The sequence below is a fragment of the Sorex araneus genome, chromosome X, assembly GCF_027595985.1.
Source record: "Sorex araneus isolate mSorAra2 chromosome X, mSorAra2.pri, whole genome shotgun sequence".
Taxonomy (NCBI): Eukaryota; Metazoa; Chordata; class Mammalia; order Eulipotyphla; family Soricidae; genus Sorex; species Sorex araneus.
The window spans coordinates 51,819,004-51,958,848 of NC_073313.1; the positions used below are offsets into that span (position 1 = coordinate 51,819,004).

The 139,845-nt window shown below is 49.5% G+C and overlaps 7 protein-coding genes across 20 annotated transcripts; 1 reads left to right on the plus strand and 6 right to left on the minus strand.

Annotated features, from left to right (window-relative positions):
- Positions 1–7,967: 7,967 nt before the first annotated feature.
- Positions 7,968–13,645, minus strand: TIMM17B (translocase of inner mitochondrial membrane 17B). Its single transcript, XM_004606430.3, has 6 exons — positions 13,575–13,645; positions 10,927–11,026; positions 9,430–9,493; positions 8,599–8,727; positions 8,399–8,509; positions 7,968–8,316 (listed from the first exon to the last, which is right to left on the minus strand). The coding sequence occupies exons 1-6, from the start codon at positions 13,598–13,600 to the stop codon at positions 8,234–8,236; spliced, it is 513 nt and encodes a 170-aa protein (XP_004606487.1). The 5' UTR covers positions 13,601–13,645; the 3' UTR covers positions 7,968–8,233.
- A 134-nt stretch (positions 13,646–13,779) lies between these two features.
- On the plus strand, positions 13,780–19,504 carry PQBP1 (polyglutamine binding protein 1). Of its 2 annotated transcripts, none has more exons than XM_004606431.2 (7): positions 13,780–13,924; positions 14,330–14,420; positions 18,014–18,125; positions 18,343–18,455; positions 18,589–18,903; positions 19,104–19,164; positions 19,276–19,504. In XM_004606431.2, the coding sequence occupies exons 2-7, from the start codon at positions 14,354–14,356 to the stop codon at positions 19,430–19,432; spliced, it is 825 nt and encodes a 274-aa protein (XP_004606488.1). In that variant the 5' UTR covers positions 13,780–13,924; positions 14,330–14,353; the 3' UTR covers positions 19,433–19,504. The 2 variants fall into 2 exon arrangements, with proteins under 2 accessions (XP_004606488.1, XP_054978901.1); XM_055122926.1 differs by lacking the exon at positions 13,780–13,924 and adding an exon at positions 14,061–14,106.
- A 74-nt stretch (positions 19,505–19,578) lies between these two features.
- Positions 19,579–28,459, minus strand: SLC35A2 (solute carrier family 35 member A2). Of its 3 annotated transcripts, none has more exons than XM_055122924.1 (5): positions 28,261–28,459; positions 26,684–26,866; positions 23,238–23,389; positions 21,168–21,320; positions 19,579–19,881 (listed from the first exon to the last, which is right to left on the minus strand). In XM_055122924.1, the coding sequence occupies exons 1-5, from the start codon at positions 28,349–28,351 to the stop codon at positions 19,759–19,761; spliced, it is 702 nt and encodes a 233-aa protein (XP_054978899.1). In that variant the 5' UTR covers positions 28,352–28,459; the 3' UTR covers positions 19,579–19,758. The 3 variants fall into 3 exon arrangements, with proteins under 3 accessions (XP_054978899.1, XP_012787728.1, XP_054978900.1); XM_012932274.2 differs by having other exon boundaries at positions 19,632–19,881; positions 21,168–21,910; positions 28,261–28,400; XM_055122925.1 differs by lacking the exon at positions 19,579–19,881 and having other exon boundaries at positions 20,627–21,320; positions 28,261–28,453.
- A 1,142-nt stretch (positions 28,460–29,601) lies between these two features.
- Positions 29,602–38,403, minus strand: PIM2 (Pim-2 proto-oncogene, serine/threonine kinase). 2 transcript variants are annotated; one of them, XM_012932283.2, is made up of 6 exons: positions 34,891–38,403; positions 34,646–34,755; positions 33,848–33,898; positions 31,457–31,829; positions 30,857–31,033; positions 29,602–30,763 (listed from the first exon to the last, which is right to left on the minus strand). In XM_012932283.2, exons 1-6 carry the CDS (start codon positions 34,958–34,960, stop codon positions 30,594–30,596), a joined length of 951 nt encoding a protein of 316 aa, XP_012787737.1. In that variant the 5' UTR covers positions 34,961–38,403; the 3' UTR covers positions 29,602–30,593. The 2 variants fall into 2 exon arrangements, with proteins under 2 accessions (XP_012787737.1, XP_054977525.1); XM_055121550.1 differs by having other exon boundaries at positions 34,646–38,403.
- Positions 38,404–38,492: 89 nt separating this feature from the next.
- On the minus strand, positions 38,493–71,663 carry OTUD5 (OTU deubiquitinase 5). 3 transcript variants are annotated; one of them, XM_055121549.1, is made up of 10 exons: positions 71,485–71,663; positions 70,307–71,186; positions 57,509–57,602; positions 50,278–50,342; positions 50,036–50,192; positions 49,796–49,944; positions 41,944–42,147; positions 40,058–40,259; positions 39,863–39,976; positions 38,493–39,560 (listed from the first exon to the last, which is right to left on the minus strand). In XM_055121549.1, exons 2-10 carry the CDS (start codon positions 70,898–70,900, stop codon positions 39,436–39,438), a joined length of 1,704 nt encoding a protein of 567 aa, XP_054977524.1. In that variant the 5' UTR covers positions 70,901–71,186; positions 71,485–71,663; the 3' UTR covers positions 38,493–39,435. The 3 variants fall into 3 exon arrangements, with proteins under 3 accessions (XP_054977524.1, XP_054977523.1, XP_004606494.2); XM_055121548.1 differs by having other exon boundaries at positions 70,307–71,663; XM_004606437.2 differs by having other exon boundaries at positions 38,493–39,557; positions 70,307–71,660.
- Positions 71,664–77,710: 6,047 nt separating this feature from the next.
- On the minus strand, positions 77,711–90,191 carry KCND1 (potassium voltage-gated channel subfamily D member 1). The gene is made up of 7 exons (XM_004606438.2): positions 90,080–90,191; positions 87,518–88,762; positions 84,356–84,518; positions 84,179–84,262; positions 83,991–84,089; positions 82,421–82,671; positions 77,711–79,009 (listed from the first exon to the last, which is right to left on the minus strand). The coding sequence occupies exons 2-7, from the start codon at positions 88,636–88,638 to the stop codon at positions 78,784–78,786; spliced, it is 1,944 nt and encodes a 647-aa protein (XP_004606495.1). The 5' UTR covers positions 88,639–88,762; positions 90,080–90,191; the 3' UTR covers positions 77,711–78,783.
- Positions 90,192–92,300: 2,109 nt separating this feature from the next.
- Positions 92,301–124,609, minus strand: GRIPAP1 (GRIP1 associated protein 1). Of its 8 annotated transcripts, none has more exons than XM_055122211.1 (26): positions 124,555–124,609; positions 121,171–121,237; positions 120,781–120,842; positions 119,630–119,656; positions 118,741–118,848; positions 112,465–112,615; positions 111,565–111,635; positions 111,186–111,233; positions 110,157–110,188; positions 110,006–110,053; positions 109,774–109,873; positions 107,222–107,299; positions 106,899–106,991; positions 105,666–105,800; positions 104,418–104,513; positions 103,947–104,159; positions 103,732–103,845; positions 102,680–102,757; positions 102,457–102,552; positions 102,271–102,327; positions 102,035–102,140; positions 98,487–98,617; positions 94,344–94,466; positions 94,134–94,227; positions 93,388–93,542; positions 92,301–92,721 (listed from the first exon to the last, which is right to left on the minus strand). In XM_055122211.1, exons 1-26 carry the CDS (start codon positions 124,594–124,596, stop codon positions 92,629–92,631), a joined length of 2,418 nt encoding a protein of 805 aa, XP_054978186.1. In that variant the 5' UTR covers positions 124,597–124,609; the 3' UTR covers positions 92,301–92,628. The 8 variants fall into 8 exon arrangements, with proteins under 8 accessions (XP_054978186.1, XP_004606496.1, XP_054978182.1 ...); XM_004606439.2 differs by having other exon boundaries at positions 102,041–102,140; positions 111,565–111,749; XM_055122207.1 differs by having other exon boundaries at positions 111,565–111,749.
- Between the last annotated feature and the right edge of the window lie 15,236 nt (positions 124,610–139,845).

Here is a 139,845-nt window from a genome sequence, read left to right on the forward strand (position 1 = left end):
TGGGCACTTTTCTTGCAACCTGAACTCGATTCCTGGAACCCCACATAGTCCCTGGAGCCCCACCAAAAGTGATTCCTGAGTACAGAACTGGGAGTAAGCCCTGAGCACTGCCAAGTATGGCACCAAAGCCAAAAAAAATTCTCTATATACAACTGCTTTGCTTCACACACAAACACACACATCCTGGAGGCCTGGAGATAGCATAGTAGGCTGACCCAGATATGATTCCCAGCATCCCATATGGGCCCCTGAGCATAGCCAGGAGTGAACCCTGCAAGCAGAACCAGGAGTAAGCCCTGAGAATGGCTAAGTATGCGGCCCCCCCCCAAAAAAAAAAAGAAATCCTCTGATGCCCTATAAGCAGTTCACAACAAAAACTGAGCTCCACTGGCCTTATGTTTTTTTCCTTCTGCACTGTAGTACCATTGTTCATTGATTTGCTCAAGCGGCACCAGTAACGTCTCAATTGTGAGACTTGTTACTGTTTTTGGCATATTAAATACGCCACGGGGAGCTTGCCAGGCTCTGCTGTGCGGGCGGGATACTCTCAGTAGCTTGCCAGGCTCTCCGGGAGGAATGGAGGAATCGACCCAGGGTCAGCCACGTGCAAGGCAAACACCCTACCCGCTGTGCTATCACTCCAGCCCTGGTATTTGATTTAGTAAGCATTAGAAGGAATAAGGGCTATGCTAATCTTCTTGGCCCTTTTTCCTTCTAATGCTTACTAAATCAAATACCAGGGCTGGAGATAGTATGAGGTAGGTGCTTCCCCTGTGTTTCATCCCCAACACCACACAGGGTCCATTAAGCACTGCTAAGAGTGATTTCTGAGCAGAGTCAGGAGAAAGTGCTGACCACATGACACAAACCCAACCCCTCACCCACAAAATAAAAACTGAATTTTCTTCAGTGGTACATCTGGGTCACACTCAGCAGTGTTCAGGAGTTACTCCTGTCTCATTGTGATGTCAGTGTTCCCCACGGGTGGCTTTTGTGAAACAAGGAGGAGAAAGTCTCTTTCTCCCCATCTGCCTCTGCCACCTGGGACCCAGGGTTACTGGGTTCTTGTCTTGCCTCGCAGAAGAATTTCAGTATACAAGCAGTGAAGTAAAAACAGATTTTATTTGGAGGTTTTGAAGGGAAGGAGGGAGAAAAAGTGGGAGAGAGTGGAGAGTAACGTGCTCAAGAGAGAACCCGGGCTTCTCCAAGGGCGGAGAGAACCCTTACACACATTCCAGCATTACACATGAAAGCACACGTCTCAAGAGGGGAGATGCAGGCAACACATCTGCTCCAGCACCACATGTGCTCGACCATATGGGCACAAGCAGCACATGAGCCAGGACAGCATACTTGTGCCCTTACTTTGTCCAAAGTGGCTTTTATAGGGTTTCTCCAACCTGCCCCTAGGTAAAAGTCCCGTTGCTAAGTTTACCAAGAGGGGAAGGGTTAGGAATGGTGATGGTCTTCGATTTTTACACTTGGGACTCCCAGGGAGTCAAGGGAAGGGGGGATAACCGGCACGCCCTCGGCCCAGATAAATCCGGAGCCGCTGAGTGTGAAGAGGACCCTCTGCGCCTAAAGACTTTGATTCCAGAGATCTAACGCATTCGGGCATCCAGCGCAGCATCTAATAGCAATGCACTGGGACTGCAAACTGGGCTACAACTCTGTGCTGCCCGGGGGTGGATTTTTTCCTCCCCACCCTGTCTTCCTGCATGGAAAACGGCGGCTTGGCGGCACCCACATAGCAGGCGCCATCTTCTAAGACTCCAAACCCAGAGGTGTTCGATTTTTACACTTGGGGCTCCCAGGGACTCAAGGGAAGGGGGTGTAACCGGCACGCCCTCGGCCCAGATAAATCCGGAGCCGCTGAGCGTGAAGCGGACCCTCTGTGCCTAAAGACTTTGATTCCAGAGACTTCTTACAGCAATGCACTGGGACTGTGAGCTGGGCTATGCAATTTCTGGCAGAATTTTCCCTGGACTTTATACAGAAATCCAAAACCTTAACATTTATAATTGTCAGCAATGTGAAACGGTTCCTTTTGAACAGGTCTGACTTGGGGTTAACTCCAAATAATAACAGTAAGTTTTTGTTGAAATATTGAAGGTTATTAATGTAGCAGCCACCTCTCTGGACTGTGAACTAAGCAAAAGCCCCACGCTGGCCGACGCGGCGAGGCGTACACCATACTATGAGGCATGGGAAGGGGGATGAGGGGGAGAAAAAAAAAGGGGAAAAGGAAAAAAAAGAGTTATGTACTGGTAGCAGTGGGGCTACATATCTCATCATTTCCAGCAATGGAAAACTAATTATCAAATGCTTCCTTGGTAGTAGGTCTGTCTCTCTTGGGTGGAAACTCCAACAACTATAGTGAGTTTTGTGTTGAATTATGGAATGTAATCAAGGTAAAGAGAAAATGGAGTGAAATTCATTAGTTATACAGTAGGGGGTAGGGGGTGGGGGCGGGGGATATACTGGGGTTTTTGGTGGTGGAATATGGGCACTGGTGAAGAGATGGGTGTTTGAATATTGTATAACTGAGACATAAACCTGAGAACTTTGTAACTTTCCACATGGTGATTTAATAAAAAGTTAACTTCTCCAGGTCTGTTTATACTGCCTCCAGGCAATATAGGGTCTTATCAGGCCTTAGTTCCTGTTTTCTGCAAGGTTGGCTTTTGCAACTTCAGGGCAATTACTTTCCAGGAAAATATATTGGCATTGCCCTAGGAGGGGGCCCTTCCCTATCTGCCTACCTGCCTATATCAAGTGCTCCAGGTGGGATTCAGGGGACCATATAAGGTGCTAGGTGAGCATCCTACCCACGATACTTCCCCCCAGCCCCTCAATGATATATTCTTAAAATTATTTTAAGTATAGGGCTGAGGAGATAGTTCAGATAGTACAGAGGGGAACTTGCCTCACATGACTGACCCAAGTTTAATCCCTGGAACCATATAAGGTCCCCCAAATCCAGCCAGGAGTGATCCCTGAGCACAGAGCCAGGAGTAAGCTGCGAGCACAGAAAGCATGGCCCCCAAACAAAACGTGCAGGTTTTGCATTTCTGATTCCCTAAGAGGATATGGGCCCCCCTGACAGCACCACTTCACACTGCTGCCTACTCTCCTGCATGCACGTCCATCTGATGCTCTTTTCCTAATCTCTACCTGCCACTTTTTTCATAGCTAAAGGTATAATATTTGGAGCAGATCTTGGATTTAATATAAAGTCTTACATATATTTGAATAAAAAACTTTGAAAGAAGATATTTAATCTCTAGACAATAGCTAGCCATTCTTAAATTTAATAGTTCCCTAAGAATCATTTATGCTATGGCCCTAAAGGAAAAGCCCTATTATTTTTGTAATGGATATATTCCAGATTGCATGAAATTCTGTATTTCTCAGTTTTAGTTTGGGATTGCACAAGAAACTGTCATCACACAGACAGAAGGCCAAATGGAAACATTAAATTCCTATAAAGTGATGGATAGCTATTTCTTAATTTTGCAGCTAAATATATTATTAGAAAATACAAAAAAATAGCTTAGAAGTGTGGGTAGAGCACATGCCTTGCACGTGGCTGACCTGGATTCAATCCCAGTGTGCCATATGGTCCCATGAGGCCTGCTAGGAGTGATCCCTGGGCCAGGAGTAAACCCTGCCACAGGTATGGCCCCCCAAAAAATTTAGTTTAATGTCTAAACTATAATGCAATTAATCACTTGGAATTATTCAACACTGAATGCAACCTCCCTTACATATAGTAATGCTTCTTTCAAAGGAAACATATGCATTTGGAGTTGAGGAATTGAACTGCACCCAAAGGTGCTCAGGATATACTCCTAGCTCTGTGCTCACGGATCACTCCTACAAGTGCTGAAAAGACCATGTATAGTATCAGGGATCAAACCTTGTAGCTGCCACTTCAATTTTTTCCCACTTTATTTAAACACCGTGTTTTACAATTGCTCATGATGCATTTATTAGAGGCATTCAACATTCCAACACCAATCCCACCACCACTGTAGCGATCCTTCCATCATTGTCACCATTTTCCCCCTGAAGTAGGCCCAAAATAATTTATATTGCATGTTATCACTAAATGGCTAATGGAATTATCAAAGTATACTTCAGTAAAAGAAAATTTGTGAAAATTGTTATATCTCACCCTGGGGACATTAAGTTTTTGTCTAAGGATTTACTAAGCTGTTGATGCTAGTTGAGCCTTTTGTGTTATTGTTCTTGCTAATCAAGCTTAGCTGGCTTGTACATTATGTTCCCATCCAATCTGGTGTACTCCTACTGGGATGCTAGTATTGGAGAGCTTGGGGATATCACACAATGTGACTGTGTGCTCCAGAAAATCCAGAATACTTAACTGGACAGTGAGTTTACATGGCAGTGGTGGTGGAATGTGGATATGGCTGCAGGGGTTTCCAGAAGTATGCAGGGGAGAAGGGAGGTGACCCATCACCGTCTCTGAGAAGGCCGGGAGTTTTCAGCCAAAAATAACCCAGTGTACCTGAAATATTTTCAGCAGTTTAGCATCTCTAGAGCTCATCATACATGGAGGCACCTGTTGGGTTGTGAGTGCAGCTACACTTCAGTGGGGCAAAACCTGCCCCACTCCCAGCCCCGAAATTACCCCAGAGGTCTCAGACTGGGACCTGTGTATCCCAGAGAGTCTTGAGGCTAGTTGATCTCATTCAAGATTTATTCATGAATGAGTCTCAACAGGACTCTCTACCTGCCACTTTGGATTCATTAAGTTTCTAGGTGTTTATCTTACTGAACTTCCATTTCTCCTTGTCACTCTACTCTGCCACCAACCCCCCAGTGTCAGGGAGCAAACCAAGGAACTCACACTAAGGGCATAAGCTCTGCCACTAGGTCCCATCCCCCAGGCCCTGTCTCTTTTCATTTCTCATCTCTCTCTGCCTCATCTTTCCGCATCTCTATTGATGTCTCTAGCTCCATACCCATATGTCTTTTAGCTTCATGTCTCTCCATCCAATTCCATCTGTTTTTGTTTTACTTTTGCTTTTGGAGTCCCTCCTCTGCAAAACCGTCAGAGGTATGACCCCACATTCTCTTCAGAGGAGGGGCATGTCCATGGAGAGGCCACAAGATGTCGCTGAGGTGCAACGTGGGCCCTATTCTGTTGTCACTGCCAAAACAAAACAAAACAAAACCACGAGCCACCCCAATCCACTACTTGTCCCCAACAAGGGGTCTTCACCCACTGTCCACTGTTGCCTTTCTCATGCCCAAGTCTCTGCTTTTGCTTGTGGGTACTTTAACATTGCCTGGGGGTAATTCCTGCATCATTCCAGCCTGTTGCACTATACACCACACCCCAACCACCCAGACTCAGTAGTGGGCCATTCCTCTCCAGGCCACATCCTGCCTCCTGACAAGGATAAATGGAAGATCCTACCCCAGCTAACTCTGAATTGCTAAAACCAAGGTTGAAATGGTCTGAAACAGTCCTAACCGCCCAAGGCATCCTAAAATCCACCCCTAGGGGCAGACTGTAACTGGAAGACTGGAGGGACTAGGGAGTACCTGAGGGAGGCGGGGCCTGAGCAGGGAGAGGCGGGACCTTTGGCAGCAGGAAAGGGCTGGGTAGTGGCAGTTTCAAGCTGCTGGGGCGGGGAAAACTTACTGTAGATAATATGCCAGCCAGTACCTTACCCTGGGGGAGTCCAGCGATATGCAGTAGGGACAGGGCATCGGAGGAGCCCTAAGGTTAAGGCTTATAGGGCAGGGGTTAGGCATAAAAGGGGTCTTATGCAACCATTGAGGAATGGAGCTTACGGAGGCGCAAGGGGGAAGGCCTGGAGTGGGAGGTATGGATAGGAACAGGGTAGGGGTGTAGGAAAGGAGGGTCCTTAGGAGGCCTTTGGGTCTGGCTTCTGCCAGGTCTGAAGGGTGCTGTCTGTAAGAAGCCCTGCGGTCCCCGGTCTGCCTTTCAGGGACCCAGTCTGGTCTGGGGGCTCTGCTGACACACTCAAGCAGGGACTGCAGTGCTTTTCTCCCACTGAAGTGGCCCCCATGCCCAGAGAGGCCACATTTACACCCCTAGAGGTGATTTTCCAAGAATACTTGTACTAAATGTACAAAAGAGGCAGGCTTTGTTGGGCCATGTGTGATGTGGCAGCCCCCGCATAGTCATTTGCCTGGGCCCATCTTGTGCAGAGCCTAATTTTTTGTTTTTGGGCCACACCCTGCAATGCCCAGGGTCTACTCCTGGCTCTGCACTCAGGAATTACTCCTGGAAGTGCTCAGGGGACCATGTGAGGTGCTGGGGATGGAATCCGGGCTGGCCGTGTGCAAGACAAGCACCCTCCCTGCTGTAGCATCACTGGAGGTTCAAAGGCAATTCTTGAATGCAGTGTTAGCATTAGCACTTCCCTGTGACAGTGGCTCCCCAGTAAGATAAGGTCCACCCCTCCACAGCAGACAGGTAACTGTGTGCGATGGATGCTGTTCAAAAAATCCTTCCCAAACTTTCCCACCCCCAAATGAAAAATGAAAACTCCCTTCCAGTCATGTCATGGTTAGAGAGTGTAAAAACTACACAGGCAGGGGTGGCTGGAGAGGGAATATAGGGGTAAGATGCTTGCCCTGCATGTGATCGATCCTGAGTTGAACCCTGGCACTGCACAAGGGCCCCATGCCCCATCAGGAGTGATCCCTGAACATAGAGCCTAAGGTAAAGCCTGAGCACTGCTGGATGTGATCCCAAAACTTCCACTCCCACAAAATATCATGAAATTTAGTTGGAGCTATAGTACAGCAGATAGGACACTTGCTTTGCACGTGGCCAACCCGGACTTGATCCCCGGCACCCCATACAGTCCCCCACACACCACCAGGAATGATTACTGAACTGCTCATTGAGCATAGAGCCAGGAAGTAAGCCCTGAGCACTTGCTGGGTGTGACCCAAAACAAAACAAGTCATAAAGTGAAAACACTCAGCAGAGCACCAGCAGCTTCCCGGCCCAGGGCAGCTCTGAGGAAGCCAGGTAAGGAGAGGAGTCAGCAACACAGAAAGAAAGACAGGGCAAGTGAGGTCAGACTCTCGAACCTTGGCAACAGGGCTTGAAAGGGTCAGAGTACAAGATCCAGAACCCATCATTCCTGATCCCCAATGGCTCACTTCCTTCCCGAATCCACTCCTCTCTGCTTGTGGACCTCCCCGCACTCTTCCATATACCTATACACAAATAAAGAGGGCTCCCAAGCAATGCTCGGGGAACCCCAAACCACTCCTGCTACTGGCCAGATGGTTCGATGCTCAGGCCCAGTGATGCAGTGCTAGAGAACCATTGGGGCCCCACCCTGTGCACGCAGGAGCCTCCAGAGTCATGCTTAACGGTGCTCAGGATGCCATGATATGCCAGGGCTTGAACTGGGGTCCTTGTGCAGGAAAGGTCTGAGCCCCTGAACCCTATGCCATCACCCCAGCCCCTCAGCACACTGTAATTCTGTGTCTTCTGCTCACTTACATACCGACTCTGTCAGGGACTCCGAACCCCAGGGCTACTGGGGTCATGAAGCAGGTCTGCCCTTCCCTAAGGAGAGGTGAGCAGGACCAGAGCCACAGTACAGCAGGAAGGGTGCTTGCCTTGCAGGTAGCCGATTCACGTTTGATCCCGTTATCCCATATGGTCCCCTGAGCACTGCTAGGATCAATTCCTGAGCACAGACCCAAGAGTAATGCCTGAGCATCACCAGGTGTGGCCCCAAAAGAATTAAAAAATTAAAAATAAAAGAGGCTAGCATGGGTGGCTCAAAGAAGACACACATGGAAATCCGGGTTCGATCCCCAGCACTATATATGGTCCCTAAACACCACCAGGATTGAGCCCTGCACTCAGGGCTAGGAGAAAGAGATCTGAGCACCACCAGTTTCAGCTCCCCCAAACTGGGAATAAAAAGTCTACTCTAAAAGGCATTTCAAAACTGGTTTTAAATATTCATCAGGACACACCACGCAGAGGGGATGCTGGGGGTGAGAGCTGGTTACAAGTGTGGGGTTGGGGTGCCCTAAGACAGAAGAAAAGTCATCTATCAGGGCAGCTGGGGTGCCCCACCCCCCTGGGACAAAGTAGAAACAGGCCCCAGGGCCAACTAGGAGCCAGCCCTCCCTTCGAGGTAGATCAGGGAAGGGGACCGAAGCAGGGCTCCCATGGTGGAGGTGCCAGCCAGCTACCTCCTTAGTGATACTGCTGGTAGTTCGGGTAGCCTTGAGCTGCGTCCTTGGGGGGCAGCTGGCTAGGGTCGTCCAGGAACGGTGGAGCTGGAGAGAGAATAATCAGGTAAGCACAAAGGGAAGAGGCAGAGGAGAACGCTACCCTCACCGGCCACCGCAAAGGACTCACCATTGCGGAACTGCTGGGCAGTGTACCGAGTGAGAAGGATGCCAACCCCCTCGATCAGGGCCAACAAGATGCCCCCCATCATGGCTGAGCCCACCATGGCCAGTGGGCCACCTAAAGGAGAAGGCAGGGAGCAAGGGAGGTGAGGGTCGGCAGTATAGGGGGTGGGGGGAGAGGAAGGGACAGGGAATGGGGCCACTCACTGCGGGCAGCTAGCACAGCTCCAGTCAGTGCTCCGCTGGTTATGGAGTTCCAGGGGTCCTCCTTGCCACGCACCCGCACGAGGCCACAGTCAATGGTGGAGAACAGACCACCCCACACAGCAAAGCTCCCTGGGGGGAGGTGCGGAAGGAATGAGGTTGAAATAAGATTACTGGAAACACCCAGAAAAGCCACAGTTCTGCATTAGGAAAAGCCAGTCAATGCTGTGTGTGCCGATGTTTGCCCAACGGTGTGCTGGGGCCAGTTCTCGGCATAGCGTGTTATCTGCTGCCATTTTTCAACTGCTAAGATTACTAAAATGCTGAGCAGCGGTTGGAGAAATAGTACAGCAGGTAAAGTACTTGCACACAGCAAACCCAGATTCAATCCCTGGCACCCCAGCGGGTCCCCCAAGCCCTGCCAGGAGTAATGCCTAAGCGCAGAGTCAGGAGAAAGTCCTGAGGACCGTTGGGTGTGGTCCCAAAAACCAAAAAGGGAGAAAAATCAAGTGCCGAGCAAAGAAGCAGGTACTTGGAAGGAGCAGTGTCTCCATTAATTAGGAAGTAATATTGTGTTCCACTATGAAACAAACGAGGTGGCCAGAGTTCTCACCAATGGCAGCAGGTGAGAGATCAGCACCATGTGACAAATGGGCCTTGCGCCTGGGCTCAACCCCAGACTACTGTCCAACTGTTGGGAAGAGTCGCTGCCTCCAGAAAGCCCCAGGCAAAGCTGAGGCTGGAGTCTGGACTCCCAACCAGCAGTCTAGACAAAAAGGAACCAGGAACCACCACCAGGCCTCCTCAGGGCCCTTGTCTCCCTCAGTCTCTCACCTCCAATCTGGGGAGCTCGAATCCTCACAGCATTGAGACTACCTCGCAGGCGGTGGCGAAATCCCTGAGAGAAAGTGAAGAAAGTGGGGTAAGGGTAGGGTTCAGCTGGCTCGAGACCGTCAAGACCAGTGACAAGCAGGGGTTCCACCTCTCAAGGAAAGGAAGAGGTGGGGGACCTATTAGGGGTCCCAGGGGTAGTGATAAAAATGGTACCAAGAACCAGGGGGTCTGGGGAGCACCTCCGCATGAGTTTTCTCGGAGTCAGGCTGAGTTATCATTCATTCATTCATTCATTCATTCCATGATCACTGAGCACCTGCGTAGATACAGCAAGGAACAAGGTAGATTGGAGCCCTGTTCCCTTCAAGTTTACATTACAGCTGAACAGATAGACTCAGAGTAAGGGAGCAGAAAAACAAGAGCGTTTTAGGTACCAAGAGCACTCCTGAGGAAGAGGAATGAGATCTGGAGGCCAGTGAGATAGCACAGCTGGTAGGGTGCTTGATCTGCACGTGGCTGACCTGGGTTCAATCCCCAGCCCCCCCATATGGTTCCTCTGAGCACCACCAGGTATGATCTCTAAGTGCAGAGCCAGAAGTAAGCACTGAGCACCATCTGGTATGCCTCTTCCCCAAAAAACTGAATGAGATCTGAGAGGGTCAAAGAAGGCCTCTAGGTGGGGGCAGAGTCGCTGAAACCCCAGGGATTACTAGGAACATGGGAAAGAGACTTCTAGGAGTTAAAGGGTGGGGCAAGGATAGAGCAATTACAGAGACCCAAACAAAAAAGGTGGCATTTAGAGGTCTCCAAAGTAAGAGGCCTTGAAAGAGATAGAATTATGTAAAATCAAAGGCATTTTCTCAATTTTCACCTCATGCTTCGCATGCAGCAGACCCAAGTTTGATCTCCAACACCAAATTGTTCTCCTTGCACCAAGCTAGGAGAGTCCCCTAGCACCTCCAGGTGTAAGCAAAATCCAAAAGCAAAAAAAACACACCCGCAAAAAAAATTACACTTTAATACTATCTAATTAAGCCAATCACTTCTAATCAGATTTTTGATCTGAAGGACCAGAGAGACAGGAAAGGGGTATAAGCTCTGGCCTTACAAGTAGTCAACCCTAGCTTAACTGGACATGCATCAGGTCCCCCTAGCCCCACCAGGGCCCTGAACATGGCCAGATGCAACCCCCTTACCCCCCAAAATAAACAGAAAACAGCAACAGATTTCTAATTCAGAATCTGCCTCTAGGTAAAATTCTTTGAAGTTGCGCCTACTCTTCTAGGATTTGGTGATGACCACTTGTTTGAACAGCAGTCACGCTTGGAGCTCTCCCCAAACCCAAGATCTGGGAATCAGGCCAGGTACATAGCAGCAGGTGAAGAGACAACAGAACAAGGACTTGCACAGATCTAGAAGTTCCAAGCAGTTTTCTGAGTGATATCTCATGTGAATGGGGCAGGATCTCCCCACCCTCCCCAGAAGGGCACGACTCACCACAGGGGCATTTCGGAATCCCTTGATGGCCTGGAAGACACCACCTCCAATGACACCCATAGTGAAAGCTCCACCACAGTCATCCACAATTCGCCAAGGGCTACAAAGAGGGGTGGGAGGGAAGGGAAGGATGAGGCTAGGTGAAACGCTCCTCAAGCACCACATGGGCACATGAGAAGAAAACAAGTAGGTTTTACCTTTGCTTTTTGGGGGGTCATACCCAGCGATGCTCAGGGGTTACTCCTGGCTCTGCACTCAGGAATTACTTCTGGCAGTGCTTGGGGGACCATATGGGATGCTGGGGGTCAAACCAGAGTCAGCCATGTGCAAGGCAAATGCCTTACCTGCTGTACTACGGCTGTGGCCCATTTTCATTGAGGTACCAAGAGGTTCCATTTACAGTATGGGGTTTTTTTTTTGGTTTTGGCTCTGGGGGCTCTGTGTTCAGACATCACTCCTGGCAGGGCTTGGGGGGTTGCATGAGGTGCTGGGATGAACCTGGGTAGGCTGCGTTGTAAGGAACAATAAAATCATGCAATTGGCAGCAACATAGAAGATATCATGCTAAGTGAAGTAAACCAGAAGAAACAAACACAGGATGATCTCACGTGAGTCTCTTGCCACCCCCACCCTGCACCTGGCTGTCTTCACCAGGGCCTCTGGGAAGGGGTGGGTTGAGTTTCCCACCCCGCCCCAAGCAGAGTCCCGGCAGCCGAAGACCTCCGGAACCCAGCCACAGCGATGCTCAAGGCTCCTCTCCACACATTCCGACTAGCCTCACACATGAAGAAACTGGCAGAGGAACCCAGGTGTGCAGGACCTGGGGCTGAGATCTGCAAGCCTGCTCGGATCAGGACTGGGCCTCTTCCGCCCAGATCCCCCATTTTCCAGTAGCTAGGCGGTCACACCCAGAAACTGCCCCTGGCACTGTGTAATTCCATCAATGGCCAACATCCAGAGACTATAAAACCAATCTCCCGGAAGCGCATGGCCATTTCGTGGCCACGCAACATCTTATAGCCCAGTCCTCCCTCTGGGAAAACCTGGCAAGCTACCGAGAGTTTCCTGCCCACATGGGAGAGCCTCATAAGCTCCTCGTGGCGTACTCATATGCCAAAACCAGTAATGATGATGGGTCTCATTTCCCTGACCCTGGTAGAGCCTCCAATGCGGCACCATTAAGAATGAGTAAAGAGAGGCTTCTAAAATCTCAGGGCTAGGACAAATGGAGACGTTACTGAGACCACTTGAGAAAATCGACAATCAACGGGATGATGATGATGATGATGATGATGATGATGATGATCTCACTTATCTGAGGTATTTAGAATAACTGGACAAGGGAATGCAATGTTTTAAAGGGGGATGCCTACATCACTCATCGCCCCATGTATAGGAAAGAGAAGTTAAGAAATCAAGTGGGAGGAATCAGAGAGACAGTAAAGCAGGTAGGTCATTTGCATTGCAGAGGGTTAACTGGGATTCAATCTCTGGCATCCCATATGGTCCTCTGATCATTGCCTGGAATAATTCCTGAGCACAGGGCCAGGAGTAAACCCTGAGCATCGCTGGGTGTGGACCAAAACCAAAACAAACAAAAAGAAATCAAGGGGAGTGAATAAAGACAAACAGGAAATGGGGGAGCAGGGGTCAAGGGAATTAAGTTATATTAGTAAAGGAATGGTATGGATAAATACCCAAACCACAGATTTAACAAAGCTGAAATCATGAAACCCAGATTATAACTTTCAAACTTAAAAAAGGTACTAGAAGTGGGGGGTGGGGGAGGGAACCTACGGACACTGGTGGTGGGATGGTGCCGGAACACTGTATGTCTAAAACCTAATGATGAGTAACTTTGTAAATGGTGCTTTAATAAAAAAAAAATTAAGTAAAAGAGCAAAGAAAAAAATCAAATAAAAAGCACTAGGCCATTTCTTCCCCAAAAAAAGCAAATGGAGTTCAATTCTCTTCGCCCTGTCCTTTCTCCCTCCCTTTACAGGCCACTCGGTCAACTGCTTTACTACTAGCAAAGATGAAATTTCCTGACACTAAGGTCCGTTGCCAAGAAAAGTGTTAACTAGGTAGTAGAGAGGCACCTTATTTCTGCCACACGTGAACTGCCAATCAAGCCCCGCCTTCTCTCCCCTCTCCGCCAGGTGCATTCGGGATGAACCAAGCGCCATCAGCGGGGGTAGAGAGAGGTGGAGGGTGTCGGAAACCGGCACCACCTCCCGCCCACAATAGACTCACCCAGGCCCTGCCCCTCCCACCCTATTCGCTAAAGGGTCCCGGGTAAAACCACGGGAAACCATGGGGGTTTCCACCCAGCAACATCCCGATTCCTGTGGAAAGGCCCCAGCCACCATATCATTCACTATATCATTAGCAAAGAGGAATCGGAAAACACAGCGTCAAAGGAAACATAGAATGTTTCCACCCTATACCGCATCTTCTGATACATATCCGTTAGCCCCTCTTAAGGAAACCGAACGGCAGGAACCAAGTGGTGGGCAAGGGAAAGGCGACACAAGTTTCTAGGGACTCCTGCGACCAGGACGTGGCGTGGCCAGTGCCTAGCCCGCCCGCTTCCCTTGCTGGCTGTTGTGCCGTAGCAACAGTCCCGAAGCCTGTACCCATCTCCGTACCAGGGCTCCCGAGCGTACTCCTCCATGGCGCCGCGTCCGGCCGCGTAGTCAGTCCAACCCCAGACATGCCACGCCCCTAAACGTTTACAGTGCGCCCGGCGGGCAATCAGATCCCGCACAGTGATTGGACCACTTGGCTGTACGTTAGGCCAATGACACTCCAATTGGATACTGAGGCTGGCGTCATCTGTTAACTGCAGCCTGAGTGTCGCCCAGTTACCACAAGGTTCTGGAGAAAAGAAGTGCATTCTTGTGCCTTAGAAGACAGCTGACGCTTCTGGTGATCGTAGCGGCCCAGGAAAGGAGGCAACTGGTGTGACATACTTCTGGTGCTCTCTCTGCCTGAATTGGTAATTTGGAGGCGTGTGTATGCGGGGGGTGATAGAAGAGGAACTGTACTTTTCCCCCCTTACCGGTGACTTGGTTTCTTCCACTGGGCAGTCATTTCTGGGAATATTGGGCGAGCCCATTCGTAAGGCGGGGGAATCCGTTCTTAAATCCTTGCGCGGTGGGGAGAGTTTCTAAGGCCTCGGTAAGAACCCGGCGGGAAACAACTAGCCTGGAGGGGATGGTTGCTGAGAGATTGGGTGACTATTACCATGTGTATTTCAGTATGTAGATTTTTCCAATTGCTTCAGGGTGGGGTAGCTGAGTTCAGAAGAGAACTTGCTAGAGGGGTGGTGCTTGATTATAGAATAAAAATTCAAATCCTTGGAGCCAAACTGATTGTTCAGAATGTCCATATGTCTATCTAGATTAGACTGTCCTGCCGTCCCGCCATGCCATTGCCCGCGGCACTGCAGACCCGCTTGGCCAAGAGAGGCATCCTCAAACATTTGGAGCCCGGTAAGAGAACTAAAAGGAGAGTCTGCCCCCTCCATGTTCCAGACTTAATAGCACTTTGTTGTTGAACCTGGCACGGGTTGCCCAGCATGCACCAAACTGCACACCAGGGGGAGGGAAAAGTAGCCGGCCTTTCAATTCTAATATAAATTCTCGCTCCACGTTCACTGGCATGGGAGGCATGGGAAGGGTGACGAGAAAGACGTCAGGGTGGCAATTTTCGATAAGGCTTCCAAATAATTACAAAGTAAATTGTAAAGTGAAGGGGTGGATGTCTATCCTTTCAGTACTATTATTTACCATACTGATAACATTTTTCAAGCTCTGCTGTGGTGTGGATACTTTTCTAGAGACCTGGATCTCACTGTTCACCCGATATCAGTATCAAAAGTACAGTTTGAAGTGGTTGTGTCATACACGTTTTTTGCTTTTTTGTTGCTTTTTTGTTGCTTTTGTGTTGCTTTTTTGTTGCTTTTTTGTTGCCTTTTTGTTGCTTTTTGGGTCACACCAGGCAATGCTCAGTGGTTACTCCTAACTGCACTCAGGAATTACTGCTGGCAGTGCGCTGGGAAGGCATACGGGATGCAAAGAAACAAACCCCAGTCTGCTGCATGAAAATCAAGCATGAAACCTGCTGTACGATCTCTCTAGCCCCATGGAGTTTTTTCTCTTTATTTCTTTTCTTGAGTCACACCTTGGGATGCTCAGTGGTTACTTCTGGCTCTGCACTTAGGAATTACTCCCGGCAGTGCTCAGTGGAACATATGGGATGCCAGAGATTGAACCTGGGTCTGCCACATGCAAGGGAAACATTGTCCCCATTGTGCTATTGTTCTGGCTTCCATTTTGTTTGTTTGTTTGTTTTTGGTTTGGGGGACATACCCACTTGAGCTCAGGGCTTCCTCCTGGCTCTGCATTTCAGGAATCACTCCTGGAAGTGTTCAGGGGACCATATGAGATGCCTGGATTGAACCCAGTTGGGCTGTGTGCAAGGCAATCACGAAACCCATTGTGCAATCTCTATGGGCTCTGTTATACACCTGCTTAACTGTATCAAATACTGAGCACTGATTTGGTAGGCTTACTGTGCTTACACACTTGTTAATAATAACGTGTCCCGGGTATTTCACCTTATTTTTTTCTTTTTGGATCACACCCAGTGATGCTCAGGGGTTACTCCTGGCTCTGCACTCAGGAATTACTCCTGGCAGTGCTTCTGGGGACCACATAGGATGCCGGAGATTGAACCCAGGTTGGCCACCTGCAAAGCAAATGCCCTACCCGCTGTACTATCGCTCTGGCCCCTAATTCACCTTATTGATGTGATATCTACTAAAAGCTGTGTGCGTGGCCAAGATCTTATGGTTAGTAATACTGACAACAGGCACTGATATTTAAAATCTGTTGCTTGTGGTTGGTTTTGGGGAAGCCAAACCAGTGGTGCTCAGGGATTCCCTCCTGGCAGTGTTTATGGATGAACCCCGGTAGACCACATCCTAGACAAGCATCTTACCTGCTGTTCTTTCTCTCCAGCTCCTATGTTGACAGGTTTATGAATATTTTTTGTTTGTTTTGGGACCAAACGTGTTAATGCTCAAAGCTTACACCTGACTCCGTGCTCAGAGATCACTCCTGGTGGAGCTTGGGGGATCATATGTGCTGCTGGGGATCAAACTTGGGTCAGCCATGTGTGTTTTTTCATCTTTTAGTTTGTTGGATATTTGGTTTGGGGGCCACACCCAGCAATGCTCAGGGGATAGTCCTGGCTTTGCACTCAGGAATTACTCCTAGAACTGTTTGGGGGACCATATGGGATGCTAGGGATCAAACCTAGGTTGGCTGCTTATAACGCAAATGCACTACCCGCTGTACTATCACTCTGGTGCCCTGTTTTTTTTTATTTTATTAGCAATACCAAGGATATCGCTGGCCTTTTGTTTGGGGCCTACTGTGTGCCAGACACTTTGCTTTTGCTGACATTGTTACAGCCACAGCTGAAGCTTGTGCTGGGCTTACTGAGGGGGAATATACACCTTAAATTTGACTGCACCTGGAATACCCTGCCATAGTGGCAGTGTGGGGTGGGGGGAGACGGGACTGGGGAGGGTGGGAGGGATGCTGGGTTTACTGGTGGTGGAGAATGGGCACTGGTGAAGGGATGGGTTCTCGAACTTTGTATGGGGGAAACATGAGCACAAAAGTGTATAAATCTGTAACTGTACCCTCACAGTGATTCACTAATAAAAATAAATAAATTTTAAAAAATCAACACTAAAAAAAAATTGACTGCACCAATATTCAACTTCAACTTTTGCCAACTTCAAAAAATAAGTGGATTCTGGGGCCGGAGCGATAGCACAGCGGGTAGGGCGTTTGCCTTGCACGCGGCCGACCCGGGTTCGATCCCCGGCATCCCATATGGTTCCCCAAGCACTGCCAGGAGCAATTCCTGAGTGCAAAGCCAGGAGTAACCCCTGAGCATCACTGGGTGTGACCCAAAAAGAAAAAAAAAGTGGATTCTGAGCAGTGATATTATTCAAATCCGTTGCTTGCCAATCTCTTACTAATCAGTGGGCCAGAGTCAGAAAAAAAACCCTATTTGGCAAGTTTGGGAGCAGAATCCCTTTGACTCTTCTCAAATAAAACCCTTGCTGTTGCTGTAGAGAGATATTACAGAAGATAAGGTGTGTGTTTGCCTTGTATGTGGCTGACTCAGATTCGACCCATGGCACCACGGAGTCCCCCAACCTCCTCCAGGAGTGATCCCTCAACAGAGGCAAGAGTATTCCCTGAGGGTCGGAGTGATAGTACAGAAGGCAGGGCATTTGCCTTGCATTTGGCTGACCTGGATTCAATCGCCGGCATCCCATATGGGCTCCCAGCACTGCCAGGAGTGATTCCTGAGTGCAGAGCCAGGAATAACCCATGAATATCGCCGGGTGTGACCCAAAAAGCAAAAAAAAAAAAAGTATGCGCTGAGTACTGCTAGTGTGCCTCCCCCCAGAAAAAAAAATTTTGGTTATTTTTGGGCCACAACTCCCTGTGGTTCTTAAGGCTTACTCCTGGCTCAGGGAAACATTCCTGGTAGGGTCCGGGAGTCACGAGGTGCTGGAGATCAAACCCAGGTGAGCTGCATGTAAGGCAAACACCCTACCTGCTATACTATCACTCCATCCCAAACACCTTGCTGTTGACAATGCATTTTATCCCAGCAGATTTGCATAGTGTGGTCGTGTGCATTTCCTGAAATAAGGAACTCTCTAGATGTAGTCTGATGAATCCTGTCTAAACATTCAAACCAGATTGGTTTAAGTACTAATGTATTCTCTGAATCCAGAAACAGAACAGATATAGCTAAGTTTTTGTCCCAGTGGCCCGACAGGGGCTTTGATGGGGAATGTGCTATTTGTTACAGCAGGTGCAAGCTGGCACGAGAACCTATGCATGTGCACACACACATACACACAATATACTCAAAGCAAACTCATCAAGCACAGGCATGCATGTATCTGTGGTTAGGAGTGTCCCTCTAGACTTGGACTTTAGCATGAGAACCCCCCAGATCCTTACTGCTTTCTTCCTCTCCCTTCCTCAAGAACCAGAGGAAGAGATCATTGCTGAGGACTATGATGATGATCCTGTGGACTATGAGGCCACCCGATTGGAGGGCCTGCCACCAAGCTGGTACAAGGTGTTTGATCCTTCCTGGTAAGCCTTGGGGGCCTGAGAGGTGCAGGTTGCTGACTTCTGCCATCCCCCTCTTTGTCTGTTATGTCTTTGGTCTTGAGGTATATGGGGGACACACGGGATCCACTGTGTTGGGTTCAGACATGGAACCAATGCATTCAAGAGACTGGGGAAATGGGAATTGAGAGAAGACCAGCCTACTGATATTCCCTCCCTCCCTCCCACTCACTCTCCATAGTGGGCTCCCTTACTACTGGAATGTGGACACAGACCTCGTGTCTTGGCTCTCCCCACATGATCCCAACTCCATTGTTACCAAATCTGCCAAGAAGCTCAGAAGCAATAACGCAGGTAAGCTGGCAGATGTAATTCCTACAGGTGAGGCATGTATGCCCACCCCATGCCTGGGAAGCTGTTGAAGGTCCAGGCTGCTGGTTGGACGCTGAGAAGGGGAAGGTGACTTCGGAACTTTGCTGTACCCCAGATGTGGAAGAGAAGTCAGAGCGGAGCCACGAGAAGGCCGAGCGGGCCCACGAGAAGGCCGAGCGGGCCCACGAGAAGGCCGAGCGGGCCCACGAGAAGGCCGAGCGAGAGCGAGAGCGGGCCTATGACAAAGCGGAACGCGAGAGGGAGCGAGAGCGCGAGAGGGAGCGAGACCGTGAGAGAGAACGGGAGCCACGCGAGCGTGAACGTGAGCGCGAACGAGAGCGCACCCATGACAAGTCAGAGCGGGACGAGGGCAAGGAACGGCGCCACCATCGGCGGGAAGAGCTAGCCCCTTACCCCAAGAGCAAAAAGGGTAAGCAGATTCAGGGTGAGGGGGGTGCGTGAGAGGGTTGGGGGGTGCAGGGAAGGAAGCCTTCAGGTCCTGAGAGCACATGCACTCATCAGGGCTAGGGGTGCTGCAGATCCATGCCTTCCTGGCATAGGGGGGATCATGGTGAGAAGGAGTTCCTTGTACCTCCATCGAAGACCTTACTGTGCAATTTTCTCCTGTAGCAAGCCGGAAGGATGAAGAGTTAGACCCAATGGATCCCAGCTCATACTCAGATGCACCCCGGTAAGTGACAGCTCCTCCTCCTCACCACCCTCCCATTCCTCTTCTAGTCCTCCCCCTTCATCAGCTCAAGTGCCTGCTTCCACCCTGACCCTTTATCCCCTCCACCCCCAGGGGCACCTGGTCAACGGGACTGCCCAAGAGGAATGAGGCCAAGACAGGCGCCGACACGACTGCCGCGGGACCCCTCTTCCAGCAGCGCCCCTACCCGTCCCCAGGGGCTGTGCTGCGGGCCAATGCCGAGGCTTCCCGCACCAAGCAGCAGGACTGAGTCTTTCTCCACTGCCCACTTAGGCATCTCCTACTCTGGGCTTTTAATAAAAAGGCATGTTGGTGGACCATGTTCCAAAGGGCTAGAGTGCTTTCTTCCCTCCAACTTTGGAGGTTTCCCATCCCAAATCAGCCAGACGCAGAAGACATTTTATTTGCCAAAAAAAGACCTAAGAAATAATGTGTGGGGTGGCACGGGACATGGGGACAGCAGGAACTGAAGGCTGAGGTGAGTCCTATCCATGCCTTCATTCCCAGACCAAGTTTGGTCATAGGTCAACCCTTTGGGGAGGGAATCGGGGTTGGGTGGGGTGAGTGGGGCAGTGACTACCTTCTCCCACCCCTAATACTGATCAGAGTTGGGTCATGGCTGGGCCTGGGCCAGAAGGGAGAACGGAGGCCAGTGTCGTCGATCCCAGCAGCTACGAACCCTTCACCTTGGTGAGCAACCTGTGGTAGGGGTGGGGAGGAAAGAAAAACAACAGAGCTGGGGCAGGCTGGCAGGTGTGCACCCTGAGCAAGCAAGGGCAGCGGGAAGGAAGCTGGTAGTTCTAGAGTTAGTAGTCACAGCCCATGCAGAGAGGGTCAGAAAGCTACACGTGGACTAAATAAATACAACATCTTTATTTGGCATTGGGTATCCTGACATTTGTTCATTACAGTTCTTTAGAAAAACAACGCCCCACCCCCCAAAAAGAATCAGAACAAATTAATCAAAAATAAAGATCCAATGGCCCTATGTACAGATAGCAAAGACAGCCCAGGTGTCTCCCACGTGCACACACACACGCACACAATCACGCACACACACGTACAAACATACGCGCCCCTGGGAGACAGTTAAGGGGTTAATAAGCTTTGGGGACTGCAAAGGGTAGGTTCCACATGTCAGTCATTTTAAGACACCCTCCCATGAATGAGGGCGACTCCAGCAGCCATTAGGGTAGCACAGATGTGGTTGGCAGCATTAATTTTCCTCAGGATGGCTCCGAAAATCCCCCCTGCACCTGGCTGCTTACTGTGTCCTTACAGTCAATGGCGCATTGGCTTTAACCATCTCCCCTCCTCACTTTGCCCACACCCTGGATTGTGAATTAATTACCTGATCACACCACAAAGCCCCTAACCATGGAAAGACAAAGGGCCACCATGGCACCCTCCCCTAGCCACCCCTCCCCACCCCCTGAAATTGGCAGATGCCAAAATTCTCAGCTCTGGCCCCTAATCTCCCTGGGTGCTGGCAAGAGGCCTGTTTTCAAGGAGCCTCCATGTTAAGGGAAGGCACCCGGAACACCACAGAAAGACCTGGGCGACTAACCCTGATGCAGTGTGGTGGTGAGGGCGAGAAGGCCTCTGGCTCTGGGCAGCTGGACCCACAGGTAGGCCTTAGTTGTAATCAGAAAGCTGGAGCATCTGTGTCCTGACCAGGGGGAAGGGTCTGCTGGGAGGGACTCTCCCTGGCCTGAGACAGGACACTGCTGGCTGAGTGGGACAAAAAATAAAAGGCCTTGATTGTCCCTAACGGGGTGAGACGAGGGCAAAAGTGGCCAGCTTACAACCTGAGGAAGGGTTAGCCTGATGGCCCACCTTCCATGGCCGTGGAAGAAGAGCGTGCCCAGTGCAGAGAGACAGGCTCCTCGGTGGTGACTTGGCTCCTGCCACTGCCCATACCCTCCACCCAGTCCCCCGCCCAGTGTCCCCCCACTGCCTCCAGCCCTCACTTCACCAGCACTGACTTGGGCAGGAGGGGCTCCATGCTGAGGTCTCCGCGGTAGGAAGTTGGCGGTGGCGGTGGCTGCCCTGGAGGCTGCTGGTGAGTGCAGGGCCCGGCGCTGGCCGAGACGGAGGCGGAAGCGGAAGCTATGGCTTTGGCTGCACCTCGGGGAAGGCTGTAGAGGTAGACGGCCCCGATGACAAGCCCGGCACCCAGGGCAAACAGTGGGTCCACGTGGAAGCCAAAGAGGCGGACGGAGGCAACGGTGGACAGCACAATGGACAGGGAGGTGGCGAAGCCCTTGAGGATGTTGTCAGCGTACTTGACCACAACAGCTACCAGCAGGCCACCAAAGGCCTGGTTGAACACCACACCCCAGACAGCAGGTGTGTAACCAAAGAAGAAGCCGTGGCGGGCCACAGCTGCCCCCTCGACCCACCAGAGCCCCACCAGGCCCAGGGCAGTGCCGAAGAGGCCTAGCTGCAGGTTGCGCAGCCACACAGAACCTGAGCTGCCCTTGAGGATCTTCTCGAAGTAGACGCCCGCGAAGCCGGACGAGAGGCAGGAGGCCACGACGGCTGCGAGGCCCACCCCAGGGTTCTGGTCCAGGGGCCGTGGGCCCCCACCCCCGGCCTGCTGAGCCTGCACAATGGCGACACCGGTGAATAGCAGCAGCAGGGAGGCCCACTGCAAGCGGGAAAGGCCGCGGTTCAGCATGAGCACAGAGAACAGCGCAGTGGTCAGGATCTTCAGCTGGTACGTAACCTGGGGGCGGCAGACACTGAGGGCAGGCCCACAGGACATGAGAGACACCCCAGGCCCTGGGGGGTAAAAACAGCCATTCCCCAGGGACCAGAGCAAATAGTACAGCAGGTAGGGTGCTTGCCTTGCACACAGCTGACCCAGGTTTGATACCCAACACCCCATATGATCACCTGAGCCCACTAAGCCCGATCTCTGAGAGCAGAGCCAAGAGGAAGACCTGAGCACCGCTGGTTGTGGCTCAAAACAAACACCAAAAACACCCCAGTCTTCCACTGAGCATTGATGCTCAAGAGCTCGGAGGGATCGAGGGGCCAGAGAGATGGGACCGAGTATGGCAGAGCACCCCCTAGGGTCCACAGAGTCTACTGGGAATGATCCCAGTGCAGACCCAGTGTGCCCCCCACCAGAAAAAAAACAAGCAATAGAATCTGTGAGGCAGGAGTGCCTAAGAAATGCCTTACTGTGTGTCTGGCCTGGGCCTCAGTACCTCATACAATAGAGGGCGCTATTGCAAAATTCAAGGTAAGGTATTGGGCCGCAGTACCTCATACAATAGGGGGCGCTATTGCAAAATTCAAGGTAAGAATGAGACACTGAATGACTTGCCCAGTATCACACAGCTGGGAAGCAGCAGAGCTGAGAATTGAACCTAGGTAGCTCAGCCTCAACCCAAAGTTACTTGGATTTTGTGTTTGGTTGGTTTTGTTCTTTTTTTCTGGGGCGGGGGGGTATTAATACTCCATTTATTTTTACTTCTCTTTTTTTTTGGCCACACCCAGCAATGCTCGGAATTACTCTTGGCTCTGCACTCAGGAATTACTCCTGGAGGTGCTCTGGGGACCATATGGGATACCGGGGATCAAACATAGCTTGGCCACGTGCAAGGCAAACACCCTATTCACTATACTATCTCTCCGGTCCTGTTTGGGTCATGTTTTGTTTTGTTTCAGGGCCTCCCAGCTACATCAGAGCTCAAAGGTTACCCCCAGCATTGCTTGGGGGACCATGTGGGTTCCCCGTGGACTACACATGCAATCCAGCCCTTTCACCCATCTCCCTGACCCCTCAGTCCAGGCTCCTGAACCCATCTTTCCCAGGCTACTTGCCTGTACACAGCCTCAAACGTTTCTACTGCCAAGGCCTCAGAGCAGCTCTTATGCCTTCAAGTGACCCCAGCTTCCCAAGCCTATTCCACTTCCAATTCACAAACCCAGATTGAGTGAGTTCCAAGGCCACTCAAGAGTTCCAAACCTGTTCCTGCCTTCCCCCACCCCAATATTCCCTATCCTCCACCCCAGCCAATTTCTTTGCTGGGCTCGAGGCTCACCTGGAAAGTGGCAGCTGGCAGATTGGAGATGGCCACATACTGGAGGTTATTCTGCAAGGTGTAGATGAGAGAGGGCACTGCAAGCTTGAGGGTGTCCACATACTGCACCAGGACAGCCTCGTGGAGGAAGAGAACCAGATGCTTCACATTACCTAGGTAGGGAAAGAGAGCCCTTTGTAGAACTGGCTTCTGAAATGGTTGGGGGGTGGGGATCTTCCATGGACAGGACAGGGCCTGGGTTTGTGTCTCCCAAACATTCTGACTTGGAGACCTAAAGAATGAGGTCTGGACTGTTTCACTAAAATAGTCCCATCTCTTGTAGGCATGGTGGATATTTGCCATAAGGGATACAAATTCATCAGCCAAGGGCCAGAGAAAATATGGGTTAAGGCATTTGCCTGGCACACGGCCAACCCCAGAGGCCAGCCCCCAGCACCACATACATAAGGTCCCCTGAGCACAGAGCCAGGAGTAAGCCATGAGTGCTACCGGGTGTGGTCCAAACACAAAAACAAAAAAATCACCCAACCACTGTGTCTGATCATCAGATGATTTTTATTCATCTTGTCTTTTGTTCTTAGGCCATACCTGGTAGAACATGGGGGCTATGCTTGAGGAATTGCTGCTCCCAACAGTGGTTCAGGGGACCATGCAATGCTAGTGATCAAATTAGGTTTGAGCAAGGCCAATAAAAAACTCACCCCAGTGCCTTTCAGGGTCATCCTCGGAAAAAAATTTCCTATCACCAACCACTGTGCAAGGATTGAGCAAAACAGCTCAATGTTTGGTCACAAGAGCCCATCCTTGCCCTTGACTGCATTCATTCCCGAAGTAGTTACCCATCTCAAATCCCTTATCCAAGCGCCCCGAGAACAGAGCTTTGGGCATCCTGATTGTTCAGGTGTCATCCACACATATAAATTGTTTACATTGTATAAACATAACACATTCATTGCCAGAGAGATAGTCCAGGAGAAAAAGATGCTTGCCTTGCACACAGCCAAGCTGGGTTTGATCCCCAGCACCTTATAGTTCCCCAAGCCTGCTAGAAGTGATCCCTGAGCAGAGTCAGGAGTAAGCCCCAAGACTGCCCAGTGTAGCCCCAAAACAAACCAAAGAAAATACCATACACTTCACCACACAACTGGCACACCATGTCCAAGCACATTCTGGTGTCCATTGTGACTTGTGTTCTAATAAGGAAAAAAATAAGTGATGCGAATATACAATGGCCTGACAGAAGGGCGGCACTTTTTTGTACTACAAAATTCATTCAGAGAAAGAAAAAAGTGGAGGTAAAGGAGTATTTGAAAGCGTAAATTAAGAGGGAGAAGGCTTGGGACTCCTGCCCATATATATTCATTTCTCCCTATCTAAAGCCTCAATCTTGGGGACTGGAGTGATAGTACAGTGAATAGGGTACTTACCTTGTATGCAGGGCCAACATGGATGTTAATTCTCAGCACCCCCATATGGTCCTCTGAGCCCACCAGGAGTGATCACTGAGCATCACTGGGTATAGCCCAGAAACAAACAAAACACTTGAGGGCTGGAGCAACAGTACAGGAGGTAGGGCTCTTGCCTTTCACACGCTGAGAATTTGGATTCCTAGCACCACATACAGTCCCCTAAGCCCTACCAGGAGCGATCTGAGTACAGAGCCTAGCAGAAGCCCTGAGCACAGCCAGACGTGGCCCAAAAACCAAAATGATAAAAATAAAGCCTGAGCCCCGAGGATCGGATTTATGCCCTTTATCTGCACCTCCACAGCTCTCCACTCCTGACCTGCCAGGGTTTGTGTTCACTGTTTGAATCTCAAAACCAGGCATGCAGAGAAGTGGTGGTGCTTATACTGTTGCCACTCAGCACCCTGCAGCTCAAAAGTGGGTTCAGAATGTTTTCTGTGGGCCAGAGACAATACAGGAGTTAAGGTGCTTGCTTTGCAGGCCGCTTATACTACTTGGAATCCTCAGCGCATCTGATTCCTCTGAGTACCAACAGGGGTTACTCCTGAGCAGAAAGCCAGGAGTAGTCCCAGAGCCATTCCAGGTGTTGCCTGAATTCCCCCCAACCCCAACAAATTCTGTTTTCTATACAGTTTATACTGAGAGCAGAACCATTAATGAACACATCTCCTTTGCCCATGCAAGGCTTTTACCAAGAAAGGAGTGGCAAACATTTTATAGAAGGCACCTCTTTAGGGCTGGAGCAATAGTACAGCTGGGGGGTGTTTGCCTTGAATGTGGCTTACTGGGGTTCAGTCACTGGTAACCCATATGGTTCCCTGAACACTGCAAGTAGTAATTCCTGAGCACAGAGCCATAAGTAACCCCTGAGCATCACCGGTATGGCCTAGAAATTTATAAAAACAGAAGGCTCCTCTTTAAGGAAGGCCAGATTTCAAGGAGGTACTTAAGTCAGTAGATAAATATAACTTAGAGATAAATATCAAATGTGAGGTGCTAAATGATAGCTCAAGATGGTAGGCTGCCTAAAATCTATAAATTCATGGCCCGATTTGTCTTTTACTGAGTGGAGAAAGAGCTGGAGAGGAATCTCAGGTGAACAGACTTCACAAAACACCTTCTAACTTTCGGAACACTGACCTCACACCAACCGAGTTCTGACTCTTTCTCTTAAGGCTGCCAATCCCCAACCCAAGACGTCCTCTGTACACGCAGTCTCAGAGGGGAGCCACGTCTCCAAGCCCGAGTCCAACAAAAGTCTTCAAACCTTGAGTTGACATTTAGGACAGCATTATGAATCTGAACACTGATTGGGTATTTGATGATTTTATTACCTTATGAAATGGCTCATTCCAAAATAAATTTGATGTATTATTGTTTAGATCGGGGTTATTTTTCAATGAATCAAAATACTTGTATAAGATAATAAGGGGGATTTGTTTCAAATCACCCTCTCTTCGCATGGGTCATACTTCAATAAAAGCTTGGGAAGGGGAAGAGGAGAGAGGCAGACACAGCTGGAACTGTGCATGGAGAATGACTAGGACTACTTAAGGGCAGAGCAATCATGAGCTGATGATTGTTGAATTTGGGTAGTGAGGTATGTGGGTAGGAGTAGTGGGTATGTGCCTAGAATGTGGTAGTATGTGGGTAGTCTTTTACTGTGTCTCCCGATGTTTATCTATCTTTTAAATTCTCCTTAATGAAAAGTTAAAGGAAAGCCCTGACTACCTCAAGGGGCTGGGTCTCAATGCTGGAGTTCATAGCTGGCAAGTTCCTGGGGCTAAGGGGGTCTAAAAGTGGGAGTGCATGCTAGATACACTCCCGGCAAAACTTCCACATGTGGGCCAGCAGTATGTGCATGAGCACGCGCACACACACACACACACACACACACACACACACACACACACACCGCCCCTCCACTCCCCCCTTGTCCCATCCACTGACCCCAGCACATCCTCCCTCCCTGACTCGTACCCCTCTTCTGTGCAAAGAGCAGCAGCAGGCAGGTTAGACCTTTGAGCACTTCGGCCATGACCACAGCAGTGGTGGCAAAGAAGGTGTCTCCAGGCAGCGTGCGGGCGTATCGGATGCTGAGGATGAGGGAGGCATTCTGCACCACCAGCACAGCTAGGGAGATGTATTTGAGGCGCCGGTGAGCTGTTGGGGAACAGAAGGATAAAAGGGAAGAAGGGGTCAGAAGCGGCTGGGCATAGCCACACCCACTAACCACCCTCCACCTCTTCTTTATCAACCCGGATTTTACCAGCTGCTGCTACTTCCTCCTTTTGCACGCCTTCCCCCACCACTTTGAGAAGGAAAGGAAGAAGTGGGGCCTCACCCCTCCCAGCCATACCTAGAATCCTCCAGGAAATGGCTTGGGGCTGGCTCTGGGGCCTCACTCCTTTCCCCTGGAGGCAGCTCTCCTCTAGACAGAAAACCGACTTCATTCTATGGAGTTTATGGAGTGCTTATTGCCAGCCTGTTGCTTGGCAGAGGGGGGTTTATATGGGTCACCTCAAGAGACCCCTGTCTTACTCTGCGCTCCAAAGGAAATATAATAAGTATCCCCAATACACAGAGGAGAACAGGGCAGATTTGTAGGAACTGATGATGCTAACTCAGGAGAATTTGTCCCCGGGAGAACCTGATTCCCTCTCTTAGGTTAAGGCATGGCCACCTATTAATGAATCCAACGGCGAATAAATCACCTTTCTCTGAGAATGGTCCTTCTAACCCTTCCTTCCTATGGTGTGGGGCTCCTCCAAAGCCAGCATGGTCCCATATGGGAAAGAAATTATTCCCCTACTGACACAAGGATCAGACCCCACACAATGAATGGTTACTTCACTGGATATGAGCTGGGTCCCTCCAAGAGGAATAGAAGGTTCTCCCCTTGTGCCACATGGTCCACTCAGCCCCCAACACTTCCCTCTATCCCCTGTCTTCGGCCAAGGCATTATTCTTTGTTCTACAGTCTCCCCACACCCTCAAAACGCTTTTTCTCTCCACCTTCGATGAGTCCCTCCCCTCCCCTTTACCACGAACCCTGCCTCCATTAGGGCCCCCCAGAAAAGACTTCTCACCTTTAATGAATATCCCCAGATTCCAAATGGATTCTCTGTTAAGTCATACAAACATAACAGGCCCCACCCTGTCAAAGCAGCCCCTTCGCCTAAGAAACCACCACCCCTCAGGTCAGCCTCTCGCTTCTGGAAGGAGAGACCGAGCTGACACACGCCCCCTGAATGCTCTGAAACCCTCCAGAAGGAAGGAGCCGCCCCTCCCTTTGGAAAGGGCTCCCCTTGCCACACGCACAGGGGGCTCCCCCCTCAGAACGTGGCCTTCCCGTTCCCCCCACACATACACAATGGCGGTCCCACCCTCCTACACACTCCCCGCCACACACACGCACGTACGCACGCACACACACACACAAAAACACACACACAAGCACACAGCAGGTCCCTACCGGATGCTTCCCCTCGTTCCGGAGGAACCGTCCTGACCCCGTAGCGCTCGCGACCCCGCACTTCCCCACAAGTCTGTCTCACCCGCACTGGCGGTCCCGGGTTCCAAGGTCCCAGTGGATACCGCCCCGGGACCAGTCGCCGCCGAGGAACCACCAGACCCAACCGCTGCCATGTTGGCATCTGCCGGGCCCGTCCCCTCGGCAACAGCAGGCCACTTCCCTGGTCGTCATTTCCGCTTCCGTTCCCGGGGTGGGCGGGACCGGCGGAGGCGTTCCCCGGCAGCTCCGGGAGCTGCTGATTGGCCAGCCAGCCCGCGCCGGCCGTCTCCCAAGCCTTGGCCACGCCTCACCGACCCGCCCCCACCGCTAAAGACCCCGGAGCCTCCTTTCACCCCGAGGTCGTAGTCGGCCATCCGTATCTCATTTGCTTGGATTCCATCCCTTCCGGCTGGCTCAAAGCTTAGGTTTTGCAGAAGGCCCACATCCTACGATGCTCAGGAGCCTCCAGCTCGGTGTTCAGGCTGCTCCTGGCAGTGCAAGGGACCATGCAGTATCGGGGATAGAAACCGAGTTTCCCGCGTGATAAGCAGGCACTTCTTGACCCATCTCTTAGGATTTGCTCCTCCACACAATACTCTAGAGCTGGGAGGCTCCCTTCTCCGCCCCACTTCCATCACACACCCCGCCCCCGCGGCTCCTACAGGTTAAATTAGATCCCAATACAAACGTAGTGCAAGGGCTGAATTAATAGTACAGCGAGTAGGGTGATTGCCTTGCAGCGTTAGACCAGGGTTCCATCTCCAGCATTCTATTATGGTGCCTTCAAGAATGCAGAACCAGGAATAAGGCTTTGTTCCTCACACAAAAGCTGAGAATGGAGGAAAATGGGTCACCATTACAGGTGAATGCAGGACCAGGAAAGGCACAACTGATGTCCCCCACCAGGGAAATCAATATAGAAGAGGGCAGGGAAGAGCTGAGGGGAATGAACAGGAAAAAGGACTGGTCAATTGTTCCTCCTTAAACCAGGGCTGGAGACTTATTAGGGTCCAACCACAGATTGCACTCTCCCCTTATCAATCTCCCCCTTGCTCCAACGGAGTGAGTATTTTCTAAGGTATTATGGGGTGAGGGGCAAAAAATGGGTTTTTTTCTTGAGTCCATGGTAAGGTTTGGGGATGTGTCCCAAACATCCAAGGTGTCTAGTACCTGAATACAGCCCTTCTACACATACCACATACTCCACAGACAAGGGAAGCAGAAGGTGGGGGAGGGAACGGTGTTTTTTACCGCTCAGCTTGGCTGAACCCCTAGTCCTCATTGTGAAGGCACTGCTGCCGCTTGTTGAGAAGCCCGCGGAGAGCCAGTCCAATTCCCAAGTCTTGGCTCTACCAAAGGCAAGATTTGAAGCTGGCTCCACAAGTCACTTCGGATTCTGACATTTATTAAATAGTGGGTTTCCACACATGGCTTTTTAAATAATCCAGGCAGGGAGGAGATGGAAAAGGGCAGTTGGAACTCTACCCTCACCTCCAAATACATTAAGTATTTACATTTCAGCAACTGAACAAGCCTGGCTCAGAAGGAGGCAACAAGTATCTAAGAAGGTGTGTATGGGGGTGGGAGAGAACAAACAAGACTTTATTTCCTTCACCCCATCCCACCAAAAGCCATCAATCAACCCCTTCCTAGTGGACTCTGGTGCTGTCCATCTCCCATTCCTTCCCCTAAAATCACGGAAGTAGGGATCACCTTATCAGAATAAGAGCACTTGGGATAACACACAAAGGTCCCTTCATCAAAAAGGGTGCGGGGAATGGAAGCGAGAGCATGAGCCCAGGGAAAATGAGAGGGCATTACCTCCCCCAGAATAAACAACCCTGGGCTGAGGTAGGTGAGCAGCCTGACTGAATGAACGATCCTAGGCTAAGAGTCCCTTTGCGCTGGGGAAGTGGAAAAAAAGCACCCTTGCCCAAACAGCATTAGAACTGAATCCCCGTGGTGGTAGCAGGGAGGGTAACTTGAGCAGCTACACTTCAACAGAGACAGAATCCCGGGGTGGGAGTTGGGGAGGGGGGTAGGGGCTCAGAACAGACAGGAACGTGGACAAAATCAACATCTCTAGCAAAAGAAAAAGCTCTGAAATTCCCTCTCCAGAAGAAGAGACCACAAGATCTGGGAGGAAGGCTCCTTGCAAGGATTGGGAGGGGGGTTGGGACAGATTTGGCTTAGGTCCTTCTGACCCCTATCCCCCAATCTCTGACCCTATTAACACTGGATTTGTAAAGACCTGTAAAACCAAGTCAACCGATGTTGGTCCATCTATCCCTGTGGCACGACCATGGGATGGCTATTCCAACCAGGGGTGGGTGAGGGGTGGGGGTGGGAGGCAGGGGTGGGGGGGCCTGGCCACGACTATGGCAACAGGGACCAAGGTAGAGGGTTAGAACCCCCTTTTTTGAGGGCATCATCGAGGGATTTGTCTTCGACTGCTGCCTTCATCCAGGGGTCCATCAGGATCTCCTCCAGCGAAGGGCGCTCAGATGGTTTGGAGGCCAGGCATCGGCGAATTAGGGCACTGCAGTCTGCAGGTGGGAAGCAGACAGAAGATCAGCAATCAGTTCTGGGGGTAGCAGTCAGAGGGGGGTGGAATACACAGAGCCAGGACACATTCTTACCAGAAGAGACATGGGCTGGGAAGTGGAGCTCAGCCTCCAGAATCTCCTGGTCCTTCTCGAACGGGATATCCCCACATACCATATCATAGAGGAGGATGCCCAGTGACCAAACCGTGGCCGGGAGGGCATGGTACTGGTGACGGGAGATCCACTCAGGGGGGCTGTACACCCGTGTTCCTGTTCACAAATCAGAGGTTAGGTCATAAGCCCATAATGCACTTCTCCCATGGCACCCCGCCACCCTCCCCAGAACTGAAGCTCTTTGTAAGAGCAATAAAGGAGCTGCAGAAATAACAGAAGAGTCCTCTCAGGAGGATACAAGAACTTGTAAGTAATGGGAGGAATCCCCTTACTGGAGTTAAGAGCACACTTAAGATAATAGGGTCCCCTTACCAGGATTAAGAGCCCACAAAACAGTCAGGGCTCTGAAAGATCAGTGGGCAAAGCTTTTTTAGGAATCCCTGAAATTGAAAAATGAAGGCCCCTCTAAAGGTGAAATACAGATCAAGATTGACAGGAGAGCTTAGTACTGGCAGATACAGTTCAAAAGGTCATAAAGATATGGGGAGAAAGTTCCTCAGAGATTTAGGAAAGCCTTACCATCAAAGTCGGTATATGGTTCATCATGAAGCAGGGCACCGGAACCAAAATCAATGAGTTTGGCACAGCCCCGGCGGAGGTCCATCAAGATGTTTTCATCCTTGATGTCACGGTGGACAACACCACGGGCATGGCAGTGCCGAACCGCTGCCACTACTTGGGCAAAGAGGCTGCGGCTTCGGTTTTCACCCAGTGGACCCTGCTCTGTGATGTAGTCAAAGAGATCCTGGGCTGGCAAAGGGCGCTCAAGGACCAGCATGAAGCCCTCAGCTGTCTCAAACCAGTCGAGGAGGCGGATCACACCAGGATGTCCACCGCCAGCACCCACTTTCCACAGCAGGGCCACTTCCAGTGGGCATGTGCCAGAATCAGGCTATGGAATGCAGGAAGAGAAAGAATGCACATATTAGAGCAGAAACTGGGAGGATGACTGCTCACCCAAACTTAATGCTAAACCCGCTGGCTTGGATCAACTTGCTCCCTGGCCTAGGCTTTAGCTTCCTTGTCTTTGCCGCTTTTTAAAAAAACTTGTTTGGGGGCTACACCCAGTAGTGCTCAGGGCTTATTCCTGCCTCTGTGCTCAGGGATCACTCCCAGAAGGGCTTGGGGGACCCTATGGCATACCCTGGATCAAACCCAGGGTCAGCCACATGTATGGCAGGGCCCTACCTGCTGTATTCTCATTCAGACCCTTTTATCATCATTGTCTTTTTTGCTATGCCAGGGATTAAATCAAGGACATTGCACATGCAAGGGAAGTGTTCTAACACATTCCCTGGACGCTACTCTCCCTTATCTTCAAGGTTCAGTTTCGCATAGTCACTGAGAACACAAATCAAGCCAAAAGCCTAGCTACATTTTGGGCTGAAGGGAGGGTGGTATAATTCAGAAGAGCACTTGTCTTGTGTAATGTGTTAGGCCTTATGTTCAATCCCAACATCCACCCAAAAAAAGAGAAAAAAAGAAGGGTGGAAAAATGATCTAGGGGTTAATACACTTGCCTTGTACACAGCTGACCACGGTTCAATTCCCAGGACCACTATAGGTCCCTCTGAGTACTGAAATCAAGGGGACCAAGGAAGAAAATGAGAACAGAGTAATGAGGAAATCGGGATCAGGGGCCTTGGTTATATATACTGGTGATGCTGAAGACTGGTATTGTTATATAGCCAAAGCACCGATACTACAACACTGAAAACATGAGATCTCAACTGTAACCACCAAACTCTGAAATGTGCCTTTCAAGGTGGTGTGGGAGAGTAAGTATGAAAACACTAGTGGAGGGAAACTGACACTGGCGGTGGGATTAGTGGTGAAATACTCCCCAAAAATCAACTATCAATAACTTTGTTATTCACAATTCTTAATTTTTTTTTATTAAAAAAACATGGATGGTGAGGGCTGGGGCGATAGCACAGCAGGTAGGGTGTTTGCCTTGCACGCAGCCGACGCAGATTCGATTCCCAGTTTCCCATATGGTCCTCCGAGCACCGCCAGGAGTAAGTCCTGAGTGCATGAGCCAGGAGTAAACCCTGTGCATCCCCCGATGTGACCCCAAAAAGTAAAAATAAATAAAATCTAAAAAAAACATGGCTGGAGAGAGTAGAGTGAGTATGGCACTTGCCATGAACCCGTAAGACCTGGGTTCCATCCCTTACATCCTTTATGGTGCCCCTCCAGCAGCGACAGGAATGTTTGCTAAGTGCAGAGATAAGAGTAAATCCTGAGCATCACTGAATTTGGCTCCTCCCTCCAATTTTTTTAAATGAAGGGGGGGGGGGATAAATCCTACTTAAGTCCATCAATTCTAGAAGCTTCATGTGAGCACACAAGCAAGTAGAATCCGCCTTGCGCGCCGGGATCGGGTCCTCTAGCGGCCATGACGCCGCATTGCACAGCCGCACACCATTTTTCTCACGGTGGAGCTGGCTACTGCGCAGGCGCGGCCATCTTGGAGGCTGGGGCCTGAGACGGCTTTGTCGTCCCATTCCCGCCAGAGGGCGCTGCCTGACAACCAGCCTAGACCCGCCCTGTTGTCCGTCCGTTGGCGCTCTCCACAGCAGCCGAGAAGCAGCAGCCATCACCATGGCAACCAATGACCTCTGCCCCTCTTTCCCCACCAGCATGCCCTGCGGGCAGCCCCTGAAGCTTAGTTTCCGGAGAGAAATGGGAGGGGGGGAGGGCGCATTCAAGGGGGCACTCCGGAATTCCAAGGGAATTGGGGTGAGCCCAAACCTGGAGGAAGTGTGGATGCAGCTCCGGGAGTCTGGGGCAGATAGGGGTGCTTCCCATGGTTATGGGCCCAAGGAGTCATTTAGGCCCCACGTAGGGGGCTTAGGGAGGGCTTGGCAATGGCGCCGGTACATCTGGAAGGACCCCAGGGGTACTCACCAAGGGGGACCAGTCCAGCACACGGTTCCGGGGGATCACTTTGATGGCCACCTAGAGAAAAGGGCCAAGGTGGAGGAGGGAGCAGAGTACACCCCCACCCAGGTCCTTCCACTCTTCAACCCTCACCAGGTGACCACGCCACAATCCCATAAAAAAGGGGGGGCTCATTAAAAAAGGGGGAGGGAGCTCATCTCGCTGGGGCGCCAGCCACACAGAATCAAGTTCCCCACCCCCCAGCCTCGGTCCTGTGCTTTTCTCCCAACGGTCCTGTGCTTTTCTCCCAACGGAAGGCAGGACCCCCAGCACCGGGCTTGCGCTGCGTCCCATCTCCAACCGCCATCCCCCCACCCCCCACCCCCACCCCCACCTCCCGCTTTCGCCATTGCACTCTGTAATACCCCAATTCCAACAGGGTGCCATGCTGGTGGTCACGACTCCACACCATCCACCCTCCACCCCTCTCGAAATTTCCCCAAATCTCAGCTCCGCCCCCTCCCCCCCGCACGTGCACACATGCCTGCAACCCAGGGTTTCTACTCCTCAATCCCCCACCACACGTTACAGCTCCTGGGTCGCACCCCCCCACCCGCCCTTTGCTGCCCGCCCCGTATCCCTCACACCTCCTCCTAGGGCGGCGTGCGCAGCAGCCCAGCGCGTGGCCCTCTTGACCCCCGCACCAGCCCAGCGGCTCCAGGCTCGATTAGCATCGCTGCGCCGGGACTTCCGTTCAGGCCACACACACACATACATTACGCACCCACATCCCAGATCCCCTCCCCCGACCCTCGTGGTGGGTACCTGGAGTCGATCGGAAACGCGGTGTCCGGCGAAGACCGTGCCGAATCCCCCCTTCCCTAGGACGGGGCCAAGGCGGTACTCGGCCTCGAACGCTTCGCGATCCTTGCCTCCTACGCAGGCGGAGGCGAGGTCAGGGTGGCGGCCAGCCGAGCCAGGCGTTGAGCCCGGCCGCCCGCGCCCCTCCCCCCACACCACCCGCCACTCGGGCTGACCCCGCGTGAAGATGGGAGAGGGGCTGCACTCACCTGGCGGCATGGGGGTCTCGGGGAGCAGTGGAGCCGGCGATTTGGTCAACATGGAGGCAGCGCCGCACATATTGAGCCCACTGAGCCCACAAGAGGCCCGGGGCAGCGAGGATGGAGAGCCAGGGCTGGGGGGCGCCAGGGTGGAAGGCAAAGATTTCGGGGGTCCGGACGGGCCCGCCAGCGGAGCCACGCTAGAATTTGCCGCGTGCGCCAGCCCCAACGATACTGAGCCCGGGCACGCGCTGCAGGAGAGTCGTCCCGGATTAGGGCACCGCCCACTTGGCTTTGATCAATCCGGACGCGGCACCTGCTGTACCCTAGCCAATGGGAGCTTGCCCGTATTTGCATACCACCCTCAGCGTTTCAAGTACCCCTTTTTGCAAATACATGCCCGGATCTTCTGCTCAGGCGGGGCCTGGATGCAAATGAAGGGGGTGAGCACGAAGAGGAAACTGGTTCTGGGAATCCCTTTGCAACCACCACGTTTGTTTTGGTCGGTGCGCAGGTTTTTTTTTTTAAGTATATGTGTGTACGTGTATATATACTTTTTTAACTGCACCGCCTTGTTTCCTAGTAGGTTGGTTTGCCACCACTGACTCGAGATCAACGCGGAGATAACCCAAGCCTGGTTTCTAAGAAGCCATGCTGGTGGCTACTGGGGACCCTGTCTCAGAAAAGCGCTCCATACCCAGGACAGGCACTCTTCTGGTGACTAGGCAGCCTCCGCCCCGAAACTGAAGCTGCAGATCCTGGAAGAACCTGTCCAGCTGCCAGGGAGGGGTAACACTTCTGACCACCACCGAAGAGGAGCAGAGGAAGCTCAGGTCTAAGGCAGCGTTCCCACGCCTGGAGGTGCGGCCTGCGGGGGGGGGGGGTCGTTAGGAGCCCCTGGCAGTGTGCCCAGTCAGGTCTAGCATCTGGAATGGCTGACGTGGTGGCACTTGGGAGGTGTGCTTCCAGATCAGAGGGACAGGGACTCAGAGCGAGGACGGAGGCTGAGGTGGTAAAAAATCACAAACTGGGCAAAATGGAGACACCAACCCTAGCATCCTAGGAAGACACACATGCTTTCTAAAGACACGTACAGAAGTACAGTGTTCCCCCTCTCCCAGTTAACCCCCTTATCTCTTTAGCCAGTCCACAGCAGTCTGCAAACACTGCCCACAAGGAAATATTTATTTTGGGACTGGAGAGATAATACAGCCGGCAGGGCACTTGCCTTGCACACGGCCAACCCAGGTTTAATCCCTGGAATCCTATGTGGTCATCCAAGCACTGCCAGGAGTAATTCCTGAGCATTGCCTGATAAGAACACATTCATCTAACTTTGGGGAGGGGTACAGCTAATGGTGCTCAAGAAATCATGAAGTGCTAGGGATAGCAACAGGCTCCAGTATGTGCTATATAGCCCTCTGAACTATCCCCTCACACTTTATTATAATAAACTATTTACAATGGTACTTTAGTGTTATTGCTAATCTTTTACTGTATCCCAATTCACAAACTAAACTCTCAAAAGAATGCATGTATAGGGAAAAAAACCAACATATAGGTTTGGGCCCACTATGATTCAGCCACTGGGGGACCTGAACAGACACCCCACAGAAATGGAAAACTACTGTACTATGTAAGAGACTATTCACCAAGTTCTGTCAGACACATGCCTGTCACCCTGTCCTAGACGCACATGCCAACATCACTTGGCAGGCATGCTGTCACAGTTATGTCCCAGAATGACGCCCAGAGACAAGCCATCTCACTATGCCAGGCATGCCACAGATTCACCAGCCCACACTGCCATCCGAGGACACAGAAAGGTCCCATCAGGCATACCACCAGAATTTGGCACAAACCACCAGCACCTTCAGATAGGTAGTCACGTGGACCCTTTGGTCCCTGAAATGAGAGGCCCCAAGTTCATCCAGGGTGAACACAAAGATGCTCCAATATACATATTCAATGACTGCAGACCCAATTTACCTGACTGCAGCCCACAGCCTCCCCCAGACTCCCAAGACAGTGTCATAAGAGAGACTTAGAAAGATGCAGGCAAAACCACAGATGCAGGCAGTGCTGACCCCGAAACAGTCCAGTAACTGCTCCCCAGATTCCACCCCCAGATTCCACCCCAGGACTACAAATGGACAGCCCTTCCATCCAAGAGAAACCACAGATGCGCTGTCCCAGACAGACCCACGCAGATATGCGCTTCTCTCGGAAACAGACACAAACTGTCAGAGAGGAGAGTCCCACATTGTCACCATCTGACACACCTGGAAATGAGCCCTGGTCACACACATGACTAGAGACACTGAGATCTACATGAAGACTCAAACTATTCAGGCACACATGAAACAACATCCAGAAAGCAGGGCACAAACATGGACTTGCCCATAATTTATTTGCCCCAGATAAGAGGGTCTACTGTAAGGCTGTCAGGTCTTGGAAAGGACACAGATATCAGAGATGCTCCACTATGTCAGGGACGTGGTTCCATCCATTAGTGAACAGAATGGTTCCTGGGGAAGGAGTCAATGAGACAAAAATGAAAGGGGTCCCACAGAGCTTCTCAGTTACCATCTATCCATCCTGAAAGACAAGGTTGATGGCTTGAGACAGAAGATGTGCCAATTTCAGGCAGAGGCCAAATGGCAGAGAAACTTCAACGTGAGGGTACTCAATGCCATGTGTGCTGAATCTGAGCCTATCAAACGCAGCAGCTCAAGTCCAAGTGACCTCGAACACTCCATGAAAGCTTTCTACCAGAAAGAACATGAAGTCACAGACATGGGTCACTCAGTATACACGTGTGACACTTGCAACTCACACAGAACATGCTTTGACCAAGACCACACCACTAGAAAAAGCGGAGAGAGGTTTCTAACCAATTCTCCAACATACACATACTTGACCAGTGGATTCCAGAGCCACTCCACACATCATTCAACAGCCTCACCTGCAGAGACTACTACACACCATTCTACAGGGTACCTTGCTATTGAGGCATGGCACAATGGGCACTTGACACAACCTGAGACGTGGCCATCTTTCTCTTGCCTCGTCTTTACTCCTAGGCAAGTCTGAAACAGAGGTGTCAGAGGACTGGGGATAGGGACAGCAAAGAGAGTTCCTAATTGTTCCTTGGATTCTAAACTCCAGAGGGGATGGTCCCTCCACTCACTTGCACTGAGATCATGGTGTGCTCATTCTCCTTTCCAAAGCATTTGCTCATCAGTGATCCGATGGAAAGAGCAAACATTTTACAGGGTGAGACAGGAATCAGAGAAGTTAGCAGTTACGCCTTTGCTCTCAAGACCAGTCCTCTGCTTCCATCACACCCCAGAAAACAGGGCAGGGTGGATTCTATGCTGTATATTCCCCAGGGCAGGGGCAACAGGCAAAAACGGAGCTTTCCTGGTCGTAGCAGGTTCCAGAAGATTGGAGAACAAGCAATGATTCATATATCAACAAACTCTGAATCCCCAGACAGACCTTACTGCAGGGAATGTGGCTCTCATAGTTGAACCCAAGACCCACACAATTGCCAGTTCTACCCAAAGACCATCCCACCCCCTGTCCCGGACAGAATAGAGGCGCTCAGGGGAAACTGACATTTGGTTTTATTGTGCCAAGGACATTACAGACGGTGGATCTTGTCAACACCTGCAGGGAACAGGTGCCCCATCTGCCGAGGCTGCTCCCACTCCCCACACTCAAATCCAGGGCGGCGGCCATGATCCTCAGAGATGCCCCCCACCCCAAGACTCCAGAGAGACTGGTGGTGGCGGTGGAAGCAAAAGGAATGCAGCGAGGTCAGAGTCTCATTGTCCAAAGCCCATGTGATACCTGCCCCCTGCCCCGCCCCCCACCCCCCACCCCCAGCTCACTCTCAACCCTACCCACACCTCCAGAGAGTGGGAGGTCAGAGACAGCAACCACAACTCTGTGTTCTCTCTGGGCCCCATGGACTGTCTGCAGCCAAACCAGAGAGAGAGTTGTCACCCTCACCGAGCCAGTGCTGTTGCCTACATCGTTTCTGTGATTAGTTGATTTTGTAAGATAAAAGTATATTTAGTAAACCAAAAAAATTCAACAATGAAGGCTCAGACATTCTTGGGGTATTAGGAAGACGAATTTCCCACCTGTTTCCTTCCACCTCTCTGGGAAAATGTGTAATTGGGATAACAAACTTGTTTGATTTGGGAAGAAAGGGGTACAGGGAGGCTTCCTCTGTCTCTCTCCTGGGGTTGCCCGCTGCCAGCTGGTTTGTCTCTTTGTGTCTCTTGCCTACCTTCGGCACCCTTGCCCGAGTCCCCTGTGGAATGCAGGGATGGTGCTGTGCAGGGGGCAACAGGGCACGTCAGCTGGCGCAGAGACACATGATGGTGGTGGCAGCGATGAGAGGGCGCAGAGGTAAGTCAGCCAGAGGGACATGGGGAGGAGAAAAGAGAGGAGGGAGAAGGAAGAAGCCAAAGAAAGGGAGGGTGGCACCAGAGAGCAGAGTGGCGGGGTTTGGGAGATGGGTCTCCAGTCTCTGGGTCACCATCAACTCTTGTCTGGGGGTGGGTCTCTGTGCATTTTGTTTTTCTTCATACTGTCTAGGTATTCCTGTTGGGACACTGCCAGCACCGATGCCAGGATCTCATCATCATCCCAGTCATTCAGACCTGCTGGGCAAGAAAAGGGGTAATGAGACACTCTCCAGAAGCCTTCTCCTCACCCGTCCCTGACCCTGAGCTCCACACAAACCCATTCCAGACAAGGCCATCCAGGCCCGTCTCTCTATGGCGACTCCAGCTCCACTAGGCCTACACAACATCACTCACGAGTCCCTCTGAGGCAGCTCCCTTGGGTCTGAAAACAATCCTTTTCATTAAGAAATCCCCAGAAGTTCTAGAAGTCCCCTCTTAGGACTTTCCAACTCTCCCCAACTCCTAGCTGGGCCTGGGCCCTAAGGACAGAGGCGGCTTACCAAAGGCTGACGGGGACATCTGCTGAATGAGAGCCCGGCATTCCAGAGCAGGGTAGAGGGACACAAGGGGGGAAGAGGCCCGGTCGGCCGCTGCTGAGAACTGGCTGCTTGTACCTGTGGTAGATCAACAGTCAGACAGAGACAGGGCCCCAACAGCCTGAGACCAGCATCCTCCCCCACCAGTGCATCACTGACCTGGTGCACAGGGTGAAGGAGGTTTGGCAAGAGCTAAAACAGTGCCTGGAGAAGGGGGCTTGATGCCCAGCTCGGTGTGCAGCTCTGGGTGCTCTGGTGATGAGGCTGAGCTCCGCTGCCGTGGAGACCGGCTGGTCCACTCCTCCAAGCCACTGGAGGCTGCTGCTGTGGCAGAACTGCACGTGGCGCTGGCTTTTCGAGGCTGAGAGAAAGGAAGCAGTCAGGACCAGCCCCAACCCCAAGAGCCTCTGAGTCCCCATCCTTCACATGTCAGACCACAGCATGACAGTCAGTTCCTTAACTGCAGCAAGTCCCAGAAGCCAATCTGCCTGAAACTTCCCTTCATCTGAAAAAATGATCCAGAAGCCATCCTGACCCCTGCCTTGCCAGCACTGTTGGTCAGTCATTAATCCCTGTGGCCACCATGACGGCCTACTCCTCATTGGTCCCCTAAAATTCATTCTGCACTCAGCACTCAGGAGGACTCTATGACACCCTAAGTCAGATTCTTTCCTCTTCTCACAAATGTGCCTCCATTTCCTTCCTCACTCAGAGGAAAAGAGTCCTTCAAGCAGCTCACAAACCCCTCCCCAATTCAGCCCACCAGCTCAAAAACTCATCTACTCCACATTCTGCTCGGCAATACAGGCCTGAGGTGGTCTGGATTACCTAGTGTGTCACCTGAGGGACTCCAAGCACAGTTTGCCTCCCTCACCTTCATCTAGGTACTGCTCCAATGTCCCTCCTCCTAGGCCTACCCTGAGAGCACAATACCTAATGTTGGGAACAGCCCATTCAAGCCTATTCACTTCCCTGTTGGTTTTGGTTTTAAACCACACCCAGTGGTGTTCAGGGCTTACTCTGCACTCACCTCAGGGCTCGGCTCTGCATTCAGAAATCACTCCTGGCAGGGCTCAGGAAACCATACGGAATGTCAAGGGCTGAATGCGGAATGTCAAGGGCTGAATGCGGACTGGCCACATTCAAAGAAAGTGTACTGTCTCTCCAGCCCCTCTCCAGTTTTCAGCCACAGCACCTTTCAACTAATCCACCTTTTTCATTCCACTTTACAAAAAGGCTCACCAATGCACCCCAAACATGGACAACAGTACCTGACCCAGACCTGCAGCAAATAATTGTTGAATGACTCAAGTCTTGCCAGCATCTACAATCTTTCAAAACTCCTTGTGATTCCTCAAGTGCCTGGAATCCTGCCAGGTCCCATCTGTGCCCTACGAATTCAACGTCCTTCCATGAAGACTAAGCAGAGCCCTCCTTTCCACTTCTCCTTAATCAGGTTCAAGAACCCCACTGACTTATCATCTCTCTCTCCCTGCAGAGATGGGGTCACTGCAGCTCAAGTGGGCTGAACCTTGTCTTTTTATAGGGGTTGTTATTTGGGCCACACCAGGTAATGCTCAGAGGTTACTCCTGGCTCTGCACTCAGGAATTATTCCTGACTGTGCTCTGGGGACCATATGGGATGCTGGGATCGGACACAGATCCACTGCGTGCAAGACAAACATATTACCCACTATACTAACGCTCAGGCCACTAGACCTTATTTTATATTCTTAGCATAGTCTGACACATAGGGGCATTTTAATAAATGCTTGTCCCTAGAAACTCTCCATTCATGCCACACACTACCACCAAATGCTGCTCTCCATGGCACCTTCATAACTCGATCTGCAGCTGTTTTTTATACAGTTCTAAAGCACAGTACCAAAACTATGGCTGGGGACTGGGGATATACAGCAGGGCTGGAAGCTACCCCTTCACCCAAGATGCCAAAACCACTGATTTTTTCCTCCTGCCAGTTTCAGGAGAACAGCACAGAAAATAATGGGTTCTCAGCCAGACCAGTGGCAGAATGCTGGACCCACCTGGCTGGGACCACGGACTTGGCGGGCCTGTTTCTCCTGATCCCTCAGCCACTGCAAGTAGGATTCCCGTGCCACCTGCTCCTCGATGGCCTCGTTTGTGGCTTCCCAGTCTGTTGCCCTCTTCTTGTCTTCTAGCATCTGCTGCTCAATCCATGACTCCTCCGATGTCTTTATGGCATTCTTCATTAGTGACTGCTCTGCAAACTGCAAGGGTGGAGCACTGAACAGTGATGCAGGGTGGCACTCTGAACTCTGGTCAATAACCGACATGGGGAGGCCGGAGCGATAGCACAGCGGGTAGGGCGTTTGTCTTGCACGCGGCCGACCCGGGTTCGATCCCCGGCATCCCATATGGTCCCCCAAGCACTGTCAGGAGTAATTCCTGAGTGCAAAAACCAGGAGTAACCCCTGAGCATCGCTGGGTGTGACCCAAAAAGCAAAAATAAAAAAAAAAACCGACATGGACTCAGGGAGGTGGGCCCAGAAGCCCAGGAAGAGTAGACAGGGAAGCAGGTATATCTGAATAAGCAACCCGTCAGGACAGTCATTCCAAATTCCTATTTCCAAACCAGAAACCCTGCTGTTCCCAACCCTAAAACACTTCAACTGAGTTATAAAGTGAGGGGCAGCCGAGTTGCACTCAAGCCTCAAGGGGAGTTTAAAGAAGCCTTAGCCAATGTGGATAAGGGGTAGCAGGAGTCCGTGGGACACTAGTGGAGGAAGCAGGGATGGTGGTGGATGTGGTGTCAAAATCATGTATGCATGAAAGTCATTAATCCCAGTACCTCAAAAAAATTTCAAAAATTGAGGGAGGGAGGGAGGGGGGAGGGAGAGAGGGGGGGAGGGAGGGAGGAAGGAAGGAAGGAAGGAAGGAAGGAAGGAAGGAAGGAAGGAAGGAAGGAAGGAAGGAAGGAAGGAAGGAAGGAAGGAAGGAAGGAAGGAAGAAAAGCATTAACAGTAATGACTCCATAAAGCCAGGAGATTTTGCTCACAAATGCCCGTATAAGGCAATGAGAAATGATCACCTGAGAAGTCAGCTATGTGTGCATTTAGGCATGTAATGGGATGGGGAAGGAAAAGTAGCAGCATGGTATTGTGTGTAACAGTCACAGTATGTGTGACTTATAGGATATTGTATGAGAGTACTGGTTTTCATGCTGTCAGATACAACAGCATTTTAAAAAATAAAATTAAAAATATCAGAGCATGGGCTGGAGCAATAGTACAGCAGATAGGGCACTTGCCTTCCATACAGCTGACCCAGTTTCAATCCCCGGCATCACATATGGTCCCCCAAGCTCTGTCAGGAGTGAACTCTGAGCACAGAGCCAGGAGTAAAACAAGCACCACTGGACATGACCCCCCAAAACACAACAAAAAGAACTACAAGAAGATACTCAGAGGGCCAGAGAAATAATACAGGGCTTAAGGCATTTGCCTTGCATGTACCCAACCCTGCTTCAATCTCTGGCACTATATATGGTCCACTGAGCACTGCCAGGAATGATCTGTGAGCAAAAAGCTAGGAGTAAGCTCTGACCACTGCCAGCTGTAATCCAAATGCCAAAATAAATTAAAAAAATGTATCAGCACATAAAGTGTCGCTGTGAAACTCAAACATTATTTTAATGCACACATACATTGTTACACATGAATATTTTAGACACACTAAGATGTACAATATAATTTTTACCTATGAATAATAGTCCCAAAGTATGAAAAACTGTCATAGAAAAAAAATAACATTTTTTGGATCACACCAGCGGTGCTCAGGATTTACTCCTGGTATTGAGTTCAGGGATCACTCCTGAGATGATCATATGGCATGCTAGAATGGAACCTGGGTCAGTTGGATGCAAGGCAAATGCCTACTTGCTATACTATTGCTCTAAGCCCCCCACAAAACTCAATTTTCTACATTGGCAAAAAATCCCCTAAACACATAATTCTTCAAGATAAACAGCAAATAAGAACAAAGAAAAGGTGTTTATCATAATCCGTCACTAGGTAACTTCAAATTAAAATACCCATGAAGGACTTTCAAATTGGAAACAAACATCAGTAAGAACTTTAGCTTAATATTGGTATAGGTGGTTAGATATAAAAATAATTCTAGAGGGGCCGGAGCGATAGCACAGCGGGTAGGGCGTTTGCCTTGCATGCGGCCGACCCGGGTTCGATCCCCGGCATCCCATATGGTCCCCCAAGCACCGCCAGGAGTAATTCCTGAGTGCAAAGCCAGGAGTAACCCCTGAGCATCGCTGGGTGTGACCCAAAAAGCAAAAAAAAAAAATTCTAGAAATATGTAGCTACACAGCTCAAGTTACACAAATATTCATCTCTTTATTCCGTTAACAGACCTAAAGACAATCAAGGACACACCAGCAGCAAGAAGAACATTAAGTACCCAAATCTTCATTTCTAGTAACAGTCTCTTAACAAAGAAATCAGAATGGGCACAAAGAATGGTTCAGTGGCTAAAGGACCTCCCTGCACACACGAGGCCCTGAGTACAATGCTTAGTATCGCCTACATGCACTGAGTGCAATCCGGGCATCTCTACTGTCTGGGACCACCAAGCACTGCAAGGGAGTGTGTGATCTCCAGAGTACCAAAACCAGTGAGGTGTGTGCTAGCCCTGAGGCCAGGAGCGTGAGTCTTAGTGAGCATGCGTATGAGCATGTTACAGACCTCTGGCAAGCACTACAACTAAACCCTGGAGAGCTAAGTGTATGTGAGCCCTGGCCATTGTAACAAGAGCAATAAAGGGATAGGTAGAAGCAGTGTTACAAAGCTAAATAGCGTAGCTCAGAAAAAAAAAGAACTAAAGATTCTTGGAGAAATAGTTGTTGGACTGAAGCAGGAAATAAGAGTCTAGAGAATGGAGTGATAGTACAACAGGTAAGTCACTTACCTTGCACATGGCTGACATGGATTTAATTCCCAGCATCCCATATGGTCCTCTGAACCCACCAGGAGTGAAGGAGTGATTGCTAAGTACAGAGTCAGGAGTAACCCCTGAGCACCACTGGGTGTTGCCTCTCCCCCCCACACACAAAAAAAAGGAAACAAGAGTCTAAAGTAGTTGGCAGTGCCAGAGAGTGAGGAAAGGCTCAAACTCCAACAAAAAATAAGCAAAAACAGTACCAATGCAATGCTGCTGAGGTTATGTCCAAAGAGACACGGGAAGCAACTAATAGAGCTCTGTAGAGCCAAAACTTAAACCATTTGAGCAACAACTTTTAAAAAATAGTACTATATTATAATCCAAAGTATAGGAGAAACCCTTTAAATATACATTGAGAAAAAGTAAATTAGTAAGTAGGAGAAAAAAATCAAATCTCCTTGGGAGAGAATGACTAATTTTTATGTAGATATTCTGCTCTTTATTATTTTTTGCTTTTTGGGTCACACCCAGCAATGCACAGGGGTTACTCCCGGCTCTGCACTGAGGAATTACTCCTGGTGGTGCTCAGGGGACCATATGGGATGCTGTTAATCGAACCCGTGTTGACCTAGTGCAAAGCAAACGCCCTACCCGCTGTGCTATCACACCAGCCCCTATTCTGCTCTTTAAGGAGATGCAACCTAACCTTCATTTTTCTTTCTTGCAATTTTAATTTAGCTCAGGTGATGGTTAGAATAAATCTGAACATTTATGGTTTTGATATACAACAACTTACTGTACCTTCACCACCGTCAAAGTCCTCGACAACCCCCCCACTTTGTCCCTCTTCCATAATACTTAGGGTGTTACTATACAATACCACATCCACCATTGGCCCCAGGTCCCCTCCTTCCAAGACCCGCCCTCACCAGCACTCTCAGATCACAATTCTGCTGACCATTATCTCATTATTCTCCTCTTGAGTATGGGCTATAGTGGATTCTTTCTCCTATTTGTGTTATTTGGAGCACAATTGAAGGTGCTCAGGTTCTAGTTCCAGCTTAGTGCTTGAGAGTCAATCTCTGTGGTGCCCAGGAAACCACAGGGTGCAAGGAATCACATCAAGACCTCCTGAAGGCAAAGCATGCATTCAACTCTCTTAAAATATATCCTTCCAGCCCCAACAGTGACTTCTTTCTAAACAGTACCATACAGAAAGAGTAATTTTCCAGTAGAGAAAATCTGACAAGATGATCACCATCAACAACATAATCATAAATCAAGTTCACAATATACACTGTTGTATGGTAAGAATGGCATTTTACCATTTTATCTTCCTGTCTATAACCCATAACCCCAATCAAATCATGAGAAAAGCAATTCAAGAGAAAGAAGCATCCTTGAAACTGTCAAGGTCACATACAACATGAAAATATGAGGAACTATTCCAGACAAGGGTGTCTGAAGATACAAGATGACTTTAGTTAATAATCTATTAATATTGGCTTGCATCGTAAGATATGCATCACAGTCACCTGTGATGTTAACAATCAAACTCTGTACAGAGGAGGATATTTGGGAATTCTGTACTATCTTCTTTTTTCTGTTAATCTAAAACTGTTCTAAATTCTTCCTGACTGCCATGAGGAAGTCAACTGCTAAGAAGGGCTGGGTCTCTCACCCTGTACCAAAGACAGTCTTTCTGAGGAAAAACTTCTCTAAACAATTAAGTCTGTGTGCTTTAAAAAAAACACATAAGACAGTCTGTAGGATAACTCTGATTTGTCTTTTCTGCCCTGCTGCAGGGAGCTTAGGTTTATAGGGTTACTCCCATCACAGTGTTCCCATTCCTCAGTGTTTATTTGTAACTTCTTTCTTTGTGCTCTGTTGACTTGTAAATATTGTTTTCTTCTTAGGTCCTTTGCATAGTTTATTCAGAGCAATGTCCTTTTTGTATGGGCACGGAAGACAGTTAATACTATGCTTTTGTAACATCATTCAGTTAACTGACTCTCAATGGTATTTACCTCCTGGGCATCTGTTCTCTGGACTTAAGCCTAAATTTCCCTTACTTCCTAGCATCACAAAAGCAGGTTCCCAACAAGGGACCGGATGGACCAGGGCAAACGGTGAGCTGCGTGCTACCCTGCCATCGAAATGGATCTGGCCAAAGTGCCATAATGCTTAACTATAAGTTAAGAGCTTGGTCATGGACAAATGCTGTCATGATCCAAAAAGCAATAACTAGATTCAGACCCTGCTAGGGTTAGGAAAGATTAATTTTGCCTGAGCACTGTAGTCTGAGTCTGTGGCAGATATTCCCAGGAGAGCTGCCCTACAAGCCTCAATATATCTCTTACTGTGTCCATACAAAAATAACTGATATAAGGAAGTAGAATTAAGATGTTAATTAAGATGTTAATTAAGTTGCTGGGCTGAGGAAAGGAGAAAAAAACCTAAAGGGGTATTTTGCTGAGAGCAAAGGAAGGGCTTTCTTATGTTGATTTTGCTACCTGAATGGGTGTGCCTCTACCCCCAATGCTGGGGGTGGAGAGACAAAAGAGAGTTGGAGTTGGGAGACAGATCTGGGAGCAAGATGGAGTGCAGAGAGATAAGCGAAAGAGACAGAAGGTGACAGGAATGAGGGGCAGTGTGAGACTAGAATGGGGGCCTCAGAGAGACTGGAACAGGCCCGCGGGGAGAATGGAATAAACAGCAACTGATCAACCAACCGGCTTGGCCCTCATTTTGATGTAGGCAGGTAGATAGGGAAAGGCTCTTGGCAATGAAAATTGAGATTTAACAGAGTTCCTGGGAAGGAGACTCTTAAGACTTGCAGATTTGAGAAAACAAAAGACCCAGAGGAAACCATCAGCAGACCCTGAGGATAATGGACCCCTCCCCAGGAGGTTCCCCAAAGGCCATCAACACTCCCAACCTCTCTGGTAACCTTAGCAACGAACTTTTACCTGGAAAGAAACCCCCATGTGGGTGGGGGCAGGTTGAAGATACCTTGAACAAAGGAAGGGCGCGAATATGCTGCCTGAGCCCATGTGCTGCTTGTGCCCACGTGGCCGAGCACATGTGGTGCCCGAGCACATGTGTCGCCCACATCTCCCCACTTGAGATGTGTACTTTCATGCTTTCGTGTCCAGTGCTAGGATGTGTGTAGAGCTTCCTCCACTCTTGGAGAAGCCCGCATTCTCTCTTCAGCGCGTTACTCCTACTGTTTTTTCTTTTCCACTTATCCCTTCCTCCTTCCCTCAGAAACCTCTAAATAAAATCTATTTACTTCACTGCTTGTCTACTCCTGAAATTCTTTTCCGTGAGTGAGACAAGAACCCAGTAACCCTGGGTCCCAGGTGGTAGAGGCGGCTGGGGAGAAAGTGACCGTCTTTCTCCTCCCCGCTTCATGTGGGGCCCACCGACATCAATTTCCTCCTCCTCCTGCCCCATGATTCGGGCCGCCCCGGCTGAACGAGTGGCCCAAGACCACTGGACCTGGGCGGGGAGCTGTCGGGGCCTCCCTGGCCGCCCTCAAAGATTACACAACAGTCCTTTTGAAAATAAATAAATAAAAAGGAAAAAGGGCCGAAGCAATAGTACTGGGAGTAGGGGCATTTGCCTTGCATGCAGCCAATCCAGGTTGGATCCCCAGTACCCCACAGAGTCCCCTGTATCCATCAGGAGTAATCCCTGAGGGCAGAAGCAGGAGTAAGCCCCCAAGCTCAGCAGGTGTGGCCTAGCACAGCGGGTAGGGCGTTTGCCTTGCACACGGCCAACCCGGGTTCAAATCCCAGCATCCCATATGGTCCCCTGAGCAGGGCCAAGGGTAATTCCTGAGTGCAGAGCCAGGAGTAACCCCTGTGCATCGCCAGGTGTGACCCAAAAAGCAAAATAAATAAATAAAATAAAAGACTCCAAAGAGTCAAAATAAATGAACAATCATAAATGAACAATCACACCACAAAAGTCACGTATGACTCTTAAATGTAGTTTTACAGTAAGTCATTCCGGAAACAAAACTGCATACTGTATGAATATGTCATTCTAGACAAGGCAAAATTCTAGAATCAAAAACAAATATAGGGATTTCAGAGAAACTAACATAGCCAAGAGGAGCCAAAGGAAATAAGACAACTACAGATAGAGTCGCTATGAAAAAAACTAAGGTAATTTGCTTAAAGTATGGTCTTCAGTTAATATTACAATACGGTTTCATCAGTTGTGACATATGTTCTATGGTGACAAACATTCACCATAGTAGGGTATATGGGGATTCTCAAATTACAGTGATTCTACACATTAAAATGGTTCTAAAATTAAATGTTTATTTTTAAAACAAAAGGAAAAAACTCTATTGGAGAGTTTGCAGGCATACATGTGTTTCCTAAAATTAAGCAGGAGTACTTTATGTTTATAGGAAGTGAAAGTTGAATAACAGTAAAATCCCCAGCAGACAACTGTTTCTGAGAGAGAATGACAATCTGTCATTTTCAGAGTATGCTAGGAAAAAGCTCTGCCACCTACTGAGCACCTACTCAGCACCAGGCCCAGTGTTAGGCACTTTCTGTGCCCGCCAAACAGAGAGCCCAGATTACTTGTACAATCTGGGCAAATGCCCTATAGCAAGCAAATGATGGGTAAGACCAATAATTTCCGTTTGGGAGGATATATGTAGGTCCACTAACAACCCAGCAGCCAAATGTGATTTCATATGATAAACTGCCAATCCTGTTGGCACAAAGATGGGCTAGTCAGCTCACACAGGCAAAATATCACAGCAAAAAGAGCCTGGAGTGGTGGATCACTAATGCGACAGAGGTGAGAACTCAGGGGCAACTCAAAGAGGAGACAGGGTAATTTTGCAGGCTAGTGGAAGAACTGAGACACCCGTCTCCCCAGTCAACAGAGATTTCTGGACTCTATACCTAGCAGACATCCTGGGCATGGGGACCCACTTACCCCTGGTTTGAAAGATGGCAGGCCCAGTCCCACACCAATGGTAGCCTTGTTGGGATTCACCACAGAATTGTAGTGAATATTCCGATGGTAACTAACCCGGATGGGCTCATCCTCATTTTGATGGATCCCATGGAATGTGTTGATAGGCTCTGTGGAGAGAGAAAAGAGAGCATGCACAGTGGATGAAGCAGGGCAGGCTCAGTGCAGACACAGTTTGCATGTCGCACACCACAGAAGTACCTGTGCTGTACTGGTAAACCTCCACAGGTCGGTTGTACATTTCTGCCATTGCTTGCATCTCGATGTGGTTCCCGTGGCAGTTGTTTTTCCGCTTCCGGTTGATGTAGGTAGTGAAGTCCTCTGTGACGTAGTTGGAGAAGTAGTCAGCATTCTTCATCTACAGAACAGATTAAGGTCAATATCTGTGTGGAAAGGGAAACCCACATTCCATTCTCTCCCCCAAAGCCTCTGAAAGATCTCACCAGATAGTCCATGCAGTGTTTCCGTACAACCTCATGCATGTCCTGGTCTCCATACACCTGATCAGCTGTGGAGAAGAAGAGAAGCTTAGGGTCAGGGCTGTTACAAGAAGAAGTCCCAAGTCATGGAACAGCCTTGAGGGTTGGTTGGGCGACAGTGGGCCAACGGAAATTCCCTTTCATACCCCAAGGCCTGAACAGAGAGTTCTTGGCCTTGGGGGCTAGAATGGTATCATGGAACAAAAAAAAGGATAGGCAGGGATAATTATTTAAAAAGGAGAGTGCAGGTGTCAGGGACAAAACCACAGGCCTCTCACACAAATGAGAGGACTGATGATTGTCTTTAGATTGTCTTTACGTAGGACTTTCCCTGCCACTCAGACAAGTCAATGAACATTTGACTAAGTGGCCCCAAACACCACTAATTCCACATTGCCCCCGTCCCCTCACTTTTGAGGAAACAGAGACTTGGGGAGAATTTATGCCTTGACCAGGGTGTCACAGGGAAAGTCGGTCTGTGACAGTCGACTCTGAAATTCCATTTTCTTAACTCTCCGGGAGTATGGCCTTTGTAAGTTTTTTTAAAATAAAAAAATAGGTTCTAAACCCAGGCAGAGTAGTGAGCAAAATGACCAGAAGAGGTGACCAAGTGTTCTGCATCTCATAGGCCTTACACATAAAATGCTGAATAATACCTGGCAGGCCACTGAGGAGACTACTGGGTGGCAAGTGACGAACGCTGGGCTTGGGACAGACTAGTCACTTGGTAAATCACAGTCCCTGCCCCCAGAGTGAGGTCTGAGTGGGGGTCACTGCCAAGGTAACCGTGCGAGGAAGATCTTGCCCTTGCCAGGAAGCAGCAGACCAATGAGAGAGAGAAGACACAGATGCACCTCACTTAAACTAACTCAAGCAAGGCGGCCTGTGAGCCAAATGCTTCAGACGTCACGGGGTTTGGTCAAAGCAAGAACCAGTATCCGTCTGCCTCGCTTGAGGACTTTCGCAAGGCTGTTTCCCTCTATTCAGGTTGTTCTTTTGTGCTTTTTGGCTGCCTACTTGTCCAACACGAAAGTGTTCTGTACTCTGTTCCCACATATCCCACCCTAGGCACCGCTATCAGTAAATTCATGTCAAGCACATTGGCTTCAACTGCCAGAGCACAGGAAGCTGCTGATGAGGGCAGCTTACAGCTGAGACCACCCCCTGGCCCAGCTTGGGGCCCGATCATTGTGGGAAAGTGACAGCAGTGCCACATGGAGGGAGGCACAGGGAGGGGTGCAGGGAGCCTTCTCCCTGGAAAAATCAAACAAGCTTAAAGATCCATGCCCGAGGTACACTGGCTAAAATGAAAAGGGGATTTCCCTTGGTTTCCCCAGAGGACCATTAGTTCTGCAGGGATCTCTCTGGGGCCCCAGGGTAGAGGCAGGTCCCTCGGGAAACAACACCCCCACCCCCGGGACCACCAGTCTAACTATGGGGAGGCACCTCTTGGTAGTTTTTGATGCCCCCAGCCCACCCTGCAGGTTCTGTGAGATGAGAAAAAGACTGGGCTGAGTTAGAAAATAGGGTCCATGCCTGTCTCAAATCCTCTTGGATGGACAAGACATGCAAGAGGTCCAAGGATGTGGGAGAATGGGGGCGTAAAGGCAGGAAGGGGTAGCCCCTTCACCGATGTAAACAAGGATGTGGGTTCTGTGGCCAAGTTCCCCCCTCTCCCCAACAGCGGCACTTCCAGCAAGTCACGTGCCCAGTGCACAGGCTGGGGGCCCCCTGCGGCTGCCTTTCTTAGAATCGAGGACCACAGAGCCTGCTGTGGCTGCAGAAGCTGCCTGGGGAGCTATTTATGTAGCACAAGTTTAGGGTGCCAACCAGAAGACAGCACTGTCAGCAGGTGCAGTTAACAGGAACTGAAATGGGAGCAAAGGGGTTAAACATGGGTTGGCCCAAAGGGTGGACTAGCCCTTCCAGGCCTGATGGATAAGTCTGCCTGTGCCAGAGACCTGCAGCACAAAAAGGGAGTAGTAGGGAGGCTAGGCACAGGGAAGGAGCTGTGGGAGAACCCCATGAGGGTCCCAGTCCCCAGTCACTGACCTCTTGGCCTGGCAGGAAGGCTCTGCTGCCTTCTACTGTGTGGCATTGGACAAAGCCTTTAATAACCTCTCGAGACTGCAATGTCCTCACCCAGAGAGTAGACACAGTAAGTCTTCTTCCTCTCACAAGGCGCCGTCAACATTACAGGCGCTGCTTTGCCAAACACCTGAGGCATAGGCTATGTGTTCAAAAAACGGGGGGAGGAGGGTGATATGAGAATGATGACTCCTTCAGAGAGCTAGCCCCCCACCCCCATCCATCCGTCAGCTGGCATGGCACCGGAACTGCTTCTTGAGCCCTTCCTCATTTCTGTTGCACTTCCTCAGCCTGAGGAAAGCCCCAGATATAGAACCCAGTCTGCACTCCTCATGCAAACAGTAATGACAGGCACTATCTGCCTTTAGCGAACCCTGAGATCCACAGGCCTACCTTCCTCTGTGCCCCAAATTCAAATTTTCAGCAACCCAACTGACATCAAAGTCCTACCAACAGGAATCTTCAGAGTGGACTAATATGATCATCTCTACTCATCCACAAAACAGGAACCATCACCAGCTCTCCTCAAGTCTAAGATGCACAAGCGGTAATGTAGGGCAGTACCACTGTGCATTGATTTCACCCTTCCAAAATGCATTCCAGTTTGGGGATCACTCATGTGAAAGAAAATGTGTATCTCTGAATGAAACAGCAATAGTCCATTCCCCATCACCACCAACAAGGGAGAGAGATGAGACAGGAAAAACATATCAAACAAGGAAAAGAACACAGGAAGTCTTCAATGGAAAGTGCTTGTCTGTCATTGCTAATCCCACCTCAGACCTGCAGACAGTCCTCCTCCTCAAAGAGGGTTGGCACACGGGACTAGGGCCCAGGCTGGACTTCCTGAAGGTTGGGGACTGAAAGGGCTCACTGGACCTACAAAGCTAGGGGAATTCAGAGAATGTGTTTTGATAGAAACTGAAACTTCTCCCCTTGCTGACGCTGCACTTGTGGGCAAGTTGCACCTGTTATCCCTTCCCTGAGTCCAGCTGGAAGGTAGTCCCCAACTATCTCACCTCTGTCCCCAACCCAAACAGGCCTGGGCACCCTCAATACAATAAATGCTACTGGAGTTCCAGCAAAGGCTTCCCACATTCCAACTTGTTCCACTTTCACCAAAACCAAATTCAATCCTCCCAACCTTCTACACAGGAGGGATCCAGATGTAGTGATGTGGCACAACTGGCCCAAAACCCACATTTGGGAAGGTAAAGGAGCAGTCAGGATCTTCAGGGGCTACCAGTGACTTCTAAACACCGATATACCTGGTGGCATTTCCCTACCCGCCTTCAGCCCACTCTCATCTTAGCCACCGGACTCCTGGAACCAGGCCTGATCCTGCCTGCCTCAGTTTCCCAGCAGTGCAAGCAGGAATCCTCAAGTACTCAGGATAGGCCTGAGAGTGGGTCGAGATGACAGATACTGAGGGGGTTGAGTAGATGTCTGGGCTCCAAGGAGGAAAAACTAAAGGCACGAGAGGATGTCAGTCTCTACAGAGAGGTCCGCACCTCTTTCCTAGCCTTTGCTGGGAGTTCTCAAGAAGGAGGAGAGTCCATTGCTCCAACAGACTCACCTCTCCTGTCTTCCCCTGCTCTCTGGAGAAATGCCCCAAACCTCTGTCATCCTGTCACTTGAGTGCCTGTTCTCTAAAATGCAGCCACTATTTGCCCAGGAGTTAGGTAAAGAAGTCCAGAGGGCCGGGACTAGCAAAGGAGTTAGGTATAGAGCCGCACCATTTCAGAGGTACCTGGAACTCTTCCTGCCAGGCTGTGGCGGCTGCTGCCTGGCCAGCCTGCCTGCTACAAGAGCCACATCAAGTTCCGCTGAGGACAAAAAAAGGAAGTTTGGGGTCTGCAGGGATTCAAAAAAACTAACCACACAAATGTGTGTACACACAGCAGCTGGGGGAGACAGAATCTGGCTCACTCCCCACTTCCGTCCTCATCCAGTGGGGACTTCTGGCCCCAGCAGAGGAGATGAGCCAAGAAAAAAAGACCTCAACTCGCTGTAAAATAGAGCTGCACTGGGACCTGGCCCATGGCCCCGCAGAGCACACCCTGGGAGACAGCAGAATTTGGCCTTCCCGATAGTGCAGTCATTGAAAGACCTGTTCCTTTATTCAGTAAAGGCCAGAGGAAGGCCAAAAGAAGCTGGTGTACATGGTGGCCGTGGAAATCTCCTGGTCACATGACCAAGATAATACAGTCCAACTTCTCTCTTGCAGCCTCACTATCCCTATTTATGAAATAGCTAAAGTGGATCCAAGATCTATCCCTACAAGTGCTGATAGATCATGCTCCCAAACCAAAATGCACAAAGGAGGAGTCTGCATTAATGTTGTGGAGGGGGCAGGGGCAGTGGTTCTAACAGGTACAGCCACAGTGGCTTCCCAGGGCCCAGGCAGTCGTTTGCACATGCAACCCGCACTTTGCCCTTGGAGGCCAGTGCCAGGGCCAGGGCCAGGACCAGAGGATTTTGCTGAGTCAAAACCACATGGGGAGTCAAAGGGAAGGAAAAATGCAGACTCATGTTTCCAAGAGGATGTTATCTGAGCAGAGCAGGGCTGGGAGGGCCACAGGCCCCTTCTTGCACTCCACCCAAGCCTCCAATGATGCTCAGAAGCAGCAACAGGGCTGATGAAATAAAGAAGACACAAGCTGCACACTGGCTCACACTTAGGGACAGCCAGCGCTCAGCAGCAAACAGAAAGCCACCTGTCCTGGGGTTCCCAAGTGCAGGGTTGTAGACTACTCCAAGCTAGAGGAAGTAAAACCCAGAAAGGAAGGGTTACAGAGGGAGGCTGACAAGAAAGCTAAGAAGGGAGGGCTTTCCTAAGATCGCAGAAAGAATGTGGACTTGGAGCAGTTCTGGTTTCATACCAGCTCTGCCACTAATGATCCTGCATTTCTGACCTTCGGTGTTCTTGCCTATCTCAGGGAATAACGAGCCCCACTTTGCAGGTAAAACGGACAGTTGAACATCTTGTAAACAGTAGGGGTCAAGGATGGACAGTGCGCTCTCTGTCTGCCACGACCACTCTCCTTCCACTATTCCAAGTGTGGCAGGGAAGCAGCCAGTGCCTGTTAGCCTTCACATCCCGGCCCAGGGCAACCTGTCTGTCAGGACCAGACTGAGGGGAAAGACAGCAATAATAACCAGGGAACACAGGTCCTCTGCATTCTGTCCTGGAGAAACCTCAAGATGAGGCCTAGAGACCCAGGGACACTGTAGTTCTGAACAAGGGCAGGGGCTCCTAAGGTATTTGGGAGAGAAGTCAAGGGCAGTGCTGGCAGGGGAAACACGCAGCTGCGGCAGTGATAAGAAAGGCTTTCTGTAAGTTCAGGCTCCCAATCAGAAGACCGATGCAGAAAAGGGTCACAGGGTGCTTGGGAGGAATGTCTTGAGAGAGATACAAAATATACTAGAGATAAAAAATATATACTGTTCCAAGGTCACCGCAGAAGCAGGTTCACATGAGACCCAAGGTCTGCCTCACAGGCTCCAGAGGCCCAGCTGCACTGTCTGACCTTCAACCCAGCAGCAGTCATGCTCACTCCACAATACGCCTCGTGTCACAACCCCAGACATGATTCCTACAGGCTTCAACTGATGAATCCTTTGCCTTCTTCTGGTCCAAGATGCCCCAAGTCCAGCACCTTTTCTGGCAAAGGTGCCAGAGAGAAGAGGATTTGAGCTGTAGGGGTAGGACGGTCGAGATCTTTTCCATTGCCCAAACCTCTTCTGTTTGAAGAACGGACAGGACTTCTCACCTCACCAAAATTTCACCCATTCAACAAACATCTGTCACTCTGAGACACCCTGGAGAGTAACATTCAGGCATTACCAATGCTTATATCGTACCACGAGGGCCTATTACATGGGAGATAGTCCTGGGATTTACGCAAGTATGCTCATTTAACTACTATCAAACCCTGGATCTTCTCTAGTCTCAATTAATAGAACAGGGTCAGTCAAAACAAACACCTTGCCCAAGGTCACAGGGAGAATCAGGGACGTGGCCAGAAGCAGGACTCGAGTCTGTTCAGCCCACATCCCCGACCAGTCACCAGACTGACACAATAGCAGCCACAGGTAGGATATGAAGGGCAATTCAGAATATACACATCATTTCATAGTGGTGGGGGAATGGAAGGGGGCGTGGACATCAAAGTGAAGGTGACCAAAGCGCTGAGTCAAGACCAGCGCTAAAAGATGGGGTTTATGACAGGGCACTTGTCATAAGTAGGTACCAGAGCCTCAAAGTGAGGATCACTGTCAGGACACACTCCGAACTTTCCAAATACAAATAGGACCTCACAACTAATTTGTCGACTCAGAGCCAAAGGGGGTCTCCAAGACTGAATTCAGACTGGTCCATAGATGGTAGTAAGAAAGTACTAATTTTATAAGTGTGATAATGGAACATTGGTTATGTTTTTTAAAAGAGAGAGAAAGAAACCTTGTCTGACAAGAAAACATACAAAACCGTGGTGAATCACATACTCCAAAATTTGGGTTTTACTTTAACAACATTCTTATCTCAGGGAAAGTGAAAGAGAGTGGGTAGAGTAGCAGGGACACAAGCACAGCCATGTGTCAATGGCTATTTTGAAGATGGATGATGGAGACAAGAGGGTTCACTATTTTGGAGGGTGTGTTTTGAAAACGAACCCAGGGTAACTGCAGCAGCCTGGTTAGGAACACAGGCCTCAGACTAACCTAACCCAGATACGGAGCTCCACCTCCACCACGGGCTAGCTGACCCTGGGCAAGTCAAACCCCTATCTGTCACTCTTCTCACCTGTCAAATAGAAGCAACACTAGGGCTACATTTCCCCTAGTTGGGAGAGAATTCCAAAAGTTTCCAACTCCAATCAGAACAGAACCATCTACCCCGAAGTAATACCGTGTTCATTGTCACGAGCACTGCTGCCGCCATTCCTCTCACAGCACCATAATGCCTCAGGACTCAGGACTTTAACCTGGGGCCTCATGTCCCCAAAAGACCAGCTAACTCTACCCCCGACTCTCAGGGGTTCTCCTGGCAACTGAGACACAACTCAGGGGCAGCCCTAGGCCCTTGAGGGCTGAGGCAGAGACTCACCTACAGCCCGGAAGAGACAGGCGCCGTCCTCCTTCATCTGCTTGATGATGAAGCCCTTCTTGTCCCTCAGGGCCTTTTCAAACCAATGCTCCTGCTGAAGGAAGACGTGGGGGTCAGCAACAGGAAAGGCCTGTACCCCTCCCCAGGGCCCGGCCCTTGAATCCCCAAGGGGCCCAGCTGGTAGGCTGAGAAGGCACTGGGCAGGGGCAAGTTCTCATTCCTGCTTGACCACTCGCAAACATGACTAATTCTTTCAGGGAACCAGTCACTGTGTAAGCAGAAGACTTGCCCCCAAAGGGGCCCCAGCTGCCCTAAGAAGAGAGGTGCCACCTGCACTCTGACCCCTACTGACCATACTGGGAATCTGATGCTGAGTCTTTCCCCAGTCAGCCCCAGGCCCAGACCTGACAAGCAGCGGAACCTGCCACTAACTCCAGGAATATCAATCAATGGATTCTTCTACCCACAGAGAGTGGGGGAAGAGGTTGAGGAGGGAGTGACTGGCAAAAGTCTCCATCCCAAGTCCCACATATATCTCGGGAATCCTCATCTATACGGCAAATGTATGCCAAATATGCTCTCATTTACGACTGAACACCTTTAACATATATGTGTATGCATATGTATACAAACACATGCACATAAAATTGGGAAGCTATACAACAAAGCATAATCTGCCAGTGCTGATAGCATGAGTGATTTTATTTCACCTCCTTCTTTACAAAAAGCATATACTCCCTTACCCCAAATTCCAAAACTCAAGCATAGCTGAAGACCAAAAAAGTCTTTAATTCATTTGGCAACCTGATCTGAGCCTTATCCCACTTGTGGATGAATTCAAACAGCTTCATGCAGCAAATATTCTGGTGTTTGATTATGGGATGCTGCTGCAGACCATACTGGAGATGTTACATAATGGAGAAGCCCCCTTATCCTTGAGAGTATGTTCTAAGACCCACCAATCAACACCTGAAAACAGCATACCAAACCCAACATATGCAACCTTTTTCCTGTATAGCTATTATAAAACTCAATACATTTGGCACAGTAAGAGAATACCAATAACTAGTAGCAGTAAAACAGCAATTATAATATACCTGAAGAAAAGTTATGCAGATTATGCAAATATGCTATGCTCTTTCTACCAAAGTATATTATTGGGGACCAGAAAGAGAGCATCGTGGGGGTGCTTGCCTTGTACATGGCCAACAGGGGTTCAATCCCCAGCACCTGATATGGTCCCCCAAGCACCAAAGGAAGTGATCCCTACCCACAGAGCCAGGAATAAACCACTGAGCATCTTATTATACCTAAAAATTTTAGACCAAGATTAACTATGGTAACTGACACCATGGATAGTAAGACCACAGATAAAGGGGAATACTCTATATATGCCAAGGGTCTTTTCTAAATTCTGAATTTTTATCTCAGTTCCAAGCATATCTAGCCCCAAGTGAAATGAATGTATATTGGTGGATGTACACTGATGTATACTACACAAATGTATACTGATGGATGTAAAAAAAGACAATGTGTCTGAAGGAATAGTGCCAGGGATTAGAGTGGCTGCTTTGCAAGCATATGGTCATGAGTTCAAACCCCCACTATCTCACATGTGCTGAGCTTAATCCTGGTGGCTCTGCTGTCTGCGATCCCCAGTGTTGCAAGCAGTTATTGCTGCACTATAGCCAAGGGTGTGAGCACCACAAAAAGAGGTACAACCCCTGGCAAGCATTACAGCTCAAAAAGATGTGGGCGGGGGGAGGCGGCACAGAACAATAGTACAGTGGTTTAAGGTAAGGCTGATGCAGATTGGATTCCTAGCACCCCATATGGTCCCCAAGCCCGCCAGGAGTAATCCCTGAGTGCAGAGCCAGGAATAAATTGTGAGCACTGCCAGGTGTGTCCCCAAAACCAAACAAAATAGAAAGACGTGTGGAGACAATAGACAAGAAATGTAAACTCTGGTGAGCACATTTGTCACCACCAGAGTCATAATCAGTGTGTGCTTCAGCTAAGAGTACTTGCCCAGCAAGCATGTGTGTAAGCACCTCAACTAAAGGAAAGCAAAGATTAGTGAGCCCCACAGTCAAGTGTACAAACACCACTGTAGTACAACCTTCCCAGTCAGCAGCACAGCTAAAAAATTATGAGCAAAGTCGGATAGATTTCCAACCCCCATTACTGTAAGAAAGGGGCACTGTAGCACTGTTGTCCTGTTGTTCATCGATTTGCTCGAGCGGGCACCAGTAATGTCTCCATTGAGACTTGTTATAACTGTTTTTGGCATATCGAATATGCCACGGGTAGTTTGCCAGGCTCTGCCATACAGGCAGGATACTCTCGGCAGTTTGCTGGGCTCTCCAAGAGGGATGAAGGAATCGAACCTGGGTCGGTTGCGTGCAAAGCAAACGCCCTACGCTCCAGCCCAGGGAGAGAAATTCTTAAAAACTAATAGGGATTTTAAAAAGTAATAGAGGGGGCTGGAACGATAGCACAGCGGGTAGGGCGTTTGCCTTGCACACAGCCGACCCGGGTTCGATTCCCAGCATCCCATATGGTCCCCTGAGCACCGCCAGGAGTTAATTCCTGAGTGCAGAGCCAGGAGTAACCACTGTGCAACGCCAGGTGTGACCCAAAAAAGCAAAAAAAAAGTAATAGAGATGTTGTAGATAGAATTCAGTGGATAGAGCACACAGCCTTGCACACAGCCAATGCAGGTTTAATCCCCAGCACCACATATGGTCCACTAAGCACTGCCAGCAGTAAACTCTGAGCAAAGTCATGTGTAGTCCTCCAATAAAAAGTAATGGAGGGGCTGGAGCAATAGTACAGCAGGTACTATTTGCCTTGCATGCAGCTGACTCGGGTTCATTTCCCAGTATCCCATATGGTCTCCTGAGCATCGCCAGGAGTAATTCCTGAGTGCAGAGTCAGGAGTAACCCCTGTGCATTGCCAGGTGTGACCCAAAAATAAAAAAAAAGTAATGGAGGGCCAAGAGCAATAGCACAGCAGGTAGGGCATTTGCCTTGCACGAGGCTGACCTGGGTTCAATCCCTGGCCAGTAGTCATTTCTGAGTGCAGAGCCAGGAGTTAACTCCTGAGTATCGTTGGATGTGACCCAAAAAAAGGTAATGGAAAGACAGGCCGGAGGGATAAGGTGCTTGCCTTGCACACAGTCAACCCAGGTTCAATCCCCACATGCCATATGGTCCCCTGAGCATGACCAGTAGTAATTCCTAAGTACAGAGCCAGTAGTAACTCCACGCATCACAAGGTATGGACCCAAAACCAAAAAGTAAAACCAAAACAAAAACAAAAAAAAGTAATAGAAAAAGTAATAGGCAGAACAGAAAGAATTCTTCGGGTGGCCAAACTATTCTCTATGCACCTATAATGGTGGGTACTGTCATTATACATTTTTCCAAGCCCTCAAGAAAGAAGACCAAGAGTGAACACCCTAATGTAAAACAAAAATTTTTGGTGATACCAATATGTCACTGTAGGTTCATTACATCATATAAATGATCACCCTTTACAACAGTGAAGACTATGCAGGGTGTGTCAGGATACGTGTGGGAATTCCCTGCACTTTCTGCTCAATTGTACTGTGAACCTAAAGCTGCTCTAAAACATAAAGGTCTAGTTTTAAAAAAAATCCACGTGTCACTTAAAGCATATTTTTCATTTCAATACAAAACAAACCAGAAGCAAGTCTTTCCAACTCCCTCGTGCCCTCTGCTGGTCATTGGAAGAACTGATCCAGTATCAGAGCTTAAGCCTGCTTCTAGAGAACAGCACCACACACCAAGGGATTTAGAAGTTCTGGGATAAAAAGCCCCCAGGTAGGGGATCCTCTCTGAAGCCCATTTTCCATAGTTCAAATGAGAGAAATTCCCTATAAAGTAGGAAGTATGAAATTAGAAGGCTGAAAGCACTGAGTTCTAATCATGGCTCTGTCATCCACCGGTTCTGTTCCACTACCACCTCTCCAAACTTCAGATTCTATCAAACAAGGGATGTACAATCTAGCTGCTAGAGCTGCCAAGATGTTTAGAGACATTTTAGGCCATGAAAAGGCTTCGGAAACCACCACCAATACACTGGTGACATGGCCCCAGTGCAGAAAAGCAGAGAGATCAGCACAGAGATGATGGACAACAGAGGTCCTCAGAGGTGAGTGGCTGAACAGGAAGAGATGAAGAGGATGTGACAAAGGAATCCCAGCTATACCTACTATAAGAGACCACATCTCATAAAGGTGTGGCTGGCTTTCATGAGATGACAAAGGGCCTTGGAAGCCCTTAAAGAGCCTTCATGGGCAGCACACTCAAGTTTGTGTTTAACATTCCATCAGTCCAGGTACCACTCCTGCCCCTGAGGCTAAGAGGAGCACACTCCACCAGGTTCCCCCAGCCGTGCCTGCCCGCCAGGATCAGTGCCAGAACATCAACCACCAGTCAGGTAGCTTCAGCAGGAAATGGCAACTAGGCCCACAGTCTCTGGCCGGACAGAAGGAAAAGCTACAAAACAGAAGCGCAACACCCACCTTATCCTCTCTCAAGGACAAAGGAAAGAATGAAGGGATGCTACTCATTCAATGAAGGCTGACCCAGCAGCCACTAAGTCAGGCCTGGGCAATGAAGTGAGCCAGACTGGGGCTCTGCTTTTAATAATTGGTTCCGGGGCTACACCTGGCAGTGCTCAGAGGACCAGTGTGGTGTGGTGTGGGATGAACCTCAATCTCTAGCAAGACCTTCACAAAAGCTTATAAATCATTTGGCGGGCCTAAAGTCTGAGTTCCAGAACATATTCAGGGAGATCCAGGTTTGATGCCTGGATTTAATCCCTGTTACCACATGCCCTTCTGAGCACTGCTGGATAGAGGCCTGGTGGCCCACAGCACAGCTGGGGAGGCCTCCCCCCAAAAATGAAACAACAATAACAAGAAGAAATCACTTGCCAAAGCATCAGAGATGACAAAGGCCTGGTAATGAGTTCAGCAGTCTTGGGTAGAACTAGGCAGGCAAGCAGGGCAGGGCCAGGACAAAAGAGGAACTCATGTATGGCCACTGCCCCACACCTGCCAGGTGCAACAGGTGACCTCATTTAATTGTCCTTCCCAGAGTGACAGGAAGCATCTTCATTTTATAGAGGCAAAATGAAGCTGGGGGTTTGGTACCAGCAAAGCCTAGTGTAAAGGCATATAGGAGAGGCTTCAGGCCTCACAGCTTGAGGACATATCTGACAGCCCATCTTGAAAAATCATGGTTTATCCCTAAAAATGAAGGAATCCTGAATGTATATGCTTTCATAAGCAGGCCTTTTCACTTTGTTTAGTTTTCACAGAGTCAATATTGAGTGGTGCTTTTGGGGCAACATATTGCTAGAGCCTGACCTCAGGACTTCACACATACCAGACACATGCTCTTCCACTTCAGCTATTTCCCAAGTTCCACAAGTAGAACTTTGGTCGTTAGGCCACCAGAGATTGGCATCTAAACGTGGATCTCATGACCCCAGTCACCCACCATGCTTCAACACCAGTTTAGCTTTAAGAGATTATGCTCTGGCAAAACCCCTTCTCTCAGTCAGAGATAAAACAGGGTTTAGGCACTTGCCTTCCATCCATGGCAATGTATATCCCCCCCACCCAAAAGAAGAACCAGGAGTAACCCCTGAGCCTCTCAAGGCGTGACCCTCTAGAAAGCAAAAACAGGACAGCCAAGGTCCTGGGCTCCAGAACATCTTCAGAGAGATCCAGGAGATTCTCCTTCCCCAAAGTGGATAAGTCTCCAAGAAAAGTGCTGATTTGGTGTTTTCACGAAAATGGCCCAAGAAGTTAAGCTGGGAGTAAGGAACAAAGGCTGACCTAGCTGAAGGTAAGTTTAAGGTACATCATGAAGGCCCTAACACAAGAAAGTATCCTACAAGCATACGACTGAGAGCTAGTTCCTCTATCCCTGAGCTTCCAAAAAGGGGCTGGCCAAAGCTCTCTGGTACCTCGGTTTCAAGGACCAAGTCACCAAAGACTAAAATGAAATGAATGCAAGCAGATAAGTCAGTGAGTGGGAGCACATGCTATTTGCACATAGGATGCCCAGGTTTGGTCCCCAGTACCACAACTGGTCCAATAAATACTCCCAAGAGCAATCCCTGAGCTCAGTCAGAGAGAATAAACAGCACAGTCAGAAAGATGAAACAGTGGGGAGGCACTTTTGCCTTCCATCCATGGCACAGTATATGGTCTCCTACTCCCTACCAGGAGTAACCCCGGAGAAGAACCAGGAGTAAGCCCTGAGCCTCTCAAGACGTGGCACTCTAGGAAGGCCACAGGGAGTATTTCTAGGTAAACAGGTATAGTCCCAAAGCTAAGAACAGCAATAATGATAACAACAGTAATAAAAAAATCAAAGCAGAGCCAGAGAACAAGTACCAGGGTTAAGACAACAGAGACAGCTCACAGACAGATGTATTCCCAGAGCCCATGGCCAAGAGATTTTTAGTATTCTGGGCTTCATAGCTCTGTACCAGCAGGCCTGGTGCCAAGACCACCCCTCATTCCCCAAAGATGCCCAGATCACTGGTCACTTGCTTAGCATGCAGACAAATCCAGTCTGATCTCCAGCACCATATATACCATATACATACCATATATACCCTGCATACCACCGGAAGTGATCCCTGAGTAGAGTCAGGAACAAGCCCTGAATACCACCAGGTGTAATCTCAAATCCAAGTAAATAAAGAAGTCAAAGCAAGCTGTGGGTCATAACAAACTAAGATTCCAGTCCAGCTTCACCAATTATTAGTCATATGATGAACTGCTCTGAGCCAGTTTTTCAATCATCAAAACAGAAAGAGATGACATACAAGCAGTTCAGATATCATAAGATTGTGCCCAGTAGCTGACCACTTTGGTGTGATCCCTCCCCTTCTTCTCCTCCCCTTCTTGGGAGGAAAACAAGAACACCTCTAAGTAGAATGAAAAGCTCCATCCAAAGAAACCAGGCAGCAGTCCCCAGAACTTGTAACATGTTACCATGTGAGGAAAACATCTTTGTGGGAGTGATTAATTTCACGCTCCAAGAAGGTGCATCTGGGTGGGATCTATAAGTAAACTGAAGTTTCTTCATAAATATAGAGCAGAGGAATATTTGCTACAAAAGAGGAGTCACAGAAAAAAATGAAGACTGAATTGGAGGCTGAAGTGAAGGGCCACAAACCAACAATTGCTGACAGACCCCTAAAGCCAAAGAAGCTTTGATTCTCCTCTAGAGCCACTGCAGGGAGTGGAATATGACCATGCCGACACCTTGACTTTCATCCAATAAAATTAATTTTGGGGACGGAAGGATCATATAGCAGGTAGGGCTGTAGGGCTCTTGCTCTGCACACAGCTGACCCACCTTCAATCCCTGGCACCCCACATGGGCCCCTAAGCCCCATTAGGAGCAATTCCTGAGCGCAGATTCAGGAGTAAGCACCGAGCATCACCAGGTGTGACTGCCCTTCTCAAAAAAAGAAAAGGATGTCAGACTTCTGACCTCCAGAACTGTGAGAAGACAAAAATTCTGTCTTTTTAAACTACGCAATTTGTGGTAAACTGTTGAAAGCCACAGGACACAAATACAATCCCACTGTAACACACCTGGTCTATAAAGCAACATAGACTGGCTCCCATTCTGCACGATCCACTTCTCAAGCATGCTCCAGGGAAAGAGTTAGCACTAAGGCAAGAGGAATCAACCCTCCCAGCCTGGGAAGATGCTGACCCTACACATGGATGAACAAGCTACTACCAAAGCAGCGGAAGGCACCAGGAAAGACAGCAGCAACAGAGACATCTCGTAGACAGATATATTCCCAGAGCCCATGGCCAAGAGATATTTAGTATTCTGGGCTTCATAGCTCTGTCCCAGCAGGCCTGGTGCCAAGACCACCCCTCTTTCCCCAAAGATGCCCAGACCACTGGCTCAGCTCCAGGGGCAAAACACAGGCAACCTATCCAATGAGAAACACTCACTGCTAAGGACCAACACAAGCTCTCCAGAAAAGAGGAATGGGAAAAGAGCAAGATGCAAAGCCAATTACAGGGTCACTGGCTGTGTGTGTGTGTGTGTGAAGGAAATTGAGGAGTTAGGGGCTTGCAACAATTTAAAACCAAAAAATTTATTACTGTGGAGCAAAAATAAGTGATGTACTCCTGCATGCTCCGAAATGGATGAGCCTCGAAAAGATTATGCCAAGTGAAAGAAATCACGAAGTACTACAAATTGTATGATTCCACTTACATAAAACGACCAAAATAAACAAACCAATCAATCAAGGTATGTTAATGGTTGTCAGGGGCTCCAAGGGAATAAGGAAACTGGGGGATGACAATGATACAGAGCTGACTTTGGGGTGATGAAAATATTCTAAAATTGACTGATCATGGTGACATATGCACAACTCTGTGAACATACTAAAATTAACTGAACAGTTTTCTTTAAAATGGTAAATTTGAGGCTGGATCAATGATAATACAACGACTAAGGAGCTTGCCTTGCACACCCGACCTAGATTCAATCTCTGGCATCGCATACGGTCCCCCAGCCCTGCCAGGAGTGATCCCTGAGTACAAAGCCAGGAATAAGCCCTGAGAACAACCATGTGTGGCCCCAAAAAACTCAAAATAAATAAAATTTAGGGGCCAGAGAGACAACTCGAATGGTTGGAGCAAATGCTCTGGGAACTACATTATCCCCCCCAAGAATCTCTGGGAACAATCCCAGAGAACCTCCCCAACATCATCATGTATGTGTGCCTGAAAAGGGAGTATTTCAATAAAACTGTTAAAATTAAAAATAAAAACCAGAGCTATAGTATGAACCAGGGAAGTAAAAACTTCCTAGTTTGAAAACTTGCTGGGGCCAGAGAGATAGTACAACAAATAGGGGACTTTCCTTCATGTGGCCAACCCAGGTTTCATCCCTGGCATCCCATATGGTCCCCAGAGCCCACCAGAGTGATTTCTGAGTGGAAAGACTGGAATAACCCCTGAGCACTGCCGGGTGTGGACACCACCCCTCCTCCCCCCCAGCACTCACCAAAATAAAACACAAAAAAATGAAAACTTGATTAAAACTCTATAGCACAGCTTTGAAAGTCAAAAGACCCCACTCAAAACTTTCACCACAGTAAGGACTAAGGCAAGACCACATGGTCCCCCAAGGAATACCAAGGGTCACTCCAGAGCACAGAACCAGGAAATGCCCCCTAAGCGCTGCTGGGTGTGGCCCAAAGAGAACTTTCACAATGGGTGGAGGAGTGGTGGGGACAGAGAATTGATAAAAAAAAAGATATCACAATTTACTTCCGAATAGAAATAATCAACTCTACATGTAAGTTACCACTACATATTTTATGCATGGGAAAATGAAGGCACAGAAAAGGGATCTTCTCTAAGATCAACTACAACTAAGATCATCTAGGTGGAGAGAGTTCCTGTTATACCATTGGTTGTAATTTGTGGTAGACAAAGGCTCCTAGGAAGAGTTCATAAGTCTGGGGGAAAAGTGAAAAGAGTGAAACTTGCATTGCTCAAGATCTAGCTGGGGGGCAGGTATTCAAAGACTCAAGACCTTCAGACTGGGTGGACTTTTACCAGGAGGTGGGGGGTGGAAGGAGGGAGAAAGTTTAGAATCTGCCTAAACCCGTAAGGCAGCTAAGAGGAGACCCTTTGGAACTCAAGGCCCTACCTCTTTCCACACATTACCGCCACAGCAACAGGGCTCCTGGCAGCAACCACCAAGCTTGTTCACCACAGAACAACTGACCACAGAAATCACTAGCCCCTAGCCCTGAGCCTTACACCAAACAGGCCACCAAGTATGGATGATTAGGAGGGAGCAGAAGGGTAAGGAAGAAACCCAGGTCTTCCTTAAAAGACCCCAACTATTCTGTCATTTCCAAGTCCAGAGGGCTTTGGAGTGACTTCCCCAAGACCTAGAAGTTAAACACCTCCACCTAACTCCTTCCCCAACTGATAAGGAAACTGAGGCCCAGAAGGCACAAGCAGAAATGTTCTGATTCATCCAGCAAAGCTCCAGCAGAGCAAACCAACAAAATCCTAGCTTCAGGGTCAAGTCCAGCTTCTCCCACCACCGCAGCAGGAATGCCCCTGTCTCAAAATGCTCTTGAGCTCACCACATTTTCAAGTCATTCTCCTCACTGGGTAGATATTCAGCAAAGAAATCGTGCAGAGGAAAGGAAACTCCTAGTAGTATCACCACCTTGTCAACACTGGGACCCCAAGGTGACTAAATGGCTCTTAAAAGGCAGTACAGCCTAGTCATAGTATCAGGAAAAACAGGAAGCCCAAGGAGTCAGAACAAGGAACCAAGTCACCATCTGGGCTCCCTCTCACCAACTCCTTTCCTTCCCAAAGGACCTAACTGGCCCAATTGCTAGAAATACCTCCAGGGACAGTTCACGACCCAGATGGGGGTGTCAGGAAAAAGTCTCCCTTCTTCTCACCCCCCAAAAATACCATGTTGGACCAGGTGAGGCCATGAGAGGCATTCTCTTCCTCCTTTTTTGCCAAGAACAAAAAAGGACTCTCTTCTGACTCTCTTCTCTGACTTTGAGGAGAGTCACACGCACCCAGTTTTAATTCCCTATTCTTATGGGACAAGCAGAAGGAAAGGACTCCTAGCCTAGGAGATGTGCAGGGGGCATCCAAGGACATGGTTTTCTAGTCACCACTTCTTCCTCTGGGTCCCTGAGTCCTTCTGGGATCCAACTGCAGTATCAATCCTTATTTCTGTAGAGGAGGAAAAGCTGCCCTCATGCCACCCAGGGAGGGAAGAACAGGGCCTATTCCTGACCAGAAGAGGTCCAGAAGAGGTCAGGAAGAGGTCAGGAGCCGCAGTGCTGGGTGCAACAGGAACAAGATGAGTGGATTCAAGATAAGGCCCTGGCCCCTGTGATGCAGACAGCTTTACCTAAGCCAAGCAGGAGAGCAAGATGGGCAGAGCTTTACCCTGAAGCAGGCACAACCCCCTTCCCTATCTCTGGGAAGAAAAAGTTTGTGGAATGCACCTCAGGAAGCCCTGATCTGGAAAGGCCAAGGAAGCTCTCCTGGGTGGGAAGAAACACCAAGTATCTCCCAGTGTTTGAGGAGAGCAATCAACCCTCATGGCCCCAGTCAACTCCCACTAGAAAGGGGTCAGGGGCTCCTGGTTAAGGGAAAGCAGTTTAAGAGGGTCTTTTCTATGGAGCAACCACGACCTTCTCTCCCACGGAAGATGCCACGGGTCACAGTGGGGAGGACCTCAGAGTCTTCTCCATAGTGAAAATGGATTGGCCAGTGTGGGCCAATCTGCTCGCCCTGAGAGCAGGCTTGGGTCCCTAGAAAGAGGCTCAGCTTCTTTTCAACATCCCACTGTCCCCACATTTCCCAGGGAATCGGGCATTTCTCAGGACCTATTCCATCAGTGAAGGGGCTCTAAAGTTCAAGTCCCAAGCAGGCAATCCACCCTTCAGGGACCCTAGCTCTGGGGTGAACTATGAAGCCAACACTCAGAGCAGGCTCAGACTTTGTCATCAGGGAAGTGTCTCATCCTCCCTGAGTGGAAGTTCGAACTTTTGAGGGAACACTCGGGACCCCATTCCCCCTTGAGGGATGAAAGATTGCTATGCCCCTAAAATATACTTTAGTCCTTCAAAATTGGCTGAGCAAGATCTCCTAGCCCATGGGGGGGAGACCCTCAAGACCCCAAGATCAACACTCAGACAACAGTATCCAAGGAAAAAGAGCCTCTAAACACCTCATCTTGCCTGTAACTTCTTCGCAGGAGGGAAGTATGTCAGCCCCCTGAAGCAACTTCAGGACCAGCCTCTAACTTTCCCAGTTTCAGGGGGCGAGGGGGGAGAATCTTAAGCTCCTGTATCCAAAAACGTTTCCTAGAAAGGACTCAGGCCTGAGCCTGGAGTCCGTTTTGAGGCTGGGTGGTGACGGCAGCGTGGTTAGGAAGCACGACTAGCATGCGCGCCGGGGGACTCCACTGTCCCGTCACCGACGGGCCCTGACACTGAATCACTGGTCCTTTTAGCCAAGAATCGCCGCTGGGAGCCCTGGACCTCCTCTTGGAGGACGCCATTCTCAAAAAAAAAAAATCAAAACAAATAAACAAAAATGCCCACAAGAAAGGTTTCCCAAACTGAAACCATCCAGGGGGTGGCGCTGGAGAAGGCCGATTTCGAGAGGGGTTGCCGAACTTTTTCCTAAAAGCAGGGGCACCGGGCCAAAGCCGTCCCAGAGCATCTGAGGCCACAGCAGCTGCGACTCCTGGAGAGACAGTCAGACTGTCGCCTCACAGGCCACTTCCAAAGTACGCCGGTACCTCAGACTCACGCACCCCGCCTCTACCTCAAGCAGACGCCGGGCACTGGAGTCCTAGCGCTCTCTCCCCCTAAAAGAAAAGAGTGACAAGCCACCGGGCACACCCGGGCCCTTAGGGTAGCAGCCGAGGGTCGCCCTTCCGGCAGGCTTTCACCCTGGCGCAGAGTTCCCGGCGCCTGTCCCGACACGCGCTCCCCCGGGGCCAAGGTCCCCCGCAGCCCCTGTCCCGGGGATCGGGTGGCACTGCGGGGGACCTCTGCGCACAAGGGGGCCGGCCGCCGCCCCACCCCGCCACTAGCACCAAAGCCCGCCGGGCTCGGCGGCAAGACACCCGCCTTCCCAAGGCGCCGCGAGGCGGACCCCACTCGCGGCACCCAGCCGGGGTCCCCACCGGCCCCCGACCCCTTACCTGCTCCACAGTGGCGGGGTCCATGGCCTCGATGCGCGCCGCGGCCGCCTCGTATTCATCCTCGCTGTTGTAGCCCGCGCCGACTTCTTCGTGCTCCGGGCTGCCACCGCCGACAGCGCCCACCACGGGGGCCTGGCGCCGTCGCTTGCTGTGGCCGGGACCCGAACAGCAACCTCCCACGCCCACGGGCCCGCCCACTCCCACCACCACACCCGCCGCCCCAACTCCCGCTGCAGCTGCACCCAGCGCATCGCCGGGCCCGCTGCCGGGACCCCCGGGACCCCCGCACGGGGGAGGGGAAGACGGCTGTGGCCGGGGACCCGCCACCGAGCCCGGGGGCACGGCCAGAGCCCAGCGGTGTAGCGCACCTGGTGGCCCCGGCAGCGGGCCCTGGGGAGGAGGTGAGGCCCGGGAACGGGCACCCACAACGCTCGTGTCACGGTCTCGGTCGCCGCCGCCCACGCCCGCGCCGCCGCCGCCCACGCCCACTCCCCCGCCGCGGCGCGGCGCCGGGGGCAGCGGCCCGGGCGGCGGCGACTCGTTGGCGGAGTCGGTGTCGGGAGGCGGCGGCTTCTTTTTGGGGAGAATAGTCATGGCGGCACCGCCGAATACCCCCCAGCAAACTCTGCGCGGGGCACGCTGGGAGAGAACCCGGATGAGGGGGCTCCTGCCCGGCGCGAGGCACCACGGGATCGGCGGGACCCGGATAGAAAGTCTGAGGCGGCAGTGGTTCGAGGAGGGTAGGCGACGCTGGGGGTCACGCGGCGGCAAAACCCGGATGTAAAGTCCAACGGTTGAAGGCAGGGTGAAGGCACCGCGGCGGGTTGGCCGTCGTCTCCGCTTCCGAGGCTGGCAGGTTTATTGCTACTTCTCGTCGGGCCTCAAAGGAAAGCACCAAAACAAGCACTTCTTCGCCCCGCCCCTTTCCAGGTCCTGAACTACAGGGTGGGGCTCCCGGTGTGGCGCTCGCGCGTCAGGGCGCAGCCCCGCCCCTCGCGAGGAAGTACGTGGGCAATACTCTTCCGTGCTGCCACAACAATTGTGGGCACCAGCCAATCAAACAGTTGCTCGGATCTTCGATGACGCCCCCCGGGCCAATCGGGGTCGAGCGGTCGCCCTCCCGTGCCCGCCGTCGCCGGTCGCGGTCTGCACCTTCGCTCTGCACCTTCGCTGCTCACCTTTCTTCTTCTCCTCGGTCCCGCTCTTGACTTCTTTCCCCGAGCTTTGACGGCCAATGAAGAGCATGAGCACCCCGCGCAAGAAAACAAAAGTACCTTTCTCTCAGGCTCCCAACTTGCTCGCAATCGCTTGGACTGGGAAATATCAACACTCAAAGCATAGCTAGCCCCTGAAACGTCAGTTCCGGGCCCACCCACCTGCAAATCCACGTCCTGCGGAGGGGTGGGAGCCTCTTCACCCTGGCGATAACTGGTCGAATCCTGTGACTATTGGCTGAGAGATTCTGTCACTCACGTGGCTTGGGCCAATCTTTGGGGTCGACGGGCACCGTGGGGACAGTGGGTGTTTGGGGAAACAGATACTCCTCTTTGGCACCCGACACTCGCCCTGGCGATGACCTCCCCGCCCCTCTCGCCAGTGCGCAGGCCCGGCACAACTTTGTTTACCTGGATCTGGCCAAAGTTTATGGACCTGCCAGTGAAATGCGGTCAGTTAAAAAAAAAAAATCTCTGCTCTTGTGCTCTCCCCTTCCGGACTCAGAGATTACTGGCAAGTCATTGAACACCCACCTCCTCCTCCTACTCCTTCTCCTCCTCCTCAATTGCTACTCCTCTGCCAAATTTCAATGATACAACCAGCTTAAGGAGCAGAGATGAATGCTTCGGGTGAAGGGAGTGATACACGCGACCTTGGTAGTGGGAAATGTACGCTGGTGGAGGGTTGGGTATTGAAACATTGTATGACTGAAACCGGATCCTGAAAGCTTTGTAACTGTGTATCTCACGGTGATTTTTTTTATAGAAAAAAAAGCATGAATTCTTGGAAGGGCTAGTTCATCAACTTCCTTTGTGAAGCACCACAAAGGCTCCCAGGCTTTGGAATCCGGTTTTGGTTTAGGCCTATATCGACCCATTTTGATTATGTGCCCTTGATCAAGGTCATTGTGTCTTAAATTTGAGATTACCTGATTGTAAAACGGGAATAATGCCTGCCCAGCCTACTCAGGAACTAACTAGTTATGAAATAGTCACAATACCTCAGGAGAGCTGACTGCCAGCGTCAGTAGAAACCAAGGCATAGAACTGGATGATTGCAAGAGAGACCATTGTAAAGTTCTGCGGCCAGAGTGATAGTACAGGGGGTTGGGTTAGGTGTTTGTCTTCCATGCAGCCGACCAGAGTTAAATTCTGCATCCTGTATAGCATCCCATACGGTCCACTGAGCATCGCCAGGAGTAATTCTTGAGTGCAGAGCCAGGAATAACACCTGAGCCTTGCCAGGTGTGACCCAAAAACCAAAGAGCCAGGAAAGGAAGTTCTTCTGAGTTGGGGGCCGGAGAGATAAATACAGCGGATAGGGCACTTGCCTTTTATGCAGCCGACCTGGGATCAATCCCTGGCATCCCATATGGTCCCCCCAAGCACTGCCAGGAGTGATCTCTGACTGCAGAGCCAGGAGTAAGCCCTGAGCACCACAGGATGTGACCCAAAATTTTAAAGAAAATTCTGAGTGCTATCCAGTCTCCTTCAGATGCCAAAGCTTAGTTGAAGGGGGTCAGTAATAAATGGACTATAGAAGGCCAGAGAAATAGTACAGTGGTTGAGGCACTTGCCTTGCACGTGGCCTACGTAGGTTCCATACCCAGCACTGTATATGGTCCCACAAGCCCTGCCAGGAGTAATCCCTCAGCACAGCCCAATATGGACCCAAATTTACCCCTAAATAAAATAAATGGACTTAGAGACCATGGGATGAGAGGATGGGGGGTGTGGAATTCAGTGCATGCAATATAAGCATAATGCCACACATTTAATCCCCAATACTATTGTGTGGAGTGCTATCTTGACTGCTTTATTGTGTGTGATCCCCAGAGCCACAAGTAACTTCTGTTGCTTTGGCCACAAAATGTGTCCACTCACCCTACAGTAGGGGTATGACCCATGCTAAGCAGCACCATGAAAAGAATTTTCATGGGGCTAGAGTGATAGCACAGCGGGTAGGGCGTTTGCCTTCCACGCGGCCGACCCGGGTTTGATTCCCAGCCTCCCATATGGTCCCCTGAGCAAGGCCAGGGGTAATTCCTGAGTGCAGAGCCAGGAGTGACCCCTGAGCATAGCTGGGTTTGACCCAAAAAGAAAAAAAAAAGAATTTTCAGCACCACAACTGGGAAGGATAGTGTATGAGGGACTCCCAGAAGCAGTATGACTGAAATGTTTACAGCACCACAGAGACTGTAGCCCCTGATGATTGCAAGCCTTGCCATGAAAGCACAGACCTTGGTGAACACTGCAGCAGAGTATTCCAACGAGATCTGCTGTGTGACCTCCAGTGAGCAGCACATCTTCATATATGAGCACCACAGTTTGGACTCCGTGTGTTATGTGTGTGTATGTGTGTGTGTAAAAGAGAGAAACAAGGGGGATGGAGAGATAGTACAAGGAGGGCACTTTCCGTACATGTAGCCTACTGAGGGTTGATCCCTGGCACCACATAGGGTCCCCCAACTCTCTCCAAGTATGATCCCTTGAATACAGAACCAGAAGTAAGTCCTGAACACTGCTGGGTGTGGCCCCACCCCCGCCCCCACCCAAAAGAGAAATAAATGGAGCATAGTGGTGTTTTCTGCTCATTGACTTACTGGGAAAGGATCTGTGTTTACTGAGTCCATCCAAGGTACACCAGTGGCCTAGGCACTGATCACACTAAATTTTCTCATACCCATCTCACTCAACCCAAATATCCCACTCACTGTTGGGTATTTGTACAGCACAGCACATCTGAAACAACTGAAGGTAGAACTCATGGCTAGCCTTTACCAAGGACTCACTGGTTGTTGCCTTGACACTGCACACTAACAGTCAGGTTGTTCCTTCTGACAGGAAATAGCACCCCCATCCAACTTTAACACCTCCATCCAGATTTTGCCCCAAACCTGGGAATCAACTAACTTCCTTCATTCTTTCCTTCCTTCCTCTCATTCTTTATTTTTCTTTTTCCTTTATTTGCTTTTTTTTTGCTTTTTGTGCCACACAGCACAGGGCTTACTCCTGGCTCTGTGCTCAGGGGTCACTCCTGATGGTTCCAGTAGTCCCTATTGTGCACAAAGCAAGAGTTCTAACTGCTATACTATCTCTGCAGCACCCATAATTCATCTTCCTTCCATTTTTCCTTCCTTCCTTCCTATCATTTCTTCCTCCTCCTTCCTTGTTTTGGGGGCCATGCCAATTGGTGCTGGTCGGGTACTAGTCCCAGCTCTATGCTTGGATGTCACAGCAGTGCACAGGGGATTATGGGATACCAGGGATGGAACTCAGGCTACTGCATACAAAGCCTGGGCTCAGCCCATTGGGATCTCATCTCTCTGGCCCCTAGGAGTCAATTTCGACTGCTTCCTTTTCCTCAATGGTGTGCTTATTAACCCCAAGCCCTGCCCGTTCACCTTCTCAAATCTCTCCACTCTCCACCGCTTCCTGTCACCATCAGATCCACACTTCCATCCCCTGCCCACTGCCCAGGCTAGTACAAATGTCCCATCACTGATCTCCCATCCAACAGCCTGGCACCTTTCTCTCTAGTCCATTTGCACAGTCAGAAGGAGCCTTCTGCAATGCAAATCTTGGGATGACTCCATTTTTCAGCCTTCCAAGGTTTCCCTTCTCTCCAAGATGCAGCCAGCCCCCAAATCCAGATCATAACATCAAAGACACTTTGTGATCCAGTCTGCCCCATCAGTGTTTGCCAAGGTAGACAATACATCCCGCTGAGGGGCATAGGAATGATCATGGGGAGATAGATATAGCCTCAGGTTGTAAAAGAGGCAGACTTCGTGATAAGATGGGCGACACTAAGTTGAGGGGTTTTTTTTCTGCAAAGGAAGCTGGAAGATTCGAATATTCTGCTGTACCTCCTGGCCCACTGCGCAGTCTCATACTCCTCCACAGCTGTCCTGAACTACTTTCTGTTCCCCGAAGGCCCCGAGCTCACTCCCTCACCACCAGGTCATTGGACATGCTGTTCCCTCAGCCTGAAATCTTTGTATCCTGTCATCTTTTGCCTGCTTTCCTCCAACTCATTCTTTGTGTGTCAGCCAATAGGTCCTCCTGCCATCAACCTGCTTCTGTAATTCATCCCTACCTTTATTTTAAAACATTATAGTTTCTTTTTTTTTTTTTTTGCTTTTTGGGTCACACCCAGCGATGCTCAGGGGTTACTCCTGGCTTTGCACTCAGGAATTGCTCCTGGCAGTGCTTGGGGAACCATATGGGATGCCAGGGATGGAACCCAGGTCGGCCGCGTGCAAGGCAAATGCCCTACCCATTGTGCTATCGCTCCGACCCCAAAACATTATAGTTTCTTTCAATTGCTTAATTGTCTGCTATCCACATTCACCTCTATAGATTGGAGCCAATGGCTGCTTTTCCTACCCTTAAATCTCAGTGGCTAGGCACATAAGATGCAGTTAATAATTGGTTGGTGAATGAATGATGATCTCTAGTTTAGAGACTAGCAATCTAAGGTAAGAGAAGATATGAGGTTCTTTCAGAGACTGGAACACAGAGCAAGCCCAATCCCAGGACTATCTGATCAGGATGCCAGAGCCTAGCCCAGCATTTATCATGTGCCTGGGAGCCCAGAGGAGAAGGTTGGGGACATCTACCCTGAAAGATATCTTGTCAAACTGAGATATGGCTTCATTAGTGTTCAGTGCAGAGCTGTTGTCAGGAATCCCAAGTTGCAGTTTTCTCTAACTGGGCCTGGAGGATTAGCACAGGGCTTAGAGCAGCTGCCTTGCAAGCGTCTGGTCAAGAGTTCCAACCCCCAGTATCTCAAATGCATTGAGGGACGTCCTAGAAGCTCTATTGTTTGTGATACCCAGTGCTGCAAGTGATTTCCAGAATCAGGTGTGTGTAAGCATCACGCAAAGGGGCATGACCCCTAGTGAGTGCCTCAACTTAAAAAGATGTAAGCATGTGGCAAGAAAGGGCACATTCCAGGGAGCAGTGAGCTTCAGTGACCCCCCAGTGAGTAACAACCATAATTTCAGTGCCTCAACAGAGAGTACTCACCCGAGCAAGCCTGGGGACCACAACTTAGTGATGTTTCAACGAGGGCCTGAGAGACAGTACAGCAGGTAGGGCACTTTCCTTACATGGTGTTGACCCAGGCTCAATCCACAGCACTCCACTCCACTCAGGGAGTGATCCCTGAGTGCAAAGCTTAGAAGTAAGCTCTGAGCACTGGTGTGGCCCAAAAACCAAAGAAGAAAAAACACACTAAAGACACTCAGTGAGCATCATGACCAAGTGTGTGAGCACCACAGGAAACACTCAGTTATCAGAACAGCCATGAAGGGAAAGGGAGGGTAATAAACAAATTAATGAAGGGATGGTGGAGAGAGTAAAGTTGGTAAAGCATTTGCCTTACATATAACTGAGCCGGGTTTGATCCCAGGCACCACATAGGGTCCCCCAAGCTCCCACTAGGAGTGATCTCTGAGCCAGGAATATTCCCTGAGTTTGGATGTTACCCCAAACAAGCAAAGATAAATAAAGTCTCCTTTACCCAAGTATAAGGCTGTTCTGGATCTGTTCCCATTGGTGACAGAAGGAATTAGAGCAGACAATGTCCATTAGACGCATCTCAAGACTTCTAAGTCAGCCCCCGTTGGTTACATATTCAGTTCTTTATATAAACATTTTTTGGGGTCACATCCACAATACTTAGGGGTAATTCCTAGCTCTGCACTCAGGAATTACCCCTGGCAGTTCTCTGGGTACCATATGGAATATTGGGAATTAAACCCGGGTTGGCCACAGGCAAAGCAAGTGCCCTACCCACTGTACTATTGCTCTGACTCCTCAAATAAATCTTTTTTGTTGTTCTTCGATCCCCAGCTTCCAGAACCCTGCACCAACCATTTGCTTTCTATACCTTGCTCCACGCCAGTCCTTCTACAGCTGAAAGAAATTAAAATCAGAGTCTTACTAGGGCTAGAGAGACAGTACAGTGGTAAAGCACTTGTTTTGTTCCCAGCTGATCCCTGATCGATCCTTGTCACCATATATTGTTGCCCCAAGCCCTGCCAGGATTGATCCCTGAGCGTAAGTAAGTGTGTCCCCAAACCAAAGTAAGTAAATAACAATATTTAATGACTCCCCAACCCAACCCTGCCCCACCCCTAAATAATCAGGAGCAACTCATCCTCATCTCTCCACTCAGGTTTTATTGATGACGGAAATTAGAGCTTTGTCAGCCACCAGCTCCAGGGGGACAGTTCAGAGGACAGGGAACCTGAGATGATGCTAGATTTCAGCCTGAGGCAGACATAGGGCTCTGGAAGGTGACCCAAGAGTGAGAGAAGAAAAATGTGAGAATGAATGATGGGAGAGGAAGAGGTGGCCAAGAAGTTCATCCTGACTCCTCAAACTCTCCAAGTTCAAGAACAAGTCAGGCCTTAGCCCTTGATACTTCTTAACTCCTGCCTGAAAACATGGCATCAGCCCCAATCTCCAAACACAGTCCAGCTTATGCTGGCTTGCCAGGTTCTTATCACAGTGAGTCCAGACTCCAGCCCAACCCAGCACAGAAGCAAACCTGAGAGGAGAGAGGAATGAGATACGGCACCTCTGATTAGGGCAGATGTAAAGGCTGCAGCAAACTGGCAGAGGCTTTGCATAATGTCACGGCAGCAGCTGCTATTGCTAGAATTTGCTGGGGGCCCAGCAAAAGGATGGGGTGGCAGAGACCCATTTCCAGCAGCAAGGAAGGGAGTGGTGTTTGTGCTATTTGTATGTGTTGGGAAAGGCAGCCTGACCCTTCAGTCAAGGTCGGAGGTGGTACGTCACTGCTGAGGTCACAGCTCATGGAACCTTGGGTTGCATTCCAAGCTTTGGAAATCTGGGAAGTGCGGGACCTGGTGGAGGGTGGGAATCTCTCCCAGAGGCCAGGTAAGAGGTGAGAATTCTCTGGACCCCTAAGCCTCCACAGCCCACAGGGAGGAGCATGCAGGTGGCCAGCCAGGGGTAAAAGGGGCCAGAGCCAATCTGCTAAGCCAGGAGGCCAGGGGACTTAGGGAGCCCAGCCCTTGAGCCTGTACCAGGCAAACGAGGTTGGGAGAAGTTTCCTTCACCCCTTGACTTCCCCACTAGATGGGCCCCTCCCATGAAAATCCATTGCATAGTTCTCAGCGGGGGATAGAAGAGGTCCTCACCCTGCCCCTCTCGGCTTCCCCCAAAATATGGCTTTGGAAAGGAATCTTCCATAATGGAGAGGGTTCTCTGGGTGGGTGGGCTCAGCCATCAAAGGGAAGAGATTTTTACAGTCTCAGGTAGAAGGCAAGGGGTAGCCAGGCTGGAATTCCTGAGGGTGCTCCTGGCCCTGCCTCCAGCTCCAGGGGAGGAAGGCTGGCTCTCCTCTGGGGTGTTGGCAGGAGGCGTCGGGATACTGATGATAGCAGCCACAAAGTCCCGGCTGTCGCAGTTTAGATCAAGGCTGTCATGGGCCTTGGCATTGAGGCTTGAGCGGCTGTGGATAAGAGTGGGAAGGTGAGGGCAGGAGCGATAGTACAACGGGTTGGGTGCTTGCCTTGAATGTAGTGGACCCAGGTTCATTTCCCAGCACCCCATATGGTACTCTGAGCCCACTGGAAGTGATCCCTGAGCACAGAGCCAAGAATAAGACCTGAACACCACTGGGTGTGAAACCCCCAACCCCCAAAAAGGAAATGATAAGGCAGAATATAATTTTAATGTCATCAGGGCCCCAAGAAATAGCACAGGACTTAAGGTGCTTGCCTTGCATGCAGCTAACTTTGGTTTGAGTCCCTGGCCCTGCATATCTCCCCCCCAAGAATCACCAGGATGACCACTGAACAGAGATCCTAGAATCTGAGCACTGCTGGATATGGGCCCCCTCCAAAAATAAAAGAGAAATGAAAATAAAAGTCATGGGAAGGAGAAGTGGAGGGGGTGAAGTGGGGATAAGGAGGCCGATGTGATTACATAAGGCCATTGCTACAGGATCTTGAGCATTTCAGTGGTGTCAAGGTTAACTATGTACATCAAAACCATAAGAGGGAGGTCGGAGATATAGTATAGCAGGTGGGGCTCTTGCTTTACATGTGGCCAACTGAGGTTTGATCCCCGGCACTGCATATGGTCCCCTGAGCAGGAGTGATCCCTGAAGACAAAGCCCACAATAAACACTGACCCCAGTGGGGTGTGGCCCCAAACCAAGGATGTAGGGTGGGGACACAGAGAGAACCTGAGGTCATTGGTGAAGGGATGCTGACACTAGTGGGGGGGTTGCAGTTGGATGACTAGAACTGATCTTAAAAGCTTTGTAGGGACAAGAAAAATTGTACAGCGGGTAGGGCATTTGCCTTGCATGCAGTTGACCTAAATTCCATCCCTGCCAACCCATATGGCCCCAGAGCTCCACCAGGAGTGATCCCTGAGCACAGAGCCAGTAGTAAGTCCTGAGTACAGCTTGAGTGTGGCCCCAAAAAAACAAAAAAATCTTTGTAAATCACGGTGTCCCGGGGCCGGAGCGATAGCACAGCGGGTAGGGCGTTTGCCTTGCACGCAGCCGACCCGGGTTCAATCCCCGGCATCCCATATGGTCCCCCAAGCACCGCCAGGAGTAATTCCTGAGTGCAAAGTAATTCCTGAGTGCAAAGCCAGGAGTAACCCCTGAGCATCGCTGGGTGTGACCCAAAAAGCAAAAAAAAAAAAAAAAATCATGGTGTCCCTCTACATAAAAAGTCATGGGGGACATCAAAATAATACAGGGGTAAGATGCTTTGCATGTGGCCTACCCCGTTTCAATCCTGGGCACCATATATGGTTTCCTAAGTACTGCCCAGAAGTCACCCCTAAGCAGAGTCAAGAATAAGCCCAGAGCTCAGCAGGGTTGAGAGCCCCCACCCCCACTGAGAGCAGGAGAGATAGTATAGCAGGTAAGGCACTTTCCTCGCTTGTAGCCAATCCCGGAACTACATGTTCACTAAGCACCAAGAGCAGAGGCTCCAGTGGCCTCCCCCACCAAATATCACCTGAGCACGTGTCATGGAACTTATTGAACATCTACCACAGGCTGGCACTGTGCAAAATGCTTGCCCTGCACAAGAGAGAGGTCTCTGCAGTCAGATAGTCTTGGATTAGGCTCTTTTTATGTGTTTTGGAGTCACACTCCATGGTACCTGGGGTAACTCCTGGCTTTGTACTCAGGAATTACTCCTGGTGGTGCTTGGGGGACAATGTAGGATGCCAGGGATTGAACCAGGTAGGCTGTGTAAAACGCCCCACCCTCTGTACTTTCACTCCAGCCACTTGGGTTGTACTCTTGATCTCCCATCACCTCTGCTAAATCTTTCATTTTACCTCATAGAGAGCATGGGGTAACAATATTTCCTGCTTCCTGGGATTGTCAAGGTGAGCTAATAAAGGATACAAAAATGCCTGTCAGACATAGGCAAAGTAATATTCCCTCTTTTTTTAACCTTTTTTTTGCCATACCTGGAAGTTCTCAGTGTTTACTCCTGGCTCTGCAGTCAGGGCTCATTCCTGTTGGGCTCAGAGGACCATATGGGGTTCTGGGGATTGAAGCCAGGTCAGCTACATGCAAGGTAAACACCCAACTGCTATACTATCACTCCATCCCCAGGAATATTACCTTTCACAATTACTCTTTGGAATGTCCAAATTCTTACAGTAACCATTCCATGTGGTGTAGAGCCATTTTATGTGGTTCTGGTTCTTTCTCAATTTATTCCTCCACCCTACTCCCGGGGCACATAGTCCCACCTTGTGCAGGCTGTGTGCACTTTCCAGAAAGCTCTTCCTCTCCCCAGACATACTCCCTTGTATCCTTCAGGGCTTTGCTATATTACTTAACAAAGCCTCCTTGACCACACTATTACAGTTGTAGCATCACCCCCTTTTCTCCACTCTGTCCCACTTCCTTTATTTCTTTTCCTCCTTTGCTTTAATACTTGACATAACCTGAATTTGTTTATCCAATGTGTCAATTGGCTAGAATGAAAGTTATAGAAGGTCAGAAAATTCTGCTGTCTCTTCTGGTCATTGCTGTCTCCAAAATGCATGCAGTTAAGTGCTCGATGAATGTTCGCCGAAATAATGAAAGGGCTGGAGGAATAGTACAGTGGGTAGTGCATCCACCTTGCATGTGGCCAACCTGAGTTCAATCCTCGGCACTCCATAGAGTTCCTGAGTCCCACTAGGAGTAATTCCTGAGCACATACTGAGAAGTAAGCCCTGAGCACTGCCAGGTGTGGTCCCCAAACCAAAAATAGCCATTGAACAATGGGGACTTTCAAGTCAGCTAAACCCAGCTCCCAACATCAGGAGTTTGGGTATGAGATTTGGAGGATTGTTTCTTTGTTTTGAGGCCACACCCAGCAATGCTCAGGAACCATCCCCAGCTCTGTGTTTGTAGGTACTGAAAATCGAACTCAAGCACCAGTATGTGCTCAGCCCATTGAACTACCCCTCCAGTCCTTTTTTCAGTGGGGGTGGCACTCCCAAGCAGTGCTCAGAGGTTCTAGGGACCCGTCCTTATGATTCTCAGCCAACTCGGTCTGTGGTTGAATGCAAGTGCCCAAGTCTATAATGCTGTTCCAGTCCCATAGTGTGGGGAATTTCAGGGCCATGTTGGTGGTACTCGGGGATTTCCAGGGCCACATTGAGTCGGGTTTGGAAACCTCTAGGGCTGCACCCTGAGATGCTCAGGGGATCCTATATGGTTCTGGGACTTGAATCATGATTGGCTGCAGACAAGGCCAGTACCTACCTTACCCCCGTCCTCTCTTTCCAGCTCTGGGTCTGAGCTTGTCTTGCACCTCCTGGAGACCTGATATCCCAGACCCAAGGTCAAGCTTCCCCCAGAGAGGCCCAGCAGGAAGGTGGGGGATCTCACCTCTGAGGCACAGGGCTTCTCCGCAGCCCTGCCAATGTGTCCAGCTCCTGCATGCTGCCACGGCTGACCGAGGCGGTGGAGTTGGCGAGGCGGATGGCACGGCGCTTGGCCCTGCGGGGGCAGCAATAGGCAAGCAGGCTCCCAGGCCCTATGGGCTGTGAGGACACGGAGGTGCTGCGGCTAGTGCGGCCACCCAGCGACATGGTGCCCAGTGCCTCACTATAAGTTAGCTCATCTGCAAACTCGTGGCACTGTGGGTGGAAGGAAGGCAAGGTCAGAAGAGTGGTAGAGTGGAGGAGCCCAGCCCTAACTAAGCCTTTGCTCATGTTGTTTCTTTCTGAAGTTTCTCTGTCTTTGTCTCTGTGTATCTGTGTCTCTGTGCGTCTGTGTATTTGCTGCCCCCATCTATAAGTTCCTCACTGTCTCTGTATGTCTCTCTCTCTTTTTTTTTTGTGAAGCACAATAACCTTTATTGAGTGAAACTTATTAAGAGATATGTGAGGTGAGGGGATGGAGAGATAGCACAGCGGTAGGGCATTTGCCTTGCACACGGCCGACCCCGGTTCGATTCCTCCGCCCCTCTCAGAGAGCCTGGCAAGCTACCGAGAATATCTCGCCCGCACGGCAGAGCCTGGCAAGCTACCCGTGGCGTATTTGATATGCCAAAAACAGTAACAACAAGTCTCAAAATGGAGACGTTCTGGTGCCTACTCGAGCAAATCGATGAGCAACGGGATGACAGTGACAGTGATGTGAGGTGAGAGAAAGAGAGGAAGTACACATTCAAGAGAGAACACAGCAGGGCCAGAGCAGTAGTACAGGGGGTAGGGCACTTGCCTTGCATGCAGAAACCTGGGTTTAATCCCTGGCATTCCATATGGTTTCCCCAAGCATCATTAAGGAGTAATTCTTGAGTGCAGAGCCAAAAGTAACTTCTGAGCATCATCCTGTGTGTGCCCACCCCTCCACACCAAGAAAAAACAAGAGAGAAAACACGGGCTTCTCCAGAGTGGCAAAAGCCACAAGCAAAGAGACAGAGACACGCAAGTGGGATATGTGTTCAAGGGGGACATGGGCTTGAAGGGAACTCTCTCTCTCTCTCTCTCTCTGTCCTGGCAGTGCTCAGGACTTACTCCTAGCTCTGGGATCATATAAACTGCTGGGGATTGAACCCAGTCAGCTGCATGCAAAGCAAATGCCCTAGCTGCTGTACTATCTCTCCTGGCCCCATGTCTGTCTTTCTATCCCTGTCTCTCTCTACCTCTGTCCTCTCTGTCTCTGTCTCTGTGTCTCCCTGTCTTTCTGTCTCTGTCTCTGTCTCTCCCACTCCCTGTCCCTCACCTGGGACTGGATCTGGGGTAAACCCCTTGCCACAGAGCACCACATCCCTACCCCCAGGAAGTTGTTCCCAGTTAGTTGCCACCTTTCAACTCTAGGGCCATCTCTTCCAGGAAGCCCTCTCTAATGCTCACAACTAGTAGTGAGCACTACCCTCCTCTGTTCTCCAGAGGAGGCTCAGCAGCAGAGGGGTCCCCTTCCCTTCTCTGTGCCCCTATTCCTTAGACCTCACCGTCGTCTTCTCCAGACAGTGAAGCAAGTGATGATGTTGCTGCTCAAAGGCAGAACGGTTCCTGAAGCACAGTGCCTGCTCCTCCCTGCTGCCACTGCCCTGGAAGAGATGGAGCAGAGGGATGGGCTGAGCCCCTCAGGCTCCCAGTCACCACCACTGCCAACAACCCAGTTCAGGCTTCTACACACCTCAAGGCCCCCATTCTGCTTGTACTGCAGGAAGGCATTGGTGGTGCCACTTTTTGCCAAGCGGATCCTTGCCAGGCGCACCTTCTATGGAGAGAGGAGGTAGAGGAGTTAGGCAGGAAGAGGTGGTTCGCCTGGCCAGAGAGGAAGAGAAGCCATGCAACAAGCATATGTGGTTACCTGCTGGGCTCGACGCTTGTCCGCACGCTGGTTCTGATGATAGATGCGGCTGAAGTTGGATACAATGACTGGCACAGGTAGGGCAATGACCAGCACACCACTGAGGGAGCAGATGGATCCAAAAATCTTGCCAGCAATGGTGCTGGGTACCATATCTCCATAGCTGGCACAGGGGGTGGGAGGAAGGTAGTACAAGGTCAAGAAAAATGCCTACTACCACCTAGTCCCTCACCCTCCATTGCACCCAACCCTACCTCTGGCAATCCTGGCCAGCAATCCAAATTCTCTGAGCCTCAGTTTTGTGCTCTATAAAATGGGGATGGGGTGGTTTTGAACTCTCAAGCCACCAGTGGTAATCGAATGAGAAGTGAGCCTGGCCATCAACCCCTACCATCTGCTGCCCTCATCCAAGCTGCATACCAGCATCTGCAGCTGCTGCTTATGTATTACTAAGCAATATATAGGAGAAGGAGGAAGTCCTAGGCAGGGAATATAACCTCCAGGTGAAGAAGACCCACCAGTACTGGCCAACCGAGGGGGCCCTAAGTCTCAGGGGCACCACTCTATTGATGTAACTTGCATCTGTCTTAAGTACTTTAGGAAGGATCCCTTTCTTGTGTTCTGCTTTACTCTTATGAAAAGACAGGAGGGGAGCCTTGAAACTCCCTTTCTTCAGATCACCCTCCTCCATAGAGATGAAGGAAAAGTAATCCAAGGGTTTTTTGAGGGGTGAGGTTTGGGCTAGTGGTGCTCAGGGCTTAGTCCTGACTCTGAGCTCAGGGATCACTCCTGGTGGGGTTTCAGGGAGACCTGATGTGGTACTGGGGATTGAACCTAGGTCCATCGCATGCAAGGCAAGTGGCCTGCAAGCTGTACTATGGCTCCAGCCCCAGTAGGGGCAGTCCTTACCAACTTGTTTCACAGCAGGAGCTTTCCAAAGCTCACGAAGGTTCCATAACTGATTAAGATCACACAGTCCACTTTTTAAAAAATCAGATGACCTATAACAGGCTCTCCACAGAAATACCAACTCTGTTGACCACAGCCTTCAGAACTATACTCAGGCTGGGCTCTGCTCTTCCATCTACCAGGATGGCTCCTTTGCCTTTATTTGAACTCATTAAAAAGTTCCTCCATAGGTCTAGAGAGATAGTTCAGTGGGTAAAGTGGTTGCCTTGCATGTGCCCAACCCAGGTTCAGTCCCCAGCATCCCATGTGGCCCCCAAGCACTCCCAGGAGTAATTCCTTAATACAAAGCCAGGAGTAACCGCTGAGCATTGCCAGGTGTGGCCTAAAAACTATAAAAAAGTTTGTCCAACTTGGCCATTTATGGCTCTATGCTGCGTCATCTTAGCATGAAGATGTGTCTTGAACTACAAGATATGGGCAGCAGGGCCGGAGAGATAGTAGAGCGGGTAGAGTGCTTGTCTTGCACACGATTGACCAGGGTTCGATCCCTGGCATCCCAGGGATCCCTCTGAACCCACCAGAAGGTATCCTTTAGCACAGAGCCAGGAGTAACCCCTGAGCACTGCTGGATTTGGACCTAAAACAAATAAACAAAATGATATGGGCAGAAGGTACTCACCCTTTCAAGCTTGTGGTGAGAACTAAATGAGGCAAAAAGACATCAAAATATGCAGCTCTGGGCCAGAGAGATAGTACAGCAGATAAGGTGCTTGTCTTGCACACAGTTTACCCGACTTTGAGCCTGGGCATCCCCTAAGGCCACCAGAGCACCTCCAGGAGCGATCTCTGAGCACAGAGTCAGAAGTAAGACCCAAGCACTGCCATATGTTGTGCCCCCAAACAAAAACCAACCAACAAAATATTTATTTTGTTACAACCCATTTTCAGGGCTCAATCCAATCACAAACCTCCAAACCAAATTCATTTCTAGGTTCTGGAAACTTCAAGTCAATTCTCTCCCTTGGTTAAAGGACTGCTCAAGCCAGCTCGTTCATTTAACAGATATTAGGCAGTAACTATGTGTCTAATCTTAAAGATTGGAATTCGAAAAAGGAACACAGTACTTCCCCAAGACAACATCTTTAACAGCAGTTTTGATTTAAGGCTGGAGCACATGCTTATGGCATGTGGGAGGCCAGGTTCAGACTTGGGCACCCATGGTCTCCAAGCATTCCCAACTATGTCCGAGAAACAAAGTATAGGTTTAATGATTCCATCTGATGCTTTTATTTCAACCATATCTTTCTTCTCCAGAATTGGCAATTTTTTAAAAGGCTGAAAATATCTTGTGCTGGGGAACATCAAGAAATCATAAAACCACAGGAGTGATTTACAAAGGAATCACAAAACCACAGGGGTGACCCCACAGCAGATGATTTTAGAAGGTTAGGGGAATGGGTACTCAAGATACTGAAAGGGGTGATAGAAAGTCGATGCCTATTTATTCTTTTGTTTTAGGGTCACACCCAGAGTTGCTCACAGCTTACTCCTGGCTCTATGCTTAAGGATCATTCCTGGTGGTACTCAAGGGACCATGTGCCCTACCCATTGTAGTATCACTCAGGCCCCCATCAATACCTATTTATTCTGCACCAGAAACATTTAGGGAACTTTCACAAAGTCATCAAACCCTCCTCTAGAGGATGAAGACATCATTGATGGTCATATTAGAGAGCAGAAAATAGCCCCAGAGAAGACAAAGTCAATAAAAAGTCAATCTTGAACCCAAGTCTTCAGACCTAGAAAACCAAGGCATTGGGATACCTGAAAAGGACTTGAAGACTAGTCCAAATGTTCCATTTGTTTAGGTATTTTGGTGTTTTAAATTTTGCCTTGTTTTGGGGTCCCAGTCAGTTGTGCTCAGGGCTTACTCCTGACTCTACACTCAGGGATCACCTCTGGTGGATCTTGGGGCATCATACTTGGTGCCAGGGATAGAACTTAGATTGGTGCCACACAAGGTCAGCTTCTACCTCCTATACTACTTTGCTTTGATCCCTGGTTTTGTTTTTGAGATTCAAGAATCAAAGCCAGGGCCTCATACTTGCAAAGCCTAACCCTTGCCACTAAGCTATACTCTGACCCCTCACTGCAGCTCAAGTTGATAGAAAGAGGTCATTTCCCTGACCAGCATTTAACAAAGAGGTGACCTGTGACTGCTCAGGCAGCTCCCAACACAGGCTCCACACTCACCCAAGGGTGGTCATGGTCACTATGGTATACCAGAAGGCGGCAGGGATGCTAGTGAAGTTGGTCTTGGTTGTGCCCTTCTCTGCGTAAAACATAACGGTGGCGAAGATGATGATAGCCATGGTAAGGGAAAAGAGGAGAAAGCCCAGCTCAGAGGCACAGCTCTTGAGTGTGTAGCCCAGGATCCGCAAGCCCTGTGAGTGCCTGGAGAACTTGAAGATGCGGAACACCCGGAACACACGCAGGGTGACGAAGGCACCTGAGACATCTTCTTTCTTGGGCACGAAGAGGCCAATGTAGTAGGGCAAGATGGCGACCACGTCGATGAGGCTCATGACGCTCCGCAGGAAGCGGCAGCGGCTCGGGGCGGCAAAGAGCCGTAGTAGGTACTCGCCCGTGAATATGAGCACGCAAGCCGTGTCCATGCAGAAAAAGGCCAAGGGGAAGCGATCTCCGCAGGGCTGCTCCCGGGGGGGCAGCGGAGTGGGGCCCCGGCACGGAATGGTCTCCACCACATTGGCGATGACAGACACGGCGATGAAGAAGCCGGTCACGTAGTAGAAGACCAGGGCCGCCGTGCTCGTGTGTGGGTTCTCAAAGGCCCGCCAGAGCCGCTGTCGCAGGGAGCTGCCCGCAGGCAGCGCGGGCCCGTCGCTGGCCTGCTCGGCCTCCTCGTCCTCCGCCAGGCGCTCGGCATTCTCCTTCTTGCGGTCCCGGTACTCCTCCAGACAGCAGTCGCCGATGAGCTCGGGCACCAGCCCATAGAAAGCCAGCTCTTCGTCGAAGGCCTGGATGCACTCCTGCCGTGGGCAGTGCAGGCGGCCCGTGCGGTAAAAATTGAGGACGTGGCGGAACATGTCGGGGTCCCGGTCAAAGAAGTACTCGCCCAAATCGGCATCGTAGAAGAATTCCTTCTCAGAGCTGCCCAGTAGTGTATCCGGGTAACGGTCCAGGGTGTTCTTCCAGGTCTCAAAGCGCCGGCCGCTGACATTCACCACCAGAACCTCATCCCCACGGGACGCCTTCACCCCCGGGGCCGGGGGCAGGGGTTGCTGGGCCAGGGGCAGCCAACCCACCGCAGCGGCCCGCGCGAACGGCAGCCACGTGGCCACGCCTGCCGCCATCCCGCCAGCCGGGTCGGGTCCCCAGCACCGCGTGGGGGTGTGGCAGTTTAGAAGAATGTGGCTGTCTCCAGAATGGTGGGAACTTGGAGAGGCCCTGGGCCACTCGAACAAGGAAACTGGTTGTCTAGAGAAGCCGAGAGGAACCAGGAGAAGGAACTAGATACACAGGTAGGGATGTGGGAGTGGGTATTGGGAGGGCTTGGGGACTGGGACCTGGGAGACTTCTTAAGGTGCTCCAAAAGAGCTGAGGGACAGGGAGAGTAGGGAAAGGGGACACCTTGGGGAGGCTGGCATGATCCCAGTAAGGGTGGGAGAGATGATTCTAGAATAACCACCAGGTACCAGAGAGATGTCTGGGGGGAGGGTTCAGGGATTCCAAGAAACGGAGCTATTTCTACACTCTCAAGAATTCTGAGAGCAAGAAAAGTGGTCTGGGACCCGCCTAGTGTTCTAGAGAGGGAAATAGGACATCCAAAGGGGATAGAATTGGGGCCGAATTTGCAGAGTATCTGGGGTGGGCCAAGAGGAGGAATGATGACACCACTGCTTCCCTCCCTGCCCCCACCCTCAAGAGATTCCTGGGGATAAGCCCCCACTCCTGGATCTAGAAAAGGAGGTGGTGTATCCAGAGATGTGGCTTTGAGGCCAGGAGGTTGCAAAGAGGCAGCTGCAAGGTGTCTTGTCAGTGCCTAGAGCTGCCAAGAATAGCCTGGAGGGAGGTGTCTACACTGGCAGGAGTTCTGAGCCAGGAAGGAGAGGTGGGCCCTCTAGTGGGCCTGGAGAAGACAGTGGAGTCTCTGAAGGGGCACAGTAGCACTGGCATATTTTTTAGAGAAGGCTAAGGGTGTGTGTGTGAATGTGTGTGTGTGTGTGTGTGTGTGTGTGTGTGTGTTTCAGGATAGAGGACAGGAGCCTAGGGAGATCCCAGGGGTCTGGGACCCTATTTCTAGGAAGTTCCCCAGGGCACCCAAAGGAATTTTTTCAATCTTTAAAGACTATGAGGAGGAGGAGGGGTGCCCCCAAGATGGGTTGGGGGGCATTGGAGAGTTACAAAGGAGTTGGGTGTGTCTCAAGGGAGGGGGCTGCTGGGGCGCCCGCAGGACACTGACGGGGGAAGCTGGGATGAGTCCCACCACTGGAGGCTGCTGGGGAACCACACCCAGGGGGCTTGGTGGTGTGCCCTGGACCGCGGCAGTAGCAGCCCCCAGCAGCGCAGCAGCAGGAGGAAGAGAAGCGAGCACGGGCAGACCCAGGAGAGAAGAGGCAGCACAGGCAAGGGGGGCAGGGGCTGGGTCTCGGGAAGGAGGTTCTGGAAGGACAAGGTCCAGCAGAACCCCTGGGAACTGTCCCAGGACGGGCTAGGGCATGGGGTCTGGACAGGGAAAGGCCCCAGACAGCCCCGTCGGGGACTCCCTCCTCCTCCCCATGGGGCTGTCCTCACCTGTGTCCCCTGCTGCCGCAGCGGTGGAGCTGGGGGTACCAAACCCCGGAGCTCCTGCCCCCCTCTGCAGCGCTGCCGGAGTTCGCCGCCTCCTCTGGCTCTCTCCCCGCCCCTCTGAGCTTGCCGGGAGCGAGCGAGAGAGGCAGGGAGGGGCCTCGGGCCTCCGGGAGCCCCCTCCCCTAGGGCAGCCCGAGGGACCCTGGGGAGACTCCGCCTCCTCCAAAGCTGGTTGGGCCTCAGTCGCGTCATCTGGGAAATGGGGGTGGCAGGGAGTCTTGCCAGTTCTCCCCCACCTCCTTCCTGGACTCCTCCCCCGGGGGGCCCCCACCGCCACCCGTCTGAATCAGCAGCACTTAGCAGAGCCCGATCGATGGGGAGGCGTCTGTTAATGGCCCCAGTAATAGCCCCAGAGCCAGTGCCACACGGAATGATGCAGCTGTTGGGGCCCCTCTCCGCTCCCCCTCACCAGCTGGAGATGGAGTAAAGTTGCCATATCGGGGATGGGGGGGGTTTCAAAGGGGGTACCATTGAGAGAGCGTTTCTAGGTGGCCAGATCCTGCCCCCCTGCGCCCCAGGAAGGGCGTGGCTTAGACGCCAACCCTGGCCCAGACTTGCCATAGGACTAGAACCCTGGGCTGGGGCTCTGGGGCTGTGCAATTAGGGGTGAGGGGTGCGTCGCAGGAGTCAGTCAGGATCCCACCCCCACATCAGGCAGGCCTGGCTCAGAGAAGCCAGGCTCCCCCTTCTGTCCATACCAGGTAGCTTCACGACACACCGACCGCACCCCCAATCCTGCATCCAGATCCTGCGTAGCAGGAATACAGGGTGTGCAGTGCCTCCAGCAGGGGTGGATTCCAAGCCCACCTTTGCCATGGAATCGCTGTTCTTGAGTTGGCGGACTGCACGGTTTCCTGGGGTACCAGATGGGGGCGTCCCCAGCCCCCCACATTTGTGAGGGCCACTCAGAGCCTCAGAGAAGGGTGCTGGGAACGGGTGGCTGCACGGGACACAGAGGCAGCCTCATCTTTATTAAAGGTCTGTGGTAATCGGGGTCCGTGAACGCAGGGTCAGTTTTAGTGTTTTCATCAGTGTGCCCACCGCTTTCAGCCCCATTTGCTAAGCCAGTAACTCTTGATTTTTCCATTTCCATCTCTCTCCCCATCCACCACACCCCTGTCCACCCAAACAGTCTTTCCAATCCCTCTCCCCACCCATCTTTTCTTTTTTTTTCTTTTTGGGTCACACCCAGTGATGCTCAGGGGTTACTCCTGGCTTTGCACTCAGGAATTACTCCTGGCGGTGCTTGGGGGACCATATGGGATGCTGGGGATCGAATCCGGGTCGGCCGCGTGCAAGGCGAACGCCCTACCCGCTGTGCTATCGCTCCGGCCCCTCCCCACCCATCTGTCCCCACTTAGTAATTCATCCACCCACCTCCTCATCTATCATAGTAGATTTGCTCCATCCACACGGCCATTCAGCAACCTAACCATGCAGGCAGTCTCCAACCATCAGTCCACCTCCTTTACTCCTCCCTTTCACTACCAGCCAGCCCATGCCTTTATGCATTCCCCCATCCATCCATCTTCCCGCTTCCCCCTTCTCATCTCCTCTCTACCTAACTCCCTACAAATTCAGCTATTCTTTAATTCATCCAATGGCCCCAGCCCTCCATTGCCCAACTTTCTCATCATAGGTAGCCATCTGTGCCATCTTCCAACTATTTAGCCATCAGTATCCATCCTCCCATCCATCCAGTCGTCCACACCCACATCCCACTGCATCCACCCGCACACATTATCTGCAGATAGATGTGTTCTGCTCATTTGAGTGGCTGGTCCATAGCAACTGGGGACAGGTTGAGTGCAGAACAGGGTGCGTGTATGTGTGCGTTCGCACGCGTGCATGTATATGTGTGTATGTAGAGAGGGAGGGACAGACTCAAGTTGCATCCAAAGCCCATTCTCATGCCAGAGTTCTGGTTCCACTGGTGTCACCTCTCCTCCCCCCCCAGAACCCACACTGGCTAGAAAGAATGAACATAGACAGTCAGAGGAGGGTGGGCCCAACTGGCCATATGCTATTTTGGCTACAAAGCCTTACACACACACACACACACACACACACGCGCGCGCGCACACACACACACACACAATGCTAGAACACAGACCAGACCGTGGACCGCGCCCCACCCAACAGCCATAGACTCAAATGCAGAGTAGCCAGGCTTCCAAACATAAATTAACAAAATAAAAATAAAATCGAGAGTTGATCTCTGGGAGGAGGACTCATGCAGTGTCGAAGGCCGAGGCTCTACAGAGCCAGGGCTGAGGAGGAGGAGGAGAAATACCTCCCCGGGGTTCTCCTTCCCCAAGGGGCCTCTGCCCAAAGACAGGGTCACTATCACCAGCCATCAGACCTCCAACCCTTTAATGTCCAGTCTCCTGACCTCTGTGATGGAGGCGCTGTCCCCTGCGCCCCCATCACTGCCCAAGGGAATGGTGTTTTGGGGACAAGGTTGGAGCAGGTTAGGAGCATCCTGGAGGTCTTCAATTGGCTTCTCCCGAGTCTAGATCTGGGTCCGGGGACCCCACACACTCCTTGCTGAGCCGCACAATTTCCTGGGACAGAACTTCCATGTCCTAAGAAATAAAGGAATTTTCAGGGGTCAGAGAAGCAGACCAGGGTGGCATACCCACTCAGCCCACTTGTCAATGCCCAGCTCTGCCCTGTCTGGGAAGAGAAGGGATGGGGAGAAGCTCCCAGAGTCCTAGTGGTGAGCTGAGCTCAGGAACGGGATCAGAGGCGAGCCTGACATGGGCAAGGTTGGGTAGTGGACAAGGTGAGGCAAACCCCACCCCTCCCCATCTGTCACTACTCAGTTTGCTTCTGGGGGGGCAGGAGCTGGGTCTACATCTTTACTGACTCCCCAAGATGAGAGAAATATGTGGCTGGCAGGAGGTGGAAAGTAGACATGTGGGAGGCATGGTAGACATACCTGGGTAAATGGAAAACACATACAGAGACAGGTCCCTGGGTCAGAGAGGAGAGACCCATGAGTAGACAGAGACCCACATTGGAAAATGGGGGGCAAGACAGAGATGGAAGATAATTGGATGTATGAGACGTGGTGTCTGATGGAGGCAAGGACAGGGGAAAGAGTTGAAGACTGAACTAATCATAGGCATTTTGGCTGGAGGAGGAAGGAAGGTTTGGTGACAGAAAATTGACAGGTGGCCCAGGGGTTGTGCAGACAGGTATTCAGGGCTCTGGATGGCCAGAGAGGTAGGCTGAGTGGCCACACTTGCCTTGTGCAAGTGCATATTCTTGGTGAGCTGCTCCTCCAACATGTTCTGGAGCTTCTTGTTCATCTCCCGAAGGTTCTCGTCGCCAGGCTTCACTAGGTCTCTCAGGACACTGCCCAGCCCGCTGCGGTCGGTGTGGCCAGCGGCCACGGACACATCTGCAAGGGTTTAGCCTGAGAACCACCTCCTCGGTGAAGCCGGAGGAGAAATGGAACGAGACAAAGAGATTGCATCGAGGGAGATGGAGTCAGAGAGAGGGGGAAGGTTGAAGGTCTGGTGTAGGGGCCAGATGTTTCTGCCTGAGAAAACCCCACCATTTCCAGCCCCGAGAATACACTCTCGCTAGCCTTCATAGAGGCGGAACAAAAGCAGGGAAGGCTGTGCAAGTAAGCCCAAAATGGGGCAGGAAAGAGGAGAGGGAAGGAGAGGGACAGGGAAGGGAGAGAACAGAAAAGGACCCCCAAGGAGTAGGAGACAGACATCCAGAAAATAGAATTTTCCAGAGGACACAAGAATTTGGGTAGAGGTGCTGAAAGGTGCCCCAACAGGAACAAGGATGGAGAAAGAGAAGGGCAGAGCAGGACACTGGATGATGGTACAGGGGGAGATGACAGAAACTCAGCAAGAAGGAGCTGAGAAAAGAGAGGGAGGAGGGAGAGAAAAAGGGACACAGGCCCTGCCTTTCTCTCCCCACCCGCTGCCATGATTGAGCCGCAGCGCAGGGCAGACTGGAAGGAGGGGTCACTGACCGATCCGGCTGTCCATGACATAGGTCTCAATGATGGCGCTTTTCCGACACAGGTCCTCTGCCATGGAGGCGCTGCTCACCTCCAGATGCTTCACCTGTGATGCAAGCAAGCCCCCTCAGATCCCTCCATGGCATAAGGGGGAAGCCCAGGAGACTCCCTTTGTGCACCACTCTGTCCCAGGCACAGAGGGGACCAGCAGTGACCCCGCACCTTCTCCTCCAGCATCCATTTCTCCTGCTGTGTCTCTGCGAGGCGTTGGAAGAGCTCAGCTACTTCCTCATCGGAGAGCTCGGCAGGTCGAGGCGGCTGGGCCTGTGGGCTGCTGGATAAGGACTGCAGGGGGGGTTGGAAGTTAGCACCGTTAAGCACCCCCCCAACTGGATTCAGTGGCTGAGAAGCAGAACCAGGTTGAGGATTGTGCTCTGAAATTGAGACTAGAGATAAGTCTAGGACTTGTTCCTCCCTATTCCTAAAGAAGGGTGATGGGGGAATGGAGCAATAGTCCAGTGGACAGGGTACTTGCCTTACACAGAACTGACCAGGGTTCGATTCCCCAGCACCATATATGGTCCTCTGGGTCTCACCAGGAGTGATCCCTGAGCAGGACTAAGCCCTGAGTACAGCCAAGCGTGGCAAAAAAAAAAAAAAAAAACAGGAAAAAAGAAGGGAGATAGGAAGCCTAACATTATCATGCCTAACTGAGAGAAGTAAGGGAGAGTCTGTAAAAATGAAATCTAAACTTCTGATAATGAGGGGCTGGAGAGATAGCACAGCAGGGAAGGCACTTGCCTTATACTGGCTGACCTGATTTCGATCCCTGATACCCCATATGGTTCTACAAAGCCTGCCAGGAATGATTCCTGAGCACAGAGCCAGGAGTAAAACTTGAGCACTGCCGGGTGTGGCTGAAAAATCACAAAAATAAAAAATTAAAAATAAACTTCCGATAATGAAACAATGAAAAATAAATGAAATGGAAAAGGAACACTGGAAATATGAGATGAGCCAGAGTGTTAGTGTAGGATGAAAGCGTGGGCCTTGCACGTACCTGACCCTGGTTTGATTCCTGGTTCCCCATGGTCACCCAGCATCGCTCCAGCTTTGGAGGCCTTTTGAGTACTGCTCAGTTTGACCCTGAAGGCCCTGGGCACTGCTAAAGTGGCCTATGGTTGTCCCTGGCACTGCAGGGTCTAAGCTGCACTGTGTCCTGGGCCCTTACATTGAACAGCTTCAAGTTGGCTAGGAATAGCCAAGATGGGTGGAGCGCCCTGGTCCTCCTGAGCACCACCTGGGAAACCATCCCCACAATATCCCCTGCAAAAAAATAGAGGGCTGGAGACTCCAGAGATTGTAGTGCATGATATGCATGCAGGAGACCTAGACTCGATCCCTGACGCTGTATGGTCTTCCCACACTACCAGGACTAATCCCCAAGGATTGAGCTTGGAGAACTGCCAAGAAACAGCGCCCCCACAAAATAGAAAAGAAAACCAAGTAGGGGCTGGAGCGATAGCACAGCGGGTAGGGCGTTTGCCTTGCACGCGGCCGACCCGGGTTCAAATCCCAGCGTCCCATATGGTCCCCTGAGCATGACCAGGGGTAATTCCTGAGTGCAAAGCCAGGAGTAACCCCTGTGCATTGCCAGGTGTGACCCAAAAAGAAAAAAAAAAAAGAAAACCAAGTAAAAATAAAATAAAATTAAAATTAAAAAGAGGGATTTAATTTCCAGTTGACAGGAAAACAGAGAGAGGAGCAAGCCAAATGAAACTACTAGGAATGCAGCAGGAAAATCCAAAAGGTGAGTGAAAAAAAAAAACAAGTGGGACATTTTTTGCAGGTCAGCTCAGCTTATCTCTTCTATAGATATCAGGAAAAAAAGAACTACATTAGACTCAAGAGAACAAAGGGCAGGGGCTGGAGCGATAGCACAGCGGGTAGGGCGTTTGCCTTGTAAGTGGTCGACCGGGGTTCGATTCCCAGCATCCCATATGGTCCCCTGAGCACTGCCAGGAGTGATTCCTGAGTGCATGAGCCAGGAGTAACCCTGTGCATCGCCGGGTGTGACCCAAAAAGAAAAAAAAAGAGAACAAAGGGCTATAAAACAACTAGATTCCACACGTGTACAAAAGTTGAACACTAGTTTTCACACAACCAGCAATCAAGGATAGTCTGAACTCTGTTTGTGTGTGGTCACACTGAGCTGTGCTCAAGGCTTACTCCTGGTTTGTACTCAGGTATCACTGATGGTGGTCTGTTGAAGGGGGGATTGATGGGGGGTCGGAGATAGAATGAGGCTGCATGCAAGACAAGTGCTTTAGGGGCTGGAAGCAATAGTACAGCGGGGAGGACATTTGCCTTACATGCAGCCAACTCGGGTTGAATCCCCAGCATTTCATATGGTCTCCCGAACACCGCCAGGAGTAATTCCTAAGTTTAGAGCCAGGAGTAACCCCTAAGCATTGCCAAATGTGACCCAAAAAACCAAAAAAAAAAAAAAAGACAAGTGGTTTAACCCGTGCATGATTTCTCCACCTACAGGTAATAATTCTGAGGCCATCTAGAACAATTTGATTAAGGTCAAAGTACTAGATGAGATGAAAATTAACCCAAATGGTGAGGGGAGAGAAGAACTGAAAAAAATTTTTTAATAATATAACTGAGGGGGCTGGAGTGATAGCATAGCGGGTAGGGCATTTGCCTTGCATGTGGCCGACCTGGGTTCGATTCCCAGTATCCCATATGGTCCCTAGAGCACCGCCAGGAGTATTCCTGAGTGCAAAGCCAGGAGTAACCTATGTGCATCGCCAGGTGTGACTCCCCAAAAAAGCAAATATATATATAACTGAGGAGGACTTGAGCAATAGCACAGCCGGTAGGGCATTTGCCTTGCACACGGCCAACCCAGGTTCAACTCCCAGTGTCCCATATGGTCCCCTGAGCACCACCAGGGGTAATTCCTGAGTGCAGAACCAGGAGTAACCGCTGTGCATCACCGGGTCTGACCCAAAAAGCAAAAAAAAAATGAAATAATATAACTGAGGGGCTGGAGCAATAATACAGCAGGTAGGGCATTTGCCTTGCACGTGGCTGACCCGGGTTTGATCCCTAGGTGTGAGCCAAAAAGCAAAATGTGTGCATATATATACATATATATGAGGTTGAAATAAGAAAGAAGTATGGAAGAGAATAAAAGAATAAACAAAGGGGGCCCAGAGCTAGTCCAGTGGCTAGGATGCTTGCTTTGTGCGCAGTCACCTGAGCACCATCAAGAGTGATTCCTGAGTGCAGAGCCAGGAGTAAGCCATGAGCATTGCCAGGTGGGGCTCCAAAAGAAAAAAATATATATATAGGAGAAAAAATAAAGGACTTAAAGTACTGATCTCTGGATGGTAAAAATAGAAAAAAATGTATTAAACTATCTTTGGAATGTTGGAGATATAGAAGAGCGGATAAGGCACTTGCCTTGCATGCAACTGACATGCATTTGTTCCCCAGCAACCTATATGGTCCCGCGATTCCCACTCGGAGTGATCCATGAGCACAGAGCCAGAAGTAAGACCTGAGCAGCACAGCCAAGTGTAGACAAATAAAAGAAACTCTGGGAAAAAATTCTTAGTGATTTTGTTTTTTTTTTTGTTTTCTTTTTGCTTTTTGGGTCACACCCAGCGATGCTCAGGGGTCACTCCTGGCTTTGCACTCAGGAATTACTCCTGGCGGTGCTGGGGGACCATATGGGATGCCGGGGATCGAACCCGGGTCGGCCACGTGCAAGGCAAACGCCCTACCCGCTGTGCTATCGCTCCGGCCCCTCTTTGTGATTTTGGAAGATAGTATACTGGTCAGGGGCATATGCTTTGTATGCTGAGAACCCGAGAAATCACCATGTGCTGCCCCAAGCATTGCAAGAGTGGCCTTGGTGGTTCCCAGTACTGCAAACCTGAGCAATACCAGCGTCCTCAGGACCTAACATCGAGCTGTCAGACCCAGTGGGCTGAATATCATCCGGAGTGACTCCCTGTCCCACGGAACACTGATTTGGGAAATTGCCCACCCTCCAAATCTTCATGTCTTTTAAATTTTCCAACAATGAAGTAATAAAAAAGTTATTTCCAAACCAAAGATGTGGTTTAGCAGTGGATCTAATGCCCTGAATATCCGGTCCCTCAATCACTGCCAGGAATAATCCCTGAGCACAGAGTCAGGAGTACCTCTGAGCACAGCCAAGTGTGGCCCAATTGACAAAAAATGTGAGTGCCATTCTACAGCAGGAGAGAGCGGCAGCGGAGAGAAAAAGAGGGTGCCATGGATTTGGGTAGGAAAATTTGGGGCTGTGGGCTCTTGCATGCCTCTTACCCTAGCAGGAACAGCTGAGGTCTCCTTCTCCCGCAAGATTTCCCGGTAGCTGAAGGAGGACACGCTACTACTGTCCCCTGTCTGGGTCCGGCTTGGGGAGTGCATCTCTGACAGAACCAGCTCCTCGAGGCCTGGGCAGAGAGGAAAGAATAAGCTGAGTCTCAATCCCCCAAGGTCCCATAGCATCGAGTGGCCGGAAGAGGCAGAAATAGATTTGACGGAGACAGAAGGCAAAGAGACACTGGGGCCAGGGGCAGGGTGGAAGCCTACACTCGACAGGGAGAGGCCGGAACAGAAAAGCTGCCTCCAGAGCCAGAGTGATGGTACTGCGGGAAGGGCATTTGCCTTGCACGCAGCCAACCCGGGTTCAATCCCTAATATCTGTATGTTCCACCTAGCACTTCCAGGTGTCAGTTTTGGCCCCAAAATAAAAAAAAAAGATTTAGGCACTGTGGTTTACTGGTAGGATTTTATTCTTAACGCTTTACTGACTTGTAGCACCCCCTCCTCCTCTTTTTTTTTCCTTTTTGGGTCACACCCAGTGATGCACAGGGTTTACTCCTGGCTCTGCACTCAAGAATTACTCCTGGCGGTGCTAGGGGGACCATATGGGATGCTGGGAATCGAACCCGGTCGGCCACATGCAAGGCAAACGCCCTACTCACTGTGCTATGCTCTAGCCCTTCCCCTCCTTCTCTTGAGGACCCACATCCCCCAGCATTGTAGTATTCTCTTCCCTGCCTATCCTGCTCTAACACTAGCAAGTTTCCTACTGGACACCAGTTCTCAGGACACATTAGTATCTCCCTCCTCATTGTTCCGAGATAAAACTGTTTCACTTCCAACAACAACAAAAAAGATGGAACTGTGGACACACTCAGACTTGGGGTCAGAAAAGAGTTAGAGGACACAGGGGTGCAGTCACAGGCAGAGAGAGAACCCTAGACACAAGGCAAGCAGAGGCACAGAGAGCCTGGAGAAGACAGAGCAGAAAGAAAGAGAGAAGATGGAGACAGACTCTGGCAGCCACGTACCTCCATCTCAGGCTATTTGTTGAGTCCTATACTAACCTGGAACCCAAGGGAAGTGGAACCCCTCCCCTTACAAATGGGACTTCCAGAGAGAGCGCCTAACTGAGACATTGATTTGGTGGGAGATACATCTATTTTAACTTGTCACTTAGATAAGAGGGGCAGGGGTTGGAGCGATAGCACAGCAGGTAGGGCGTTTGCCTTGCATGCGGCTGGCCCGGGTTCGATTCCCAGCATCCCTAATGGTCCACTGAGCACCACCAGGAGTAATTCCTGAGTGCAGAGCCAGGAATAACCCCTGTGCATCACTGGGTGTGATCCAAAAGTTAAAAAAAATGGGGGTAAGGAGCAGTTTTTTTTATTTGTTTGGGGAGGCCACACTCAGCAGTTCTCAGGGTTTAGTCCTGGCTCTGGGTTGGAGCGATAGCACAGCGGGTAGGATGTTTGCCTTGCATGCGGCCAATCCGGGTTCAATTCCTCCATCCCTCTCGGAGAGCCTGGCAAGCTACCAAGAGTACCCTGCCCACACAGCAAAGCCTGGCAAGCTACCTGTGGCGTATTCAACATGCCAAAAACAGTAACAACAAGTCTCACAATGGAGATGTTACTGGTGCCCACTTGAGCGAATCGATGAACAATGGGATGACAGTGCTACAGTGATAGTCCTGGCTCTGTGTACTGGGAACAGGACTAAGTGGTGCTGGGGATAAAACCTTGGTCAACCTTGTTGAATGCCTTAACCCCTGAATCTGCCCACCTGCCCTCCCTCCCTTCTGAACGCTCCCCTCTCCCTTTCCTCCTTCTTTCTTCCCTCCCTGTTCTTTCCAAACCCCTCCTTTTCTCCTGCTCTACTTTCCCTCCTTCCCTCTTTCCCTCCCTCCATCTTTTCTTAATTTCTCCCTTTCTTCACACCCAACAGTGTTGCAGGACGGGTGGGTAAGGGCTATTCTTGACATGGTACTCAGCTGACCATGAGGTTCTAAGGATGGAACTCAAGTTTCTTTCATTCAAAGTATGAGCTCAGCCCAATGAACTATCTTCTTAGCCCTTTATTTTCTTATATAAAGATAATGTAATTTCTTTTTTTAACTTTTTGTTTTCTTTGGGGCCACCCCAGCAGTGCTCTGGCCTTACTCCTAGCTCTTTGCTCAGGGACCATTCCTGGTCAGCTTTGTGGGACCATATGGGGTGCTGGGGATTGAACCACATCAGCCATGTGCAAGTCAAGTGCCCTATCTACTGTACTATCTCTCTTACCCCCTCCTTTTTTTTTTTGCTTTTTGGGTCACACCCGGCGATGCACAGGGGACACTCCTGGCTCTGCACTCAGGAATTACCCCTGGCGGTGCTCAGGAGACCATATGGGATGCTGGGAATCGAACCCGGGTCGGCCACGTGCAAGGCAAACGCCCTACCCACTGTGCTATTGCTCCAGCCCCACCCCCTCCTACTTTCTAAATGTATTTACAATGTATTTCCTCCAAGAAAATATCTGAAGCAATTCAAATGTTTTTGTTGCATCTTCCAAATCCTGTGCCAGAAATAACATGATTTTTTGGGCCACACCTGGTGGTGCTCAGGTCTTACCCCTAACTCTGTGTTAAGGGATCACTCTTGGAGGTGCTCAAGGGACCATCTGCAGTGCCAGGGATAGAATCAGAGTCAAACCCATGCAGGGCAAGTATTGTAACCCCTGTACTATCTCTCCTGCCCCAATTTTTTGGTTTTTGAGCCAGCAGAGTGGCTATGCTCACGGGTTACTCCTGGCTCTGTGCTCAGGGACTACTCCTGGTGGGGATCAAGGGACCAAATGGAGTGCCAAGGATCCAACCCAGGTTGGTCATGTGCATGTCAAATGCCCTATCCACTGTACTATTGCTCCAGTTCTAACACAGATTTTAATGCCACAATTCTGCAGCTAGACCAGTTCACTAGCTCAGCTGGGAGGTGTTCGAGGACAAGATGGGGTTACTATCAGGAAACCTGGACCTGAGTATGGGAGTTCAGCCTACATTTACAGAATGAGAATGAGAACAGACACAAGAGATTTAGAGCCACCAAATGGGGAGTGTGGGGGAGTGTCTGTGAGGGCAATGGGGAGGCAGAGACAGAGAGATACAAAGAGATAGAAAGTCAAAGAGATAGGGAGAAGAAAAAAGAGGAGAAAAGGAGAATTATGACAAGAAAGTAGGAGAGAGAAGGCAGAGAGAGATAAAGAGAGACAACAAAAAGAAAACAGTGGGTATAGTGAGTAGGGGTTTGCCTTACACATTGCCCACCTGGATTTCATCCTCCTGACATCTCATATGGCTCCCTGAGCACTGCTAGGGGTGAACCCTGAGCACAGAGCCAGAAATAAACCCTGAGAATTGCCAGGAGTGGCCCAAATCCCAGCCCCCCCAAAAGGAGATAGAAAGGGAATAAGATAGAGAGATAAGAGAGGAGAGGAGAGTATGAGTGCAAAGCAGCAGAACGCAGACAGAGAAAAAACAGAATTCCAAGTACAAGTGCACGAACCCTCACCAGAGCGGCTCTTGCTGTTAGTGAGAATGTCCTGCAACCGCTCTTGCAGCTTGTCTGCCCGTTTCCGCTCGAGGTGCAGCTGCCTCTTGAGGTCCTTAAGCTGTGGGGTGGGTGGTGGGAGGTGGGGGATGAACGAGGGTCAAGTCAGAGGTGGTGGGAGGGGGCAGTTGTGGGGACCCACTGGGCTCTTGGGAAAGTGGGGGCGTGCTCAGCCAGCCCCTCCAGCGTACCGCAGCACTGCCCTTCTTCTCTAGGATTCGCTGCCCGTCCACGGTGTCCTTCACTTCCTGAGGGTGGGAAAGAGAAAAAGTGTGGTTGGTGGTACTGGGATGGTAGGGTCACACCCCTGCTGCACAGCACACCAGGCCAGCCTGTGTCTGGGGAGCGGGGAACACCAGAGATGGGGGACCAGTGACCTGTTTCAGGGTGCTGATGGTCTTGAGGTGACAGTCCCGCTCCTCCTGGGCCTGTTGGAGTTCAGCCCGCACACCCTGCAGCTCCTCCTCCTTGCTCTATAAAGCAGAGGTGTCAGTTGAAATCATAGCCAGACAAAGCCTCAGCCTCCCCACAAGGGCCTCGTGTTCCGGTCCTGGTGCCTGTCCCTGTCTGCACAGACCCAGGCCCAAGGGCTGCAGGTACCTTCAGTTCCCCAGCGTGCTTCTCCCGACACTGCTGCAGGGCCTCATCTTGGTCATGCTGCTGCTGCTGCAGCGATTCCTGCAAGACATGGCCCAGGTCTGGCCAGGCCCAGGTCCCTCACCCCACAGGACCCCAAAGCCTGGAAGGGGAGGGAGGGACTCCAGCGCGGAGCGGGGTTGGGGTGGTGCTTAAGGTGTGCAGGGAAGACGCTACAGTGGCAGCACACCTGGCCCCTCCCTAGCACTGACCAACATAGGTATGGACGTTTCATTTATTTGGGTTTGGGATCACACCTGTCAGTGCTCCAGACTTACTCTTGCCTCTATGTCCAGGGGTCACTTCTGGCAGGGATTGAGGATGCAGTGCCGAGGATCGAACCCAGGTTAGCTGTGTGCAAGGTCCGCGCCTCACCTCCACTGGATGACCTCTCTAGCTACCCCTGTGCACTTCTGTTGCATCTTATGAAACAGTGCATACCTGCTGTGTGCCAGGACCAGGGTGGGGATCGCAGATATATTCATTTGTCCTCCCCTAACACCTTGATAGCCTCTACTATTGCTCCTTCCCCCTTGTGACTGATGCTGAGGCACAGATAGGTCAGAGTCCTTGCCCAAGGTCACACAGCAGTAAGTGACTAGGCCAGGATTCGAACTCAGGGATGCCACTGGTCCCTGGCAGCTGGTGCTCTTTACTATCACACAGCACTGCCCCTAACATACTATCTGGAGTCTTCCCCACAATGTCAGTAAATATTCTTTTTTGAGGGCAAGACTAAGTGAGAGAGCGAGAGCAAGAGAGAGTGATCCCACAGGCTGTGTGCATGCTTCACATGCAGGAGGCCCCAGCTGGATCCCCAAGCACTGCCAGGAGCAACTGCCAAAGCTAGGTTGGGAGTGAACCAAAAACCAAACCCAACCCCTCTCCATGTAATTGGCACTTTGGCTATTCTGCTGGGGTGCTGTTAAACTGGAGAAAGGGGAAGCTGTGGGGGTTCCCCTCCCCAATTTAACAGCCTTTCAGAACAGCCCAGGGCTTGGCCACGTCTAACTCACCTCAGCCTCCTTCAGGCGCCGCTCAAACCAGCCCTTGGCACCATCCATTGAATGCACTTGCGCTTGAAGCTCTTCCACTGTCTGCTGCAGGTTCTCTAGATCCCGTGTGCGTGCCTGGCAAACAGCAGTGCCCCATGGGTCAGGTGGCAGGAGGACCTGACCCTTCTTGCACACTGTCCCTGGCTCATCAGCCAGGCCTTGCTCCCACCACCCACCTTCTCCTCTCGGATCTGTCCGCGGAGCTCCTCCTCCTGCTGTTTCTTATCTTCGTGTAACTCCCGGAGTTCACGCTCGTAGCGGGCACGTACCGCCAGCATCTCCTTCTCGTGCCGGAGCCGAACTGCTCCCAGCTCTTCCTTGTGCTGGGATTTCTCCTGCAGCGTTTCCATGGCCAGCTCATCCAGCATGGCCTTCCGCTTCTCAGCACTCTGGGGCGGGGAGGTGGGAGGCAAGGGGGAACAAAAAGATGGCAGTCAACCTCCTTCATCTGACTTCAAACTACCTACTTGCTATGCCCAGGGGCAGGTCAAACCCCACCTCCTCCTCTCCCCATAGAATGTCAGCATTCAGCCATCCACATGGAACTGGTCCCTACCCAGCCCCTCTGCTCCTATAGGCCTCCGGTCACCACCTGCCCCAGCATCCCCAGTCCAGACTGCCCTTTTATCCACCCCAGAGTGACGCACCTTCCGAGCCTCCTGTAGTTCCTGGGTCAACTGCTCTTTCTCCTGCCCAATTTCCTGAAGTTGTTCCAGCAGTCGACTATTGGCCCGTAATGATTCCTAACATGGGGACCAAGAGGGAGAGTTCGATAGCGAGTCTCCAAGAGGGATAGGTCACCCCGGGTGTTTCTCATGAACCAGAAACAGGGAATACTCAGTTTGGGGCCTAGAGACAGCTCAAAGGGATGAGCATCTGCTTGGCATGCACAAGGCCCTGGGTTTGTCCCCAGTACTACATGGCTTCCCAAGAAACAAGGGTATAGCCTGGTGGCCCCCAGAACTGTTGCTCTCTCTCCCAAAATAATAATAAAGACTGCCAGTTTGGGACCGGAGAGATAGTACAGCAGGTAGGCTGTTTTCCTTGCACACCACTGAACCAGGTTCACTCTCTGGCATCTAATATGGTCTCTTGCGCAGTGCCATGAGTGATCCCTAAGTGCAGAGCTGGGAGTAAGCTCTGAGCACTGCCAGGTGCAGCGCCAAAACAAAACAGAACAAACAAGCAAACAAAAAGCCAGGTGTTCATACTCTTACTTTCTTAACATCTGACTTTGAAGTTGAGGATGTTTCCAACTGTGCAGTTAGGTGTGGCGATGGGATTGTAACTGGTCATAAGAAACGGGGCAGGCTGCTCCCTTTCCTCTTGTAGAAATGGTAGGAAAGAGAAACATGATCTACAGGCAGCATGAGCAAGCATCTTGGATGCCAAGGGAGAAGCCTTGTGTTGAATTTGGCAGAGGAGTAATGGAGACAGAAGCTGGGTCACTGGTAATAGGAAAACCATCACTCTATCCTTGGACAGTAAACCTCCCTGGATTCTGACACGGGAACAGTATTTCCATCTGCTTCAGCCTGGTTCCTACCATGAGATCAGAACGGCTGTTCCCCCAACTCACTCAATCCAGTGTCTGCAGTCCTAACAGAACAGGGAGTAGGGCGTTTGCTTTGCATGAGGCCAACCCAAGTTCGATCCCCCAAACCTGATATGGTCCCCTGAGCCAATAAATTTTGCTCATCATCAGGTGAACACTTCCTTCTCCGCAAAATGCTTAAACCCAGTGAAGTGACATGATTTGATCTAGGACACACAGAAGCTAAGAAGTTCAGATGTCTGACTTTTCTCAGACCCTGCTGACTCCACAGACTTTTGCTGGACCTTAGGTGTGACTCCCCAAGGGCAGTAAGAGGACAGTTCAGAAGCAGAGGTGTCACCTGGAGCTGGGAGTTGAGGTCATCTTTCTGTCCCATGAGATCCTCATACTCAGTCTGCTGCTGCTGCAACTCGGTCGTGAGACCAGTCGTCTGTTCCCGGAGGATGTTCAGTTCCTGGGTCTTAGATGTTTGGATCTGGAGAAAGCGGCAGTGATGAGAAGTGGAGAGAAAAGGGCAAAAAAACAATCAGTGAGAGCCTCTGAGTTTCAGAGACCAGGCCAGAGGCAGGAAGAGAGCCAGGAGAGAGGGGATTTCAAAGCGGGGTGGGGATGGAGGGAAAGTGAAAGAAAGAAATCAACAGGAAAACAGATGAATGTGGTCATTCACACAATGGAATGCGAAAGAGAGAGGAGAGCAGTGCAACATGTGTATAAACCTTACAGAGAGAATCCTGCAGGGAAGAAGGCCAACACCAAGGACAGCGGTTAGGGTGCTTGCCCTGTAGATGGCTAACCCAGGTTCGATCCCTGAACCCTATATGGTCCCCTGAGCACCATCATATAGGAATTATTCCTCAGCTCAAGCCAGGAGTAACCCCTGGGCATCACTAAATGTGGCCCCCAAATAGAAACAAACCAAAAAAGGAGTCTCTCTTTGTCTTATAGGAAACAAGAACCAGCAAAACTGACCTACATTGGCTGGCTGTTATAACCATCCAGCTCCAAGTAATAACCACTAGAGGCACTGTAATTTCTGGGGAAGCCTTAACTGGGGAAGAAGTAAAAGGAACCTTCTAGGGTCTGAAAATGCTTTTTATCTTGAGCCAGCTGAAAGATAGAGAGGCAGATGGCAGACACAATGATGGATGGAGGATTCACTGAGTGTCCATTGAAGATTAAGACACTTCCTGGACAGTATCGGAGATAAATTTGAAAGGCAAGAGAAGCACAGATGAATGAATGCCAGAGAGAATGGAGAAAGCCCCGGGCAAGTAAGAGGATAGTGAAACAGAAACAGAGGCAGGGCTGAGAAATAACTCGAAAGGCTCATGCTTCGCATGCGGGAGGCCTTGGGCTGGATCCCCAGCCTGGCAAGATTCCTGAGGATGCCTGAGAAACGAGCTGGGAGTAGCCCCCAAGCACGGCTAGGCATAGCCCCCAAACAAACAAAACAAAACAACAACGAAACAGAAATAGCGGCAGGATGAGCACAGGGCCAGACCACTGTGCCCTGCTACAGCCTGGCGTTGGGAACCTGGGGAGGGCTAAGCAAGGGCTCCCAGGCATCCAATACCTGTTCCAGGGCAGCCAGGCTGGTCCTCAAGGCATTGTTCTCAGCCAACAGCCCTTCCACCTGTTCCTGAGCATCTGCGCTCTGCACGGACACCTGCTCCCCCCCCCACGCACACACCAAGTGAGAGCAGATCCAGGGCGAGGACTTACCTGCATCTAAGAAAGGAGGCCACAGCCACGGGCCAGCCACAAGCCCGCTGGGAACCAAGGAGCTGGACGGCTAGGAATGGGTCTACTTTGACCATACCTTCCCCCCACCCCTGGCTGCCCCCAGGTTCAAGGTCCACCTCCCAGAACCCTCCCTGAACACCCCAAGCCACGGACCTGATCTTGGAGGGCTTTCAGAGCGGCTGCATGCTCCAGGCGCTCCCCCTGCTGCTGATCTCTCAGCTCTGCCAAGCTCTGTGGGGAGCAGGGGAGGGGAGCCCTCAGCCTCCCTGGGGTGACAGACCACAGGAGCCCCCCCTCTGTGACCAGCTGACCACATAGTCCAAGCACTGGGAAGTCCCTGCCAGCCCAGCCATCAGTCAGCTCAGGCTCACTCGAATTCTTGGACATGACCACCATGCCCACCCCCGGTGGGTCTGTCGCTATGCTCCACCCCGATCTCCTGCTCCCCAAGCGCCTTGAACACACCTGGGCTCCTGGGCCTAGCTCCTGGGGCGTTTCACACTCACTCTACTACCCACAAGAGCTTTTGCACTTACCCAGGTTCCAGCTGCAGGGTCCGGTGTTTCTGTCACACCCAGTAAACGGACAACAGCCTCACAGAGACTCCTGCTCCCAAACCCCCAGGTTTCCCACTACCGTCACCCCACTCCTATGGCCCCCACTCCCAAGAGTCTCCGGACTGTAGGGCTGGAGCCATAGTACAGCGGGTAGGGCATTTGCCTTGCATGTGGCCGACCTGGGTTCGATTCCCAGCATCCCATATGGTCCCCCAAGCACCGCCAGGTGTAGTTCCTGAGTGCAAAGCCAGGAATAACCCCTGTACATCGCCGGGTGTGACCCAAAAAAGCAAAAATAAATAAATAAATAAAAACCAAACCAGAGTCTCTGGCTTGAGAGGGTTCAAACTCTAGATCTCTTGGTCACCAGTGCTACTTCAGTTTCAGGTCCTTGCACTTTGCTGCCCCTCTCCTCCCTGCCTAGGAGAAGCTTTAGAGGCCAAATGAAGGAGGACCCACTCCTGAAACACACTTTCCCAGACTCTCAATCTCAGATCTAAGGGTCTTTGGACCCCCAAGCCACCACAGTCCCCATGTCATGGGTCCTCAGAGTCATCGTCACTAGGGGGAAACCTGGAAGTTTTCAAATCACAGGGCCAGAGATCCTTGTAGCCAGAGACATAGGAAAGAAATTATCTGGCTACAATCCTTGTAGCCAGAGACATAGGAAAGAACTTAAGGTCCTTGCCTTGCACACCACTGACCCTGGTTCAATCCCCAGCACAGTCAATGGTTGCCTGAGCACTATCAGGGGTCACTCCTGAGCATAGAACCATGAATGCTCCCTGAGAACCACCAGTTGTGGCCCAATCCCCCATATAAGTAAATGCAATTAAAACATGACCAACTCCCCACCCTCCAGAGAGCCTCATGCCCATATAAGCTCTGGGTATTTCATACAACAGCTTGTTAGCAGGCCATACCTGACTGTGCTCAGGGCTTACTTCTGGTCTTGCACTCAGGGATCACTCCTGGAAGTGCTCAGGGGACCCTACGAGATGCGGGGGATGGAACCGAAACTGGCTGCGTGCAAGGCAAGCGCCTTATATACACTGCCCCAGTTCTCTGGCCCTAAGTTTTTTCTACACAGTGCCCAGAGATCTCAGGACCACTCAGACACCGGGGGTGTTAATACACTCAACCTCAAGGCCCACTATTCCAGTGTCAAAAGTTTTTTGTTAATTTTTTTTTTTTTTGCTTTTTGGGTCACACCCAGCGCGATGCTCAGGAGTCACTCCTGGCTCTGCACTCAGGAATTACCCCTGGCCGTGCTCAGGGGACCATATGGGATGCTGGGAATCGAACCCGGGTCGGCCGCGTGCAAGGCAAACGCCCTACCCACTGTGCTATCGCTCCAGCCCCAGTTTTTTGTTAATTTTCGAAGGGAGGAGTTCAGGGAGGATTTTGAAGGGAAACTCCCAGCAGGGTTCGGAGCTTATTCCCGGCCCTGTGCTCAGGGATTACTCCTTGTGGGGCTCAAGAGACTATATGTGGTGCCATGTGCAAGGCCAAATCCTTCATTGTTCTCTTTGGCCCTTGATAGTCTGGGGATAAGATACTCCTAGCAATACTTGGATTGATGGTGCCAAGCCTGATGGCCAGGTGCTTCAGCCCTACGAGGTGATGCTGCTCAGGCCTGGCACCCAGGAGTGCTGGAGGTAGAGCATATGATGCTGGGGGTCAAATTCAAGGACTCAGGCTAGGCATGCACTTCAACCCTTTGAGCTGTTCCCCAGCTCCGCCTTGAAGGTCTTGCATCTAACCACCCACTATGGCATGAATCCCAAAAGAGCCCCGAAGTCACAGGCTCCAGAGAGCTCAGATTCACTCAAACTCAAGTTCCCAGTTTTCAGCGACCACATTTCTCCAGAGTCCTGTGTCAATCCAGAGGTTCAAATTCATCGAAATATGTGGGTCACAGCACCCCTCCACTCACCCTGTGTCCCTAAGATCTTAGATTTAGGCAGACTCCTAGCCAAATTCCTAGTGTTCTCAGGGTTCCCTAGTTCCCATTTTCCTAGTGGTTGGGGGACTAGGACCCATTGCCCACAAGAAATCTAAGTCTCCCCAACTAGCCCCACGATTCAAAGCACAACAAGATCCCAGCCCCGATCCCTATTCCAATATTCTTAGAGCCCTGCCCCTCACCTGATTGGCTGCTTCAAGTTCCTGCTGTAGCTTCTGCGTCCGAGCCAGCTGAGCTTTGAGATCAGCTTCTTTCCGCTGTTGTAACTCTTCGATCTTGTTCCTGAGAGGTAAAGGGGGCGTGGGGACACACAGGTCAAAACCCAAGGCCCAGTCCCCCAGATTTCCCTATGGTCTGCAGTGAACGTCTGGGCACTATCCCCACGGTCACCACATCCCCAACCCGGCTTTTTACCGGCTGTCATTGAAAAGTGTCTCCTTTTCTGTCTGTAGACGGCAAAAACTGGGCACAGAAAGACAGATATGGAAGGTCAGTTCTCCAAGTCGCTCGCTCCCTGTCGCCGGTCCATAAAACCCTTACCCCACTCCCAGAAGAAAAATTTTACCTTTCTTGTTTCTTTTTCAGTTTTTCTGAGAGCTGAGGTTGGGGAGGAGAAACAAGTGATAAGGAAAATGATATTAATTAAGGCGAATATACTCTTCATGCAGAAACTTGTCTTTCTGAATTAAATTTGGTTGCCACATGGGTTCTTCCACACTGACCCAAGAATGGGAGAACACTGATTTTACAATTTGGAATGGTTAGGGAACTAGGAACTCTTTACTCAGAAGAGTGAAGGAATTGGGTTGCTCAGCTGGTCAGCGGCAACCTGCTCTCCTGTACCCTCCCTAGGCCTCCGGCATATTGTCCCATGGCCATGGCATGCAATGCTTAGAGTAGGAGGCCTGAAAAGCAGGAAGATGATTGACTGCCTCACTCCTGGGTCTCCAGGACATGAAGGCTATGAACCTAGAAACGTTTGGATGGATGGACAGATGGAATGGATAAATTAGATGGACAGGTGAATGGATGGAGAGAATAGATGGGGTGGATAGATGGTTGGGTGAATGGATGGATGGATCAAAGGATGGATGGATGGATGGATAAATGCATAAATGAGTGAATAGATGGACGGGTGAATAGATGGATGGATAATGGATAGATGGGTGGATGGATGCAGAGAAAGGTGGCCAGATGAATAAGCAAATGGGTGGTTGGATCAAAGGATGGATGGGTGGACAGACAGGTGGATGGATGGGTAGATAGATGCATAAATAGATGGACAGGTGATGAACAGATGAATGGGTGGGTGGATGGATAAATGGATGGATGGATGAATGTCGATGGACAGACGGGAGGATACAAGCAGCTTTGGGAGGAGACAGGAAGACAGGATGGGGCCTGACATGTCTAAGACAAAATGAGACCACATAAGCCCATTTAATTGAAAAACAGCTTGGACACAGAAGTGTGAATCACTTTATTTCATGAACAATAAAACAGACAGGGCAGCTCTGCCCCTCCTGCCCTGGCAGAGAGAGTATAGTAGGTGGGGGTGAGTGGGCAAAGCCCAGGGAAAGCCCAGCATTCCTACCTTGGCTAGTTCTTCCTGAAGTCGGGTCGTTTCTGCCTGCTTCAAGCTCTGCAGGGAAGGTGACAGGAAGGGGTTGTTATCAGAATGGGGGTTGGGAGCCGGAGCAATAGTACAGTGGGCAGGGCATTTGCTTTTCACACAGCCAGCCTGGGTTTGATTCCTGCCATCTTGTATGGTCTCTGAGCTAACCAGTGTGTGATCCCTGAGCACAGAGCCAAGAGTCAGTCCCAAGCCCCACCAGGAGTGGCCCCCAAACAAAAAAAGAATGGGAATCAGGGAGACCCGTGTCCTCCCCCGGGAAGTGCCGATGGGGAACCAGAGCAAAGCTAGGGCCTCTGCCTCTCCCCCACCATTTTGGATGCAACAGACCCAGACTCACCTCTAAACCTTGCAGCTGTTCCCAGAGCAATCTCTTTTCCTCCTTTTCCATCTCCCATTTCAGTTCCACCTCTGTCAATGGCATGGGGGCCAGAACAGTGGGGGTTGGGCTCCCAGTGGAGTCCCCAGGACCCTCATTAGCAGCTACTGACTTCCCAGACTCTTTCCCATAGCGCTCCTGCAGGGCTGGTGGTAGGACAGATATAGATGGAACATATGGTCTTTAAAGACCGTTATCATGTCTAAAATGGAGGAAGAATTGGCTTTCAATCTTTCACATATAATAGGGTGCCCGAAAGGACCCCAAATCTCCAAATGATGGTTTAGTTACATCCATGCCTCTTGCTAATCCATTCAGCCTACACAACCACAGAATGTTATACATTCTCCAATTGGCTACTTGCCCAAACTCCACTCTTCACCCCCAAGCCTTGTCACAAGGCCTTCAAAGCCACTACCCCCATCCTTCACCCGTGCCGCCTCCTCCTCCTTCTACCCAGACACATTTGACAATTTCCATCCGGCTCATCACACTAGCATCCACCACCTCACAAGACCCAGTTGCTCACCGAGAGTCCACATGCCACTTCCTCCCCTCAAGCCAGCTTTCAGCCCAGACCCCAGGAGCCACCTACATCTCTCCCTGTCTCCACTGACTACACCATCTCCTGTGCAACCAGCCCATATATAACACTGGCTGGTCACAGATGGGACTTCCTGAACTCAACTGATGCCGTTTCATCTCTCCTATGTCCAGTGTAGATTAGAAATATTCAGCTCAGGGAGAGGAAAGGACTTCTCCCCAGTCAAGACACAGGCAAGCCCCAGCCTGATTTGACATTTCCCGACAGGACAACACCCTCATGAGCTCCAGGGGCCCCAGAGGGGGAGCATCACATACCAGCCACATTCTTCTGCAGGGCTGTGTTCTCAGCCTGCAGCCTCAACAGCTCTCCATCCACAATGCTCCCAACCTGAGCCACCTCGGGCTTGGCAGCACCATCCTTCAGCTGCCGGTTCTCCAACTCTAATTGTTCCATCTGGCTGCAAAGCTGAGTGGGGGTGGGAAAGAGAAAGACACCGAATCACAACAGTGGCTGCTGAAGTGTACCGAGGGCTTGACCCACGATCTGTACAATACGCTTCCCCCCGCTAATGTTCTTGGCATAAAGAGGTTCTTACTCCCTGTGGTCCCATTTCACTGGCAAAGGACTCGGAGGTTCAGCTGCTAAACTCCAAACACCCATGTCTGTTAAGTGGCAGTGTCCAAGAGGATCAGAACACTGAGAATCATCTTGCCCCTGCTCACTTCCCACCTCAGGCACTAGAGACAGCCTCAGGTGCCTTTGGAAGTTTCTGGTACAAGATCCCAGCCATACAGAGAGGCTTGCCACTGGTCCGCTTCTGTGGTGAGACCTCAACCTTGGATCTGACCACCACAGACAGCTTTCAGTCCCTACCATCCATCCTTGGCGTTTTTTTTTTGCTTTTTTTGGGGTCACACCCAGTGATGCTAAGGGGTTGCTCCTAGCTCTGCACTCAGGAACTACCCCTAGTGGTGCTTGGGGGACCATATGGGATGCTGGGAATCAAACCCGGATCGGCTGCATGCAAGGCAAATGCCCTACCCGCTGTGCTATCGCTCCAGCCTCCCTGCCCTTGACTTTCTAGATGTGTACTTGTACATAAAAGCCAGCCAGACCCCTTTCTCAACTCCTGGCCAAAATGCTGTTCTACCAGCTGTCCTGCCAGAGCCTGTGTCCTCATTTCAAATGAGAATACTGAGCACCACCAAGCACTGTTCTTTTATTGTCTGGGATGTTTGCTACCCATAACACCATTTTTTTCACCCAGTCAGGGCTCTGCTCAGATGTCACCACTCAAGTAATCTCCACCTCAACATAGCAATTCCAATACGCTTGAAAATAACTCTCTGTTTGTATGTTTCATATGGAGCACAGATCACAAATACACTGACTGACCTGTTGGCTGAAATCTCTGTTAAGTTGGACCATATATTGGGCTTGGCAACTAATGCTCATTTGGTGACACAGAGTTTTATCCTTTTTGTTTGTTTTCTTTTGTTTGAGAGCTATGTACAGCCCTGCTCAGGATTTACTCCTAGTTCTGTGCTCAGGGATCTGAGTTCAGGTATTACTCCTGGTGGGACTAAGGGGATCCTACAGATGCTAAAGATGGAATATGGATCATAGCTACATGCAAGGCAAGCATCCTTCCTGCCATATAATATCTCTAGCCCTGGTAACACAGAGTTATTGGGGCTAACTCTGTGTTAGCCCCAATAACTTTTTTTTGTTGTTGTTGTCCTGGACAACATTTGGCGATGTGCAGGGCTCACTCCTGGCTCCACACTCAGGTATCACTCACTGGCAGGCTCTGGGGACCATACAGGGAGCCAGGAATTAAATCTGGGTCAACAGTGTAGAAGGCAAATACCCTAATCTTTTCACTACCTCTCAGGCTGTATTATCTTTTCATTTATTTATTTTGTTTGGTTTTGGGCCATATTCAGCAGTGCTCAGGAGCTTCTCATAACTTTGCATTCAGAAATTACTTCTGGCAGTGCTTGGGGGACTATGTGGGATACTGGGGATGGAACTCAGGTTGACCACTCGCAAGGCAAATGCCCTATCCTTTGTACTATCACTCAGGCCCTACCCTGCTATATTATCACTCTGGCCCCATGATAACATACTTTTTAGTGCACAGATGCTGAATCCAGACTGCTTGGATGTGAATTTCTATTCAGCTTTTTCCTAGCCATGTGACCTTGGGACAAATTACCTTATCGCTCAGGGACTCAGTTTTCCTCATCTATTAAATGGGGATAATAGTGATAGCTCACAGGTTTGGAGCAAAGATGACATGATTGAAAGACATAAAGCATGTCAAACAGGACTCAGCACACAGTAAACACAATGTAACTCTCAGCAATCACAACCACTGGTATTGATTCATTAAGTTATCTCCTTGCTCACCCCATCCCACTCCCTGAATATCAGCTACCCAAGAGTTGACATTATATTGTGTTGCTCACCACTATTTACCAGGACATAAGCACATCATGCTGAGAGGGCTCAAAGGACTGAAGCACATGCTTTGAGTCCCAGAAGTGTATGTTCCCGGAACACCAACAGGGGTATAACATCCCCACCAAAGAGAAAGAAAATAAGCACTTGTCTTGCACACAGCTAACCCCAATTTGATCTCTGGTACCAAACGGTCTCCCAAGCACAAGCAGGAGTAGGGAAGGGAAGGGAAGGGAACTCATGAAACACAGAGCTAGAAGTAGCCCCTGAGCACCACTGCTTGTGGCCCCAAACATACCTCCTCCTCCAAAATGGAAACAAGGAACAGAGAGTGAGAGATAGTGCATGGGTGGTAGGGGAACCCTGGTTCGACCCCTGAACATTGCCACAGCAGTCCCTGGTACTACAGGGCTAGAGCAGAACTGGCATCCTCAGAACCTCATGTTCAAAGGTTTGGCCAAATTGCACTCCCCACCCCATTTATCCCCAGAGAGATCCGCTGAGCACGAATTAAAAGGTCCAAAAAGTGGGGTTGGAGCAATAGTACAATGAGTAGGGCGTTTACCTCACACATTGCATACATATTTGATCCCCGGCATGATATATAGTCTCTGGGGTCCTGCCAGGAGTGATCCCTAAGCACAGAGCCAGGTGTAAGCCCTGAGCACCGCCAGGTGTAGCCCCAAACCAAAGAAAATAAAGTGCAAAAGTAACAGCATATTCTAGTGGGTACTTGGTACCTGCTGATGGAGCAACTGAGCTGAAATGCTTTCGAAAATAAGTGGGATAGACGGGCCTTGGACCTAGGTCTCTCTGAGCACTTCTGGCTCCTGGGAGAATTAACGGGGGATCTGAAGGAGGTCTCTCTGGCCAGCTCAATGTTTAGCCCAGGAAGCGTAAGCTGAATTTATGGAGGAATGCCTGCCCTTGGCTTACCCTGTGAGAACTATGATACCATCAAAGCTGGAGGCAAGAAGCAAAGAGTAGTGGGGCCATGAGGTCAACTACTTTTCGAGAACCGTGAGATCTTAACTGAGGCAAGGAACCACGGAACGATGTTATCTTCTTTTGGGGGATGGGTAGGGCCTCCCAAGAGGTTTCCAAAGGGTCTGGGACCGTTCCATTGAAAGTCTGCCAACCAGGGCACTGGTTCAATGACAGGGCCTGAGGACACAGTGCTGCTCAGGCCCGGTGGCACTCGGGATCATCCTGTTCATCTGGCAGTGCCTGGAGGCCTCTTAGGCTACGGCCAGTGATGCTTAGATCAGGTGGCACAAGGGATCAAAAAAGGTCAGTGACATGCCTTGAATGCACCTTAACCTCTGTACTGAACCCTGGCCCCCTGGGAGGTATTGTTGAAAGAACTGATATGATCAACCCTGTGGGACAGCACAACTTCCTGCTCGGACTGCTAGAACTGAGACCAAGGGGGAGGATATGAGAAGACAGCAGGTGAAAGGTGGTAAGGGATGTGGCAGGGTAAGGTTCTAGGATTGATATAAAGATTTTAAATAGTTAAGAAATATGTTAGAAGGAGAACTAGAGGGACTGCAGAACTAGTACATAAGGTAAGGTGCTTGCCTTGCACATGGCCGACCTGGGTTTGAGCCCCAGGACCCCATAAAGTCCCCTGAACCTGCCAGGAATGAACCCTAAATACCACCAGTAGGGGCCCATAAATCAAAAATAAATTAATGTTTTTTTTTTTTAAAAAAAAAAGATGGGTCCAGGTGATAGTCCAGCATGTAGGTCATTTGTCTTGCATGCAGCAACCTGGGTTCGATCACTGAAACCACATATGGACCCCTGAGCACTACCAGATGTGATTAATGAGTATAGAGCCAAAAGTACACCTTGAGCATCATGGAATGTGACTCAAATATCCTCCCCATCCCCCCAAAAGGAAGGCTGGAGACATAGTCCAGAGGTAACTGACATTTGACCTACATGCCTCTGACTCCAGTTTGATCCCCAGGACCACAGGAAGTAACCCTGGAGTGCAAAGCCAGGAGTATGCCCTGAGCATAAGGAGAATGGGATGGAGATGGAGGAAGGGTGGGAAGGAAGAAAGGAAATGAATTCATTAAGAGCTAGTCTTAGTAGCTAACCTGTGTATAGCAAGTATTATTGCAATGCTCTGTTCTAAGTGATTTACAGATACTAAATACTCCAATCCTCATGAAAATCCTGCAAAACAAGTACTATCATCATCATTTCCATTTTAAACACTTAAGAATGGGTCTGGAGGGGGCTGGAGTGATAGCACAGCGGGTAGGGCGTTTGCCTTGCACATGGCCAACTTGGGTTCAATTCCCAGCATCCCATATAGTCCCCTGAGCACCGCCAGGAATATTTCCTGAGTGAAAAGCCAGGAATAACCCCTGTGCATCACTGGGTGTGACCCAACAAGAAAAAAAAAGAATGGGTCTGGAGAGATTGCTCAAGGGGTTGAGTGCATGCCAGAGGCCTGGGTGAGTGCATGCCAGAGGCCTGGGTTTGATTCCTAGCACTGCCTGACCCCTGAGCATTGCTGGGAAGAGCACAGAGCCAGAAGTAGCCCTTGGGTGCTACTACCTGTGGGCCCCAAAATAAAAACTAAACCAACACATTTTGGAACCTCAAAGTAAGCAAATTCCATGGCTTTCACCAAGTTAAAGGTGAAATCAAGACATGGGGATATAGAGATAATGCAGCAAGTAAGGCACTTGCCTTGCAGTGGCTGACCAGGGTTCAATCCTGCCACCCCATAGGGTCCCCTGTGCCTCACCAGTAGTGATACCTGAGTTAAGAACCAGGATTCAGCCCTGAGCACTGCCAGATGTGGCCCCCCCAAAACAAAAAATAAGCAAAAACTTTAAAAAGTATTTGTCTTGCATGCTGCCAACCCTGGATCAATCTCCGGCACCACATATGTTTCTTTGAGGCCCCCAGAAGTTATCCCTAAGCACTACCAGGTGTGGTACAACTCTCACCTCCACAGAAACAAAAATCTACACTACAAAACTATAAATTTCACCGTGGATACATAAGATAGATAAAGAAACAAAAGGCAGTGTTGACAAATGCCCAGTCAGTTTAGAATCAGCCATGATGCAATGCAAGGATAGAATAATGCAACCCTGGGGCCCAAGTAATAATACAGTGGGAAGGGCAATCACTATACATGTGGCCAGTGCAACTGGGTTTGATCCCAGGAATCCCATATTGTCCCCGAACCATCCAGGAGTGATTCCTGAGTGCAGAGCCGGGAATAACCCCTGAGCACTGACAAGTATAGTCCCCAAACAAAGAAATAAATAAAAAAGAAGAATGCAACCCCAAATGAATTATCTGACAAGAGATCCAGTCTCATGTACAATGAAGGGGAGCACCTCAAACTTCTTTTATTGTTTTTGGGTTTTTGGACCACACCCAGCAATGATCAGGGGAAACTCCTGGCTCTGTACTCAGGAGTGACTCCTGACAGTGCTTTGAGGATCAGACGCAGTGCAAGAGATTTGAACCTGGATCAGTGAGATTTATGTCAAGCATCTTAACCATTTTCGACTCTCAAACTGCTTTCTGACATAATGGAAGCATAAGAACATTACCTAGAACTCCCCCCAAACGCTAAGTCTCCCTAGAATTAGTGAACACTACACAGAAGGGAACTTTGAATTTCAGGGTGGGAGGGGAGATAACTCAAAGTGCTAGAGTGCCTGCACTGCACCTGGAGGTCTTAGCTTTGATCCCTAGCCATATATCCACCCCTTGGCTCACCAAGGTGACCCAGACAGCTCTCAGCACCATTGGACCTATGCGATATTGCAGTTCCAAGTCTGAGCACTGAACCAGTATCACTGGGAGTGACCCCTGTGGCCCTTAGCACTGCCGGCGAGGTAAAAAAAGAGAAGAAAGAATTTGACCAGGAACCAGCTATTCTCAGGGTTAACAGTTGTCCAATCCCAGAACACTAAATGTCCCATCTATCAAATTACTATCCCCCTCCAGACAGCCAGTATCTGTTTCAGCACCATGGACAGTGATTCAATGCCTGCCTCTGTCCAACCACCCTCTGCTGCACTCCAGTTTAAGGCCAGAGGACCCCTCTCCTGCAGATCTCCCATGCTTCTCCCTAGCACCAGTACCTTGCTGAACTCAGCCATAAGAGTGCTGTTCTGCAAGCGGAAGTCCTCCTCCTGGCTGTGCAGTTTTGCCTGCAGCATCTCATTTTCACTCAGCAGTCCCTCAATTTCCTGCAGTGGCAAACATGGGTCAGATCTCCAACAGGGCAGAAAAGATGGCGATGGATGTCAGAGGAACAGAGACAGGGAAGAAATAACACGGAGGAGAACAAAGGGTACAGAAAACCAGGCAGGTCAAAGCAGTACAGATAAAACCAGGGGGAATTAAGAGAACACAAGGAGAAAAAGTAGAGACAGGAGGCAGGGATAGGAAAAAAAGGAAGGAGGGGGCAGAGAGAGACATGGAAAAAGATAAAGTAGAAGGAAAGGAAAGCATAGCTAGAATTAAAGAAAAGAGGGATAGAGAAGGAAGAATACTGGGATGGGTAATAAAAAGAAAAAAAGGAAAAGCAGGAAGACAATAATAGGAACAGAGATAACAACGGCAGGGAACAGATCAGGAGAAGAAAGGTTCAGGGAAAGACAGGAGTCTGGAAGAAAGAAATGGGGCAACAGAAAAACAGATAGAAGAAAACAGAAATGATGGTAGGAACATGTAAGGGAAGAGACCAAGAGAAGGCAAGGAAAAGAAACAAGAATCAAAAGGAGTGGGGGAAGATGAAGATACAGAGATTCAGAGACACAGAAAGAAAGGGAGAAGGAAAGACACACATAGCGACCCAGAGAGGCAAAATAAAGGGAAACAAAGGCAGTCACAGAAACATGTGGCAACGTGGTTGTCACAGATGCAAACACATACACACAAAGAAAGAAAGGCCAGTAAAAGGAAATCCCAGAAATATCCCCATAAAAAAAGGTCTCCCAGACATTCATCCACCACGGATCCCCTTACCTGAGCTTTCTTGCTCTTGCTCAGTGCCTAAAGAGGGGAGTAGAAAGAGAGATATGGTGAACAGAGATGGACTCCCTCGCTTATGAGACATTGTGACAAGCGTCAAAGGATGACGATGATGTCAGGGGTTGGGAGATGAAAGAGTCTTCAGCTATAGGGCTTTGGCTCGCAGGAATGACAGTGATAGAGTGAATGAAGGGAATCCTGCTTGGGTGCCACTGCACATGAAAATCACCCTTTTTCTCTAAGCTCATGAGGTTTGCTAGTTAAGCCTTTGTGGGATGGTGTTCCAGGCTCAGATACTGGGCATTCATTGCTCTGCCTCAACTTGTCCTTCTGGTTCCTCCCCATGTACTGGGGAGCTTGGCACTCCTAAACCAAAAGCACTGTAAGATTGGGGACATCAGCACCTACCAAAAACAAGTCCAACTAATGGCCTGCCCAAAATTCTGCCTTCTGCATTCCTTCCTAGAATGAAATCTATAAAGTACATAGTGGATACAACATTGGGTGATAGGCAGAGTGGTGAAGAAAGACACAAAGGAGGGTCTTGAGTCTTGTAGGGTCAGAATATGCTATCTCATCTTTGGAGGATCTGGGAGGCACCTTTAGTCTTCCTTTACCAACAGAAACCAGACCAGGATGGGAAGTAGGACCCTATGGTGGGTCTGGGAGCAGCAAAATCAGACTCAGAGTAGAATTGCTTTTGTTTTTGTTTGTTTTTGGGTCACACCCAGCAATGCTCAGGACTTACTCTTGACTCTGCGCTCAGGGATTACTCCCAGTGGGGCTAAGGGGATCATATAGGATGCTAGAGATTGAACCCGGGTCAGCCACACCACATGCAAGGCAAGTTCCCTATACACTGTACTGTCACCCCAGCCCCAGATTCAGGACAGACTAATGCATACATCTGACCTGCTTCATTAGACACATGGGAATGAGAAAAACAATGGCCGAAGTCATTTCCATGAACCAATGGATTCAGTGGGATTGGGCAAAAGGAGCCAGCAGACTGTTCCAAGAGAATTTTCTGAAAGACCAGAGGTAGCGGGCCACATTTGGTCTGATTCCTCATCACTGCTCATGTGACAGAAGCATGGGCAAGAGGGCCACGGGGGAAACCAGGAGGAGGGAGTGGAAGCAGCTACCTTCTGAGCTTTGCTGAACTCTTTATCCAGGTAGGCCACCTTCTGGCGAAGACTCGTGAGTTCTGGTGTGAGAAAAACAGAAAGACTCAGCCTCAGTCCATGGCAAGGCGCAAAAAGAAGGGTCAGAGCTATAGTACAGAGGGCAACAAGCTTGCATGCATCTGATCCAGGTTCCACCCCTGGCACCCCATAGGGTTTCCTGAGCCTCAGCCCCAACAGGAGTGATTCCTGAGCACAGAGCTAGGAGTCAGCCCTGAGCATCATCAGGTGTGACCCAAAAACAATCCAAAAAAAGGGGCACAGGAGATCTTCTGACCAACCCTCTGAGGTTTTATCCTCTGTCCCCCGCCCCCAAAGATACCCCCATCTCATGAGACCCTCTTGGCTCACCAACTCCATTTTTGCGTAGTTCATCTGAAAGCTGATAGTTGTTTGTCCGGAGTTCCAGCAGCTGAGCCTTGTAAGACAGAAGCCGGGGAGAAAAATTTTATTTATTTATATTGGGGGTGAGGGTAAAGCCACACTGAGCAGTGTTTGGGGACTACTCCAAGCTCTGTGCTCAATACTCACTCCCAGCAGTGATCAAGAAACCGTATGGTGTTGGGATTCAAACCTGGCTGCTGGATGGCACCAACGGTAGTCAGCAGGGCAAGTAAGCGCCCAGAGAAGGGAAATAACTTGGTGAGGAATATGTCTCTAGCAGCACAATATGAGAACTAAACCCTCATACCCCCACAGACCCTGCTGTCCTCCATGTGACACTTCAGTCACTCTTTGTTACTCACGGGTCATTCCTGGCTCTGTACTTGGGGACCATATGGGATCCCGGAGATCAAACCCGTGTCACCCATGTGCAAAGCAAACACCCTACCCGCTGTACAATTTCTCTGGTCCTAGTCACTTTTTAAGACCTGGGGACCAAATGGGATGCTGAAGATCAAACCTGGGTCAGCCGCTTGCAAGGCAAGCATCCAACCCGCTGTGCTATTTCTCAGACCCTAGTCACTTCTTAAGACCTGCTGCATCCTAAATGAGCTGCCAGTCCCACAGTCCTTGCCCCCACCTTCTCCAGCTCTACTAAGAACCAAAGCCAGCCTCTTCTCTTCATCTCCTTGTTACCCCCATTTCTCCCCTTCCAACCCATTTACACACTCAGGCTAAGACACACTGAATGCTGCCAGGTTCCAGCTTTTATATGCTTCATGGTGCCCTATGCCCACAAAATAAAGTTCGACTCATTCTCCTCCTCTTGGCTGACTTCATTACATTGACACTGTTTTGATTGTCCTGTCAAAAGTGAGTGTGGGGGCCACATAAATAGTACAGTGGGTAGTGTGCTTACCTTGCACACGGCTGACACAGGTCAGATCCCTGACCTCATAGGGTCCTCCGAGCCCACTGGGAATGACTCCTGAACTCAGAGCCAGGAGTAAGTCATGAGTACCACAGAGGTAGCCCCCAAACAAACAAAACCATGAATGTAGAAGGACCAGGAGATGGCTCAGAGGGCCAGAAAATATGCTTCCACACAGGAGCCCTAGGTTTGATCCCTAGCACCACAAGGTCCCCTGAGCAACAAGCTGGAAATAGCCCACCTCCTCCTCCAAAGAGTAAGTGTTGTCTATCATCTTGGCCAGACTCAGAGGCCCTTAAGTGTGGGGTCACAGACTTCCCTTTTCTCTCTCTTTCCCAAGGGAAGAGGACCTGGTGCTCTGAGGCCCACTTTTCACAGAGTCAGAAGGTTATCCTAGGGGTCAAAGCACTAGTAAAGCAGGTAGGGCGTTTGCCTTAGGTTCAATCCCAGCGACCCCATATGGTCACCCAAGCCCTGCCAGGAGCGATCCCTGAGTGCAGAGCCAGAAGTAAGCCCTGAGCACCACGCGGTGGCCACAAAACTCAGAAGGTTACCCTAGGTCCCCCCTGTCGAGGTTCTCAGAACATGTCTAGATAACTTTTCAGAATTGGGGGGAAAGCAAGAGGTGTGGACACTGCCCTATCTGCCAGCCCTATAGGCTACTGAGGCAATCTTTCCAGACTCACTGTCCCATACTTCATGGGGGTCTTTCCTTCCTCCCAAGGCGCCAGCCTCCACCCCTCATTGTCTGCAAAAAATCAAAGGGCTTGGACGATGCCAGTTTTACTGCCCATCCCCCCACTGACCCCCAATCCTTTCTAAAACCCAGAACTGTCTCCAGTTCTGAACCCCTTTGACACTAATTTAGGAGTCCACATCCATCAGTGTCCATGTTGTTCTCTCACTCATGGCCGCCTTCTCCACTCAAGAGTTCCCATCACCCCGGGGGCTGGAGTGATAGCACAGCGGGTAGGGCGTTTGCCTTGCACGCGGCCGACCCGGGTTCGGATCCCAGCATCCCACATGGTCCCCTGAGTACCGCCAGGGGTAATTCCTGAGTGCATGAGCCAGGAGTAACCCCTGTGCATTGCCGGGTGTGACCCAAAAAGCAAAAAAAAAAAAAAAAAAAAAGAGTTCCCATCACCCCTCAGGATCTCTGCAGTTGGGGCCAAAGAAAGAACTCAATAGGTTCAGGCTCAATCCCTGACACCTCAGTCCCTTGAGCACCAGTGGGGACAACCCTTAAGCACAGAGTCAGGAACAGCCCACCCACCCCATCCAGGTGCAGCTCCCAAACAAAAACAAAAGATCTTTCGTGATCTAATAGGATGGAGCTATGTCTTTCAGAGACTACTCCCCGAGGCCTTGGGTAGAACAGTTGGCTGATCTTGCAAAGACTTGGCTTGCCCAGGTTACAGAGGCACAATGATCTCGCTCTTCCGTTTAAGCAAACCTCACATGAGGACAATTGTTTCCCCTATTCAGGGTTCAGTGAATTGGCTGTCCTCACCTGCAAGTCCTCTTCTCCACAAGACCATATTCAAAGGGCTCTCCTTTCAATCTTTCCACATATAAAACCTAATAATCTTCCCCTCATCCAAGGAACTGTCTCACAAGGGCCCATTCATGGTACAATGCTATGGCCTCTTCTCCAAAGGAATTAAGTGGTCAAGAGTAGCTGGCAGGGCTCCTCTAGGCCCAGGGTGCTGTCCAAGGCATCACTACCTCCTCCAGTCCTCAGGAATCAATGGGATCCCCTATCCAGGGGCTTCTTCAACCCAGGCCTAATGGGATCACTCATAAACATCTCACAGTTTTGTTCCCTCCTAGTATTTATTCTACTATTGGCAAAAGAAACTCCCAGGAACAATGACAACATGTGGGGTCTTCCCCCACACCCCTGCCAGAGTGGTATCACCCACCAAATATCCCATTTCACACCCGTTAATGGTTTTGCCCTTTCAAGGACTCCCCCACCGTGACGCAGGCGGCCCAACCACCGTTTCCCTCCTTTCCCTAAATAAACATAGTTTTGCCCTTAGAGGATCCCCTTTCTTGGAAGCCCAATGTTATCATCCCCGACCCAAGGCGTCCCCGGCTTAAGTCCAAAGGTCTCGTCCCCTCCAGGTCTGAGTAAGGCGCCACCCACTCTGGGACGGTCTCCTTCGCTCACAAGGGTAACAGCGCTTAACCTCTCAGAGCTCGAGAGTATCTCAAAATCCAATAGTCAACTCAGAGCCTCAGTCTGCCTTATCCACATCAGCCCTTTAGACCCAAGGTCCACTCTGATCGACTCCTTGGCAGAGCCGTCCGCGTGCCCCCTCTCTATCCCGACGCCCCTTACCCATCCCACGCGCGCACGCACACACACACACACACAGAGCCTAGCCCGGTGGTCTTTTCCCCCCAGTGAGCAGCACCTGCATCCGCTGAAACTCCTCCTCAGACAGAGCTTGCGCCATGTTCCTCCCCCCACCCCCCCTACAGCTTTCTGCGCAGAAGCAGCACGTCCCTTCTGTCAGTAAGCGCGTCTGAGCCAAACCACTCGTTTTGGAATGACGGGGGAGGTGCTCTATCCGGAAGTGCAGCGTTTTGGTGCCGGAGACGAGAGAATGAAACTGACAAGTCCTATGAATTGCAATTTGCTGTTTTCCCGAAAGCTAGGTCTTTTGCTGTCCCTGTTGCGCTGTCTCGGGCAGTCTACTGTCATGTGACACTCTAGCCTCCCTGTATTATGGTGGACTGGTCAGTAAGGAAGTGTTTGCCGACAGAAAATGACCCCTTCCGCGGGCTCCTTTAAAGAGAAAGGTTGCCTCATAAAGGCTGAAATGAAAGCGGAAGCTCATCCGGCTCTTGTTCCCTCCCTCCTCCCGGTGACCCCAGAGGGGAATCCCACCCCTCGCGAAGCCTTTTGGCTTTTATTCCCTTAACATTTTGAACCTTCTTTTTATTAATATGGTGCTGTCTATCAGATTAGGTAACCAGCCTAACCTCCAATAAACTCTAATACCCAAGAGGAAAGAATGGCAGTGACCCAAAACAAAAAAGCCTATTTAAAACAAAACAAAAGTAAAAGCAAAAGCAGTGTGGCCAAACCCTGAGAACACACAAATAAGTAGTAAAACACACGGCAAAATTTTCTTTTCAATCTCCTTTACAAACCGTACACCCCCAGCAGGATTTTTTATTTGGGGGAATAAAATAGCATGACTAGTAAAAACTTGTCAGTGCAAGGTCACTTAAGTGCTCTCTTTTTTAGGGGTAGTTTCATTTTTTATATAATTTTAAACGTACCAAAAAGCAAAATATTAACATAAAAAAAAGAAAATGCTTTTTTTAAAATTTTGGGGGTTGTAACCCAGTGGTTCAGGAGACCACATGGTGTCAGGGATGACGGCAGGCTCCTGCCCTTTGACGCATCTCCCCTACCCCTCCCTGTACTCTGTACCCAGATTCATCTCTTATTTACCTTATGCCACCTTTGTTTTATTATTCTCCCTTGAAACTTTTTTGGTCACACTCTGCTATATTCAGGGGTTATTCCTGAATTCCTGACTCTGCACTCAGAAATTACTCCTGACGGTGCTCCAGGGACCATGTGGGATGCCAGAGATGGAACCCGGTCCCCTATATGCAAGGTGAGTGCCCTCCCTCACTGTACTATCTGGCCCCCTTTGAAATTTTGAACCATGGGATTTAGCATTGGTTGCTGATATTCTAACAACAACATTCCTTTTATATTTAATAGTTACTGTCTTACTGTAAGGAAGAACTTTCACTTCTCTCCCATTTATTTGTGTTAATATAGTCAGACTCCTATTTTTATTTTATTCTATGAATTCAAATCAATCACTGTCATTTCCTTTTGCACTCATTTTATCCCAAATTTAACCACTAGGAGCTGCTTTATTTCACTTCTGTGTTTCCTTGACAGGTTTTTAGTCCTTTTCATTTTTTCTTTTCTTTTGGTTTTTGAGCCACACAGAGTCAGGGATTACTCCTGGCTCTGTGCTCAGTGCTGAGCAACTATATACATAATCAAAGTTCAAACCTTGGATGGGCTGCAAGTGCCTTGCCTGCTGTACTACTGTACTATCTCTCTTATCTCATCTTCCCCCCCCTGTTTTTTCTTTTTTGGTCACACCCACCAATGCACAGGGGTCACTCTTGGCTCATGCACTCAGGAATTACTCCTGGCGGTGCTCAGGGAATCATATGGGATGCTGGGAATCGAACCCGGGTCAGCCATGTGCAAGGCAAATGCCCTACCGGCTGTGCTATCACTCCAGCCCCCCTTTTTTAAAAAAAATAATTTTCTTGCTTTCTAAAACATCTTGTAGATGTTCAATACTCATCTCCATATCTCTCTCTCTCTCTCTCTCTCTCGCCCTCCCTCCCTCCCTCCCTCTCTCTCTCTCTCTCTCTCTCTCTCTCTCTCTCTCTCTCTCTCTCTCTCTCGTTTTGGGGCTACACTGGTGGTGCTCAGGAATCACTTTTGACTGCACTCAGGAATCACTCTGGGCGGTGCTTAGGGGGCTGGAAGGGATGCCAGAGATAGAATCCCAGTCTGCCGAGTGCAAAGCAAGCTCCTTACCCACTGTACTATCTAACAGCAACATTCTCTTTTTTATAAATCAGCAACACAGTTATAATAGTGTTAAAGTTTCTGGTTTTGATATACAAAGTTACTGCACCTCACCACAGATAGAGTGCCTGAGACACTTCACTACTTCAAAAAATGTTCATTGCTATCAGGATGCAATTAATTTCTAGAGCCCCTCAATGAACAGAACTAGGAAATATATATATTTGGATTCATTTGTACACAAACTCTACATAGTTTGCCATAAGCGTATATCTGTTAGTGTTAATTCATTGCAATACCTTCATTTCAACCAAATACAAGATTCATTTCAGTTTTTTTCTCACTTCCTGTACTTATAAATCTCTTTTCCAGTTGTGGCCTGTTCCAAATATGGCTTTTATTTTTCACAATAAATGCACTTATTTGTGTGATCATATAATAGACATTAAGCCACCAAAACTGCTAACACGTAAGATCATTACAAATAGTTACCTTGTAACTGTAAGTGTAACTACATTTGTAATACAATAGTTTACAAAAAACCTTTTAGCTTCAGAACAGGCAGGGCATTTTCCTTGCAGGCAGCTGACCTGCATCTGATCGCCAGCTCCTAGCACTGACAGGAGTGATCCCTGAGTGTAAAGCCAGGAGTGAAGAAGTTTTCATCCATTAGGGATGAAAACATCTGGGTTCGATTCCCAGCACCCCATATGGTCCCCTCAGCACCGCCAGGGGTAATTACTGAGTGCAGAGCTGGGAGTGACCCCTGTGCATTGTCAGGTTTGACCCAAAAAGAAAAAAAAAAAACCCTGTACTAAAATTTTTGTCCCATAAAAATAATGACTATGACAAAGAAATTTACCAACCAAAGATCAATCACTGTTCAGTTTCTTTTACCTTTAGTGTAAAACATAGTATAATAGTTTACCTTTTCCTTCTCTACCATGTTGAAAAAGCATTATCTTTCCTTTCAGTTTTATCCTTTGCGTGTCTGTTACACATGAGTGGAAGAGTAGCATTCCTTGTATGTTTTATTTGATAATATCTTCCCTCTCTCCCTTTCAGTTCCGTATTTTGTAGATGTTATCATAATTTAACCACTCTCTTATGTTTGTTTATGAGGACTGTTTTCTATATTTTGTGATTTGGCTGCCCAAAAGAATACTTTCATACATTTGTATGTCCTCTGAGGCATATGTTTGAGAAATATCCATACATAGGTAGGGTTTTTTGTTTGTTGGGCCATACCCGGCAGTGCTCAGGGATTACTCCTGACTCTTGTGCTCAACGATCCCTCCTGACAGGCTCATGGGACCATATGGGGGGCCAGGAATCGAACCCTGGTTGACCAGCACCTTGCTGTATTCTCTGGCCCCTCATATTTTTTCAAATGTCTGAATTGTCCCATCTTTGGCCCATTTTTCTACTGGTCCTTTGTTATCCACCCCCCTCAGTTTTCAAGAGTTCTTTGTGGGGTGGAGAGATAGTACAGTGGGTAGGGCAATTGCCTTGCATACAGCCAACCTGGCTTCAATCCACAGTAAACATATTTTTCCTGAACTCACCAGGATTGTTCCCTGAATATAGAACCATAAATCATCACTGAGCACTGCCAGATGTGCACGCACTGCCCTCAAAAAGAGTTCTTTGCCCACTGTGGAAAATAAGACTTTATTATAATATATAATGTATATTTCCTATGTTTGTCAGTTCTGCTTCAATCATATTGTGATTTCTGAAAGCTCAGTGATAGATGTATGTAGACTAATCTGTTGATACATTCATATTCCTTTCTTTTCCCTTTTTCTGTTGGCATTGCTGAGAAGAATGGCACAGGCAGGCGGTGGGGGGATCACACACTCCTGGTGGTGATGCTCAATTGGGAAGATCACTATTGTGCTCACACATATTCTGGCTGGGGCTTGCACTCCTAAGCCAGGTATTTGCACACATTTATCAGCAGTGCTCTGGTGATTGCACACCCTGTGTGTTATCAGGGGCCCCAGACCACAGCATTGTTTGTTTGTTTGTTTGTTTTAGTTTTATTTTATTAGTGAATCGCCGTGAGACAAAGTAACAGACTTACAGGTTTTCATGCTTACGTTCAGTCATACAATGATCGAGTGCCCATCCCTCCACCAGTGCCCATTTTCCACCACCAATGGTCCCAGCATCCCTCCCAACACCCCCACCCTGTCCCCTTCACCCCACCCTGCCTCTGTGGCAGGGCACTCCCATTTGCTCACTGTCCTTTTTTGGGTGTTGTGGTTTGCTACAGAGGTATTAAGTAGGCATCTTGTTCGGTCTATAGTCAATTTTCAGCCTGTATCTCCCATCCCTAGAGGGCCTACCTAGCACCCTTTGCTTGGTGATCCCTTCTCTTATCAGAGCTGCTTCTTCACCTAGCGAGTGAGGTCAGCTTCCAAGCTGTGGAGTACTCCTCTTGATACTTATCTCTACTATTCTTGTGTGTTAGTCTTCCCTTCTGTTACTTTAGATTCCACAAATGAGTGCAATCTTTCTATGTTTGTCCCTCTCTTTCTGACTTATTTCACTTAGCATGATACTTTCCATGTTGATCCACCTATATGCAAATTTCATGACTTCATCTTTTCTAACAGCTGCATAGTATCCCATTGTGTAGATGTACCAAAGTTTCTTTAGCCAGTCATATGTTCTCGGGCACTCAGGTTTTTCCCATATTCTGGTTATTGTGAACAGTGCTGCAATGAACATATAGGTGCAGATGTCACTTTTACTATACTTTTTTGCATCTCCGGGATATATTCCCAGAAGTGGTATTGCTGGGTCAAACGGGAGCTCAATTTCTAATTTTTTGAGAAGCATCCATACTGTTTTCCAAAAGGGTGAACCAGTCGGCATTCCCACCAGCAGTGAAGGAGATGTTGGATGGCCCACATCCAACTAACACTGGTTGCTTTTGTTCTTTTGGATGTGGGCCAGTCTCTGTGGTGTGAGATGGTATCTCATTGTTGTTTTGATCTGCATCTCCCTGATGATTAGTGATGAGGAGCATTTTTTCATGTGTCTTTTAGCCATTTGTATTTCTTCCTTGAGAAAGTTTCTATTCATTTCATCGCCCCATTTTGTGATGGGGGTTAGATGTTTTCTTCTTGTGAAGTTTAACCAGTGCCTTGTAAATCCTTGATATCAACCCCTTATCCGATGGGTATTGGGTGAATGTCCTTTCCCATTCTGTAGATTGTCTTTGTATTCTGGTCGTTGTATCTTTTGAGGTACAGAAGCTTCTCAGTTTAAGATAGTCCCATTTGTTTATGTCTGTTTCCACTTGCTTTGTCAGTGGCGAGTCCTCTTTGAAGATACCTGTAGCTTCAATGTCGTGGAGGGTTTTGCTGACCTTGTCTTCAATGTACTTTATAGATTCTGGTATAATGTTGAGGTCTTTAATCCATTTTGATCTGACTTTTGTGCATGGTGTTAGGTATAAGTCTGAGCCCTTTTTTTATTTTTGCATGTAGCTGTCCAGTGTTGCCAGCACCATTTGTTAAAGAGGCTTTCTTTGCTCCACTTTACGTTTCTTGCTCCCCTATCAAAGATTAAATGATCATATATTTGAGGTTTTGTGTAAGGGTATTCTAACCTGTTCCATTGGCCTACTGCTCTGCCTTTGTTCCGGTACCATGCAGTTTTAATTATTACCGCTTTGTAGTAGAGCTTGAGGTTGGGGAAGGTGATGCCTCCCTTCTTCCTTTTCCCCAAAATTGCTTTAGCTATTCGTGGGGGGTTTGTTGTTCCATATGAATTTTAGGAGTGTTTGGTCCACTTCCTTGAAGAATGTCATGGGTACCCTTATAGGGATCGCATTGAATCTGTATAATGCTTTGGGAAGTATTGCCATTTTGACAATGTGAATTCTCCCAATCCATGAACAGGGGATGTGCTTCCATTTCCTCATGTCCTCTTTTATTTCATGAAGTAACGTTTTGTAATTTTCTCTGTACAGGTCCTTCACCTCCTTAGTTATGTTGATTCCGAGGTACTTGATTTTCTGAGGCCTGATTGTGAACAGGGTTGCTTTTTTCATATCACTTTCTTTTTTTTTTTTTTTTTTTTTGCTTTTTGGGTCACACCTGGCGATGCACAAGGGTCACTCCTGGCTCTGCACTCAGGAATTACCCCTGGCGGTGCTCAGGGGACCATATGGGATGCTGGGAATCGAACCCGGGTCGGCCGCGTGCAAGGCAAACGCCCTACCCGCTGTGCTATCACTCCAGCCCCCAATATCACTTTCTTCTCTCTAATTATTTGCATATAGGAAAGCCATGGACTTTTTCGTATTGATTTTATAGCCTGAGACTTTACTATATGAGTGTATTGTTTCGAGGAGTTTCTTGGTAGAGGCTTTGGGGTTCTCTAAATATGATATCATCTGCAAATAGTGAGAGATTGATTTCTTCCTTTCCTATCTGGATGCACTTAATGTATTTTTCTTGCCTAATTGCTATTGCTAGTACTTCCAGTACTATATTGAACAGAAGTGGTGAGAGTGGGCATCCTTGCCTTGTCCCTGATCTTAGAGGGAAGGCCCTTAGTTTTTCCCTATTGAGGATAATGCTTGCTACAGGCTTGTGGTAGATGGCTTTGACTATATTGAAGAAGTTCCCTTCTATGCCCATTTTGGTGAGCATTTTCATCATGAGCAGGTGCTTGATCTTGTCAAATGCTTTCTCTACATCTGTTGATATGACCATATGGTTTTTATCTTTTCTTTTGTTGATATTGTGGATTATGTTGATTGACTTCCGAATGTTGAGCCATCCTTGCATCCCTGGGATGAATCCCACTTGGTTGTGGTGTGAACATTTAAAGAGAACCTATTGCTAATTCTTCTCAAGCTCTTCCAGGAAATTGAGGAAACAGAAACACTCCCAGACAGTTTCTATGAGGCACATATCACCCTAATACCAAAACCAAACAGACACCACAAAAAAAGAAAACTACAGACTGATATCTCTTATGGACACAGATGCAAAGATCCTCAACAAAATATTAGCGAATAGAATTCCACAACTCATCGAAAAGGTCATACACCACGACCAGACCACAGCATTGTTGAGTCTGTGCTAAGCATATGTTGTGACACTGGAGTTCAAACTCAAGACTTCAGACTTGCTGGAGCCAGAGAGATACTACAGTGGCTAAGGCACTTGCTTGCACATGGCCAACATGGTCATTTTATATGTATATACATATATATGTGTATGTATGTATAATGCATGTAATGAACCACTGAGCTACATACCCTGTCTTCTTGCTTTCCTTCCTTTCTTTTCTCTTTTTTTTGGATCAAACCCTGTAGTGCTCAGGGATTACTCCTGCCTCTAAATAGGCTCAAGGATCGCTCCAGGTAGTGTTCAAGCAATCTTACGGGGTGCCGGGGATCAACCCAGGTCAATTGTGCAAAGCATACACCCTATTTGCTGTATTATCTCCCTGGCCCCTCCATTCCCAATCTTTATCATTATTTATGTATCTATCCATCTGTACATATTTAACATGTTGAAGCAGGCAGTGCAATTTGTGTTAATTAAACCATATGCAAGTGTGAGTCCCTGGGGATATGTTCTATGTGCTAAGATAAATATAAATTCATACTGATATTTCAGTAGCACTTGGTTCACTCTAAGCTTCCTTGGTACCATAAATCTCACCCAGCAGTGAGAAACCTGACATTAGCTCTATACCCCCCCATCAATTTACTAGATTGTTTATTATACAAGTATAGCAATAGCTCAATTTTTAACCAGCTCAATTTTTTTTTTTTTTTTTGCTTTTTGGGTCACACCTGGCGATGCACAGGGGTTACTCCTGGCTCTGCACTCAGGAATTACCCCTGGCGGTGCTCAGGGGACCATATGGGATGCTGGGATTTGAACCGGGGTCGGCCGCGTGCTAGGCAAACGCCCTACCCGCTGTGCTATCTCTCCAGCCCCAACCAGCTCAATTTTTAACCATTATCATCTTGGGAAACAACTTTATCAAAATGGATTTAAATGCTTTTCCGTGGTTCTTTTTTTCTTTAATCCTGGAGTTTCCAGAAAAAAAATTTGTTTCCAAGATATTGTTCAAGTAGAGTTACATTTCATTATTTTTATATTCATTATGCATTTATTTTTATAACAGTTATGTGCTCAGTTTCATAGCAGGATTCCTTGACTTCGTTGTTGAGTTTTCTTTTAAAGGTGTCTCATATATCAGAGCTGAAGGGAGAATATAAAAAAGTAGATAGTAAAATATTGTTTTTTTTAAAGGTCTCATAGTTTTTATTACTGAATATTTATCATTTATTTAATTTGCAGAACAAACTAGGTACAAAAGCAAAGACAGGGCTAAGAGATAGTAAAGGAGTTAAGGCGCTTACTTTGCAAGTGACTGACATGGGTCTATCCCTAGCATCACATACCAGTCCCCTGAGCCCCACCAGAAGTGACCCCTGGCCACAAAGCCACGAGTAATCCCTGAGCACCACCAGATGTGGCCTCAAAAATGAGCAAAAAACCGGGCCGGAGTGATAGCACAGCAGGTAGTGTGTTTGCCTTGCACATGGCCGACCCAGGTTCGATCCCCAGCATCCCATATGGGATAATGGAGTGCAAAGCCAGGAGTAACCCCTGAGCATCGCTGGGTGTGACCCAAAAGCAAAAAATAATGATCAAAAACCAAAAGCAAATAGTGGGAAAATCATTTCCTAATCAAACATACTCAATACCAGTGATGTTTCTGCCTTGTATAGCAGGATGTTAATGACCTATTGCAGCACCAAGACATGATGTCTCCAGTGTGATTACATACAGAACGAGCTCAGTTCTTCTCCACTGTCTCCTCTTGGAGTTGCACCTGCACAGAAGAAAAGGTCAAGCACAGACAGGAGCAACTTCGATTTAGCAGCTCAGTCGTCATATTTGAGTCCTATAAAATGCTTGAAAGCCGGGCCAAAATGACACTTTGCCTTGCATGCTCTAGCCACTGTAGTGTTTGATCTTAGCATCCCAGATGGTTCCCTGAGCCCTGCTGGGAGTGATTTATGAGTACAGAACCAGAAGTAAGCTGAACACTACCATGTGTGGTTCCAAAAATGCAGAAATAAAAGTTTGAAAGACAAAGCGTCCACGGTTTTATTTCTCTTAATGTTTGGAGCTCTTTTCTCATGGTTCATTTTAAAGCTATCTTACAGCAAGTTTCATTTGTGTGCTTTATTTTTTTTTTTTTTTTTTTTTTTTTTTTTTTTTTTTTGCTTTTTGGGTCACACATGGCGATGCACAGGGGTTACTCCTGAGCACGGCCAGGGGACCATATGGGATGCTGGGATTCGAACCCGGGTCGGCCGCGTGCAAGGCAAACGCCCTACCCGCTGTGCTATCGCTCCAGCCCCCATCATTTGTGTGCTTTAGACTTAATTTACAGACTCAATTTTGGGAGGAAAATGGCATAACTGACTTTGCTCAGGGCCTACCCCAGGTTCTGTACTCACGGGTCTCTTCTGGCACTGTTCAGGGAACTATGCAGTGGTAGGGATCAAACCAGGGTGACTTTTATGCAACACAAACGACTCTCCTGTCTCTCTGGGCCTGAGATCTATGCCTCTTGACAAATACACTTGAAAGTTTTATTCTCATAGATTTTTGTTCACATTTCTTATTAGCTATGCTATATCTTATCAGTTATGCTATTTTTTTTTGCTTTTTGGGTCACACCCGGCGATGCACAGGGGTTACTCCTGTCTCTGCGCCCTGGCTATGCTAGGAGGACCATATGGGATGCTGGGAATCAAACCCCGCGGCCACATGCAAGGCAAATGCGCTACCCTCCGTGCTATTGCTCCAGCCCCAGTTATGCTAATTTTTTGGTTAAATTCTTTGGCTGGCAACAGAGATACAGTAGCCAGTGATATAGTGGGTAGGGTGCTTATCTTGCATACAACCAATCCAGGTTCAATCCTTGTCACCATCTGTGATACCTCAAACCCTGCCAAGAGTGATCCTGGAGCACAGAGCCAGGAGTAAGTCCCTCAAAGTATGTCCCCAAAACGAAAATCTTAATTTTGGGGAAATTTGGGGGCCTTACCCAGGGGTATTCAGGGCTTAGTCCTGGGTCTGTGCTCAGGGATCACTCCTGGCAGTGCTTGGGGGACTAAAGGTGGTGCCAAGGATTTACATTGTGGTTAGTGGTATACAAGGCAGGCATGTTCTCCTCTATAATATCTATTCAGTCCCTTTGATAATATACTAATTGGGGTTTTCACTATTACTAGAGCCCCTAACTGGTGATTATTTGTAGACAAACAGAGCACTGATTTCTCTGTGTTAGTTTTATATCTTTCCACTTTTCTGAATACTTTTATTGTTAGTCCATCACTTATTCTCTAGGGTTAGCCAGGTACAAAATTGTACACCTGACAATAAGAGATCTTGATATCTTCATTTCAAATGCATGTAACTGATTGTTCTCTGTTATCTAATTTCCACTTCCCACTAATGGAAATCAGAACTTTTTGTTGAAATACCTGATTCCAGGGCTGGGGTGTGGAAAGTACAAAATGAACCTAGAGCATCTTGCTTTAACATCTACTGAATAATTTGCATTTAAAGTGCATTCAATGAACCAAGCAGTCGTTCTCCAAGTACAAACCGTTATGCCTGAGCACCCTGATCACTGCCTTTGACCATGGCCAATGCCTCATTGCTTCAGAAACCCTGCAGGCACAAACAAGCTGGCTGATTTGTGTAAGATCATGGCTTAATTAGTATCAGTACAAGGACCCCAGCCTCCAGGAGTTCATCAAAGGAGCTGCCTTGTTTTGGTGCAAGTCCACAAGATGAAGGAAATTTCTATGCCAATTGCAGACCCATTCTCAAGACCTCAGGGACCTCAGGTTTAGGAGCTGTATTTGGGGCCATAGCAATACTACACTTGAGTTGCACACAACTGGCATCCCATATAGTCCCCCAATCGCAGCCAGGAGTGATTCCAGAGTGCAGAGCCAGCAATAAGTTCTGAGAACAGCCAGGTGTAGCCCCAAAACAAAAAAGTACCTCTAGTTGGAATTAGGTTCCTTTTCTGGTATTGTTTTCAAATGGACAAAAGAGAAAAACTTAGGAGAAAAATGGGGTCAAACATTTAACATCTCCTATGAGATCTGGCAAGGATGAACATATTTAAAATTAATGACCATGTGTACTATTATTTGGATAAATATTCTTGGGGATAGAGTGATTATACAGTTCACAGGGCACTTGCCTTGTGTGCAGCTGACCTGGGTCTGATCCCTGGCATCACATAGGGTCCCCCGAGCACAGTCAGAAGTGATCCCGGAGTTCAGAGTCATGACTAATCCTTGAGCACAGATATGTGTGGCCTCCTCTAAAATTAAAAATAAACATTCTAGTAATAATTAGAAAAATAAAAGAATACATACAAATAATAACATTTTTAATGCATAAGTACCAGAGAGATTATAGTTGGTTTTTGTTTGTTTGGGAGCCAGCCACATCCATTAGTGCTCAGAGGTTACTCCTAGCTCTACACTCAGGGATCTCTCATGCCAGGGTTCAGCAGACCTAGGAAGTGCCTGGGATTTAACCCAGGTTGGCCACATGCAAGACAAGCATCCTACCTGCTATACTATCTCTCTGGCTCCAGTGTACAGGTCTTTCATGCAGTATGATCCATAGCATGGCATGGTCCCCCAAGTATCAATATTATCAGGTGCAACCCTGCAGGCCAAAAGACTACTGGGATGGCCTAACTAATTCCCAGATTTGCAGGATCCATGAGTCTCACATTTTTGGGCCTTCGCGTTGAGCATGAACCCGTTGGTTGGCTGAAACTTGCCGAAAAGGGCCTGGGCTTTCTCAGCACTGCTGGGGAGATTCCCCTCAAATACACATGAATGCAAACAGATTCAAAGAAATACACGAAGGACATGTACACTCCATTCTGGAGATTCCTATATCCTAGCACAGGATGAGAAACGCTTCTATCTTGGCTTTAAAAAAAAAATTTATTAGTGAATCACCGTGGCGTACAGTTACAAACTTATGAACTTTCATGTTTGTATTTAGTTTACATTATCTCAGCTTTATGGGACTGTCTCTCTCCTCTCCATTCCTAGTTTCTTAACAAAATGATTGCTACCACAAACACATGGAGGATAACGTAAACTCTTGCAAAGGAATATCAACTAATAAATACAATCCTATTCAGTTTAACTTCGTTGATGGTGAAGCTCTGTAAGTAGAATACATAGTTGGGTTTAAAATCTGACTTCAGGGGGTGACACTGGGGGATGCTCCTAGAGGTATTGGGGGACCATTCTGTAACAGGGAAACCACAAGCAAAACAAGTACTCCAGCCATTTGAGCCATCACACAACCCCTAAGACAGTTGGTTTTATTTTCTTTTTCCCTGTTTTTTATTGGGTCACACTTGGCTGTGCTTACCCCTGATTCTGAACTCAGGGGTTAGTCCTGGTGTGGCTCAGGGGACCACATGGAGTGCTGGGGATCAAATCCAGGTAAGCTGCATGCAAAGCAAGTACCCTATGCTATATTATTTCTCTGGTATGATTTTAATATTTTTATCTTATTTTTAGGACCACACATGTTACTGCTCAGAGGACCAACTGTGCAAGAATCCTTAACCCCTGTATGGGATTATGTAATAGCCCAAGATGGTAGATGCTTTGGTGGGGGTGAAGTGAGTAAGAATGAGGGACAAATCCAGCAGTGCTGAGAGCTTACTCTTGGCTATATACTCAGAAATCACTCCTGGCAGTGCTCTGGGGACTATATGTAGTGCCTGAGATCCAACGTGGGTTAGTGATATGCAAGGCAAGTTCTTTAAACCCTGTACTATCTCTATACCTGCTTTTCCATGGTTGTTCATTTTATTTAATTTATTTGAAGGGGTTGTTGATCCATATCTGGCTATGCTCAGGGCTTACCCCTGAGCCAGGGATCTGTGTTCAGGGATCACCCCTGACAAGGTTTATGGAACCATAGAGGGTGCTAGGAATTGAACCTGGCTGGGCATGCATGGCAATGGCTTTACCCACTGTCCTATCTCTTCCTGAAAAATAAATCAAGCTGTATAGGCCCAGGACTGCTCTGTACCAATAGTGGCTCTAAATCTCCAACAGAATCCTTGCTGGGTCAGTTTGGTGCTGGATTGTGGAGCCCACACACCATCTCCCTACTGGTCCCTGAGTAGCCTCTCTCCTCCACAGACTTGAGAGCAATTTTCCCTTCTTCCTGGGTCTGTGCTGGCTCTTAGGCTGGCCCCTGAAAGCAGCTGAAATCCAGGCATGTCCTGCATGACCATGGCTTGTTCCCCAGCACGGTGCTGGTGGTGAGTTGTCTAGGGACGCATCATAAGGCTGAATCTGGAGAAAATCAATCTGGAGCCCATTGTGTGCATGGACATTTGATGTGTGCATGAAGTCAGCTTCTGCAACCTGGACAACTTCCTGGGCATGTCAAGCAGCTACACTGAAATTGGATCCTATGGGGGGACAAACTGGCCTAGCCAGACCCTGAGGGGATGTCATGTCTCCAAGAAACATTGGCAGGATGAATAGATCATGTGGATTGGGGGGAAGGAGGAAGGATATCAGGCCATCTGCTTTCCCCTGTCCCTCATTGACAAACTAAATCCTTATTGAGGAAGCAGGCTGGGCAAATATTACTTTAAGTAGAGTCCAAGGCCTTGGTGACTTGTTGTGGGAAATATTCCCTTTAACAATAACCCCGAGGTTGGGATAGTTCCCACGGCAAGACAGTTTTGGTATTTCAAAATTGATGGTAAACAAAAATGTGATGTGCTCAGGTAAGCATAGAACAAGTAATAGGATCAGCAAAAATGCATCCATGAAAGAATAGTATAAAATAGTTTAGGGTCTTTTAAATGCAGAGTCAACATAGGCAAGAATAGAATAGAAAATTGCCATGACCTGGCTCTGCACTCAGGAATTAGTCCTATCAGTGCTCAGAGGACCATGTGAGATGCCAAGGATCAAACTCTGGTTGGACACAAGCAAGGCAAGTGTTCTACTCACCGTAGTATGGCTCCAGCCCGGGAAATTGTCAAGACTATACTTTAAGGGTGACTTCTGTTTATCCTAGAATAGGTGACTGGATGAAGAAACTATGATATTTATACACAATGAAATACTGCTTGGCTATAAGAAAAGATGAAGTCGTGCAATTTGCTGCTATGTGAAAAGCACTTGGAGGATTTCAAGTTAGTCAGAAGGAGAGGAGCAATAGTACAGTGGGTAGGGTGTTTGCCTTGCACTTGGCTGACCCAGGTTTGAGCCCTAGAATCCCATATGGTCCACTGAGCACTGCCAGGGTATTTCCTGAATACAAAACCAGGAGTAACCCATGAGCATTGCCAGGTATGGCCCAAAAGCCAAAAAGGAGAGGGACAGACACAGAATGATCTCTCTTATTGGTGGGATATAAAGAAACATAGTAATGGAGCAAGGGAGCAACAAATGGCCAAAGGCAACAGAACCTGAAAGCTGATCTATAGAACTGAGTGTACCAAATGGGGAGAACATAAGGAGTTGAGGAGGGGGACAATGGGACAATGGTAGAGGGAAGTGAACACTTTGATGGAGGGTGTGGAGTTCTAGCATTGCATAAAACCTTATCTTAATGCATCAAATAAAATAAAATTTAGGGCCAGAGCAATAGTATAATGGGTAGGGCATTTGCGTTGCACGAGGCTGACCCGAGTTCGATCCCCAGCACCCATATGGTCCCCCAGTCACCGCCAGGAGTAATTCCTGAGTGCAGAACCAGGAGTAACCCCTGAGCATCGCTGGGTGTGACCCAAAAAGCAAAAATAAATAAATAAATAAGTAAATCAAATTTATAGGCTATCCCAGTGCTGCCAAAGCATCACCTGCATGCACTATTTGAACAAAAATGCTATGCCACACTCTAAAGTGTGATCCTATAGATAGTTCCTGAAGGAAAATCATTTACAGCAGAGATGAAACCCATTTTTGAGAAAGCTCATTTTACTGGCCAGACCACAGGAACACACATGAAGTCCAGCCTTCCCACAGCACAAGGCATGC

Coding starts and splice junctions, on each gene's coding strand:
- KCND1 (XM_004606438.2), bottom strand. CDS start 88,638: ATGGCGGCAGGCGTGGCCACGTGGCTGCCGTTCGCGCGGGCCGCTGCG. Junction 84,519..87,517: donor GTGACCATGACCACCCTTGG/GTGAGTGTGGAG, acceptor CCCCTGTGCCAG/CTATGGAGATATGGTACCCA. Junction 79,010..82,420: donor AGAAGCCCTGTGCCTCAGAG/GTGAGATCCCCC, acceptor TCTTATCCACAG/CCGCTCAAGCCTCAATGCCA.
- PIM2 (XM_055121550.1), bottom strand. CDS start 34,960: ATGTGCGGCGCTGCCTCCATGTTGACCAAATCGCCGGCTCCACTGCTC. Junction 33,899..34,645: donor GCGTTTCCGATCGACTCCAG/GTACCCACCACG, acceptor CCTTTTCTCTAG/GTGGCCATCAAAGTGATCCC. Junction 31,830..33,847: donor TGCTGGACTGGTCCCCCTTG/GTGAGTACCCCT, acceptor TGCATTCCATAG/CCTGATTCTGGCACATGCCC.
- TIMM17B (XM_004606430.3), bottom strand. CDS start 13,600: ATGGAGGAGTACGCTCGGGAGCCCTG. Junction 9,494..10,926: donor GATTCCGAAATGCCCCTGTG/GTGAGTCGTGCC, acceptor ACTTTCTCTCAG/GGATTTCGCCACCGCCTGCG. Junction 8,510..8,598: donor AGCTGTGCTAGCTGCCCGCA/GTGAGTGGCCCC, acceptor CTTCTCCTTTAG/GTGGCCCACTGGCCATGGTG.
- OTUD5 (XM_055121549.1), bottom strand. CDS start 70,900: ATGACTATTCTCCCCAAAAAGAAGCCGCCGCCTCCCGACACCGACTCC. Junction 57,603..70,306: donor ACCCCGCCACTGTGGAGCAG/GTAAGGGGTCGG, acceptor GTCTTCCTTCAG/CAGGAGCATTGGTTTGAAAA. Junction 49,945..50,035: donor GGTTTACCAGTACAGCACAG/GTACTTCTGTGG, acceptor CTCTCTCCACAG/AGCCTATCAACACATTCCAT.
- GRIPAP1 (XM_055122207.1), bottom strand. CDS start 124,596: ATGGCGCAAGCTCTGTCTGAGGAGGAGTTTCAGCGGATGCAG. Junction 106,992..107,221: donor TGAAAGCCCTCCAAGATCAG/GTCCGTGGCTTG, acceptor GGGGGGGAGCAG/GTGTCCGTGCAGAGCGCAGA. Junction 98,618..102,034: donor CAAGAGCCGCTCTGGTGAGG/GTTCGTGCACTT, acceptor CTCTCTGCCCAG/GCCTCGAGGAGCTGGTTCTG.
- SLC35A2 (XM_012932274.2), bottom strand. CDS start 28,351: ATGGCAGCGGTTGGGTCTGGTGGTTCCTCGGCGGCGACTGGTCCCGGG. Junction 23,390..26,683: donor GCTCTTTGCACAGAAGAGGG/GTACGAGTCAGG, acceptor TTCCCTACCTAG/GTAATGTGAAGCATCTGGTT. Junction 19,882..21,167: donor ATGGAGCCCCTCCTGCCCAA/GTCAGTGCTGGT, acceptor CCCCTACCACAG/GTTGCTCACCAAGGTGAAGG.
- PQBP1 (XM_004606431.2), top strand. CDS start 14,354: ATGCCATTGCCCGCGGCACTGCAGACCCGCTTGGCCAAGAGAGGCATC. Junction 14,421..18,013: donor CCTCAAACATTTGGAGCCCG/GTAAGAGAACTA, acceptor CCCTTCCTCAAG/AACCAGAGGAAGAGATCATT. Junction 18,456..18,588: donor GCTCAGAAGCAATAACGCAG/GTAAGCTGGCAG, acceptor GCTGTACCCCAG/ATGTGGAAGAGAAGTCAGAG.